Raw genomic sequence first — 133443 nt, forward strand, 5'->3', positions numbered from 1 at the left:
ACATTACTAAATCAACCCAGGCCAGAGATAATATTGACTTAGACCAGGATGACAGGATGGATTTGGATATGGATGAATCTAAACACATTCCTGGCACTTCATGTAAAAAGAAATCAATGGAATTAAGTAGAAGAGTTTCTGAAGAGAATATCTTAAAGAGGACAAGTAACACAGAGCAAGAGCTGCAGCTCTATGCTTTAGAATAATTTTATTAAACAGGTTTGTTACTGCTAGGCTCTGCCACAGAAAAATTCATTGAACCTCTCTGTGTGTCACATCTTCAGATCTGTAACTTGGTATAATAGTGCCCAGCTCACTATGGTATAAAATTCACATGGATTACGATATATTCCAGACAGTCCTGAACTGTAGAGTGTGGAAAAGTCAAACTGAGCATAAGCAATCAAGCAAGTTGGTCGTGACTAGTTCCTGCCCCTGGGACTCGCCTGCCATGCTGGACTGTAACCTAGAATTATGAGCTGAGTCATTCCTTTCTCTGCCTCAGTTTTTGTCAGGATATTTTCTCACAAAAAAAGCTGAAACTAGGATCTATCTTCTGGGTAAAAATGAGAGACAGAGCCAGGCAGAAACATTACATGAAAGCACTAAATGACTATTTCAGAATATCATGGTCAAAAACATAGAGAAAAAGGAAAGTCCAATTTACATGACCCTGTGTGTGTGTCATTCCATCTCTCAATGTTAAGAGAAATGAAGATGAAAACATTTGGTTTCTAAAGAAATGTCTTATAATCATCAGCTATCAAAGGACTACAGTGGGAAAAAGCCCCCAAAGAAATTGAGGAACTTATTAACCATGTACCATCCATAGTAGCATAAAATTATAGAAAGTTTTGGAAGTTATGGTCCTCCCCTGTTTGAGTTCCTGTCCTGACTTCCTTTGATGATGAACAGTGATATGGAAGTGCAGGCAGCACTATTCATCATCAAAGGAAGTCAAGACAGAAACTCAAACAAGAACATGGAGGCAGGAGCTGATGCAGAGACCCTGAAGGGGTGCTGCTTACTTGTTCCTCATGGCTTGCTCAGCCTACTTATGGAACCCAGGACCACCAGTCCAGTGATGACACCACTCACAATAGGTTGGACCCTCCCCATCAATCACTAATTTAAGAAAAAGCCTTACAAGCTTGCCTCCAACCCAACATATCCCCATGATGAGGAATAGTACACATGTGAACACACACATGTCACTAATATATGACCATTCATGCTCAGAACTACATAGGTGACCACATGCATATGATGCACATACATATACATCAGGACTCGGGATTTTCATGCATGTTAACACACATATATGTGTCAACATATGACCTTGCTCAGAAACTGCCTGTGTGTAACAACACACATACACCACCATGTGGCCATGCTTGGGAACTGCATTTACGTGAACACAATCATATATATGCACTGGAACAATCATACTGTGCTCAGGAATTGTATATATGTGAATAGCACATATGTGCTAACATGTAATCACACCTAGGACTGTCTGCATGTGACACTCACATATGCCCCAACATATTTCCACCATCCAGAACTTACAGTTAGGAGACATTCAGGTAATTATTAATAATCTCCAAAGTGTGCTGAGGTATAAATCAAGTAATTTCAGTGAAGAAACTCGTGGAATCTCTACTCTGCAGAAGTATCAAAGATGAGCCAAATGAAGAAAGCCTAAAATAACAAGAACATAGTTGTAATTTTGACATAGCTTAAATAAATGCAAAGTATTAGTCCAGTAATACAAAAGTACTTCGGCATAAAAGAAAACAAAAGGCTTCTGGGTAGCTAGGAGAATACTTATAGAGTCCAATTTGTTTCAGCTTATTAAAATGAACTGAACAGGTAACAGTACCAGCACTGTTCCTGCCAATTTGGCTCTATTAAAATATTCAATATTAATTTAATAAGTATGTACCTATTTGTGTGTTACTGTCTTTCCAGGTGCTGTCAAAACTAAACTGACAGTACAAGAATACAAAAGGATTAGTTTCCAAATCTTATTGAAATCTGGAAATTCTACATTCATTTTCACATGCTGTACACTTGCCAACCTTCTGGGCTGGCTGACAAGTCAAACAAGGCTCCTGTTGGTCCCATTCACCCTGGCAATCCAAGAGTTCCACGAGCTTTGAGCTGAGGAATCACAGAAGAGGAGGCCACAGACAGGGAGCCAGTACGCATAGCAGTATCTCCACTGGCCCCCCTCCACCAGCATGGCATTCAAGAAATGGAAGGCCTATGCAAACTAGGAGACAACCAAGACAATCAAGGTCACTGTTACTGTTTTCTGAATGTGTCAGTAGCTTACTTACTGTTTTATTGCTGTGAAGAAGCACCATGACCAAGGCAATCCCTATAAAAGAAAGCATTTAACTGGAGGCTTGCTTACAGTTTCAGAGGGTCCGTCCATGATCATCATGGCAGAAAGCAGACAGGCATGACTCCAGAGCAGTGGGTGAGAGCTTTTCATCCTGAATCACAGGCAGAGAGAGTGAACAAGACAGGGCCTGGCATAGGCTTTTGAAACCTCAAAGCCCACCCCTAGTGATATACCTCCTCCGACAAAAGGCCATAGCTCCTAATCCTTCCCAAACAGTTCCATTGGACTGTGGACCAAGCATTCAAACATATGAGCCTATGGGGGCAACTCATTCAAAGCACCACAGTTAAGAATCTGGTTCCTTCTGTTGGTTTCTGAAGCATCACCTTTAAGCTCTTCTCCTCACTTCTGGGTTGTAGGGTCCAGTCTCTTGACTGCCAGTTGGTGCTACCCTAAAGAGTAAATATTGCTAGGGAAGAGCACACTAATTGGTTATCCAGTGCCAAACAGCCAGCCCTGAAAACATACATACAAGCAACATTATTATATGGACTGAAGAGATTATAGTTAGGAGTGTGTCTGTGTGTGTGTGTGTGTGTGTGTGTGTGTGTGTGTGTGTGTGTGTGTATACATATATATGCATGCAATAACAATTGATGGCAAAAAAGGCCATGGATGTGACAGAGAGCAAGGAAGGGTATATGTGAACGTTTGAAGGGAACAAAGGGAAGCAGGAACTAGTGTAATTAAAAGAAATCTCAAAAATTAGCAAACAAACAAAAAGATCTCAAAGTGAGACAAATAAAAGCCAACCCTTAAAAAACATTGCCTTTAGCAAACATGCACATGCACACACAGACACACACACGCACACACACAGAAATGAGCCTCTCACACTAACCATGTACACACATGAACCATACAGATAAGCACTAGAGATGCTCACTTAACCTGTTACTCTTATCAGTAAAGAAAGCAGGCCAGCTCTTTTTGAATCTGGATTTTAATTATGTACATAAATAGCGATATAAGAATGAGGAGTTCTAAGGCTTGTACATTATTTCCATGTGAAGGATTGCAGATTAGTTGGCCTGTAATATGGCATCACCCAAGATAGCAAAGAGGCTTAATGTTGTTTTTCCTGAAGAAAGCCAGTTTACTATATCAAATACTGACTCTCTGCCATTTGTCTGTAGAAATACTGATTTACCGTCTGGAGTTTCCAATGTTTACCTATAACTAAAAGAGAGAAAGAAAAATATAAATTAACTGTACCCAGGAAAACAAAAATGACCCTAAAATTATGCATTTTGAAATTTATTTAGATTTAAATTAGTGTACAATATATCTTTTTACATTACTATTTTCATCACCATAAAGAGAATGAGCTAGAGAACACTGTACCTAGTCTCATTTCGCAGACAAGTGAATCAAAACTCAGATTGTGTTCCATCCATACTCCATTCAGACTTTCAACCGGCTGAGTACCCAAGCATGCTGAGGTATGATGATGCCAAGCACATGCCTAAATGGCACACAGCAAATACCATGAACCTCTTGCCCTCTGAAGCCAGAGATATACTTCCATGTATCAGCTGAAGGACAGTGCAATTACATCATCCTTAGACAGCTGGACGTCTGTCCTCATACCTTCCTTTACCTCACATCCTTCCTTCCAGGAATGAAACACACAAAATTCACACCAAAGCCAAGCTTAATCTTCTCCAGACTGTCTTTTCCTTCATATGTGATAAGCATGCTCAGGAACTAGAACTTTATCAATATTTTTACATGCTGGGGATTGATCCCAGGGCCTCACATGTTAAGCAAGCACTCTAGCACTCAATATATAGCCCAACATCTGAGAAGCCAGTGACCAATTATTCACTTGATCTTTTAATGTAAAATCAAAAATTCTTAAACATGGAAACAACTAGCTAATTGTTCTCTCTCAGTTTATTAACTTTTTTTGACTTCCTAAGAATTTAATAGATTTACTGTTTTGTTAAATTCTGGAAACAACCTATATTAACAAGGATTAAGTAAGCCATGGTAAAAGTATAGACTAGGAACTAACTATGTAAATAAAGAAGGGGCAAAGTGGACCTACAAATACTGATGGAGAATATACACAATAAATTAAGCTGAAGAAGCAAATTCATTATTCAACACACCTAAACATAGTGCTGTCTATTAGATATATTAACAAAAAATGGAGCCTAAATCCAATCACACTTTCAGATCCAACTGTTGCTATATGGGAAATAAAGACAAGAAAGGAATGAAGAGAAAAGTGGAGTTGACACTAAATGGATATATTTAGCCACCATTTGAACATGGCAAATTTAAGACCAAAAAAGCCAAGGTTTTCAGTGAATAAATGAGGAACAAGAAACTATTACATTTAAAAGACAATTAAGAGACGTATTCACTACAATGTGAAGGACAAATGATCTTTGAGTTCTAGTTCAAATAAACCAACTATAAAAGTTATTAGTGAAAAGCCAGGATGGCTGTACAAGGCTGTATCCCCAGCACTAAGGAGGCTGCGGCAGAAGGATCACAAGTCCAAGACCTACCTGGACTACACAGTGAGGATGTGTCTAAAAAAACAAGAGTAAAGTTATTTACTGACACAATCAGGAAAATCTATACACTAGATATTAGAGGGTATTAAGGAATTACAGTCAGTTTCTTTTGGTATGATGATAAAATTATACATGCTTTCATGGAGTTTTCTGTGTACTAGCAGAACAATATAAAGAAAATGATCTCATTTTGTCAAAAACACCTAAAAGCATGCAAATGTGTATCATCTATTTAAATACACATATACTAAAAAGTCTGTAATGTACCAAATTATGAACAGAAACTATCTGGAAAAGGAATAATGACCAGGCAAGCTTTTAAAATGCTTATCTGGGGCTGGGGTATACTCAGAGAGAGAATGTTTGTCTATCATGTGTAAAACCCCAGGTTCCATCCCTAGTTTCCAAAAAAGTAGTTACAACCAACATATACTGTTTCTATTTTACTTGTGCACAGAGTGTGTATGAGTATGCATGTGTTCATTTATGTGGGCATGTATGTGCACATGTACCTGTTGGCCAGAAGGTACACTGGGTATCTTTCTCATTGTTCTCTACCTTATTTTTGAGACATGGTCTCTCAATGAACCTGGAGCTCACTGAATTGCCTAGACTAACCAGCCATAATGCTCCAGGAATCCATCTGTCTCACTTCTCCAGTGCTGGGATTACAGGAACATACCACCACATCTAGCTTTTTACATGGGTGCAGGGAATCCAAACTTAGGTCGTCATGTTTACATGGCAAGCACTTGGCTGACTAAGCCATCTACCTAGCCCCTTACTGCTTTTATAATTAAAAACTAAACCACCAATGAGGTTCCAAAAATTCAGGACCAAAACTCCAGGTTGTATATACAGTAAGTTGAACCCTGGTGTAGACTACCAAAAGGCTTATTACCTAGTTTTTCTTTGTCAGATCTCATCCCTATAGAGAAATACAAACACATTCTGTGTAAACTATCTAAAGAACTTGTATGACTCTCTGGAAGCTCACTCTTCAGTGTCCCTTCCGCTGCCATATCCACAGAAATGCTGATTCTGGTGTGGAGGCCAGGCCTCTGCCTTTTAACAAGAGCTTGGTGTCAGTTATTAAATTATTTGTATAACATCAGAATTACTGACTTTGCATTAGTATAAATGTCAAAGAAGAACTGGATTTGCTTTCTGGGACCTGCCAACCAGGATCACGACCACTCTGTAAGAGTCACAAGGAACTATCTTTTGCTTCCTATAAGCAACAGCTTCCAAAGACAGATGCTCTGGGAGGTGTTTCCTATCAATGGAACAAGAAGGTGATGAGCAGAGAGAGCAACAGGGGATTCTGCTTAAGGCTAGGGGTTGCACTGTATGATGTCTCAAATTCCAAAAACAACGAGAAAGCTGAAAAAGCAAAACCTCAAACCCAGAGTTTTGTGAATTTGAAATAGCAACTATGATATGCAATAATATAACACAACTTTTTAAGACGGGTTGAGTTTTAGCTTACTGGTAGAATGCATGCCTGGCATGAGTGAAGCCTTGGTTTCAATCTCTAGTCACACACACACACACACACACACACACACACCCTCTGGTCATAAAAGAAAACTCATGTTCATTGCAGGAAATGTGAAAAAATATAAAATTAGAAACAAAAATGCACATGCAAATTTTCTATATATCTCCTGGTATAACAAAATATACTGCCGTTCTTCTCTAATAACTGTGGCTCTGGGCCTGTCCTCCTAGCTACTCAGGAAGCTGAGGCTTGAATATTGCAAATTCAAGGCCAATCCAGGCAACTTTATAAAAAAGTGTCTAGAAAATAAAAAGGAAAGCAAGGGCTATGGGTTAGTTCAGGGGTAGAAAGAATGCTTGCCCAGCATGGGTGAAGCCACAAAAAAATTTATACATGCTCCCATGCAATTAAGTATTATCGAGACAATAATAATCCTCTTTATAGATCTGTCATAACTAAGCTAGTTTCATGCAGTCGAATATCTAGGTTAATTTTTAATTCCTTATAATTTGCTAATGATCAGGAAATCACGAGATCTATTATATAATTTTAATATATACACAAAATACTAATATAATTGTTTTTGTACTTAGCAGGTGCTTGGTAAGTAAACATTAAATAAACAGATAAAGAGTAATAGTGAGTTGAACATAAGACCAAAAGAAATTGCATTGAGTTTCTAACCTCTGTCTGGTTCTAACTTATCTAAAGAACCCTAGTACTTCTCAGAAGGAAACACAAACATAATTACATAAGCCATGGCACTTAAAGCCAGAAATTAAAGACAGAATAAAATATGACTCCTACGTTTCCACATCAAGGTGAAAGTGTACTATAATTAGTTAATTAACAATAAATAATTTCAGCTAGCACTAACAGTGCTGAAAATAACAAGGGTTTTTTTTGTTATTTGTTTTATTCTTTACCTGATTAAAATGGGCAGAGCATGGAGTTTTCTATTTATTTCCAGGTGAATTCTTCACATTTCCTGGCTTGTAAAAGAAAATTGAAAGCTTTAATGCAACTTGAAAAGAAATAGTGAATTCAGCTAAGTGTCTTCAGTATTTGGCTGAATACAAACATGAAATATTATTATTTTCTGGGAAGGTCGTCAAGCCATTTTTTTGAAGGTCTGAGGTAGGGAGTCAAAGAATGGCCTGGGAAATACCAAATTTTCACCTGGGGCTGCAGTTAGAGATGGTAAAGGTGGTTATAATACAGGATGACCCATTTCTCAGTAACCTGAAGAGATTACTTGGTTTCCTTCAGTGCCCTCTTGTGGAAAGTAACTTGGGCACAGGGGATAGAAAAAAGCTCCAGGAATCCTTATTCTATAGATTCAGCCAAAAGGTTGATTCCATAAAAGCAAAGCGAATCAATAGTGAGAAGATTTCTTATTTCCCCAAAGTTAGATTTAATTACTGCATGCCACTATCACTGTAGAGGGCTTGACACTTGCGTTATCCATAAGACCAATTCATTAAATGTACACTCTCAAAGAGAGTTCAACTGAACGACAACCATTCTGCCTGGCTACCGTTGGCAAACATATAATTAATTAGGTCATGTCATACATGAAAAGAAGTACAGTGGGGGAAAATTCATGTACTAAAGTGAAGGCTTTCCTTTCCTGTATGTTTCTAAGACTTAGATTCTGAAATCCCATTAATAAGAACTGCTTGGATATCAAAGATAAAAGTCAGGAACTGGCAGTCTGAACAACTGGGTTGCAGCTGGACAGGCTGTGAGGCTGTGCTTCTGTAGACTAGACTTGATGCAGGTGTCCCTGGTGGCACTCTCTCTCATCAGCATTTAGGACTGAAGAGGGGATGAAAAAGCAAGAACATGTGACTGATGGCCATTGCACAGCATAGCTTCTAGGCAACTTTAAAGCCTGCTGGGGTGGTTTAGAACCATTCTCTATGTGTTGCTTTATGCCCACTATACCAGCATAATTAACACTGTCCTCTCTCACTCACAAGGGTACCCTAGTTTGGATGATAATATGGTCACCCATCTACATACCACAGCACTTTATAGGGGAGTTCTGGGGATCAAGACCACATGCACTGCTTGGTGACTCAATATAAAATACAGAAGCTTGTCTGATGGAACTCTACAGGACCTAGTACTAGTGCTGTGCTCTCCCCGCACAGTCACTACCACCCCCATCCCACATGTACACACATGTGAACACACACCTCACTACAGCCCCGTGGGCCTTTCTGCTGTTACTCAAGCTTGTCAAGCTGCTTTCTGGGACATGGTTTTTGCAAAAATGTACTCTTTGTCCTAGAATGGTCAGTCCAAATTGCCTGCCAAATTAATTATTCATCCATTTCTCAAGATTTTCCTTATACCTTGTCCTTCAATTTAAGTTATATTAGAACCTTTACCACTTTCCCTATTCCCATCTTCTTCCTGATGCGTATTATGTCCTTCATGTTTGAGTCTTTCATTAACCTAGAATCGTCATGAGCACATACTAGCCCTGGAACCTCCTTACACACAGCATTCAGATGTTTGTTGAATAAACAAATGGAATAGAAGGGAAATTAGGGGTCTAGTGAGGATCTTTGTTGCAAAGTCTAGGACCAAGCATGGTGTTACAAACCTATAATCTAAGCACTTGGAAGGTAGAAGAGGGAAGACTGTGACCTTATGGCCAGTCTTGTCTACATATAGAGTCTCAAAAAGGGGGTGGGGGTGGGTAAGCGATTCATTAAAAAATAAGAGATAAGCCAAGTGTGGTGGTGCACACCTTTAATCCCAGCACTCAGGAGGCAGAAGCAGGCAGATCTCTTGAGTTCGAGGCCAGCCTGGCCTACAGAGAGATCCAGGGCAGCCAGGGCTGTTACACAGAGAAACCCTGTCTCAAAAAACCAAAAAAGACATAAAAAAAGGTAATGGCTAACTACTGGGTCTGCCATAAAAGTAATGTGGCTTCCTACCTAATTAAACATATTTACATCTCAATTAACTTACTACTTGCCAAGTATATCTAATGATATTCTTAGATAGTCTATCTATACCTGACAATCTCCCAACCTCAAAAAATAGGGTGCCAAATTTACAAGGTTTTCAAAAATCATTTAGAAGAAGAAAATAAGCAGGCAGAGCATTCCATTCTACTGATTGAGAAAAATAGTCTGTTGCTAAGAACATGGCCTTGTTTAGATATGTATCACTTACAATAATATAAATCAGAACCAATCTCACTAAAAAAATACTGGACCCACCCACCATGACCACATTACAAATTAAGAGCTCTCTTGAGACTACACCATGATCTCAAAGAAAACAACATTCTCACTTCAAAAAGCAGCTTGTGATTTAAGAACAAGCCAAAAGTCTATTTTTGTATTTTCAGAAAATTTCAGAAAAAAAATCTTCTTAAAAAATAATTTTCCTTATAATGTGATTTTAATGCATATTTGTTTTTGTTTTTCAATGTGTATGAAGACAAATAACAATTTATGTTAGCACAACTGAACCCATTTTTAAAAAATCAAAACATTGGTTCCTAATTACTATGCATCGTTAAGTAAAGGGGGAGTGTCAGTGTGGTGGTTAATCTTCATTGTCGGGCTGGAGAGATGGCTCAGAGGTTAAGAGCACCAACTGCTCTTCCAGAGGTCCTGAGTTCAATTCCCAGCACCCACATGGTGGTTCACAACCATCTGAAATGAGATCTGGCACCCTCTTCTGTGTTCATAATAAATAAATAAATAAATAAATAAATAAATAAATAAATAAATAAATAAATAAATAAATAAATCTTTTAAAAAAATCTTCATTGTCAATTTAACTGGATTTGGAATCACCTAGAAGACACAGAGGTATGTCTTTAAGAGTGTTTCCAGAGAGGTTTAACTGAGAAGAGAAGACCTTGCCATGGTCATGGTCTCAGGTCCCAGACTAAACATAAAGGAGAAAGTGAGTGGAGAGCCAACATTCCCTGCACTATGCTTCCTGTTCTGTTAAGATGTGAGGAAATAAGAGTCACAGCTGAGAGCCATTTCCATCACCATGCCTTTCCAGCCATGATGGACTGTACCTTCAAACCAAGACCCAAAATAAGCCCTCCCTCTCTTAAGGTACCCCTTATCAGGTACTCCATCTCAATAATAAGTAACTAATACAGCCAGCCAAACATTGGAAGCACTGCATCCTCCTAAAATGTGTGAGTCCTATAACTGGGCATTTTTGAGTTTGATTCCCAAAACCCACATTTAAAAAAAATCCAAGTACGGTGGCATGTGCTTGTAATCTCAGAAGTAGGGAGGTGACAAAAGGAGGATCCCTTGGGCTCAGAGGCCAGCCAGCCTAGACTATTTGGAAAGTCCCAGGTCAGTAAGAAACCAAGTCTCAAAACAAAACAAAAGAACCCAGGTGAACAGCACTTGAGGATGACACTGTCCTCTGGACTCCACATCCACATGAGTGCGTGTACACACACACACACACACACACACACACACACACACACACACACACACACACACGGGTGTGCGTGTACACACACACACACACACACACACACACACACACACACACACACACACACACACACACACACACGGGTCCTGAACTATTTTTCATCAATTGCTTAACTCCTACAAAATGCAATTTCCTTACTTGTAAAATGGAGGTACTAAAAGAGAACCTGACAGGCTCCTGAGTAAAGAACACTCTGAGCTAGGTTCAATGGATGTGACCTACTGTATATGATAGTCTGTATATGATACTGTATATATATAATAAAAAGATATGTACTGTATATGATATAATAAAAAGTAGCTAATAAATGGAACTAGCCTAAATGTCTATCAGAGTAGATAAATGGACAAAGAAAATGTGGTATGTATCCCTTAGTAGATGGATTATAAACAACAAAATTTTTGTCATATTTGCAGAAAAGTGGATACAACTGAAGATTATTATGTTAAAATAAGCCAGACTTGGAAAGACAAATACTGAATGTTTTCCTTCATATGTGGCTCCTAGATTTGAATTTGTATATGTATATATACATGTCTGTGTGGGTGTAGGTATAGTTATGAAACTAGAAAGTGAACCATGAGAGGTGAAGAAGGGGTCTTTAGAGAAGGGGGTACTAGAATATATCTGATATTAAATACAGGGGGTTACTGTATAGAGAAGGAAGGCTAAAAGGGGGCCAGGGGGATGAGAGGTGGGAGGAAGGAGGATCAACAAGAACAAAGTATTTACGGAAATGCCAAAAGAGAATCCATTATTCTGTATGCAAATGTAAGAAAACAATGCAAAAGTATGAAATAAGCAGGCGAGGACAGACGACCTGCTAAAGATGCCAACAAAACTCCAGTTCACTGGAACATGACGGGCAGAATAGTGGCTCCACAGATGTCTGTGTCTGACAGCCTGTTACTGGGCCACCTTCAGATGAAGCATGCATCAGAATTACCCTGGATTATGTGACGGGCCCAGGTGAATGTGAAGAGTTAATAGAGACTGAGGAGGAGGCAAAACAAGGGGGTCAGAGAGGAGACTTGAAAAAGACCCGTGTTACTGCTTTTGAAGACGAAGGAAGGGGACTGCCAAGGAAGTCTCCAGAAACTGGGTCAGCCTCAGTTGCCAGGCAGCAAAACAGACCTAGGTTTACAACAGCAAGGAACTAAATTCTGTCAATAACCTAAGGGAACAGGAATTCTGCTCTAGGGCCTCTGAAGAGGAATGCAGTCCTGCGGACACCTTGATTTAGTACTGGACTTCTGACTTACTGTGCAAAGATAATAAATCTGCATTGTGTGCAGCTGGAGTATATTTATTGTTTCAGAGACAATATTGTGCTGGAAACTTCAAAATCTGTTAAGAGCACAGAGTGTTATTCAGCAGATCACTTAGCTGGCCTATATGCAGTCAGCATGGCAAAACAGTACATATCTGTTTAGAGGGTAGGTCATTTACTGTTCCTACCTTAGAAAATTAAAGACAAAGGAAGGATAGTGTGGGAGACTTGCCATAAAGCTAAAGTTGTTCTGAATATATGCCATTTCTCTTATATAAGACTATTAGAAATAAAGGAACTAGGTAATGATATTTTTTTAAATAAAATTGAAGAGCAGACCTTCAGAACTTATTCATCTTGTTTGAAATTTTCTACCCATCAATTAGCAACCTCCCATTTCTCCCTCCTCCAGCCCCTAGCAACTTCCATCAGTCAACCTTTGCTTCTATGAGCTTACTAACTCCATATACCTCACATAAGTGGAATCACATGGTATAGGACCTTCTATGACTGGCTTATTTCAAAGGCAAAATTTTTTATATATAACATAATTCTTTATTGACTCTGGGAATTTCACATCATGCATCCAAATCCCACTCACCTCCCAGTCTCTCCATATCCACCCTTCACCCCTGCATCGACCCCCCAAAAGAAACCACCCCCAAAAAATTAAAAATAAAGCCACCTCGCTCTCCCATCTTTCCTGTCTCTCCAACACTTCTTCATTCATCCTAGTGACACTGGAAGCTTTAGTGTGTCACACAGAACACCCTTTTGTCCAATCAGCCCCACCCAAAAGTGTTCATTGGTCTGGTTCAAGGCCTCTGGCACTCCATCATCACTGGACCCTCGCTGAAACTCCTCTTGTATATTCAAAGGCAAATCTTTGATGATCACATAAGTTACTCTCAACTAAACTTGTATTTAAAGAGCTAAGAAATCTAGAATGGAGGAAGAGAATGTACAATGTTTACTTAGGGTAGTGGCTGCTGTTTCTCTTTCGTTTTCCTGCTGAGCCAGCAAAGGCTGGACTAAAACTGTTAAAAGCTCAGCTTGAGAAGTTCTACTCAGTTTTCATGTTGAGAAAAGTTTTTATTTCTGTGTTTTTCTGACCTTCAAATAATTATTTTTGGCCTTTAACACTCATTTGAAAGTAACTTGCTGCAGATTTTAAAAACCTAGTGAAAAGCAAAAATCTGACATTTACTGGGAAATAGTTGTGTTTAGCTAATAATTATAAGAGAACTCGAGCTCTGTGGAGCTGCCTATGGTAGACAGGTATGTAATCCTCCCAACAAATAGGAGGCTGAAACACAAAGACAGCCACATGTTCCAGGCTAGCCTAGACTACAAAGCAAGACCCTGTCTTTAAAAAGAGCTATCTGTGACTCTAAGGGCTGATACATGAAAGTGGCCTCCACCTCTGCTCCTCAAATCTAAGGCTGGGATTATTCTGAAAAGGTTTCAGATTAACAATGAATAATCAAATACCTATATTCTTATTAAGTTTCTAGAATAAAAGAATTACAGAGAAGATCAGTAAGTCAACAATAGAAAGGATTTCTGACTATCTAAACAGCAGCCATGCTTGTTGATATACATGAGATCCAGCACTCCTAAGAATGAAGCAAGAGATCCTAACTTCAAAGCCAGCCTCGACTACACAGCAAGACTCTCCTCACAAAAACAAAACAAACCAGACTTCTGTGCCTACATAGAGCTTATCAAAGGATCCAATAGGAAGCCACTGAAGCAGCCTCTGGGTTAGCTTGCCCTTTTGCAGGCACTACAGAGAACTGCTAACTGTATGTTTCCAATCAGCAAAACCCATTTAGAAACACCATAGGCCAACTGTGTCAGATTCTTTCAACAAATAAAAATAACAGAAAAGTAAAAAGACTTGTTAATTAAGGATCTTTTTTTAAATTATTTTTTTAACTTTATTTATTATGTATACAGTGTTCTGCCTGCATACCAGAAGAAGGTGTCAGATCTCATTACAGCTGTGAGCCACCATGTGGTTGCTGGGAATTGAACTCAGGTCCTCTAGAAGAGCAGTCAGTGCTCTTAACCTCTGAGCCATCTCTCCAGCTCCTTAATTAAGGATCTTAAAACAAACAAACAAAAAAAGAGGTAACTAGAAGTCATAAAAAAAAAAAACTTGGCCTGGTGGCACACGCCTTTACTCAGGAGGCAGAAGCAGGTGGATCTTTTGAGTTCAAGGCCAGCCTGGTCTACATAGTGAGTTCTAGGCCTGCCAGGGCTACATAGTAGGTAAGACCTTGGGGAAAGACGAGAGAGAGAGAGAGAGAGAGAGAGAGAGAGAGAGAGAGAGAGAGAGAGAGAGAGAGAGAGAGAAGAAGAAGAAGAAGAAGAAGAAGAAGAAGAAGAAGAAGAAGAAGAAGAAGAAGAAGAAGAAGAAGAAGAAGAAGAGAGGAGAGAGGGAGGGAGGGAGGGAGGGAGAGGGAGAGAGAGGGAGAGAGAGGAGAGAGGGAGGGAGGGAGGGAGGGAAGGAGGGAGGGGGAGAGAGAGAGAGAGAGAGAGAGAGAGAGAGAGAGGGAGGGAGAGAGAGGAGAGAGGGAGGGAGGGAGGGAGGGAGGGAGGGAGGGAGGGAGGGAGAGAGGGAGAGAGGGAGGGAGGGAAAGAGAGGGAGGGAGAGAGGGAGGGAGGGAGGGAGGGAGAGAGGGAGAGAGGGAAAGAGGTAGAGAGGGAGGGAGGGAAAGAGAGGGAGGGAGAGAGGGAGGGAGGGAGGGAGGGAGGGAGGGAGGGAGGGAGGGAGGGAGAGAGGGAGAGAGGGAGAGAGGGAGAGAGGGAGAACACTAAAGTGAAAGGATTAAGTACTAAGGTGATAAAGCCATAAAGAAAGGTAGCCAGGCATGCTGGCTATAATCCCAGCACTGATGAGGCAGAGGTAGAAAATTACCAAAAGTTGGGGGCCACCTGAGTTACACAGTAAGATCCTGTCTCAGAAAAAAAAAATGAGAAAGTTATTATGATAAAATCCAGGCGAGCAGCTGTTTCTGAAGAGCTGGAGAAGGCTGGGCCTCAGATCACTCCACAGAGGGTTAAGTGGGAAGCTGGCTGACTCTTTTATTCATCTTAGATCATGGTTAACAAGTGTTTGCCTTTAATAATTCCCAGCTGTAAAAAGGGTTTTAGAAGGTTCTAAAAGGTTAAAAGCAGTTCAGTAGGGGAAACTAGAGAAATCTTGAGTGTAAGATATATATTAGATAATATTACTTTCAACAGTGAAAGAGCTTTCTTGGGTATAATGTTACGTTACCATTGCTGTTCATATAAATGAACCTTCATATTCTTTGGAAATACATACTGGATTATACATGATGTATGGAAAGTGTACTGAATATCTAGAACTTTCACATGGTTCCATAAAGGAACATACATGTGTGTATATGAACAAAATGCATGTATTAAAGGATGGTAAGACAACATAGCACATACTAATCAGGGGATCGAAGTGAACATGCTAGTTTTGCAACTGTCCTGTAACTTTAAAACTTACAGCTGTGTATGGTGGCTCACGCCTTTAGTCCCAGCATTCCGGAGAGACAGACAGGTGGATCTTTGTAAGTTTGAGCTCAGCCTGGTCTACCTAGCCATGGTAACATAGAGAGATCCTGTCTCAAAAATAAATAAATACATACATACATACATACATACATACACACATAAATAGATAAATAAATAAATAAAGTCTTTTCCGAAATAGACACTGGTAAATATTTATTCTCTCTCTCTCTCTCTCTCTCTCTCTCTCTCTCTCTCTCTCTCTCTCTCTCTCTCTCAAATAGACACTGGTATTTATTTATTCTCTCTCTCTGTGTCTCTGTCTGTCTCTCCTTCCCCTCCCTCAGAGTTAGATGTGGTGGTGCACACCTGTAATCCCAGCACTCAGGAGGCAGAAGCAGGCGGATCTCTGTGAGTTCCAGGCCAGCCTGATCTATGAAGCAAGTCAAAAAACAAAAAAAAGCAAACAAAAAGCTGCTCATAGTTCTGTGTACTACAACAGTATGCTGAAAACTACCCAATTAGCCATCATTGGATATATTTTTCCACACAAAAATATATAGTCTACAGAAGTCAAAATAAATAAGCTACTGCCATATATTGCTTATAATCATAATATTAAAGGAAAAAATACACATAGTAAGACTCAACTGAGGTAGTTCATATGTTTATATATGGTATATGTATAAGCCAAGATGAGGGAAAATTACACAAGCTAAACTGTGTGTGAGGGCCCACACTTATAATCCTAGCACTCAAAAGACTAAGGGAGGGGGTTCGGGAGTTCAAGTCATCCTCAGCTATATAGTGAATTCAAGGCTAGTCAGGACAACATGGGACCATGTATAAAACAAACAAATAAAAAAGAACATGGAAAATCAACCATAGTGTTTTATAATCTATACCTACGTGGTTAGACACAGAATAAAACTTTAGAGAAAAACAAGGAGTATAGAAACACATTTCAGTTAGTAGTTCCCTCTGGAAGATAGGAGGAGCCCTGGTAACTTCCTAGTTCTGAAGGTAGGTAGATGATTCAGACATCTATATGTGTGGCTATATTGTTGGACTGGAAACTGTATTTATGTCATATATTCTTTCATAGAAAAAAGAAACACAAACCATGTTGTGATGGCAGTATTTCTGGATACAGTTTTCTTTACATTTTAGAGAAGTTCATTTTAGCTGAAGCAAATAACTTTTAAGTGACCAATGACAATGGCAAAACAAAATATACCTTTATCCTAGTAACTATTAGAAGACAAAATGCAAATGTTTAGAATCAATTCCTAAAAGGGAGATGGGATATGACAGAGCAGCAAAATGCCACCGATTTGTTTTGGGTACTTGAGAGTACTATAGTTACATGGAAAAGAATACAGCTAAGACCTGAGCCACTGATGGACAGGGTAGCACACACCTATATCAAAGTTACTTAGGAGACTAAGGCAGAACAGGGTGTTTGAGGTGCCAGACTCTCTTACATGGGAAGACAGTCTCAAACAGACAAACAAGAAAAATCCTGGTCATCATTCACACCATCTTAATTTGTGTGTGTGTGTGTGTGTGTGTGTGTGTGTGTGTGTGTGTGTGTGTGTGCGTGCGCGCACAAATGTGCACAGTGTACCTGCTGGTGCGTGTGTGCAAATGCACATGTACACAGTGTACCTGCACGTGTGTGTGTGTGCGCGCTCGCGCGTGCGTGTTGTGGTGTGTGTGTGTGTGTGTGTGTGTGTGTGTGTGTAGGCCAGAGGATAACATTAGTTGTCATCAGATGCCATTTGCTTGTTTTGAAGAGGGGGTCTCCCTGGGCAGTGGTGGCACACACCTTTAATCCCAGCACTCGGGAGGCAGAGGCAGGCAGATCTCTGTGAGTTCAAGGCCCACTTGGGCTACAAAGTGAGTTCCAGGAAAGGCACAAAGCCCTGTCTCGGGAAAAAAAAAAAAAGAAGAAGAAGAAGAGGAGGAGGAGGAAGAGGAGGAGGAAGAGGAGGAGGAGGAAGTCTCACTGGCCTGGAGCTCTCTTATTAGGTTAGGCTGGTTGTCTAGAGAGACCATGGAATCTACCTACCTCCACCTCCACAGGGTTGGGATTACAAGGGCATGTCAGCATGCCTAACTCTTTTTATGTGGGCTCTAGGGTTCAAACTCAGATCCTCATGCTTGCAAGGCAAGCACTTTACTAAGCTATCTCCCCAGCCTGCATTTAAGACTTTAGGTTCCTGCTTTAAACACAATGTCCATTAATTTCTTTAACTGTACATACCCCAAAATATGTACTGCATGACTACAGCACAAAAAAATCCAAGTTAGAAAACACTTGAGACTGGTAATTACACCTGAGTTGAGGGCAGTGGCAGCACATGCCTTTAATCCCAGCACTTGGGAAACAGAAGCAGACCCATCTCTGGTCTACAGACGTGAGTTCTAGGATAGCCAGAGCTGTTACACAGAAAAATCCTGTCTTAAAAAACCAAAGAAAAGGTAAACCAACTTCCAACCAAGTCTCCCTTTATAAAGTGCCCCACCCCACCCAGTCCCCTTCAAAAAGCCTTTTTCTGTGCCTTTCTTCTGGCACTTCTGTTTGTTTTATATTTCAGATGTATGCTTCATCCCCTCAACTATATTATAGGTTGATATATATTTAATTGTTCTGATAGTCAATGAAGACAATATACTCAGTTTCAAGGCCCCCAAAGATTCCTGTTCCAACATTGCTTACTTAACTCTTTGCTCTCAATTCAAAAACAAATTCATGGAGCTTAACTCACAGGTTAAAATCTGCTCCTGCAAAGAACCCAGATTTGGTTCCCTGAACCAACATGGCAGCTCACAACCGATCTTAACTCCAGTTCCAGGGGATCTAACATCCTTTTCTTGCTTCTCTGGGCACCAGGCATGCAGATGATGCAGATATACATGCAGAAAAAGCACTCATACTCATGTAAAATAATAATAGTAGTAGTAAATTAATGAAAAGAAACCCTTCACCATATGATTAACATGCACAATGAAAAATAAATACATGGAAATAAAAATAAGGGGGCTGGAGAGATGGCTCAGTGTTTGAGAGCACTGGCTGCTCTTCCAGAGGACCCGCGTGGCAGCTCACAACTGTCTGTAACTCCAGTTCCGGGGATCCAACACCTTCATATAGATATATGTGAAGGCAAAACACCAGTGCACATAAAATAAGAATAAGTAATTTTTTAAAGTTTTTTTAAAAAAAGAAAATTAAAGTAAGAAAGGGAGTCCCCCTACAAGGAGGTCATCGACTGAAGGTTAAACCATTGTTTTCCTGCTTTCCACTTATTCTCAACTGCAAATGGTCTTGAACCATGCTGTCCTTCTGCTGGGTTATAATTAGCATTTGATGAAATAGTTAATTAAAATGTACCTGCAGTTTTAAAAAAGTCCAAAGACCTCTAAAAAGCATGAAATCCAACAAGGTGCTGGGGGGGGGGGCGCGGGTCGTCATAATATGTCATCAGAGAAAAGGGTACTTCATTATCAAATAATTTCTGAAATCTAAGTCTATCAAACCTTGATCTAATATGACTCCTACTCTTTTTCTCTGAAAACTTGTAGTCAACATCTAACATAGTGAACATCAATTTTACTTTCTCTTGCTGAGGACAGCCATCAGGAGGAGTATGCCTTGCTGGGTAAATACATGAAGAGCACTATCAAGTTCCTAGTAACTTTGAAAAAGGCAGCGGTGTAACAGACAAAACACAACTGTAGACCCATAATGATGAACTATTTACTCATTTCATTTTTATTTTATGTGTATGGGTAATTGCCTCCATGTATGTCTGTGTACCACCTGCAAGGCCAGGAGATGTGCAGCACCTGGAATTGGGGTTACAGACAGTTATGAACTGTCATGAGGAAATTGAATCCGCATGCTCAAGAAGAGTAGCCAGTGCTCTTGACCACTGAGGCATCTCTCTAGCCCCCAATGATGAGCTACTTAGAAATCTTTACCACCCAACTCCAAGAAGACTTGCATAAAAAAATCTATGAACAGCTTTAAATGCCTTGGGTTTATCATTTTTTTTCTTCCTGGGGTCTTCAAATTACCACAAAATGTTGGTCTGTTTAATTTGTTCCAACTACAGTCCTGTATTAGGTTGAATTCCCTGAACAGAGAAAGGGGTTTCCCAGTGACACCAACCTTTGCTTTGGTGTGCATGCATGTCTGGAGACATCACAGCAACCCACAGAGGCTCCTAGAAGATCCTCCTCTAAAGTTAGTATGCCCTAGTCTGTGGTTGCACCACAGCCCAGTGAGCAGTAGATACTAATTTGGTCTCACTTTTCATGATTCTTTTCAGAGACATGTACAGTTTTTTTTTCTGATGTTTAATTCTTTTCAGGTGTGTGATTGTTAAGGAGATTTTTTAAACAGGTAAGCAGGCTTCCAAAGAAAATATCAGAAGTAAAAACAAAAGTAGGTTTATTCTTTAAAAGGCAGTGCCAGGTGACATGTGATACTGATGCAGAATTTCCTTCTTTTTTTTTTTTTTTTTTTGGTTTTTCGAGACAGGGTTTCTCTGTATAGCTTTGTGCCTTTCCTGGAACTCACTTGGTAGCCCAGCCTGGCCTCGAACTCACAGAGATCCGCCTGCCTCTGCCTCCCGAGTGCTGGGATTAAAGGCGTGCGCCACCACCGCCCGGCCAGAATTTCCTTCTTAAGAGCTAGTTGAGCACTTGGGATGCCTAGGTGAGGACTGCTATGAGTTGGAGACTAAAGGCTGGGTTGGGTTTTTTGTTTGTTTGTTTATTCGGGGTTTTTTTTGTTGTTTTTTGGTTGTTGTATTGAGTGGTAGTGGGGACTGAACCTGGGGTCTTGCACATGCTTACATAAGCACTCTACCAATGAACTATATCCCCAGCCCTTAATAAAAGAGCTAATTTTAAATGGGCTCAAAGGGGACCAACTCCTTATAAACCACCAGTATAAAAGTCTTGGCCCTTGGAGGGACACATGGATGACCCTGTGAAGGAGAAGTGGATAAGATCTACATGAATGGACTAGGTGTGTGGGGGGGGGTGGCAGAGGGCAAGGAGTGTGGGATGAGAACATAGGGAAATGGGAGGGTCAAGCTGGAACAGGGACAGACTGGGTGGACAGGGAGAGAGATACCATGATATATGAAGACATCATGGGAATAGGAAGAGGCAGGGTGCTGGGGAGGCTCTCAGGAATCCACAAGGTTGACCTCACCTTGGTCTGCTGGCAGTGGTCCAGAGGGTGCCTGAACAGTACACTCTGGTGACCAGCCTAACAAATAACCTAGCTGTCATCATAGAGCTTTTGTCCAGAGACAGATGGAGGCAGATACAGAGATCCACAGCCAGGCACCAGGCTGAGCTCTGGGAATCCAATTGATGAGAGAGAGGAGAGATACTGCAGGCAAGGGATGTCGAGATCATGATGGGAGAACGTGCAGAGATGACCAGCCACGCTAGTGGAAGCCCATGAACTGTGGACTGGTGGCTGTGGAGCCCCCATGGGACTGGACTAGGCCCTCTGGATACAGAAGACAGTTGTTTGGCTCTAACTGTTTGGGGGACACCCAGGCAGGGGGATAGGGATCTGTCCCTGGTCTATGGGCAGACTTCTGGGAATCTGGTGTCTGTGGTGTGACACCTTGCACAGCCTTGGTGCAGTGGGAAGGGGATTGGACCTGCCTAGGCTCAGTGTGCTGGGCTCTGCTGACTCCCCATGGGAGACCTCGATTTGAGGGATGTGGGGTGGCTTGGGAGAGAGGGCTGGGGGGTGGGAGGAGGGGGGGGGTCTGTGGATAGCATGAGGAGTAGAAAATTTCTTAATAAAGAAAATATATATATATAAATCAGGCTTGGGGCTGGAGAGTCTGTTCAGTGGTTAGAGCACTTGTTCTTGCAATGAACCCATATTCAATTCCCAGCACCCACATGGTGACTCACAATCATCTGTAACTCCAGCACCAGGGAATCCAACACCCTCTTCTGGCCTCATGGGCACTAGGCACACATGTGGGACACAGACATACATGCAAAGAAAATATTCATACACATAAAATAAATAAAATCAGTCTTAACATTGCACTGAAAGGTTATTTATATATACAATGAGGAGGGCTTATAATTTACTCTGTAATGTTACTCCTAAATCCTGACATTTACACATATATATGTATGCGTGTTTGTGGTGCTGGGGCCTTGTGCATACTAAGCTCACATTTTTCTTTTCCTTTTTTGCTACTAAACCACAACTCTAGTGAAATTATTTAAAGACATTCTGATGAGTGCATATTGTGGTACAAAATAACGGGCTTCATTATATGACATTTTCATGCGTGTATTTAATATACTTTGATCATATTTGCCTCTGTTACCTTCCATTTACATATTTTTTGAGTATTTTCTTTTGAAATAATTGGAGTCCAAATGAACTTGCTTTGATCTATGCTGCAGAAGGTTTGTTAACATAAGAGCCCCAGTTTGCCTTTAGCTGGATATCTGAACACACAGGAGGCACAATGCCTTGTTCTGTACTGAGTCTGCTTTATCACAAAAAAGAGACCATTTCTACAGGACACATGCAATCAGCTATGTGGCCACTAGGAGACTGAAAAAGTGACACATCCTTATGATGGCACAACCTCCTCTTTCTCTACTACTCATCCAACACATAGCACAGAGAATGTGTGGCCTATGACAACTCCCCAACACATTGGAGCCTCAGATGGAAGATGAACAAATAATACTAAAGATAAGAACAGAGCTTATGATTAAGTGTAAAATCAAGGGAGGGTATATGTCTCAATTATCCATTTCTTTTTTCTTGAGAGCATAATATATTCCATTGGAGTCCAGGGCTTTTTTCTTTCAAGACAGGTTTTTTTCCATGTAGCCTTTGCTGCTGTGGAACTCCCTCTGTAGAGCAGGCTGACCTCAAACTCACAGAGATCTGTCTGCTCTGCCTCTCCAGGGCTTTTTTACATTACTTAATTACTTTATGTGTGTAGATGTTTTGTTTGCACATGTGCTTACGTACCACGTATGTGCCTGGTGCCTTTGGAGGCCAGAAGAGGCAGATTCCCCAGGAACAGAGTGACAGACAGTTGTAAAGCCACCATGTGGATGCTGGGAATTGAACCCAGGTCCTCTGGAAGAGCAGCCAGTGCTCTTAACCGCTGAGCCATCTCTCCAGACCCAAGTATTTTTAATTTTTTTAATCACATTTATTTACGTGTGTGTGTGTGTGTGTGTGTGTGTGTGTGTGTGTGTGTGTGTGTGTGTGTGTAGAGGTTAGAGAACAACTGTGGGAGTGAGTTTTCTCTTTCCACCATGTGGGTTCATCTCACTGACCTTGAATCCATTTTATGGTACAACTGTTAGACAACATGCTTCACTCTGAGGAAACTATATATAGAACAGAATAGTATAAGGCTACATTGGGATGCATTTCAGTCACCATTTTTTGACCTATTGATAATAACTACTCAGACTTTCTACTAATCTTCCAAAAAGGAAAATTTAAAAGCTGAGTAGGAGATATGACTGAAAGCCAACAGAAAAAGCAATTAAAGGAATAAGGTTAATTAAGTATTTTACCAAACCTTAGAAGAACCATATATTTAAACCAAAAGGAAGATAATAAAAATGTTTCTCACCTTCTGAAAATGTTCCTTCCACAAATCTTCTACAACTATGTACCCTCGTAATCCCCAGTCATATAACTTCTCCCCGCTGACCTTGAAACACAAATAGAAAAGATGGATGAACGTTCCATTTGTGAATGATAAACAAGAGAATTTATCTCCTGTCTACAAAAGTACTGCATTTGACTGCTGTGTGTGTGGGTGTGTAACTACTATAGGAAGTTGTGGGACACATCCATTAAACCTGCATAACATTCAATGGTAGAGCACTTGTCTAGGAAACATCCTGGTTTCAATCTCTATTAGCACAAAAGAAAAGGAAAAGATAATCCTACCTCAGTTTGGTGGCTCACATCTATAATCTCAGCACACAGGAGGCTGAGGCAGGTAGGTTGCTGAAAATTCAAGGCCAGCCTGAACAACAGAGTGAAATCCTGTCTCAAAAGCAAAAAAATTATAAACAGAAACAAGTAAAAAATAAAAATAAATGAAAAACCAAAGATAGAAAAAAGGATAAGAAGAAAATAGTCTGGTTACATTTAGTTATCTCTTAAAATAGCTTGCTAAAAATTATAAGTATATATATTTTTATGACTGGTGCTAATGATCAAACCTGGGGTAATATATGTTACTGATACCTTCATCCCAGCTCCCAGAAGGTATATCTTCTAAACTAAATGTAGGAGACCACTGATGATATGGAGAATTCTTAAAATCATACAGAGGAGGAAATTTCTACCTAACCCATCTAGTACCCAACCTGGTACATTACAATCAACCAAGCCAAGCTAAGGTGAAAAAAAATCATTCATTCATTTTAAAGACTTAGATATAAAATATGTGAACCCAATGAAGATACATCCAATTTTCCTAGGCACAGCCATAATGAAGTCTTTTAATTACTATAGAAATTTTGTAGGTAGCATGATCCATAATCATCTTTCCAACATCCCATGAGGCCCTGGCCTTAGAGAGGTCATGACCTTAAAATGGATTTGCCTATCTTTGGCTATCTGGCTTGAATTACTAGAATGTGTGTGTGTGTGTGTGTGTGTGTGTGTGTGTGTGTGTGTGTGTGTGTGTTTCAGTGTTGGCTGTATGTATATAGCATATCACACACATGTCCAGTGCCTGTGGAAGTCAGAGGAGGTCAGAAGAGGACATCAGATCATCTGGGACTGGAATTACAAACAGTTGTGAGCTGTCATATGGGTGCTAGAAATCAAACCTGGGTCCTCTGCAAAAACAAGTGCTCACAACCACTGAGCCAACTCTCCCAGAAACTTTTTCCCAAGTAGTGGGCCTTCAAAAAAACGCTTCTAGTAATTTGCATTCATTGGTTCTACTTATAACAAAGAATGCTGATTGCTCTACTCCATAATTATACTTCAAAACTGTTTTTATTTGGTGTGTGTGTGCTCTTGTGCACACAGGCACATGTATGTCTGCCACGTGCACACAGCTACACATGGAGACCAAAAGAGGACATCAGATCCCTTGGACTGGTTGTGAACTGCACTGATGTGGAAGCTGGGAATCAAACACTTCTTCTGGATAAGCAGTAACAGCTCTTAACCATGGGGCCATCTCTTCAGGCCTTAGATTTTTGTTTCGAGGAGACAGGGTTTCTCTGTGTTGCCCTGGCTGTCCTGAAACTCACTTTGTAGACCAGGCTAGCCTCGAACTCAGAGCTCTGCTTTCCTCTGCCACCTGAGTACTGGGATCAAAGGCGTGTGCTACCATTTAGAACTCTCTTCTTAATTTTTATAATTAATCTTTGTATAGTGCTGTTTTACAAAACACTTTCACATGAGTTATCCCTATCCTACAGAACAGTAAGGACAGGAAGACTATAAGGATCTACTCAAAGGCCACGACCTGTCTAAAGTCCCAATGCTTGTAAAAAAGAGTGGTCTCAGCCTAGCAAATAACCTAGCTGTCATCATAGAGCCTTTGTCCAGTGACAGATGGAGGCAGATGCAGAGATCCACGGCCAGGCACCAGGCTGAACTCTGGGAATCCAATTGAAGAGAGAGAGGAGAGATACTGCAGGCGAGGGGTGTTGAGATCATGATGGGAGGACATGCAGAGATGACCGGCCACACTAGTGGAAGCCCATGAACTGTGGACTGGTGGCTGTGGAGCCCCCATGTGACTGGACTAGGCCCTCTGGATACAGAAGACAGTTGTTTGGTTTGAACTGTTTGGGGGACACCCAGGCAGGGGGATAGGGATCTGTCCCTGGTCTATGGGCAGACTTCTGGGAATCTGGTGCCTGTGGTGTGATACCTTGCACAGCCTTGGTGCAGTGGGAAGGGGATTGGACCTGCCTAGGCTCAGTGTGCTGGGCTCTGCTGACTCCCCATGGGAGACCTCGATTTGAGGGATGTGGGGTGGCTTGGGAGAGAGGGCTGGGGGGTGGGAGGAGGGAGGAGGGAGGGTCTGTGGATAGCATGTGGAGTGAGTAGAAAATTTCTTAATAAAAAAAAGGATGGTCTCTGTAACATGCTGATTTCTGCATGTCATATTCCTGCCGGGCGGTGGTGGCGCACGCCTTTAATCCCAGCACTCGGGAGGCAGAGGCAGGCGGATCTCTGTGAGTTCGAGGCCAGCCTGGACTACCAAGTGAGTCCCAGGAAAGGCGCAAAGCTACACAGAGCAACCCTGTCTTGAAAAACCAAAAAAAAAAAAAAAAAAAAAAAAAAGAAAATTTCTTAATAAAAAAAAGGATGGTCTCTGTAACATGCTGATTTCTGCATGTCATATTCCTTAGTTTCACCCACTGCTCTTAAAATATGTGATATGCTAAGAGTATTAGGATCCTTGTTAGATATGTTGAGCATTAACCACATAGGATACTGCTATTTTCAGTGTTTCACATTTCTAAAAGGAAAAGAACATTTTCCATCAATATGAGGGTATTGTATTTTCTTTTTTGTGGTTTGGGTATGGAACCTTACAAATGCTGGGCAAGGGCTCTACCACTGGGCTACTACTTCCCCTGCCCCAATCTGTGGGATCTGTATATTATTTTTAGCTATATACTACTGAACAGAACAGAATTTAAGCAAAGTGGTCCATCCAAGTTTGAGGTTTCTAAAAAAGAAAACTGAAACTGTAAACAACATGATAAAAGATCGGGAAATCTCTTTCAAAGTTGGTGCTCTTCTGGCTTGGTTTTCTTGTAGAAAATATGCATGACATGCTTTTTAAAAGAAAGTCAAATTAACACAAAATTTACCATCTGAACTGTTTTAGGAGTATACTTCAGTGGCAGTAAGAATATCCTTATTATTCAACCGTCACCACTACCCACTTCCAGATCTTTTTCATTACGTCCTACTACCTTGGTGGTGGATACAGAAGATGTTTTGCAACAAATGGGAGGCACAGAAGGCAAAATATTGCCTCTCTCTGAGGACAACCACAGCTGCTTCACAACAAGCAGCCAGGCCCTGCCTACCATTTACTTCTCAAACTGTAGGAGACTAGAATGATGTTTAGTTTTTAGTTTTTTTTTCTTTTTTCTAGGCAAGGCAGACATTATTAATTCTTAGTGAGCTGGAGCAAGAGCAGGGACAGAACATTAACTTTCTGCTTCCAGGACTGTTACAAACAATCCCATAATCAAAACCATCAATTTCACTGCTGTGGCCACTAGATTCCCACCTGCGACTGCAGCCCAGCCTGGGAACTGGGACTTCTATCATGAGGAAGCCAAGGGACCCAGTGTTGAGTTGGCCTGCTTCTGAGGACTGCACTGCTGCCTCTTCCTAGGACAGTATGTCCATGGGATACTGGAAGTTCTGCCCAGCACTTCCCTATGTCCCTAAAGCCTGTCTGTCTTCCTCTTGCCAGTTTGCCCAGGGTAAATCAGTGGTTCTCAAATATCATGGCATGTGAGTCACCTGGAAGCCCTGCTAAAACAGAGATAGCTAATCCACATCCTTACACTGCCTAATTCAATTAGTATGGGACGGAGCCTGAGAATTTACATCTCTGACAAGTTCCCAGGAGATGCTGATCCATTAAGGCCATGCTTGGAGAACCTGTGATCTATCCTTCCCCAAGTTATCAGTCAACTATAATCTACTTGCCATATCATCAAACTGAGGTCTAAAGGGTAAGAGAAGCACAGGTAACTAACTGAGAACCCCAAATAGGACCTTCACACCAGAGGAGAGCACACACCTCATGTTGCAATAAGGAAAGTGAGTATGGCAAGGAGAAAGCATGAAGGCCAGAGCACAGTCTGTGCAGTAAGGGCAGGCTGAAAGTGGCCTGTAATTATCAGCTTTGGACAATGAGTCTTTAGACTGCTGCGTAAGTATATAAATGGTATCTTAAATTTTCTTGGATTAATATTCAAATTAGCATGCATTCTCTGAATAGTGACATTACTAGAAGGAGGGCCAGTATTGAGGTAAATAGTGAGGAAAAACTTTTTTTTGTTGTTTTGTTTTGTTTTGTTTTTTTGAGACAGGGTTTCTCTATATAATTTTGGTGCCTGTCCTGGATCTCACTCTGTAGACCAGGCTGGCCTCGAACTCACAAAAATCCACCTGCCTCTGCCTCCCGAGTGCTGGGATTAAAGGTGTACGTCACTGCCGCCCGGTGTGAGGAGACACTTTTAAATTGGCTATGAAATAATTTTTAGTTTGGTGTAATAAGAACTGCAAAATAAAATAAACCAGGAGAGCTATCAGTCACACAAAAGCAGGACTGAAGGACATACTTGCTTACTGGGTCTGACTTACCTGGGCAAAGGCAATGGCTTGTTGTGGGTAATAGATAGAGGCACCTAATCCCATGAAAAAAGGAGGATACACCAGCTTCTTTAGTTTTGAACCTGATCAATAAAAAGTTGGACATTACCAGATATCCTTACTCTCACAATTTACTTTATACTTTCAATGCCAAACAAGGTATCTTTGACTCCGCTGTATATATCGCTCAGTATAAATAAAATGCTTATTAGCCAGTAGCCAGGCAGGAAGTATAGGTGGGACAAGCAGAGAAGAGAATTCTGGGAACAGGAAGGCTGAGTCAGGAGACATTGCCAGCTGCTGCCATGAGTACCAACACGTAAGATACTGGTAAGCCACGAGCCATGTGGCAAGGTATAGATTTATAGAAATGGGTTAATTTAAGATATAAGAACTGGACAGCAAGAAGCCTGAGCCATTAGGCCAAACAGTTTAAATAATATAAGCATCTGTGTGTTTATTTTATAAGTGAGCTATTGGACTGCCAGGGCTTGGTGGGACCCAGAGAGAAAACTTCAGCTACATGACTCTAAATTGAAATATTACTTAATAGTACATACAATAAAACAAATTGCTACTTCTTTACAGCTTTATGATATAATTATACATTTCACCCATTTAAAGTACAAAATACAATGACTTAGCATATTCACAAAGCTCTGTAACCATCATCACAATCAACTCCGTTATTCTCAAAAGAAACCCCCACCTTTGATGGTAAAAACATATGCTTAGCATGCACAAGGCCCTGAAGTTCCCAGCACCAAGAAATGAAGAAAGGAAGGTAGGAAGGGAGGGAGGAAGGGAGGAAGGGAGGGAGGGAGGGAGGGAGGGAGGGAGGAAGGAAGGAAGGAAGGAAGGAAGGAAGGAAGGAAGGAAGGAAGGAAGGAAGGAAGGAAGGAAGGAAGGAAGCTAGCTCAGCCAGCCACATCCTCCATCCCCAATAACAACCACATAAGGCTGAGGCTGAGAGAAACCTATTTTCAATCTCTATGTATTTGCCTACTCTGGCAATTTTATATACATGGAATCATACAAAGTGTGATCCTTTGGGACTGACTTCCTTCAGTCAACAAATATTTCAATAGAGCCACCATTAATTAATTATTAAGGTGTCAGGTGGTGGTGACATATGCACGCCTTTAACTCCAGCAGTCAGGAGGCACAAGCAGGTGGATCTCTGTGAGTTTGAGGTCAGCCTGATCTACACAGTGAGTTCCAGGACAGGCAGGGCTACACAGAGAAACCTTGTCTCAAAAATGATCAAAAATATTAATTATTAAAGCAATGTAGTCTAAGTTGGCCTACAGGTATGTACTCCTTTGCCTTTTCTTCCAGGTTTTATTTGTCTGATTGTGTGGCTTTGCTTTTCTGGCTTCATTTTGCTTTTTGAGATGGTCTCACTATGTAGCCCAGACTAGTCTTGAACTTGTTATTTTTCTGCCTCTGTCTCCTATATAGGAGATTACAATGTTGGGACTACCAGCATGCCCTACTTGAGAACAATTTGTTTCTAAGGAAACAAATTTAAAAAATAATAATAATAGTAATTTTGTTTCTAGGGTTTGATCTTTTTAAAGCAAACTGACCGCCTTCGTATTTAAATACAAAAGACAACTGTTCCTTTCCTCTCCTTCCTGAGATTTCATTAAAACAGCAGTAAGAAAATAAAACACAGATCAGAAACCCTGTAAGGAAGAGAAAATGTATAGAGGGGCCACTGGCAGATAAATCATGCAGGTTGGGGATGTAGGTCAGTGGTAGATTACTTGCTTAGCTTAAAGCCCTGTGTTTCATTCCCAGCACCACAAAAAAAGTATCGCCTGCTAGGACTATAGCACAGTTGGTAGAGCACTTGCCTAGCACGTATGAGGCCCCAGGTTGTTCCCCAGTACTACACACACACACACACACACACACACACACACACACACACACACACACACATACACACACCAATTAAAAAAGAGTATGGATGGAAATGAAAGACCAGTTGGCATTGTCTTGAAGAAGGGATGTGTGGCAAAGGAGAGAGCAGATCTTCCCCAGGCACAGATGGAAATGACTATGGGCAATAGAGAGAGCAACCAGGAAGCAAGACAGGAAGATAAATCCAAGTCCTATCCATGGAGTGGGTGACTCCTTTCTTCCCTCCATGCCATCCCAGTGCAAACCTGCTCCTGGAAGTCGTGACAGGCCAATTTTAAAAGCAGGGCAAAGTCTCACTAAGAAAAAAATCATTAATTTTATGCTGAGAACCAATACTACACACACACACACACACACACACACACACACACACACACACACACACACACCAGTGTTAGTGCTTAAAACCTCCACACAAAGGCAGCTCCCATCATCCAGCTTGCCCTAACATAGAACCTGCCTACCAGCAAGCCATATCTATACACAGAGTTCTTACTAGCATTTCAATTGCCTCATTCAGAAACATGACTGGACAACCAGGGATCAGCAGACATTGGAGGAGAGCCTGCAACATAAAAGAGAAAGACCAAGACAAGCAAGAAGAAAATCAAATGACTCAACAGGAAACAGAACTGTAAAAACAAAGCTAAACCTGTTAAGTGTCATCAAATCAACAGAAGCTACTACACTACAAGAAAACAGTTCAACATAAAAACAAACAGCCACAGAAAAAGACCTCATGGAAATGACCAAAGGAAAATATTCAAAAAATGAAAAAAATAAGCAGGAAAACCTAAGACACACTATGGCCATTTAGAAAGAACTCAATTCTTAATTAAAAGCATTCAGGAAGGAAAAAGAAAGCAAATCCTCAAAGAAAAAGAAGATACATATCACTCTTGAGCTAAAGAAGGCACACTACAAGGGCTAAAAGTATCTGTGTGTAGTCACCATGCCATACAAATTCAGAACACTGAAGATCTTCAAATTGTCCAAGAATTAAAAAAAGGATAAGCAACAAGTATCCAGACTGGCTATCCATTCTGCCATCTGCAATGCCAGATGCTAGTTTGGATAGAAAAGAACTCCAAGCTATCCAAACTGTCAGTATAAGGAATAGATATATAAGGTGTTGGCAAGTTTGCCTCTCATAATTTTCTTAAAAGCAACTTAAGCATGTAGTTCATCAACATGGCTTGAACACACCACGAAGAAGGTGACATAAAAGCCCAGAAAACAGGGCTCAATAGTGGATCTGAGAAGTCCAGGCCAGGTTACAGGGTGATATAGAACTAGGCGGATACTAAGTTTGGAGAGCCTAGCAACAAGGTGAAAACAAATGGCAGAGGATGAAAGAGGAAAATGTGCAGGACTTTATTCCTCAGCGGAACCAAGGAGGGCACCAGTGCAGTGTTCAGCCTCTGCCTCTAAAAACACTTTCTGCACAAAGAGGGAAGCCTTAGAGCAACCGCTATAAATCTCTGCTTCTCTTTTATGGTGGTCAGATTACAGAGTTCTTTGTTGGGATATTTCTATTTGGAATTTTTGTTTGATGTGTTTTGTTTGAGAGAGAATCTCAGTCTGTAGGCCAGGCTGGCCTGGAACTCACTATGTAGCCCAGACTGGTCTTAAGGCAAGCTTCTTGCCTCAGCCTCCTGAAAGCTAGAATTACAGGTATGACCCATCACACTAAGCTTCTAATCAGAATTCTTGTAATATGTGCATTTTATGCCATAAACATTTATTTTACAACTAGTAAAATTCCAGATATATCATAAAAATAATTTCTTCAAAGAGAAACCTTTTACCACCATTTTGTGATACAGCAGTAAAAGAGAGTAATATTTTCTTGTCTTGGGGTAGAACCTAGGGCCTCAAGCACACTAGGCAAGCATCCTACCAGAGGTATCCAGCCCAGCCCCTTACAGTAATATTTGGGGATACTTACGAGGTTCTTTAATTGTAAGCATTTGTAAAGTTCACTTACTGAAGGTGTGACAGCTGAAGAAGTTAAAAAACTAGTAAATCACTGTCCTACTTGCTGATTAATAGCCTGATCTTAACAGTTCCAACATTTACAGTTTGACAGGTGTGAAAGATTTTTTCTATACCAAAGAGCAATAGATATTTGAACTTTGAACATGCAGATGTGCTTATTAATTATAACTAATTTCTTTTTCTTACCAAGAATATACAATTTCTACGTATGTTTAACATCAAATGTAATGGGGTGAACAAGGAAATGAATTATATGTTAAGAAGTCCACATTTAGGAACCAACCAATCAGAAAACAAGTAAATATAGATAAAGAACCTAACATATATCCCATCTCTCCCATATAAACTGACTGGGGAATAAACCTACAAAATTGTACCTACCTCTAGCAAAAAGGAGTCCAATAAAACCAGCAAAACCAATAACACCAAGTCTTGGGAAAAATCCAGGAGGTGCACTTTGGAGATAATCATAGTTGTCTACAATAGAATCAGATTGGGAAATAACTCCATAAATTACTCATTAAACCCAAAGCAAAAACTTCATACATAACTAGACACACAGTACCAAATGTTTCCCAACCACCCATCCTTTGCTTTCTGCTAACAGACATTTGTATTTTGGTTTCTTAAGTCTGGTTTCATTTAGTACGGAGAGGCTTTGAACTCATGATCATCCCACCTCACCTCCCAAGTGTTCGGATTGGAGGTGTGTGTCAGCAAGACCAGCTCACACTTTTTTAAAGATAGTCTGGCTATGTGGCCCATGCTGAATTTAAACTTGCATTATATCCCCAACAGGCCTGGAACTGCTGAGTGATGGGATTCTGGATACACACCACCAGAGCCAACTGTGTGTGTCAATATGCTTCTTTTCAATACATTCTTTCAGGAACCAAACACATTCAACTCATAAAAGAAAGCATCCTTTGCCATCCGAACTTTCTATTTGAACTCAAGAACAATATATTTGGATAATGAAGGAAAATTTGCGATGGCTAGGTTCTAGTCAACTGGACACAAGGTCATCTGGCAAGAGGAACTTCAATTTAAAAAAGGACTCTATCAGAATGGCTTGTAGGCAAGTCTATGGGGCATTTTCTTGATTAATGGCTGATGATATGGGAAGGCCCATCTTACTTGGGGTGGGGCCACCCATAGGAAAGTGGTCCTGACTGCTATAAGGAAGCAAACTGAATGAGAAACCTTGGAACACTCAGCCCTAAATGGGAAGTTTCTATCAAATCCCTCCCCTCGAGGCTCAGGGACCCCACAGAAGAGGAGGCAGAAATAGTGTAAGAGCCAGAGGGGTTGGAAGACACCAAAAAACAAGGTCCTCTGAATTAACATGAGCAAAGCTCACATGAACTCACAGAAACTGAAGCAGCATGCACAGGGCCTGGCCAGGTCTGCACCAGGTCCTTTGCTTATATATTACAGCTTCCAGTTTAGTTTATGGGATTCCTAAGTACGCAAACAAGTGAGTCTCTGATTCTTGTGCCTTCTCTGGGGCTCTTTTCCTTCTGTTTGTTTTGTCAAATTCCAATGTGTTAGTTTTTGTTTTATCTTATTATATTATAATGTTATCTCTTAGAAGTCTGTTTGTTTTCTAATTAGAGACAGAAAGGGAGTGGATCCAGAAAGGAGGGGATGTGGGGATAAACTGGGAGAAGAGGGAGGGGAAACTGTAATCAGGATATACTATGTGAAAAAAATCTATTTTCAACAAAAGAAAAAATAAAATTGTCTTAGTGTGAAAAAGAAAAGAAAACAGGCTGAGCAAGCCATGGGGAGCAAGTCAGTAAGTAGCTCCCCTCCATGGTCTCTGCTTCAGTTCCTGCCCTGACTTCCCTCCATGATGGGCTATAGACTGTAACCTGGAATAAACCCTTTCCTCTCCAACTTGCTTTGGTCATGGTATTTGTCACAGCAATAAAAAGCAAATTAGAACAAAAGTGATGCTGGAAATAAATAGCCACTCTTGGTGGTGACAGAATTTAATAACTTAAAAATAAATACACCAGTGAGCCTACTCATAAAATAAATAATACAACACATGACCTTATTTGCCATGCCTAAGTATGTCTTAGGATTTGGATTTGCACTATGTCTCCTCTCCTCTCCTCTCTATGGAGCCAGTCTCCCAGCGAATTAGAGCCTGCTTAGGCACTGTCTCCTCTGGAAAGCTCATCCTAAGCTCATCAGCATAGACCCTGCCTCCTTCTCTGAAGTACCATCAGATGTTATTCTCTGCACCACCCTTGCTATCTCATCCTAGGGTACCTTGTACTTCACATTCATGTGTGTATATTCTCCCCACACAGAATATATGTCCCCTCATGGTGCATTGCTTAGACATGTTTTAAGACTGCACCTGAAGCCAAAGCCTAGCTTCTTCTGGCTATATGCCTTAGGTGTGACTGCTGGAAAATGGACTCACTGTCTTGCTATAATGGAATGCTTCTTCTAAGAGTCTTTGTAGTAACTCTGTGTTCAGGAGGAGAAAAACAAATATCTCAAATAATGCCTGCTGCCATTAATCAGTGGGAAATGACAGGTTAACAGTGAGGGTCACTCCTCAGTTATAGATCTTATTCTGCCATGAGAACAAACCCCTGGAAAAGCAAGACTTTAATGTGTTGAGATATCCTAAAGAGAATTAAATACTTGTCAATATCTCTACTACTTAACTAATTCCAGGCTGAAATTAGACAAAACATAGATCATAAACTCAGTCTGTGGGTGCACATGGTAAGTGCCCATAAGTGAGACACAATCAAGGACAATAAAATGTAAAAAAATGTAAGAACACTACTATTTATGGAAAAACCTCTCCCAAACACAGAAGCTCGGTTCCTTCCTGAACTTAGATTTGTACAGCTTTTTTTTAAAAAAAGTTTTTGTTTGTTTGTTTTGGGGTTTTTCTTTTTTTAGACAGGCTCTATGTAGTTCTGGCTGTCCTGGAGCTCACTATATAGAAGAAGCTCCCTTGAAATTGCAGAGATCCACCTGCCTTTGCCTCTGCCTCCTGAGTATTGGGATTAAAGGCATGAGCCACCACGCCGGGCCTGTGCAACATTTATTAATGGCAACTAATGAATTACTATGATTCAGAAAATCTGGTGAGGAGTAAGCTCACACTGCAATTTTTTTTTAGCACTGGCCCTCACATATGCTAAGAAAACATTCTGCTACTGAACTACATATCCCCAGCCTGAACGTTTTTTTGTTTAATTCAGGGCACAAGCACTTGCTAGCCCAACAATCCTAATAATGTTGAAGAGATTCATGAACTACTACTCTGAAATCTGATTCAAACATAGATTGTCTTCCAGAAAACATCTACATAGCTCTAAATGTTTCTATTCAATTTCAATGACTCTATGGTCTCCAATACCTAGTCATGAAAACCCAGTTCAATAGTTCAATAGGATGAAGTAACTGATTGTGCCTCATTAAAACTCAACTTACCTAATCCCCACTGGAAGAAGCGTTCCACCCTGGGTCTAGTTTGGGAGTATATTTCCTAAGAAGATAAAAAGAAACAGAATGAGTAGGGTTTGTTGATTGGAATCATTATTAACCCTGTTCAGTGTTAGGGATGAATCTTGGGCCTCCAGCAGATTAAGCATATAATCTACCATTGAGCTCCACCTCTAGCTATTAACAGTTTGTAAACAAAGTGATCTACTTTCAGTTTTACTGCCTTTTTTATCTTTTGTAATTTCCCTTTCACTAGTAGCCTGTTCATCAGAATGCTTTACTATTGCCACAGGCAGCAAAGATTTCAGTAGAATGTTTTTTGAACAACCTACTCCTCTAACTCCTAAGACTGAAGGAAATAAGAAAATTGAGGAGTTAGAGAGATAACCAGCTCAGTGGTTAAAAGCACACATTTTGGGCTGGAGAGATGGCACAGAGGTTACCACCAGCACTGACTGCTCTTCCAGAGGACCCAGGTTCAATTCCCAGCACCCACATGGCAGTTCACAACTGTTTGTAATTCCACTTCCAGAGGATCTCACACCCTCATACAGACATACATTAAATAAATAAATCCTTTTTTTTGCATAGGACAAGAGTTCAATTCCCAACACCCATGTCTGGTGGCTTACAACTAAGTGTAACTCAAGCTCCAGGAGGATTCAATGCCTTTGTTCCTCACAGACACTTTAAGTCAGGTATACATATCCACACACATAGACAGACACACAGAGACACACACTTAAAAATAACAAAAAAAAGCCGGGCGGTGATGGCGCACACCTTTAGTCCCAGCACTCAGGAGGCAGAGCCAGGAGGATCTCTGTGATTTCGAGGCCAGCATGGTCTACAGAGTGAGTTCCAGGAAAGGCAGAAAGCTACACAGAGAAACCCTGTCTCAAAAAAACTAAAAAAAAAAAAAAATCCTAAAAACAAGACAAAATTGACCTTCTTGATAATCAGAGGTGATCCTTTGCCCATGAGATTATTAACACTGTCTTTCAAATCAAGGCTATTTTATTATTTGCCATGATTTTAAGGCCTACATTTGGAAAATGCTGCTTTGAAACAGGAATGGGCAGCTTTACTGAGCAATGAGTTGATAAGTCAATTTTAAAAGGATATCCCAATCCTAAAGTAAAAGAAGTTATCAACATTCTCTTACCAATACAATGGCTTTGAGGAGCTAGAGATACCCCTCAGTGGCAGTGCTTACCTAGCATGAGTAAGGAACTGAGCTTTATCACTAGCTCTGGCAAGCAAACAAATCAACAGGTCCCCACCCCAAAACAAAATAAAGGTGCAACCAATAAAATGGATTGTACATGGGGCTGGAGCAATGGCTCAGCAGTTATACTCTTGCAGAAGACCTGGGTTTGATTGTCAGCTTCTGGATAGTGGCTCACAGCCATCTGTAACTATAATCCAGGGAACAGGACACTCTCACCCACGTGGTGCACAGACATACATGCAAGCAAAACCCCCATACATATAAAGTAAATAATAAATAAAGATTTAAAAAATGCCTTATACATTAATATCAAATGGTCCTAAAGGAAATGAGGACTTAGCTAAAAGAACCTTCAAGAACTCTACAGTGGAGAAGGAAAAAAATACAGGAATTATCAAAAAGTATCAGAACTAGCTGTCACTTAGGAAAGGATTGTTTTATAAATGCTGGTCCAAATCAGAACTAGTTATCCACATACTTTTAAATGGACTTGTATAATGCTGAACGTGGAGGAGGATGGGAAGAACTGATATCACTTCATTAAAAAGCAACTATTGTTTTCATGTTGACTACACCTGCTTTTTTCCATCTGTAGAAAGAAAAAACAGAGGACTGGAGATATGGCTCAGTTGTTAACGCTTGTGGTATAGTCATGAAGTCTAGAGTTCAGATCCCAGCACCCATTTAACAAGCCAGCTATCCCCAAAACACCTATAACTCCAGCTCTGAGCAACCTGATGCTCTCTTCTGGCCTCCATGTGTGCATACACTCTCACAGGTGCACATATATGCACACATACACACACAAACACACATACAAATAATAAAATCCATCTTTTTAAAAAGAGAAAAAACTGCCAGGCGGCGGTGGCGCATGCCTTTAATCCCAGCACTCAGGAAGCAGAACCAGGCAGATCTCTGTGAGTTCGAGGCCAGCCTGGTCTACAGAGAGAGATCTAGGACAGGCACCAAAACTACACAGAGAAACCCTGTCTCAAAAAACCAAAGAGAGAGAGAGAGACAGAGACAGAGACGGAGAAAGAGAGACAGAGAGACAGAGACAGACAGAGAGAAAGAGAGAACTATATATCAAAGTCTAGAGGGACAGTCTATTTCTTTTGCTGGCTTAATCATTTTGCCATTTTAAAGTTTCGATCAGTTCTTCAAGAAAGAACAAGAAATTTCATTCTTCATGAAGAAGTCAATGTACCTAATAAAGCCATCCTAATTACAAGAAAAGTTTCCTGTTTATCAGTATTAAAATAAGCATGTTAATAACCAGCATATGATGTAGACAGATATTCTGTTGCACCAAGTATCACAGAAAAAAAGTATTTAAAAAAAAAAATCTCAAGTTGAAAGGTAAAGAGACAAAGTCCTTTTTTTCCTAAGACAGGGTCTCCTTATGTAGCCTAGGCAGGCTCCAACCTTGCAGCAACCACCCTGCTTCAGCATCTTTAGTGCTGCGCTCACAGGTGTGTGCCACCACAACCAGCTGACAAAAATGTCTTCATTACACAAGAAAACGGGCCAGGGGACAGCTCAGTAGTAAAGAGTGTGTCTACTGTGCTTACTTACATCGTTGATAGAGCTTGTGTGTGTGCTTTCTTTCAATTGGTAGTTCAGCAATGGCATAATTGATGAAATTTAAATTTTAACAAAAAACCCCAGCCATGGCTAAAGAGTATTTGAGTGCTGTAATAGAAGGTAGATACCATAATAAGGCAAACTTTGGTTTCAGATGACTTAAAATCAGAATACATTCACGTCCATAACAACAAATGCCTGGAACCTAAAACATGAGCAAGGAGAGAAGCCACTGGAGTGAACAGTTCACCAAAGTTTGGTTGGTTGGTTTTCCTTGCTTGTTTGTTTTTCAGACAGGGTCTCTCTGTGTAGCCCTGGCTGTCCCAGAACTATGTAGACCAGGCTGGCCTCAGACCTCACAGAGATCTGCCTAACTCTGCCCACAGAGTGCTGGGATTAAAGGTGTGCCACCACACCTAGGTAGTCATGTCTGTATGAGTATCCCTTATCTGAAATATATAGGAACAGATGTTTGTTAGGTTTCAGAGATTTTGGCTTTCTGAGTTTTTGCATTTATAGATTGAACATCCCTAGTATGAAAATCTAAATCCAAATTAATCTTGGATTACAAATGCCCAGCCTGTAGTGATTTGTAGAATTTCTAGAGGGAGAAAGAAATCTCAATTTTCTATATGTGTATACATGATAAGCATGTACAGGTATGTGGTGTGTATACAGGTTTGTGTTGCCTGTGTGAGTGCAAGTTTGGGTACAGGTATTCACACATGTGTGCACATGTTGTGAGGAAGTCAAAAGTCACCCTTGGGTGTCATTCCTCGGCAGCCATCTACCTTGTTTATTAAGATGGATGTCTCAGCAGGACCTTGGTGTTGCTGATTAGGCTGGCAGTGAGCTCCAGGGATATAGCAAACTGTTACCCTAGTACTGGGACTGCAGTCTCTGCCACCATGCCTACCTTTTAGTGGGTACTAGGGACCGACCCCAGGTCCTCACTAATAACTGAGCCCTCTCTCCATCCCAACATCACAATTTTGATATACATGTTTATGTTTGATTCATTTCCTTCCAGTAGTGTTCCATGTTTTCCCTGATACACACAACAGCTTTATACTAACAAACCAACAAGGTAATCCTTTGCCCTCTGCTCTCCAGTCAAGGTGCCACAACCTTTCTGGTGAGAGGGAAATCCCCCTTGCTGCCACCACGATGCCAGATTTCATTGCATCTGCTCTCTGCTTAGCATTTAAGAACACTTATAAGTCGGACGCTCTTAACTTTGGACTCTTTATTACACCTTTTTCTAAAACATGCAGTCAGGGCTGTGCCTGATGGCTTGCTTACAGCTGTAATTCCAGCACCTATGCTGGTCAATGAGGCAGGAAGATCACCAGCCAGTCTGAGGACAATGTAGTCAATTCCAGGCCAACCCTACAGAGTGAGATCCTAAGAAACTAAAATAAATCAATAAATAAACAGTCATTAATAAATAAATAGTAATTAATAAATAAATTATAAAACTAAAAATTCAAACATACAAACAATATAGACTTTTCACTATTAACTCTTAAGTAGATGTACCTGACACCAACTTGTATATGGCTCACACTGATGTCGGAGTTGTGAGATGTTTTCTTCAAGTTGAGTCCTTGGCTCCTCCACATATTTAGATTGATTCTCAGGAACTGAGTAGAGTGAAAGCTACACATATTAAAACAAAAAGAAAAGCATATACTATGAGACTATGTAACATATGATCAATTTTGTAGGTTAATATTGCCAATAATTTGTAAATACCAGTTACCTTAAGGGCTGTATGCAACCTCTAACTTTCCTTCAGATGATCTGCGTGCCTTGCTTCCTCAATAAGGCCAAGGCCAAGAGGGCAGGACTACACAGTGTCCTGGCTTCTCCCTATCTACTCTATCCACTGTTTTGTTTTGGGAGTGTGGAGTAACTACTGACCCTAGGCCTCAAGCAAGCAAGGCAAGCACCTCCAGTCCCCTTATCCACTTTACAGATTGGTACCTGGTGTCTGACCTCAAACTATTCTACTATGCTAAAGGGTAAATGGAGGAGGTTTATTTGCGGGGAGGGCACATGTCATGGGGCATGTGTGGCAGTGGTCTGAAAACAACTTTCTGAGAGTCAGGTTTCTCCTACCATGTGGGTCTCAGGGATCGAACTAAGTCATCAGGCTTGGCAGCAAGTGCTTTTATCACTGAGTCATATTACCAGCCCTTGAATTTTGTTTTGTTTTTAAGAAAAAAAGCTGAGAGGAAATGAAGAATAATTGATTACATGGATCCAATATCAGAATGCTACTGATCAAAGCAGGCGAACAAATTCATTGTCCACCTAGAAAAGAGCCTTCTCAGTAGACACTACTAGCCACCTCTTCCTGTTGACAATGCTACTGTTCTAAAGCCTGAGAGGAGAGGAAGGGAAAAAAGAAGCTCACTGGCTTTATGTAAACACCATTCAAGTAACCTTGCCTGGCCACTAGGGGCACCTGTACATCATTTTATTCCAAGGCAACAGAAATTGAAGAAAATAAAAAATCCAAATAATTACTGGGAGGTACAGACAAAAAAAAAAAAAGAATATAAATGATGAAGAAAAGATGTCTTATTTCACTGACTATTATATAATAATATTTACTTAAGCTTCTTTGAAAGAAAAATGTGAAAAGTTTTCTTAGCTTGCTGAGTAGTCTAGAATCAGGCAGGCCACTCTGAAAAGTAAGTTGTACAGAGCCCCACAACTGGATAGTAGACAGAGAGTGAGAGATTTTGGAACACTCTGTCCTAATGGGATGTCTTCACCAAGCCCTGCCCTCGGCTCTGGGAAGTATACAGAAGAGGAGAGCTGGAAGAAAGAGAGGGGATGGAGGACAGTGAAACAGTGTCTTCCAGACACAAGAGGACTGGAACACATATGAAGCCAGCATGCACAGGGCCTGCACAGGTTCAAGCTAGACAGGGTCCCAGTGCTGAGAGGGGAAAGTAGACACAGGCTACTATCCCTAACCAAGAAGCTGTCTCCAATTGACTACCTCTTGCAAAGGAAAAATTAGTTCTCTCCAGTGGAGTCTCACTAGGGATATTAAACACATTTAAGAACAGGTCCCATCAGGCGGCAGTGGCACACACCTTTAATCCCAGCACCCAGGATGCAGAGCCAGGTGGATCTCTGTGAGTTCGAGGCCAGCCTGGTCTACAGAGCAAGATCCAAGACAGGCACAAAAACTACAGAGAAATGCTGTCTCAAAAAACAAAACAAAACAAAAAGAACAGGTCCCATACCTAGCAGTAAATGGCCAACACAAAATGAATTCAATGGTATTTTTGTAGACTTTGTCCCATATTGCTTTGTTTGGGCATTTTATTTTCTTACTGGCCTTTTTCTGTATATTATAGTTTCCAATTTTGTTTTTATGGAGAGAGAAATGTTTCTTGTGGTTTTTGGTTTTTTTTTTAAATTATGATTTGGTTGGTTTTTCTGTCTGTCTACTCATTTTCTAAAGAAAGGGAAGTGTAGAGTTAGTTGGGTGGGTGGACAGGTGGAAAGGATCTAGGAAGAGTTGGGGGTGGAAAAACAGTGATCAAAATACGCTGTATGAAAAAAATTTCTCGAATTAAAAAAAAATAGGTATGTACTAAGAAAAAGGAAAAGTGAGCTGTGTTTAAAATCCACTAGGATATAGTAAGTTCTCCACTAAAAACTAAATCTATGAGCTATTCCTTAATTATGCTCCTAGCTACATTCTACTACCATCTGTGAAAAAAACAGAGTTCAGCAATTTCCAACAGATAAAACAAATAAACTATCAGGAAATGTATATGTCTTCCTTTCAAATATTTTCAGTGTGCTAAGGGTATACGTTAGTATCCAGTACCTCAAAGAGTAAAACTAAATCTTGAAACATAATTTATAAAAGTTCTCCTAACTAAATCAGATGTTCACTCTGTACCATACAGTATCAGCACATTACCTCATCAACCTTCATGTAATTCTTGTGAGGTGAGTCCTTTTTGGGTGCTGCATAGACTCTGAAGGTGAGCAGGCTCAGGCTGGCTGGCCCCACACATCTCTGAATTACCTGAAATGCAAAGGTAATCTTAAATCTTTTCTCCATGCTACAAAGCAAGTACGACAAAGTCAGAAGGCCGATACCCTCAGCCATTCCCACCCAGAAAAGCTTAGTGCCCTTTCTGAAAAGTAAATGCATTTCGGAAATTCTGAGGATGTCAAAATATAAGCATGTGTTCCGGATGAGTTCAAATTTCAAAACTTCATCTTAATTTCTCAAAGATCAAAGTTCCAAAGCCTTCAACTGAAAAATTTAAAAAGACACAGCTAGGCAAACTGATACCAATCTATATACGATAGATATATACATCTCTGAAAAACATCCAACTCTAACTCACCATTTTCCCCTCATACCCACCTTTCTTTCTCTACATCGTGTCTCAGGAATGGTAACAATCTCACCAGAAACTCTGAGATCATTTGAAATTCACTCTCAGAAGACAATAGATCAATATTAACTATAATCACTGTGCTGTGTAATAGATCTTTCCAACTGTATCTTCTTAAAATTTTGTATCCTTTGACTGATAACCTTCCTCAATTCAAATCCCAGCCACTGGTTGTTACCATTCTCCTATCTGCTTCTATCAGTTCAGTATTTTTAGATTACACTGAAATAAGAGTACAATATGAAATAATGAACAAGTTAATTACCTCCATTTAAACATACTATAATATATGCATACTTCAAAACATTGCACATATATATACACATACGCGTGTGTGTGTGTGTGTGTGTGTGTGTGTGTGTGTGTGTTACATGCCTTTCTGCCCATTTAAGACTAAAAATAAGCAGCTGGTGGCGGTGGTGCACACCTTTAACCCCAGCACTCAGAAGGCAGAGGCAGGCGGATCTCTATAAGTTTGAGGCCAGCCTGGGCTACAGAGTGAGTTCCAGGACAGCCAGGGCTACACAGTGAAATCCTGTCTCAAAAAAAAAAATTACAATTAAATCTCAAGGTCATCTTCACCACCACCATCACTCCTTTTGGTCACTAAGTTCTGGTGATTGTGCCTATTAAATGATCTCACTTCTACTTGCTCTTCTTTATCCCTCCTGTGCTGGCCTTCCTTGAGCCCTCATTTCTTTCCTGGATTGTTTTTAGCAGCAACCTAAATGGTTGCCTAGCCATCTATGGATTCAAATCACCACAGGGGAAACCATAACGATCAATCTAAACTACATCCCTAATTAGATTCTTTCTATCTTTACTTGAGATTTTTGTACTTATTACCTAGGACTTTTATGTGAACCAAAGATTTGCTATAACCAGCCACGACCACTTTCCCTATCCTCACTCTGACTCTGGTCACAAAACATAAACTTTCTGTATTTTTCTCGTGCTGTTTTCCAGCTACCTGGGTTCGCTGATTGCTATGTCTTTTTTCTAAAAGCAGGGAGGAGTCATGCTTTTACTTTACGTTTTTATCTGTCCATGTACTTATGCCTATCAAATTCGCCTAGCAGGTTGGAGTCCCTCTGAGAATAAGGTGTGTCTGACTCCTATTTCTACTGCTACAGCTGGGCCTAGCACAAAAGAGATGTTCAACAACTGCTCATTCATTGCCTGTTATGAGACACGGGAATAGAAGAGAGAATAGTGAAGGACATCGTTCTATCTACCTAGCCATGTTTTAGCATCTTAGAAATCATAGTACTAAGATCTGCAGTAACTATAATACAAAAGACTAAGCCACTTGGTAATACAAATCCTTACTGCAAGAATTCAGCTGCTTGGCACTCTCAAAGTAAGAACTCTAATATATTAGCTTGTCAGAGGTTTTGAAGATAGCTAAATAAGGCCCAAACTGAGGCAGAGAACTAAAAATTGACTCAAACAAAAGCTGAATTGCCATCTCAGCTCTGCAAGCCCCAGGAGGACTGTCAGAGTTCCCTTGCCCATGTGGCTAAATCTTTCGCTCTGGTGTGATTCTCTTCTCCAGCACAATTTCTCTAATACGATACATTCTCTAGTGCAGACCCTCTTTCAACTTCTATTTCACAGAGCCCACCAGGGACTTAATAGTCACAAGAAACTAAGCAACTGCACCAGTATTTGCTTAGATGGGGCCCCACTAAATGCTGGAAAGGTGTAGGATGCCATTATTCACAAAGAAAACAACAAACAAACAAAAAAAAGGCCATCCTCCTTCCTTTGCCAATCAAGTAGCTGGCATTACAGGCATGTGCCACCATAGCTAGTGGTTGCCATTATCTTAAATACCTTGCCGTTTCTTTGTCTCTCCCTTCTGAAGCTTGACAAGGACTTATGATTGATTACAAAACCAATCCAGCCTGGTAAGTAGGATTATACATGATAACAATTAGAAGAACCAACCAGAACTTGATTTCCAAATCGATGTTTCGTGCACAGCTGCTGGATGTCAGACACAATAAAGCAGATATGGTCCCTGGCTGAAAAGCTTCTGAGAAACTTAGGTTACTCAAAAACCCAGGCAGCCAAGTATGCAGACTTCTTGAGCACAAGGTCAACCCTGGGCTAGAGAGTGAGAGCAAGACCAGCCTAGGCCTCACAGCCAGGCCCTGTCTCAAACAAAAACCAAATAAGACTCAGGCATAGACTAATTCTTCAGCTCTAGCCACAAGAGTAGATTCCTGGCAGTTAGCCAAGACAATAAATCTGGCAAGGCCATAAACATTCAGATCATAATGGGTACACAGAAAGCTAAACTGTTTTTGCTGCTTTGCAAGTTAAAGAGTACCGCCCAGAATTTTGCAGCTTGGGGACCACATTACTATCCCTTTAAAACTGCTTTAAAAACAAATGGAAAACTCAAGTTAATTAAGATGCTTCCAAATCCCCAAACCCCTGGCAACTTGCCTTCTAATTCTATGGAGTATCCAGTGGATAGTCTCTTCGTTTTTAAGGAGGAGGCCCATGCTGACCGGTTTTATGTCAACTTGACACAAGCTACAGTCATTTGAGAGATGAGAACCTCTCTCAACTGAGAAAATGTCTCCATAAAATCAGGCTGCAGTTTAGCGTGTGGGTCATTTTCTTAATTTGTGATTATTGTGGGAGGGCCCAGCCCATTGTGGGTGGTGCCATCCCTAGGCTCTCTAAGAAAGCAGGCTGAGTACACTATGGAGAACAAACCAGTACGCAGCACCCCTCCATGGCCACTGCATCAGCTCCTGCCTCCAGGTTCCTGCCCTGGCTTCCTTCAGTTATGAACTACAGTGTGAAAGCATAAGCCCTTTCCTCCCCAACTTGCTTTTGGTCACGGTGTTTCAGCACAACAGTGATAGCCCTAAGACAAGGTCCTTTATTTATTTTCCCAGAAGTACATACCTTTCATCTTACTAGGCTTTCCATTTAGATTATGTAGCTCTTTCCTTTTCAATGAAAGGCGTTTTGTGTGCCTATGGACATGCAGGGTTTCAGAATCATCAGAAGACTGTTTGAAAAGCAGATTCCATCACTTTCCTCTAAAGAGTCTGACTCAGTAGATCTAAAGGAACCCAATAATGTATTCCCACCACAAGGCAAGTTTCAAAAATCACCATTCTACAAAATGCTTAGGGAACAGATACTCACCATAAGCTAGTCTGAAGAATCAAGTGCACTTATTTTTAAGAACATTTTAAAGACAATAAACTGAAATGAAAATTGTCTAAAACATTAAAAACAATAGCATGATTAATTTATACTCCAGAATATCCTCCCATCTTAATCAAGGTACAACTAATATTCTCCTCTTCCTTCTCCTCCTTTCCTTGAGGAGGGGTACTAGGGATTAAACCTAGGGGCTTGTGCATGCTAGGCAAGTGCTCTATACCACTTGAGCTACATCCCCAGCCCTGACACTCCACTCTTAATCCTCAACTACTACCTTAACCTTCTATCAGCCTTCTATCTCCCTCCATGAACAAATGTGGCTTTTGATTTTTTTTTTTTTTTTTTTTTTTTTGGTTTTTCGAGACAGGGTTTCTCTGTGTAGCTTTGCGCCTTTCCTGGAGCTCACTTGGTAGACCAGGCTGGCCTCGAACTCACAGAGATCCGCCTGGCTCTGCCTCCCAAGTGCTGGGATTAAAGGCGTGCGCCACCACCGCCCGGCCGTGGCTTTTGATTTTTTTTTTTTTTTTTTTTTTTGGTTTTTTCGAGACAGGGTTTCTCTGTGTAGCTTTGCGCCTTTCCTGGAACTCACTTGGTAGTCCAGGCTGGCCTCGAACTCACAAAGATCCGCCTGCCTCTGCCTCCCGAGTGCTGGGATTAAAGGCGTGCGCCACCACCGCCCGGCGGCTTTTGATTTTTAAAGATGTATTTCTTTGTTGTGTTGGCAGGAGTTACAGGTGCTTGTGAGTCACCTGATGTGGGCTCTGGGAACCAAACTCTGATCTTCTGAAAGAACAGCAGGTGCTTTCACTGCTGAACTTCTCTCCAGCACTTTTTCTTTTCTTTGTTCTTCTTTTTTCTTTTAACAAATTGTGGACTTTTGTTTTATGGTTATGGTGGTACCAAGACTAGAACTCAGGCCCTTAGGCATGCTAGGCAAACTCTCTACCAGTAAGCTACATCCTAGACTACAATTTTACTTTTTGAGACAGAGTCTTAGTAGTCCAGCCTAGCTTTGAACTTGATATTTAGCCAGAGATGACCCTTAACTTCTGATCCTCATCTCTACCTGTTGGAATTATCTGTGTGATCCACCATGCCCCGTTTATAAGAATCTAGGGCTTTGCACATAAGAGGCAAAGCACTCAACCAACTGCATTCTATTCCCAGTCCCTAAATGTATTTTAAAATAGACAATAATCACAAAAGTATGTACATCTTTCATTTAGCAAAGCCACCCAACAGACTGATGCTTAGAGTCAGTGTAACTGGGAATGGCCTCTGGAAAGAGCAGTAACAAAAGAAACCAATGGTTTAAAACATGGGGATGATTTTTGGAACACACCACAATCTTTGCAGCTATAGCCACAGATGCTATCTGGGACCCCATTTAACAGCTGCTACTTTTGTAATATTAAAAATCATTTCAATCAAGTTCCTTTTAATATCAAAGTCAGAATTTCAACTATAACCTAATCAAAGTAATTTGGTTGCAAAAATTGTATGAACAAATCTATAATGCTTTATGTTTATTTTCAAGTGTCTTCCTACCTGGCCCCAATTGACCTTGAACTCTCCATCCTCCTGCCTCTGGATCCTGAGTGCTGAGATTATGAGCATGTACCATCATACCTGGCTCTAACGCTTTCATTATTGCATTCTAGCTATTATATCACTTGCCTGACTGTCATATAACCTGTACACTAAAATGTGAAGCTCTTTCCAACATTACATAAAATCATTTTAAATCCCTGTGGGAAATAAATGTTACTTGAACATTTTTAAAGTAAATGTCATTTAAAATTAGATATTCTTATACTTACAAAAAGAGGTATAACCACGTTTTCCCTCAAAATGTTATACTGATTATTCAATTATTCATCTTTTCTCCAATAGCTTCCATTCTCAACACATTTATTCATTTGAAAGAGAATGCTCCTATGACTGAGGGTATAATAATGTAGCTCAGTGGCAGGGTACCACTGTGTCTAGTATGCTTCAAGACCCTGGGTTTCATCTTCCATACCATGCACACTAAAAACCTTTACTTTTGACTCTCCAGTTGTTTAAGAAGTAAAACTCTGAAATGGGGGAGCTGAACAGACGGCTTAGTGACTAAGAGCACTGGATGCTCTTCCAGAGGACCCAGGTTCCATTCCCAGCACCCACACAACAGCTCACAACTGTCTGTAACTAGTTTCAAGGATCTAATGACCTCTTCTGGTCTCTGTGGGCACCAGGCACACACATAGTACACAGACATGCAAGCAGGCAAAAACACTCATACATTTTTAAAATGTGAAATGGATTTTTTTTAAGTCTATGAAAACTGACTACACTTTCAAGGTTATTCTTGTTCTAAATAATTAACATAAAACCAAAAGTTTAGATATGTGAGATTTTTAAGCTAAAACAAACTGACGAAAACAATCAACAATTTGGTCCAAATAACACTACATAGGTGTCCATAGGAACATTACTAATAATTTCTTGTAAACTGAATTAAAAGTAAAGAGAAACATTTCAATTCACTCACAACTCTAGAAGCATCAAAACAGACTATCTTTCCCTATAACAGACACTCAATGGGTATCTCCATGTTACACAGCCTCCCCAGCTTTGTATGCAAACAAGTCAAATGTGCCACCACTGAGCTACACCTCTAAGCCTTCCCCAGCGTTTCTATGATGGGCACACATCCAACACAACAGAGGCTTGCTCTGGGTAGGGGGTGAAAGGGAGGCAGACAACGGAAGTGTGACCACTATCTGTACCATTTGGACTTTTTAAATGAAACAGTATTTCAGTATTAGTTATAAACTTATTTTAAAAATAGGTATTTTCTAAGAAGTAACCTTGATAAATCATATGTAGCCAGAATTTATTGCCACCATTTACATAGCATATTAAAAAATGAAATTCACTTTTCATATGCAATCACAGCTTCCATTTCTAAATGCCTCTGGATCAAAATTTAAGACTATAAGAAATTCATTTTCTGTATATTGAAAATAAGAACAAGAAAGCAGAGCTGGAGAGATGATGGCTCAGTGGTTAAGAGCACTAATTGCTCTTCCACAGGACCCAGGTTCGATTTCCAGAACCCATATGGCAGCTCACAACTGTCTGTAACTCCAGCTCCAGGGCACTGGATGCCCTCTTCAGGTTTCCACAAGCACCAGGCACACACACAGTGTACACACACACATCAAAGCAAACACTCTAACACATAAAATAATAAATAAATCCTTTTTAAAAAGAAAAAGAACAAAAGCTGTAAAATGACATTTGTTTTTAAAAGTAGGGGAGGTAGACTGCAGAATAATTCCATTGATATTTTTAAAAGGTCATACCAAGGGTATATATAGGTATGCTCAGAAAAGTGTCTGCAAAGATGCTACCTGTGGTTGCCTAGGAGTGGGGCTATTAAAGGGGATTCTTAAGTAGAATCTGCATGTCTTGAAGTTCTTGAGGTCAATATTGATTTGTTTACAACACACAAAGGAGTAAAACTAGCTGGCTCCTGAAGATTTTCGAAAAACTATACCACAAAGTATGAAGATCCTTCCAAATGAAGGAAAATAATTTTTTATAAATACATTAATCAGCACACACATGGTACACCTATCTACATGCAGGCAAAATACTCATACACATAAAATAATATAAATAAATCTAAAAAAATTTAAATGTTCAAGGACAGTCACAGCTATTCAGCAAGTCTGAAGCCAGTCTATTTGAGACCCTGCCTAAACAAAAAAAAAAAAAGGAAACAAGAAGAAAAACTACTTCCTGCTATTGCAAACAGAACTATTTATGAGAAGCTTTCAATTCTGTAGTTTTGTGCCAAAGTAGCTGATATTTCCTAATTCTTCTGTATCTACTATAAAGACTATAATCTTAAAAGATAAGCAAAGAAAAAATGAGGCTTGAAAAAAAGATTAGTATCTTTTCCTCACAGAAAACCATTTTATTTTTTTTCTGGGGTCAAGGGACAAATATCACTACAAAATTACACCAATAAAGCAAAGAAAATACATTTCATCTGTAATTGTTTCATTGTTTTAATCCTGTAAAAATAGCTATCTGATTTTGTCAAATATACATAGAAAAGTAACAAACTTGTGTAATAAACAGGAAAGAAATCTCCTGGCCAAAGAGTGTGATTATTGTTCATTGAGTCAGGTTTTGAGTCACAGACTTGGAACACACATGACACGTAATTGACTGGGCTCCAAATGTATTCTGAACTTCCTCATCCAGATAGAAATTGATTGCAGAATGCCCAAAACTCCAAAAAGGCCTCTCCCTCCATCCTCTGCCCTCTCTGAATGCCATCCTAAGATCCACTCAACCTTTTCTAAGCTAAGGAAATACAGGAAGGAAAAATTGCAGAGGAATATTCATTTACTTCAAGCAATGCACCTATATAACTAAAAATACACATTATTTAATAGGAAGCACTATCTTATCAATGTGAAATATTTCTAAACCTAGGTTTCATCTCCCAAATGCAGCACCATCTACACAGAACTCTGAACTCTAATGAGAACCTCCTTTCAGCCTCATCTCAGCTACTCATGCTTTTTTGTGCTTTAAAGAAAACTGAAAATTTAAGCAAAAGACATGTCTAAGATTCAATTAGTTGATGACAATCTGGATTTATGGTAAAAAAAAAAAATCTTTGCTTAAAAAGGAATAAAGACAAGATAAATAATATTCGGGCTATATTCAGCAACCTGAACAGATCCTAAAAACAAGCTCAGAGGTGCCATAAGTCACGATGCACAGTGTAGGAGAGCTGCTCGAGTCCTTGTATCCCTCTTTGCTTCCTTACCAGCCTAATCTAGGTCATAATACAAGAATGTGAAAAGCGATTCATTGAGCAGCACAGAAGAATACAGGTTGCTATTTCACAAAGACTGACATTTGTGGAATGGGGAAAAAGATCCTTTGCTAGGTCCATTAAAAGACTGCTCAATATGAATAGACATCTGAAATACAATCCACTGAGTAGTCCTCCCAAATAAGACATCTGGCATGATTGCCTGAATCTCTCTAGCACCCACAGAGGACTCCTCATCTTTACAAAACCAAGACCCCCCCCAAAAAAAAATCCTTAGGTGGGAACTACTATGGGCTCTGAATAAAACATAGTGCATTACTCCTGAGTGTTTTGGCTAAGGTCAATTATAAATTATACTACATTGCTTCAAGGATTCTCAAAAGAAGTCTTAAAACAAGTAACCACTTCAAATCAACTTTAAAGAAAATTCACTCATCATATAAGTATACTAATGCATAACTGTACCATAAAATACCCCTTAATATTCAGTTAGAGCATATTAAAAACTCAACCCTTGTTCTAAAATCTTCCTTCTCCAAGTCTTAGTGTACAGGGAACACAAAAGCCACATTAAGAAACTAGCACTGGCCAGGCAGTGGAGGCACAAACAAAAAAGTGGCACTGCTGAAGTTTCCTAACAAAACAAGCATAAACGAGGGGGAAACTTAGCAAAAGTTCTACAACATTTGCTTTAAGATTATGTTAATACCTCTCTTTAATGTGGAGTTGTTCAAGGTCTTAACATTGCACGCAATTCTCCACTGACTCCTTTTGTTTTGTTTGTTTGTTTTTTGGTTTTATTTTGGTTTTGGGGGGGGGGTTTGGTTTTGGTTTTGTTTTTTGAGACAGGATCTTTCTATATAGTCCTGGCTGTCCTGGAACCTACCATGCAGACCAAGCTGGCACCTAACTCAGAGATCCACCTGCCTCTGCCTCCTGAGTGCTGGGATAAAAGACATGCGCCACCATGTCAGCTCCTCCACAGTGTTTGTGTGAGGATTTTCTTCTCTGTTTGGAAAACCCATTCAGGGCTAGAAAGATGGCTCAGCAGTTAGGAACACTGGCTGCTCTTGCAGAGGTTCAATTCCCAACAACCACATAGTGGGTCACAACCATTTATTTTATTTTTTTTTTGTTTTTGTTTTTGTTTTTTCAAGGCAGGTTTGTGTAGCTTTGGAGCCTGTCCTGGAACTCTAGACCAGACTGGCCTCGAACTCACAAAGATCCTCCTGCCTCTGCCTCCCGAGTGCTGGGATTAAAGGTGTGTGCCACCACCACCCAGCTCTCACAACCATTTACAATGGGATCTGATACTTGCTTCTGCCAAGCAGGCACACATGCAAATAGAGTATTCATATACATACATAAATAAATAAATCATAAAAAGAAAGAAAGAAAACCTTTTCAACCTTGGCTGGTTAACATCAAAGGTCTGAGCAAACATGTTCTTTATAAAGTCTGATACCCACTGCTGGTGTTCTATGTGTTCTATGTTAGTTCTCAAAGTTTCACAAATGCTCCACAAACTAGCTGCCTAGACTCCACCTTTGGAGATTCTGATGTCCATGGTCTAGAGTCCACACTGGTCATGGAAACTTCCTTAAGCTTCACGGATGACTCAAACACGCAGTCTAGGTGGAGACCCACTTCATTATAATGTACTTACTTTATCTGTACCAATAATCACATGTGAGATTGAAACCAAAGTTTCACAATTCCCTAGAAGATCACTGGATTCCACCTAACAAATAAATCTTGGGGACTAGAGAGATGACCAAGCAGTAAACAATGCTTCCTGCTCTTCTATAGGACCCACATGAAGCAGCTCACAACTACTTCTAACTCCAGCTCCAAGGGATCCAAAGCCCTCTTCAGGCCTCCAATAGCACCAGCATACACATGGCATTCACTCCCACACACACAAGTGAAAAAAATAAAAATAATTATTTTTTAAAGTAAAACTGAACTATGTGAAGGGCCCTAGAAATTATATCTTAAATAACTGTGATGCCTGGCTAGATTTAGGAACTCTCTTCTACATAAGAACTGAGTCGTTTCACTTGTATTCCACAGAATATTAACTAACTATGCCCAGGCCATAGCCAGTGATAAATAAAATCTGTGAAATGAAGAAACTCTAGTATTGCACATGAGGACTGGATTCATGTATTCAGGTTTCAAACTTCCTGCTACAACACAAAAAAAAAAAACTGCTTCCAACAACAGAATCCAAATACTGGCACACTTTTCAAATGTGTTTTTTTAAATCCATAATGCTCCCTACTGTCCTGATCATGAATAGCCAATAAAAACAATGGTCACAGGGCTGGAGAAATGGTTCGGTGGTTAAGAGTACATATTATTTTTACTATTCTTACAGAGGACCCAGTTCAATTCCCAGCATCCACATCAGGCAGCTCACAAACACCTGCAACTCCAGCTTCAGGGAGCAAACACTTCTCTGACTTCCTTGGGCATGTACATAAACACACATACATACACATAAATAAATAATACAATTTTAAAAAGAAAACAACGGTCACAGTTTAAACATTGAAAATACCATAACAAGCTACACACATTGTACTTCCTTACCAACACCTACACTATCAAGCCTTGTACCTTCAAGTCCTAGTCTCCCCAAGCTGGCAATTCCCAAAGCCAGACCAATCCTACCATTTATTCTGTCCCCTCTAAGCAGAGACTTATAGTAGCAAAATTCTCAGCAGAGCCTTTGCAACCCCTTTTTTTGGTCCCTAGTCCGTGCCTCTTCCAAATCCTACCCCATTCATGAAGTCATCAACTTCAAAAACATAGGGAACATGCACTAAGGATCTTACTAAATAAATTCTTAACTATTCAAAGTGTGATGACCAGCAGCAAATGACACTGAGATGCTCCAAAAAAAAGGGAGAATCTGAGGCCCCATCCCAATCTAGATTTTAACAAGTCACATGCACATTAAAGTTTGATGGACTGTGGCTCTCAACTGCTAATACCTGGTATCACAATAAAATTTTTCATTCACTAACACACATGATTTCATTTATATATGATATATACTTATTTTTACACATAATATAATACTGGAAGGCACTCTGTATAACCAGAGGAGAAAAGTAAACACCAGCCCAGCTACAAACCCTGTGATCTACAATGACGACCAGCCTGCAAGATAGGCTGGTGCAACAGTGGTTCGGAAGTTGTGGGGCAGCCAACCACTATCTGATTGGAACTAAGGCCCACTCCATGAGATGCACCCATGCCTGACACTGCTCCGGTGGCCAAGACCCTGACACTTGATAAGCCTATGGACATAAGGGAAAACCAAATACTACTGTTCTGCTAAAGGAATGTAGCAATAAAATGACTCCTAATGACATCCTGCTATACTCATAGATCAGTGCCTTGCTCAGCCACTATCAGAGAAGCTTCCTGCTGTAGCAGATGGGAACAAATACAGAGACTCACAATTGAACAATATTCAGAGAGTGACAGACCTTGGAACACTCAGTCCTAAATGGGACGTCTCCATCAAATCCCTCCCCTCAGGGCTCAGGGAACCCTGTGGAAGAGGAGGAGGAAAGATTGTAAGAGCCAAAGGGGATGGAGGACACCAAGGAAACAAGGCCTTCTAAACACAGCATAACAGACACACATATGAACTCACAGAGACTGCTGCATCATGCACAGGGTCTGTATGGGTCTGCACCAGACAGGGGCCCAGCACTGAGAGGAGAAGTGGACCCAGGTTCCATTCCCAGCACCCACATGGCATCTGACAACCATCTGTAACTCCAGTTCCAGGGAATCATGTGCTCTCTTCTGGCCTCTGTGAGCACCAGGCAAGTATGTGGTACACAGACATACATGCAAGCAAAACACTAATATACATAAAATAAAAAATAAAAACCAAAACAAATGTTCAACACAACTAAAGACACAAAAAGCAACCCCTGAAATTTCCAAAACATACCCAAAGGGAGTGGTACCAGTCAGTTGAGAACCATAGTGGTTCTACAATCACATCCTTTTCCTTCCCTCTTTCTCCCTCCTGTAAAAAAAACTTATGAGTCATCAATCTATGCTAATCTTTCATTTCCATCAATAAATTTAATATGTATGACGATCATGGAAGATTTTCAAAGAGCCCAAGTCAATGAACATGTTCACAGACTCCTATGAATATACCTGACAGGGGCATTGCTGGTTGCAGATTCAGTTTCCATTACACCTCTTCCTCCCAAAAGAACCCCACTGTGTTCATGAAACCATTCCTTTCCCATATGTTTAAGCAAAACGATCCTGTTTAACTTAAGCTAACCAGAGCCCAACATTCCCCTGGTAACTGCTATTGGGCTAGGGACAGACACCTGACCTATGTTGGTCCAATCAGACCTGAAGGAAAAACATAATCCAAGCATGGGAGTGTTATCCTCTCCTCTTCCCCTAATGAATGACAAAGTATTGTTACTGGCTGTCATCTTGTAACTGGAAGGAAAGCTGACAATGCCACAGTAAACCCAGAAGAGTCAGGTCTTTGAGGACACTGAGCCAACAAACTAATGAGTTCAGTGTGCATCCTTTCTCTGAGTTTAGTGAGAGAATTTTCCTCAGTTCTCTGTTTAGTTTTGGTGTAACAATTAGATTTTTATTACCTTAATTTCACCAACAGAAAACCACAGTCAGGAGTTAAATGACATGTCCATTATCATATATCTAGAAACTGGCAATACCACAGCACTGGAAGACAGAAACCATGGTCTGATTTTGCAGCCCTTATTAATGTGCCCCAAACACTGTGGCTGCAGGAAACTTTTAAATGGGTAGCATAAATTTGAGATTTTATTAGCACTATTCTGTAAATGTTTCTTGGAGTGTTGATTTTATAGATTTCTAGCTGCTTGTTGTTTTTTGGTTTGGTTTGGTTTGGTTTTTTGTTGTTGCTGCTTTTTTTTTTTAAAAAAAAAGAAAGGGTCTCTTTATGTAAGCCTGGTTGTCCTAGAAATCGCTATGTAAACCAGGCTGGCCTCGAACTCACCTGCCTCTGCCTCCTGAGTGCTGGGATAAAAGGCACGCACAGCCTGTAATTTTTTTTTTTTTTCCGAGACAGGGTTTCTCTGTGTAGCTTTGCGCCTTTCCTGAGACTCACTTGGTAGCCCAGGCTGGCCTCGAACTCACAGAGATCCACCTGGCTCTGCCTCCCGAGTGCTGGGATTAAAGGCGTGCGCCACCACCGCCCGGCCTGTAATTTTTTTTTAATGACAAAATATAACTGATTTTTAAGAAAGAATAACTTTATGATAAAATACAGGTTTTTGAACGTCTTCACTGTAAATGTCTTACGGAGTACAGGAGTTCAAAAAAAAACTGTAAGGGAGGGGATAAGAGTCGACTTTTCCACACTAATGCTCACTAGGGAGTAAGCTCCAGCTTCCCCTACTCTTAGCCTTTCCCTCCCCAGCCTCCCCGACATCCTCCGAAGCTGACCCTCCCCCACCCGCCATGCCAGGTTCTGAAACCTGATCCTGCCAAGCAACCAAAGCCTCCTGCCCGGACCTGGGACCTGGCCTCATCCTACCCACGACCCCAAAAGGGCATGAGCCGAGGAAGTGGGTACTATAGCGGCGTCTTAAGTCTTCAAAATGTTCCATTCGCGAGAGACCTACTCAAGGGCCCATCCCACCCATCTAGGGTTCCATGCCTCAACCTCACAGGTGCTGGTACCAGGCAGTGAATGAATCGCTGGGCCAGGACTTAGCCAGCCCGGAGGTGGGCAAAGCCTCGGGGGGGCCGAGTCTGATCCCCAGAGGTCCCACGGGAGCGTAGGAAAGGCTCCCGTAGTCTGAGAGGGGGAGATAACAGCTGTGACCCGGCTCCACGTTCTCACCTTGAACATGTCGCTGGCAGCCGCGGCTCCGGCGGGGTCACCCCTCCTCTGGCCCCACCCACTAGAGAAAGCGACTACGGAGGCCGGGTTAGATCCTGATTCCTTGGACCGCGAACAGGCTGTGGTGCACGAGATGATGATGTTCTGCCCTCCAAAACCCGCCAAAAGCTCCAGTCCAACTCCACTAGGTGGCGTGTTTGAGTTGCCTAGCAACCGAGAGGCACCCGCGCGCGGGAGCTTGAAGAGCCCAAGCCCCGCCTTCTTGTCGGTCCTGCTTCCCTGCCGGCTGTTGCTAGGCGGCAAAAGGCTGCCGCTCCGTGTGGGCGGCAAGCTGCGGTAAGAAGAAGGCGGCTCCTTGGCGTCCTGCCGTGCTGGGAACCAGCTTTTTGCCTCCACCATTGGACGCCCGGCTGTGATGGGAATCCTGTGAGCTGAGGTAGCCAGGCGGTGGCGCCCGTCGGACTTGGGGGGAGGCTGTGCCAACCTTTTAGGGTGAAGCGGCAGACCGACTTTGGGGCTTCGACTTACCTCACCAAAGGTTTTTCCTTAAAGAATTTACCGTATGCTAAATGTTCCTTAAATTTTAAGACTAAACTAAATGCACTGTCATTTAATCGCAAAAAACAAAAACCTGACCTTTTTTTAAAAAAAGGACAAAAGTGTAAATCTGAGAATCAAATATTTGTCCCATTTAATACTTGTAGAAGTAAAAATGACAGTATTTAACTATTCGCAAGAAAAACAAGCGTTAACAGTGATTTAAACGCGTAATTTCATTCCTCTCGCACAAGTCGGTGGGCATGGTTCTCATTGCGAGTGTCCGAGGCTGCGGGAAATCTAAAGCTAGGATCGAGTTCCAGGTAGTCTGCCTTTGAAATCTCTGCGCTAGCCGCGGCAAACGCTAGCCCGTCCCGTAAAGACGGTGTATTTCGTACTTCGTTCTGTATTTCTGTCCTAATTCGACAGGAGATGGAAGCCACATGGGCATCCTGACGATTTGGAGATTTGTTCGGTGGAGATTTGTTCACTATCCTCTCGCCCAAAGGCTGCTAGAAACACACCTGTCTTTTTGAAGAAATTAGTTTTTTTATTTAACGCGAGGAGGAAAAAAAAAAACGCCCGTCTGGGGCAAACTGGAGCATTTCAGTAAGAAAGTGTTAAGTTTGTCGTAGTATTTGAGCTTTGGCTTGGTGAGTTGTGGTCAAGGGGTTTTGTTTTTAAAAAAAGCAGGACTTGGAAGAGTTAGCAAGCCCCGCGGAGGGGAAAATGCTAAGGCTCGGCCGAGCGCGGGGCGCGCGGAGCGGAGCGGAGTGGCGCGGCGCGCGCCGAGCGCCCGGACCAATTCCCAAAAGTTAAGGGCGGCTTTTTTTTTTCCTTCTCAACAGAACTGTATGTTCCAAGCCATTCCCATCTCCAACCCCTAAGGAGAAATACTGAATTGACTCTGAAGGCTCTGCGTCACTAAGGTAATATCTTAAAAGTGTGAAGCATAGTGATAAATTACCGCAGAAGCTCTTAATGCAGGAGGTACGTGAACGAGGCACAGCGGAGAGTGACAGCTTACCTTCGCTAAACTCTACCTGAACTTTAGCATTTCTTTCAAGTACAGTGTAGGCAACAAGCCTCCCAGTATTAGCTGTACCTGTGAGTGTCACCAAGAGAAAGCAGAGATCGTTTCATACCTTTTACAGTCACGGCAGCTAACTAAAAATATCGCTTAGGCTCATTACTACAAAAGAACAGTGGTGATTAGGTTTTTGTTTTATGCATAAAGAAGACAATGCAATTTCATTTTAAAAAGGTATTTCTGAAGATATGACTAAGAATTTGAAAGCTTCATCCGAACTGGGATATAATGCTTCAAACAGTAAAAAGTTACAGGCACAATCAAGTAATTTTCAGATATGCCTGCTCACATTACCAAAGGGGCACTGAACTACGAGGAGATTAAGTAATTTGCCCAAAGTCTCACAAGTGTTTAATAAAAACTGGACAAAAAAAAAAAACTCTAAAAAAAATTGTAAAAACCCTCCACCTGGTTTCCACAGTCAGCAAAGTACCTCCTGCCATTAAGTAATTTGTGAGGAGAATGACTGTCCCTGACTTACTTTCTGCTCACAAAGGTTAACTTCAAGAGCCAGATGTGGTGGTGAACGTCTGTAATGTCAGCACGTGGGATGTTGGGACAGGAAGACCAGCTTAAGGCTCCCTTCTACTACATAAGGAGACTGAGGCCAGCCTCAGATACATGAGGTCCTATGTCACAAGAAGAAACATTCACTTCAGCTGTGGGGGGAATAGGAGGAAAAAGATAGCGGAGAGGGAGGCCGGTTAGGAGGTCACGGATAGATTCACTGTCTTTCCTACAAACCACATGGTATTTTCACTATGGAAAGAATGTAAACTAAACGCCACTGAACACACAATGCTTTCTTTTTAAAGGGGTTCTAAAGTGAACACCACACTCACATGGCATTTGAGTCTAGTCCAAAGGTAATAATGTGGGGATTATGGCCTTAAAAGCTTAATGTATATGTGTTCAGATTACTTCTTTGTAGGGACAATGAGAAAGTCCTCAAATACAACAGATACTCGTGCTCCAAAATCAGATAGTCAGCTCCCAGAAAAAATCCACACGACACAACCGGCACGCGCTGCAAAGAAAAAGGCAAGAAAAGAGTAAGAAGCCATCTTTTTGCCTTTTGTCATTTTCCCACAACTAGACAAATTACAAACTTACCTGGGTTTTTGTTTGGGGTTTTTTTTGCTTTTGTCTTTTGTGTGTTTGTTTGTTTGTTTTTTGTTGTTGTTGGTTTTTTTGGTTTTTTTTTTTTTTTTTAACAAGACAGGGTTTCTCTGTGTAGCCCTGGCTGTCCTGGAACTAACTCCCTTTGTAAACCAGGCTGGCCTTAAACTCACAGAGATCCACCTATGTCTCCCTCCTAAGGGCTAGAACCAAAGGTGTGCACCACTATGCCTCGCTAAACTTACCAAGTTTTCTCAGATAACTTTAAATATTTCTTAATGTGTAAATTAAAATTTTGGTGTTTTTAAAAATTACCTTCAAATTGAATATTATAGCTTTAGACTTTTATAATTCACAAAGCATGTTCACACATCTACTTGATAATAGTCCAGCCTTCTGAAGCACATTATCGGTGAGAAAAAGAGGACTGGAGAGATGACTCAGTAATTAGGACCCCCTTCCTAAAGACCGAGTTCTGCTTCTGGCATTCACGTTAGGCAGCTCACAGCCACCTGTGGTTCCAGATCCACGGGCTCCACCCCTCCCCCACCCACATCCACCCCCGCACAGCACGCTCGGAGCTGAGGTCCGAACCCAGAGCCTTGTGCGCTTGCTAGGCAAGCGTTCCACCACTGAGCTAAATCCCCAACCCCAATTTTTTTTCTTTTCTTTTTCTTTGTTGTTGTTGTTGTTGTTGTTGGAGCTGAGGACCGAACCCAGGGCCTTGCACTTGCGAGGCAAGCGCTCTACCACGCAAGCGCTCTACCACTGAGCTAAATCCCTAACCCCAAATCTAAATCTTGTAGTCTACATTTTGCCAGCCGGTGGTGACATTGTACAGATGTCCCTGTCTTTGCGTATAGCCCTATGAGAGATACTGACTGGGTGGGAGAGCACTGGAGGACAGACCTGTGAAATTAGTTGGTGCTGGGACATTATCTAAAGTTAATTATTTCTCTAGCCTGACTGGGATGAACCTGGCTTAAACAAAGATAAGAAAAGGGAATTTCTTTTTCTAGGTCATAATTATTACCCCCTAGAAAAGAAATGGAGCCTCGTGTAAATTCAACTATTCTAGATTGCCTTTTCATTACACTTGAATCAGTTAGGCAGGGCTTTTAGTAACTACCTGTAATCCCAGCACTAAGGAACCAGAGGCCGGCCTGGACTAAATTCCAGGCTAGTATGTGGTACATAGTGAGACCTTGTCTAAAAATCTTAAAAAAAAAAAAAAAAAAAAAAAAAAAAAAAAAAAAAAAAAAAAAACCTGACTATAAATTATTGTATTGCTGTGTATGGTGTATGTGCTTGTCCATGTGGGTGTGTGTAAGTTTGTGGAAGGTGTACATGCACTTGAAGACCAGAGATCTTCCTCAGTAGTTCTCTAGCTGTGTGTGTGGAGGGAGGTATGTACATGTGTGCACAGGAACGTTCACCTGGCCTATACATACAGACACTGAGTTTCTTCCTGTATCACTCTCCACTTCGTTTACTTATTTCTTGAGACAGGGTCTCGAACTGAATCTAGAGTGCACAATTTCAGCTAGACTGGCCAAAAAGCAACTGGAATCCTCCTGTCTGCACCCAGTGTTGTGGTGTACTTTTCCATGGTTGCTCATGCTTGCCCAGCAGTCTTTACCAACTGAGCCATTTCTCAAGCCCCTTCACCTTATTCTTTGAGAGAGGCTTCCTCACTGGACTGGAATTCACTAACAAGGCTAGGCTGACTTGCCCAGGAGCCTCAGGGATCCACCTGCCTCCACTTACTTCCCCAGTGCTGGGATTACAAGCTTTGCAAACACATACATCATTTTATATGGTTTCGAGCTATCAAATTCAGGTTCTCATTCTTTACCCACAAAGCTATTTCACCAGCCCCATGAATGTTTTTAGAAGGCAAATTTGCCTTCTCACACCTGCTATATTCTCTCTTTCTCCATCCCTTTCCCTTTTATCCTCCCTGCCCTCCCTCTTCCTCTCCTTTCCCACCTCCAACCCCCCAGCAGTGGTAGGAATTAAATGCTAGGATCTCTGACTAAGGATATACTTAGTTAGTGAGTTCTTACCTAGTGTGTACAAGTCCTTGGTTCAGTTTCCATCATCACATAAAACCAGGCATGGTATAATCCCAGCACTAAGAAGTTAGAGTCAGGAGGATCACAAGTTGCATATCTAGCTCTTCAGGGCCAGCCTGGATTACATGAGACACTGTCTCAGAGAGAGAGGAGACAGGAGAGAGACAGACAGAGAGAGGGTCTCACACACACCAGGACTGTACCCTCAACCCAAATTCACTGTGTAGTCAAAGCTGGTCTTGAACTCTTTATCCTCCTGCTGCCACCTGCTAAGTGCTGGGGTTATAAGAATGTGCCACCATGTCTGGCTTTATGTATGTGTCTTAGGCTAATTTTTTTTTTAATCTCAGGGGAAATATTCATTTTTCCATATCCTCACTCTGATTAGAGACCACAAATAATAGTTCCAATTACTCCACCCAAATGTTCCTCATTAGGTCAGTCTTAGTAATGGGGAAATATAAGAGGATTCATAAATTGAAAGTTGTCTAAGATTTCAAGAAAATGAAAAGTACTTCATAAATCACTAACCTCTTTTTCTTTTTATAATTAATAGAGAGATTTCAGCAACAAAAATACAGAAAGCCTGGCTCATTTATGTGGACAAAACATTGTTCAAACTCCTAAAACACGTAATTTGTGCAGCGGTATGTATTTTTTTTTCTGACAGATGTTATTCCTTAATTAGTTAATAAGACCAGTCAATTAAATATAGAACAAATAACCCTCTTTATCTCTTTGACTTAGATATAACAATAGTATGTAAAGTTCTAAAATTGCTTCTTTTGTTAATCTTAATGAATATTTCTGGGGTTTTTAGATTTCTTTATTTTGATTTTATTTATGTGTATGGATGCCTTCAAGTCCATCTCTGCACTGTAGTATGCAATTCCTGTGGAGATCAGAGAGAGCAGTAGAGCCCCTGGGACTGGGAGTGAAAGACAGTTGTAATGTGGGCAGTATGAATGAAATCTGGGTCCTCTAGAAGATCAGTCAGTACGTTTAACTTCGGAGCCACCTCTCCAGCCCTCTGGGTTTATTTTTAATATGAATGAGTATTACTATTTTTTCTGAAATTAATGCAGTTGTGTTTCAGTTTTTGAATTTGTGTCCTTATTTAAAGATAGGAGACAGTGATCTTCCAACAATAAAAATCTCTGAATTAAGAATTGGGGTTATAGCCGGGCGGTGGTGGTGCACACCTTTAATCCCAGCACTCGGGAGGCAAAAGGCAGACGGATCTTTGTGAGTTCGAGGCCAGCCTGGACTACAGAGTGAGATCCAGGACAGGCGCAAAGTTTACACAGAGAAACCCTGTCTCGGAAAAAAAAAAAAAAAAAAAAAAAAGAACTGGGGTTATACTGGGCAGTGGTGGTGCACGCCTTTAGTCCCAGCACACAAAAGGCAGAGGCAGATGGATCTCTGTGAGTTCGAGGCCAGCCTGGGCTACAGAGTGAGTTCCAGGAAGGGTGCCAAAGATACACAGAGAAACCCTGTCTCGGGAAAAAAAAAAAAAGAACTGGGGTGTAAGCCACCTAGGTGATAGTGCATGCATCTTTAATCCCAGCACTCTGGAGACAGAGGCAGGCAGATCTCCAAATTCGAGGCCAGCCTGTTCTACAGAGTGAGTTCCAGGACAGGCAGAGCTACAGAGAAACCCTGTCTCAGCAAAAGAAAAAAGAAAAGAAAAACTGGGGGTGTAGCTCAGTTGTAGAATGTGTTTTCAGCATGCATGAGGCCCTGAGTTTGATCTCCAACACTATAGAAAAAATCCCGAATTTAAAAATGCACTTTTCTTTTACCCAGCAGTTTCACTTCTTTTTTAAAAAGGATTTCTTTATTTCTATATTTATGTATTATACATGTGTCTACATGTGAGTCTGAGTGAGTTTTTGTGCACCATGTGCATGCAAGAGCCTGCAGGCGTCAGAAGAGAGCATAAGATCCTCTGGAACTGGAGTTACAAACAATTGTGAGCCCACATGTGAGTGCTGGGAACCAAACCAAGACCCTCTGCCCAAACAGCACGTGCGTGCTATTAACCACTGAGCCATCTCCGGCCGTTTCACGTCTAAGAGTACATTCTACAGATAATTTCATTGCAGCATTGGTTCGGAGAAGCAAGGAAATGTCTCTGCTTGCATGTGTAAAGCTTGCAATAGTAACACAGTTCTGCAATAGAAGGATAACAAAGATAGCTTGTTAGTGAACAGGGGGAGTCAGAACAGTAGAGGAATAGAATCCTATTTGAATAAAAATGACAAACAGATGCCCATCCTTCTTCCCCAGAAAAAAAAAAACTGCACACTCAAGAGGATTAAGCCTTGCTTAAAGTAGTCTACTGTCAGAATAGTCTCATTAGAAGAATTTTAGCAGTCCTGAAAAATAGAGTCTCAGCAATCTGTATACTTCTTCACTATCTTACCCATAGACCTATTTGTATTACCATACAAAACTCATTTTTAATTATCATGTTACTGCTTTCCTCATAATTTTAGGCTCTCAGTAAATAAATGAAGTTAATCGGTTATTTTTCACATCTTTGTTCCAATGCTTCAAATTAATACCTCACATTAATAATGCTTTATCTTAGCTGTGTGGTGGTGGCACGTACCTTTAATTCCAGCCCTCTGGAGGCAGAGGCAGGTGGACCTCTGAGTTTCGAGGCCAGCCTGGTCTACAGAGCGAGTTCAAGGACAGCCAGTACTGTTACACAGAGAAACCCTGTCTCTGAAAAAAAAAAAAAAAGAATAAAATGCTTTATATTGTTAAAATCCCATTATTGTACATTTTATGGAATTATCACAGGCATAAAATTGAATAGGATCATTTAAGGAAAAGAATGGAAATTTTAGAGTCAAGCAGATCTAAGATTGAAACTTAGCTTTCTCATTTATAACATGAGAGCGATAATATTCTACTTGTGTTGTTGTTAGGATTAAGTGAGGTTGTAGATATACATATATATATGTATATATATGACTATGATATCACCATATTCCACAATGAATAAAAGATACTTAAAAGCTAGTAACTTAATACCATTATCATCCCCATACTACCATGATTCATTCAACATTAAAGAATTGTTAAGTTTCTTGTGTGTTTCAGGTACTGTATTAGATTCTAGGAATATGATAAAGAAGAAAGATGCTTCCTCTACCTTCATGATGCTTATAATCTAGTTGGAGACACAGATAAGTCTATAGATAAATTCAATAGATTGTGGAAAAGTATTATCATAGGGATCTCAAAATGCCTGTGATCTCAAAAGGCATGGATACTCAAATTTGAAGCCCCATGAGTTGAAATGACAGATGCAAGGCTACATAGATGTTAAATGGAGGCATCAAGAATAGAAATCCACCTCTCTAGAACCCTGAGCCCAGGGTAGTGTTCATTTCACTGTGCTTCCATTCTTTTTGTTGTTGTTGTTGTTGTTGTTGTTGTTTTGATTTGTTTTGTTTTGTTTTCCGAGACAGGGTTTCTCTGTGTAACAGCCCTGGCTCTTCTGGAACTCTCTCTGTAGACCAAGCTGGCCTCAAACTCACAGAGATCCGCCTGCCTCTGCCTCCTGAGTGCTAGGGTTAAAGGCCTGCACCATCACTGCCCAGCTGCTTCCATTCTTAATCAGTAAATGACTTCTGGACGGGATACCACTTTCTGTTCACAGTGACATCATTTATTTCAGGAATATTGTGTGGCACATGAACTACTGAAGAAAGTAAGCCCCAAAGAGGCTGCACTTGTTAAAGATCCTAGCATGAAGTGTAAAGTCAGATTTCGGTAATGTAACTATGCTGATTTATTTAAGAGGATAAATAATAGAAATGATTATATTTCATACTGATTATTTCTCAGGAAAAAATTAAAAAGTATGTCCCTGTTTACATTTGTTATGTAAAGAGACTTAAGACGTGACTCTGTCTATAAATTGACATGGGGTCTCACCACCATTGTGTCCCTAAGTATGAGAATAATTGTGACTTTCACCTTAGGATCCATTTCTTTGCTGGATCTTTATATGCCCTATATTTGAAAAACAGTATGAGCTGTGCTAAGTACATGAGAGAGAAGCAATGGAGCCCCACAAATGATGCCACATCACTAATTTTTTATCTTTATTTCAGATTTGGTGGTGAAAAGTTTCCACCTTTTATCATGTACAAAATTTTTTTTAAAAATGATGGCCATGGTAACAAGTATTTCAGCGGGAAAGATTTACTAAAGCCGTCAAGTAAGGTGATGTTGCATGATAGATGTATTATACTAATATTGCTTCTTAACATCTTTGTGATATCTAAATTGCATTCCAAGTATACAGGCTACATTATTTCACCATTAGTCAACCCACCAAGCTTTTCCCTAAGCACCATATTTCAAAGTATCTGGCCTAAAACAAATTTGAAATGTATTAATTATATGAGGCTCCAAAAAATATAATATGTATCAATTTTCTTTGCATTAAAATTTTAAATTCTGGGGAGGCAGAGGCAGGTGGATCTCTGTGAGTTCAAGACCAACCTGGTCTACAGAGCGAGTTCCAAAAGTCAAAAAAAAGGAATATATATATATTACATATTGGTTTATTTAGACAGGATTTCTCTTTGTATCCCTGGCTGTCCTGGAACTCACTCTGTGGACCAGGCTGGCCTCGAACTCAGAGATCCGCCTGCCTTTGCCATATTGGTTTATTTAGACAGGGTTTCTCTTTGTATCCCTGGCTGTCCTGGAACTCACTCTGTGGACCAGGCTGGCCTTGAACTCAGAGATCTACCTGCCTTTGCCTCCCGAGTACTAGGATTAAAGGTGTGCGCCACCACTTTGGGCATGAGAAGTATATTTTTATCTTACTCTTGAGGGATAAATTCATGTCATGTTCATCTTCAGAATAAGCTGAGGCTGTTTCTATAAAATAGCATCGATTGTTTCTATTCTAAGATTATATAATCGGACTTTTCCAGGAACTGAAATTCTCCTGGGTCAGTTCCACTGTCCCCATTCTTAAGCTTAAGAAAATGAGAACCGGGGCTGGAGAGATGGTTCAGAGGTTAAGAACACTGACTGCTCTTCCAGAGGTTCTGAGTTCAATTCCCAGCAACCATCTGTAGTGAGATGGCTCACAACCATCTGTAATGAGATCTGGTACCCTCTTCTGGCCTGTAGTCATACATGCTGTATACATAATAAATAAATAAATCTAAAAAAAAAAAAGAAAATGAGGACCTCAGAAGGAATAAGGCACTAGAAAACAGTATTTATACATTAAAACATTGTATAATAACTTCATTAATTTTTTGTTTATTTATGAAGTAAATGTTGGAGGGGGAGGAAATAGCCCAGTGATATAAAAGAGAAAATGTGACTTTCCTTTCCTCCAGCATCCTGAAAGCTTGGTCACATTCCTTGCTGTGTCTCCATCATCCACCTGTCTGAGAACCTGCTAACAGACAGGAGGAAGACAGCTGGGTTTTGGGAAACCCCAAATCAACAGCTGAGGAAGATTGACAAGACTCTAAAATGGTGGGTCAAGAGCTAAACCTTTACACCAAAACTTGGTCTGCCAAAGACATTAAAGTTCAGAATTTTCAGAATCGGAGAGTACCAGGGGGGCGGAGAGTTCCCCCACGAGAAGAGAATCCCAGGATGAAATGCAGAAACTGTGGGGCCTTTGGACACACTGTAAGAAGCAAGAAGTGCCCTATCAAGTCTTGGGATGGTGCCATGGCACCACTACCCTTGGGCACTGTCAAGAAGGAAAAGGAGAACCAGGACCCAGGAAAGCGACAGAATCCTCAGAGCCCTGAGCCAGTGAAAGAGACAGAGGAAGAGAAGAAAGAGAGAGAAAGACTAGAGCAGCAGAGGAAGGCTCTCCTGCTCAAATTTCCCAAGAAGCCCCCAGAGAGGAAGCCTCGGAGTTGGAAGGATACGACACATCCTGGTGACTATCTGAGGCGTCCGAGCAGACCGTCGTTCTTCCATGTAAACAAGAAATTATCTCTGAACCGTACGCAAACTAATCTGCCATCAGTCAAGAAATCAGATGGGGAACATGCGTCCCATACAGCACCTTCCACAGAAGACCCTAATATTACCTTACCTCTCGAGGAAGATAAATGTCAGACCTTGGAGGTCCCTAACATGCCAAAAACAACAGTTGGGCACAGTGATGAGGAGCCAACCTTCAGTGAGAAGCCAGCGGACCAAAGCACAGAGTATTGCCTCCATCAAGTCCCGCAGGCTGCCTTCAAAGTGCAGGAGATGAACCCCATGCTGAACACTCAGTCACCAGCCCAGCATTCTGATGAAGACAAACACTCCCGCACAGCACATACAGATAGCCAGCGTGCTGAACTCAGCTTCAAGGTAACCCATAAGAGAAATCTCCAGCTCCCCACCCAGATTATCCAAAATCCTCCAAAGAAACGACGAGTAAGCTCCTACCAGAGACCCCAGAAGAACACCGAGAAGCCTATGTTGGAGTCTTTCCGTGTTGTGCCACGTTCTAGTACCAGCCAAGTTGAACCAAAAGGATTACCTCAAGTGACCGGTGTTGAACAACAGCCTCCACACAACAGAGCTCTTCTGAATTTCACCCAGCCTTTCACTGAGTCCAGTCATCCATTGTCCAGCCACGTTCCAGTCCAACCTCTCCGAATGGTCTTTACTAGATTGAGAAATGGCTACTGGAGCTCCAGGATCTTCGAAGCTTCCTCATCCCATCCTCCTGAAAAGAAGATGTCTTCTGATAAGATCTCACCCTCCCTGAAGCCGTCTGAGGAACCATATCCCTGGGTCCCACTGAGGCTCTTCATAAACACCCGTCTAACCTCCTCCTTTGAGGAGAGTCACTGAGAAGAAGGTCACATCAAAAGAGACTCTGTCTCCAGCCTCAGAGCGACTTGTAGACTAGGACTGTTGGATGGAGGAGAGAGCAGAGGAAGCTGACTGAGCCATTTGATTGGGGTCCTTGGGATAGTGGAGCATATGAACTGGTGGAATACCATCAACTGAGCAGCAGACACAGACACCATTCGGATCACATAAACTGGACTTCACACGGAGTTTACTGAGGTGAAATGTTAAGGAGTCCTCCGTGAAGTCTGTAAGAACTTGAGTTGGCAAGTGCATGTGTTTATTGGCACATAAGCAGAAAACCCAAATTAACCTGTTTGGCATCCAAGTGTCTATATTAGTGGAAAGTCTGGATGACCTCCAGGACCTACATCTTCATCCTGACCTCAGAAGGGAGCTCTTGACTGTCACGTGTGTCGGTGAGAACCGTCGTGAAGAAAGCTCTCTTGCCCTTACAGATGTTCTTCTTTAATGACTTGTAAATAGGTTTTACAGATACGTTTCAGTGTTAAAAAAAAAAGTTCTACAAACTATGCCAAAGAGAAAGGGAGATGCACCGTTATGCCTCTTCCCAAGTGCTGCAGCTGTCACTCTCCTGGAGTGATCAGCCCTAATCTTTCCTTATGTTGTCCTCATTTTCCCCAGGAAATTAGATGTTAGAATTCTGTTTGTTCTTGTTATTAAGATGTTATCACACTATTCAGCCTGACTTTTTCAGTGAACACTACAATGGTCTTTTAATGAACAGAACATACCCAACTTGAAGAGAACAGTTTGGACTGTCCTTGTCCCTTGCATTCCTTTTGAAAACAGATGTGGCTAATCTGTACACTCACAGTCGAAAGAAAAAACTTGCAATGGTGGGATTTTTCTCATTCTAAGTTTACAGTTTTGCTCTTTGAATAAAACTTTTGTTTGCAAATTGATCTAACTTTTCTGTTTACTTACTTTTTGGTGTTTGTTTGTTTGTTTGTTTGTTTGTTTGAGACAGGGTCTCTCTATGTAGCCCTGAATGCCCTGGAACTCACTTTGTAGTCCAGGCTGGCCTTGACCTCCCTGAGATCCGGCTGCCTCTGCTTCCAGAGCTCTGTGATCAAAAGCGTGCGTCACCACACCCGACTCCCACTTCTTGCACTTCCGGTTGCAGTGCCCTCCACCTCCAGAGTACTAGCATTGCAGGTGTGCCGACACACACACCTAGTTTATGCCGCGGTGAGCAGCACCTCAGGGCTCCATGTGTACTAGGGGAGCACTGTACCAAGTGGCCTATATCTCTAGCTCTAAGTTCATTTATTCTTTTATTACTATGCATATGGATGCTTTGCCTGCATGTATGTCCGTGTGCCACCTTCGAGTCTGGTGCCAGAGGAGGTCAGAGGAGGATATAAGATCCCTTGGAATTGAATTAGAAATGGCTGTGAGCCACTATGTGAGTGCTGGGAATCGAACCCATATGCTCTGTAAGAGAAATCAGAGCTTGTAACTGCTAAGCCATCTTCCAGTCCCTCATTTATTTCTTTATATAAGTGGGCCAGTTTTAGTTTGTTCAGATGTCTAGTCTAAATTCACTTATCTTTGGAAATATTTTTGTTATTTTTATGTGTGTGGATGTTTTGCCTGCATGTCTGTGTACCACATGCATGCCTGCTGCCTGAGGAGTCCAGGAAAAGGCATCAGATCCCCTGGAACTGGAGTTACAGACAGTCATGAGCCTCCTAGTGGGTGATGGGAATTGAACCCAGGTCCCCTGGAGGAGCAGCCAGTGTTCATAACTGCTGAGCCATCTCTCCAGCCCCTCTAATTTCACTTGTAAAGGAAGAGGAATTGACCACATTTTTGCTCCATCATTCCCCTCCATCTTTCCATTTCTTGTTGCGTTTCCTTGTCAATTTCCAGCTGTATCTCTCATATAGTCACCAAAACAAAAAGCAAAGCAAGTGAAAGGCGAGGGAAAAAAGGAAATTAGGAACAGTGGTTCTCACCCTTCCTAATGCTGCAAGCCTTTTAATTCAGTTCCTCATGCTGTGGTGACCCCTAACCATCAAATTATTTTTGTTGCTACGTCATAACTGCAATTTTGCTATTGTTATGAATCGTAATGTAAATAGGTGCTTTCCAGTGGTCTTAGGAAACCTCAGTTCAAGGGTCTTTCAGTGCCGGGGGGGGGGGGGGGGGGGGGGTACTGTCCCTGACTCCGCAAAGGATCGCAACCCACAGGCTGAGAACCACTGTTGTAGAACAATAGAATAATGATTTGTATGTGTGTTTGTGTGAGTGAGTGTGTGTGTGTGTGTGTGTGTGTGCGCGCGCGCTTTCATTTCGTTTTCCACTTTGACAATCTATTTTCTCACATTGGTAATTTACAAGAGGGTGTCATCATTGTTGGTCCACCAGAGAATTTTCTAAAGCCTTGCTACCCAAAGCATGTGCAGCCTTCCACACTGGCATCCACTGGACCATTTTAAAATGCAGAACCTTGAGACTGGAGAGATGGCTGAGCAATCAAAAGTGTACACTACTCTTGCAGAGGAGCCAAGTTTGATCCTCAGCACCCATATCAGGTGGCTTACAGCCACCTGTAACTCTAGCTCCAAGGGATCTTGTGTCCTCTCTGGCCTCCTTGGGCACCTGCGTGCATGTGCACACGTGCACACACAATTAAAAAATAAAATAAAGCCGGGCAGTGGCGGCGCACGCCTTTAATCCCAGCACTCAGGAGGCAGAGGCAGGTGGATCTCTGTGAGTTTGAGGCCAGCCTGGGCTACAGAGTGAGTTCCAGGACAGCCAGAGCTAACCAGAGAAACTCTGTCTTGAACCCAGCCCCCACCCCCCAAAAGAGCGAGCATTTGAAGACACTTGGAGATGTATAACTGAGATTTGAATGCTTAGCTGTTTCTACCATACTGCGTACATTTTAAAGCTGAAGCAATCCCTGCGGTTAGTGAGCTTTTATTTACTCTGCATCTGCATACAATTGTAGTTGAAGTTTTCCTGTGTCCGCCCGGCTCCTGCGTCCTTGCATAAATAAACAAAACAGGCTAATATTATTTAAAACTGCTTGGCCATTAGCTCAGGCCTACCATTGACTAGCTCTTACACTTAAACTCAGTCCATTTCTGTTAATATAGATGTTACCACGTGTTCCGTGGCTTTACCTGTGTGCCTGTTACGTGCTGCTCCCTGGACGGCGGGCTGGCATTTCTTGACTCAACCTTCCTCTTCCCACAATTCTCGTCTGTTTGTCCCGCCTATACTTCCTGCCTGGCTATTGGTCAGTCATTATTTTATTTATACAGAGCGATATACACAGCATACAATGAATTATTTCAAACCAAGTGCAAGGGTACCACTTATCACTACTTCCATAAGTGGGGATTTCCAGCAGGAATGAGCAATTGACTATGTATGGCAGATTTCTGACAAGAACATCTTGACTATTGGGCAGCGCTCTTTATTTATTTATTTTTTTCCAAACACCTCTGTGCTTGTTTAAATGAAAACGTTCCCATGTTGGAATACTTGGTCCCTGGGCAAAACCTCGAGCAAGCAGAGAAAAAATGTCTGAGCAGAAGCACAGAGCTGAGAGAGCTGCAGGCGCTAGGCAGGTGGTGTGGGGAGCAAGTGTGGGGGGAGGGGCCAGCCAGGATGAGACTGGAATGGGAGCAGGCCAGGCTCACCTTGGCTTTTACTCTACACCCAGTAAAAAGATGTGGTCTCCTAGCCTCCTGATCCAGCCATCTGCTGCCATGTCTCTCTGTTACTATGGACTCACTTTCTGGAGCTGTAAGCCAAAAGAAACTCTTCCAGAAGTTTCTTTTGATCATGGTATTTTTCACAGCAACAGAAAATGCCTAAGGAGACAAGAAGCGGGCATCAGATTTCCTGGAGTTGCAGTTACAGTCAGTTGTAAGCTGCCTGATGTGGATGCTGGGAACTGAACTAGTATCTTTCACAGGAACAGTATGTGCTCTTAACCACTAAGCTTTCTCTCCAGCCTGGACCATAGTTTTAAAGTTTTTTTTTTTTCTTTTAAAAAATGTTCTTTTCAGCGGGGCGGTAGTGGCACACACCTTTAATCTCAGCACTCAGGAGGCAGAGGCAGGCAAATCTCTGTGAGTTCGAGGCCAGCTAGTCTACTTAGGGAGTGAGCAAGTTCCAGGACAGCTAAGGCTACACAGAGAAACCCTGTCTCAAACAGAAGAAAACAAAACAAACTGTTCTTGAACCCAGATTCACACGCACAGATTCACATGCATATACATATAATCAAATATAAAAATAAAATCTTTTTAAGATGTAAAAACAATTTTTTATGTTGTGCTGGTGTGTTCTTTGCATGTATGTCTGTACACCACATGTGTGTAGTGCCCACAGAGGCCCGAAGAGGGCATCACAGTCCCCTGGCATTGGAGTAACAAATGGTTGTTAGCTGTCATGTGAGTGCCCTGGGAGAGTAACAAATGCTCTTAATTGCTGAACTATCTCTCCAGCCCCAAATGAAAACCTTTTTAAAAAATAAAAAACGCCAGGCGGTGGTGGCGCACGCCTTTAATCCCAGCACTTGGGAGGCAGAGGCAGGCGGATTTCTGTGAGTTCGAGGCCAGCCTGGGCTACAGAGTGAGTTCCAGGATAGGCTCCAAAGTTACACAGAGAAACCCTGTCTCAAAAAACCAAGAAATAAAAAATAAAATTAAATTAAAATTAAAAAACGATGTTCCCTTGAGGACTGTAGACTCACCTACACCTGTGGTTTTATTTTAAAACTGTGCATCAGTGTCTATGGGGACAAATTTCAAATGGTTTTAAAATCCCTATATAAGCCAGACATGGAGGTCCATCTCTATAGTCCCAGCATTTGAGAAGTTTAAGCCCATTCTTGACTACATAGCAAGTTCAAGGCCAGCCTGGGTTACATGAGACCCTGTCTCAAAACCAGTCCCTATATAGCTGGGCATGGTGGCTCATATCTGTCACCCCAGCACTGAGGGAGCTGAGGCAAGAGCCTTACTAGTAAGTGCTTGGCCAACCTGGGCTACAGAGTGAGCTCAACCTTGTTTTAATTCCTTCCCCTCTTCCCCCCCCCAAACAGCTATATCATTTCCTTTCTGTAAATGTAGCCTTTCTATTAATAGCAAGATTGCAAAAGATAGGAACATTATTTGCTGTATTTGTCAGAAAATAGATAAAATCTGTGCCAGTGACTAAAAATATATTATTTTTAAAATCTACTTTCTTTATAGGCAGTGGCTGATGCTTACAAGATAATGGGAGAAAGGCTATTTTATCAACAAGTTATGGAAGATGAGCATTTTTTCCAGAAATTCAAAGTAACTGATCGTATGGATGTTGTCACAGTGCAAGATTATATGCACGTAAGGAATTTAGATGTAGATGTTGAAAAATCAAAAAGGCTTTCCTGGCCCTATCTTCCAACAAGAAAGAATCATAAGTTTTAGTTTGTTGTTTGTTTGTTTTGTTTTGTTTTGTTTTGTTTTGTTGGGGGTTTTTGTTTGTTTGTTTTTGTTTTTTGAGATGGGGTTTCTCTGTATAACAGTCCTGGCTATCCTGGAACTCATTCTATAGCCCAGGCTGGCCTCAAACTCAGAGATGTGCCTGCCTTTGCCTTCCAAGTGCTGGGATTAAAGGCATAGGCCGCCACTGCCCAGCTCATAGCTGGTTTTTTTTTTTTTTTTTTTTTTTTTTTTGGTTTTTCGAGACAGGGTTTCTCTGCGTAGTTTTGCGCCTTTTCCTGGAGCTCACTTGGTAGCCCAGGCTGGCCTCGAACTCACAGAGATCTGCCTGCCTCTGCCTCCTGAGTGCTGGGATTAAAGGCGTGCGCCACCACTGCCTGGCTGCTCTTTTTTTTTTTTAATTGTGGTAAAATGCAAACAACATAAAATTTACCATTTGGGGGCTAGAGAGATGGCTCAGTGGTTAAGAGCACTGGCTGCTCTTCCAGAGGACCCAGGTTTAATTCCCAGCACCCACATGGCAGCTCACAGCTGTCTATAACTCCAGTCCCAGGGGATCTGACACTCTCACACCAATGCACACAAAATAATTTTTTTTAAAAAAAATAGCCTTTAGGGGGCTAGAGAGATGGCTCAAAGATTAAGAGTGCTTGCTGCGCTTCCAGAGAACTTGAGTTCAGTTCCCAGCATCCACATCACACAGTTCACAACCAGCAGTAACACCAGCCTCAGAGGATCCAGGGCCCTCTTCTGACCTCTGAGGGTACAGTCTACACATGCTCGAGCACACACACACACACACACACACACACACACACACACACACACAATGAACAAAATGTAATTTTTTTAAGCTAATGAGTGAAGAGCTACCTCTGGTTGCAGGATACAGAAAGAATTAGAAAGCAGCCAAAGTTCTATTCAAATGGTCTCGCTATTCCAGGGGCAATGGTGGTTGCTCGGTTTAAGGATGTATGGCTACAGATGCAAGAGAGAGAGTAGAGGCAGCGGGCCTTGGGGACAGACAGAGAAAGAAACTAAAGAAATATGTCTGGCATGATTCTTGGATTTCTGATTTGCATAGCTGGACAGAGCAATGCTGAACTGAGCACTTAAGCAGCATACCTGAATAATAATAATAATAATATAATAATAATAACAACAATAATAATAAATGCTTTTGTAACACTCCCTCCCAGTTTTCTACTAATAATCCAAAGAGGCAAGCATTGACGAAACAAAAATTACCGCTATTCTGATTCCTAATGTAATCGTAATAATAATAATAATAATAATAAACGTGACCATAGCTTCTTCATTTGGGTGCCTCACTTTGACATATGAAATTATGCAAAGCCTTAGAGACTCTTGACTGTGTTTTCTTTCCTTTAGAGACTTAACCTAGGAGACTAGGGAATTAGACCAGAAAATAAAAGAAGCTAAGGATGCCAACTATCTTTGCTAATGACATGAGTCACAAACTCACAGGTTGTGAATATGTCAAGGATTGGGGTCACAGAAAGAGAGCCCCAAATGTTTACACTGGAAAAGAGAGATAAGATTACTTGTGGGGTGAATGGCATTTTTAAAGATCTTTACAGGCATGTCATTTCCTTTCATCTCTAAGTTTGTAAATCCAGTGACCCTCTTTATGGATGAGAAAAATAAAGCTTTAACAAGGTCCAAAAACTCACCCAAGGTCCCAAAGTGAATTAGTGGCCAAGTAGATCATTGACAGGGCTGAGATATTTACTGATTGTACTACTGCAGTCCTGGGAAATCAAGTCTGCAGGCATTCTCACTGCATGGAGTGTGGGACTAAGGGAACTGATGATACAAGCTGAAACTATACAAGGCACATCCCACGTTCTCTATTGTTTTGAGACAAGATGTCACGTAGCCCAGGCTGACCTCAAATTGGCTATATAGCCAAAGGATGACCTTGAACTCCTAATCTTCCATTCACCACATTCCAAGTGGCCTGTGCCACCACTCCTTGCTGTTTGCGTTCCGATGTGTGTGGGTCTGATTTTGTTTTCGGCACAGGAGCTTGAACCCAGGGTCCCTTGCATGATAGGCAAGCACTCTACCCCTAAGCTATGTCCCCAGCCTCATACAAAGCAAATTTAAAAATCAATAGAGAAAACTGGTTGGCACATTAAAAACAGCAGGATGTGCTGGTGCTTGGCTGTAAACTCAGCACTCAGAAAGTTGAGGCAAAGAGGATTTCAAATTTGAGGCCAGCCTGGGCTACATAGTGAGCTCCAAAGCAGCCCTGAGTTACAAAGCAAGATCCAGTCCCAAAACCAAAATAAAAACAAACATTAAAAGCTCTCTTATAACAGAAATGAAAGACTCAAAACATTTAGTACAGTATTATTTAATACATTTAGAAACGTTGAGAGTGTAAGTTTTATTTCTTTGTAAAAACTAATCAGCTGTGAAAACACTAAAACCAATGAATTGGACACGTTAAGTGGGTGAAGTATATGAATTGTGAATCTCAATAAAGCTGTGAGTGTAACGGATTGGGGGGTGTAGCTCGATGGCACCGTGCCTTGAGTTCGATCCCTACCACAGTCAAAACAAAGAAAAGCCATGGGGGAGAAAGCATAATCAAGGATAATGTGAAGCCTGTGGCTCAGGCCTATAATCCTAGATGTTTAGGAAGCTGGTGCAGAAGGGTCACAAGATCAAAGCCCGCCTGAGGTACAGAACAAGTGCAAGGCCAGCCTAAGTAACTTAGCAAGACTGTATCAAACTTTCAAAAACAATTTAAGGCTGAGGGGCCAAGCACTAGCTTAGCACGCACACAGCCCTGAGCTCCACCCTCAAGTCCATCCCCTCCCAAAAGAGCCCTTGGAAGGATGCTGGCCTTCTTGTTCTCACCTAAGTGACAGTGGGGACCACTGTCTCTGCTGTGGCTTTGTCAGTTGTCACACGCCTAAGTTTGAATCAGCCACTGATTATATGTTGCAAAATACATTAGATTTCTCATCATGTGAAGCTTTTTCTGCCAGGGTCACTTGGTTCTTCTTGTCAAAGCCGCTCACGTTGGTAAGTTCACCTTCACCAAATCCCTCTAACTGTTCAACATTTGCAGGTTCTTCAATGGTGCCGGCTCCTTACAGCCACCTGGTTCTTCTACCACTCATAGTACATCGGATTCCAGTTTCACTTCCAGGGATACCACATTCGGTTTCTTTGCTGGCCAAGTCTGTCTTTGAAAAAAAAAAAAAAAGATTTCTTTTTTTTTAAATCATGTGTTTGGGGCAAGATTGTGTGCATATATGTGCAGGTGTCCAAAGAGGCCAGAAGAGGGCTTTGGAGCCCCTGAAGCTGGAGTTACAGGGGGTTGTGAGCCCATTGACATGAGTGCTGGGAACCTAACTCAGGTCCTTGGCAAGAGCAGCGTATGTTCTTAACCGCTGAGCCATCTCTCCAGTCAGTCCCCAGTTCCCTCTTTTGATGGTCCATTTTTGTAAAATGTCCCATGGGTTTATCATTGAGAGACAAAGAGGCCACAGAACTACATATTTGCTGTCTATATGTGAACTCATTAATGGATTCACAGTGACCAAACACTGACAAATTTTTAGAGACAGGACATGACTTGTCACGCAATATGATTGCACGCTTGTCACTAATGAAGTAGGCTGTGAATTGAAGATCTAGCTGCAGAGTTGGTGCTTTATGCAAAGGTTTGCAGTTATATTGTGAGAATTGGAATCAGCCACTTCTTGTCGAGAGACTGGTACCACAAAACAAAATGGTGGCAACTGCCACTTCTGCATGATGTCACATGGGTATATGTGAATGTTTGTGTGCGTGTGTGTGTTCACGTGCACGTGAAAGTGGGTGCACATGAAAGTTTGAGAGTATGTAGCAGACTCTAAAGGCCTATTCCTAGCACTGTAGCTCACCATCCTCTATACCTATCTCTCAAACACACATTTATGATGTTAAATTGAACTCATAAATTGTGTTTTTAAATTGCAATGTTTTAAATTGGGAAAAAAAGTGAAGCAAGATTCCTACAAATAAAGATAAGGAAATTCTCCCCTGAGCACCAGAGATTAACTCGTCATTTCTAAAACAGTGTGTGCCAGTGTTTATGCATTAGATAAACGTTTAGTGAGTGTGGTGCTATGTGAACTGAAACTGCGCAGCATGGGTCCTGCCTTCCAGTAAGGGAGTTAAGATGAATGTAGATAACAGAAACATCTAGTTGGAATGAAAGTCATGGGCGAGAGATTCAGTAGAGTTGGGAGATGAGGACCAACAACTGAGCATTCTGCATTTTTTTTTCCCCATATAGTACTGCAGTCTTATGGATAAGACCCCTGCATCATCTGGTGGCAGGAATAACCACTGGCGAAGATTAACCCTCAGAAGCATTCCCAAAACAATGATGATGTATGACATAGTTGATTATGCAGAGTCTGGAGTAATCTCAGACCGTTTACAAAAAGAAATGAAGTATTTGTCACAGAAGCCACAAACAGAAGAGATGCGTCAGCACCAGCTAGAGACTGTTTCTAAAGTTAGGTAAAAGACCATTTTTCTTGAGGTTACAACACTAAAAGCATTCCTGAAAATGTTCCCTTTCTGATACACAGTCCACTAAAGATAATCGGCACACGGGGAGACTTGAGTTGGGGAAGACTGTCCCAACCGTACGCAACTTTGTAAGCAGAACACTAGCAAAAAGGTCAGTTGGTACTGAGGTGATGACTTGTACCACCAGGCAGGCACCTCAGGACGCCCAAAGGCTGCCCTGACAAATGCAAAAACAGCACAGTGGTTGAAAAAAAAAAAGTGCTGGTGACTCATTGGAGCAGGCAGACACAGAGATGCTCCTGCTAGAAGAGAAGCCTCGGGCTAATGGCTTCCCTTCAAGAGAAGATAAGAGGCAGTGCAATCCTGGAGCTGTCCTAAGTCAGGAAGTGGTGGGGCACAGTAGGGTGAGTCAGAGGCTGAGTGTGCCTCTCTGGGAAGAGGCGCCTGCGTGCAACTGTTAATATTTTTGTTTTTATAAATACAGCCAAAAGAGCATCCATTGCCCATGCACGCAGAGCTGAAGGCTTTGTCCTTCCTGATGAAAGCTGTAATTGTTCTCTCTCTCTCTCTCTCTCTCTCTCTCTCTCTCTCTCTCTCTCTCTCTCTCTCTCTCTCTCTCTCTCTCTCTCCTCTCTCTCCCTCCCTCCCTCCCTCCCTCCCTCCCTCCCTCCCTCCCTCCCTCCCTCCCTCCCTCCCTCTCCTGACTCCCGTTGCCTAGGATCAATTGTATATAAATTACAGTGGTATTATTCTCTTCTTTACCAATAACAAGCAAACCAATTCGTAGTTTGGATAACCATGTTATAGCAAAATCGATGGTTTAGGATCTGAAATGACAGGGACAGAATGTTATTCTTCCAATTAGGATTGCTTTTAATTTCCATTACTAAGAGTCACCCAGCCCATCTTATTTATAAATTAATCTGGCTTTCTTAAGAAAAAGAAATGGTGATAAGGCTGAAGAGGACTTGTTGGTAATATATTTTCACACATATGCTTGCAATAAGAAATATCCCTTTAGACCACAAAGAAGACCCTGGCAAGCAAACACACTGGGGAGTCTCAGGACTGCAGACGAAAGGTGTTGAGCCAGAAACATAATTCAACTCCTTTATTTTATAGTCAAGGCTGTGCACTTTCCAGACAGATAGCCTGGTTCAAGGCACAGTCTGTCATCATGAAATAGACTTTCTCTAACTCATACATATGAGCATTGAATATAGAACTTAACCCTATTACCACCAAGGTCAAATAAATGATGTCATTTTCTTCACTGCCATATATAACTTTGTGCTCCCTGCTATCTGGATTCATGCTACTGATTATCCAAGAATGAGTCATTTAGGAGTCAGACAGCTAGCCAATTTTTAAATCAACTGAAGAAGAAAAATATTTTCATAAGAGCATCTTTGGATAAAGTCCTAGTCTAGGATCTCCCAGAAGCAAACCCCAAGACTAGGAATTGAGTTGGAACAATTTATTTGGGAGGTGATCCCAGAAACTACTGAGAGGGTAGGGCAGTAACCCAGACTGTGTGTTAGCAAGCCACTTACCACTGGAGCTACCTGGGAAGGTTAGAGTCACTGTACAGCATGCAACTCTGTTATTCCACTGGGTACACTAATGCCCCACGGCCATTGGTTAAGTGCTGGCCAGCAGGGGCAGTATTCTTAGATTCTTTTAACCTACTCTGCACATGGACTCTTGTTCTGAAGGACGATTCTAAGGATGAATGATCCAAGTGCTGGCAGGAGGCTATTGAACTGATCTGCCCTTGATAGTAAAGCTCAGGGAATGAGAGCATGAAACCAGCTGGCCTGAGCCCAACACTGGTCAAATAAAATAGCTTCGCTAAGCTGGGGAGAAGGCTCAGCGGAAAAAGTGCCGCTGAGCAAGCATGAAGACCTGAGTTCAGATCCCCAGAGCCCATGTAAAAATCCAGGCAGGTGTGATAGCCACTTCTAATCTCAGCACTCAGGACACAAACAAGATCTCTAGCTAGAAATGGTGAGCTCCATATCCAGAAGAGACTTACTTATCCTCAATAAATAAAAGAGCAACTAGCAAAGACACCTGACAGCAGCTGTGGGCCTTCACAACACAATCAAACAAGTACATACACAAGCGCCTGCACACACACACACACATGAGTCCACATACATGTGAACATAAGCCCACATACACACCCCACACAAATGCATACACAGAAAAATAAGCTTCATCATGAAACCCATTACTTATTATGCTAACCTGAAAATTAATTTTTAAAAGAAGCTTGCTTTTTCAACTGTTATGAAATGTAAATTCCGGCATTAGTTATGATATTTTAAAAATTCATGCTGAGTATGGTGATGCCTTTAGTCTCAGCATTCAGAAGGCTGCCTCCGTAAGATTGAGGCCAGCCTGGGCAACATATTGAGACCCTGTCTAAAAAAAAAAAAGAAAAGAAAAAGAAAAAAACATCCACATGGCCACTCCACAGTGTTTTCTAGGAAGGCTTATTTTGAATGACAGCAGGGTTTTGCCATTTTTGTCACCGTAGTTGTCAACATCACCATCACATATACACCTCCACAAGCACCAGGCAAGAACAATGCTATGCCTCCCCGCCCCCCAAATGGTCTTGCTGTGCAGCTCTGGTTGGCTTTGAGCTCAGTAATATAATCCAGCTTGCCTTGAACTCATGCTCTTCCTGCCTCTGCCTCCTCAGTCCTAGAAAGTGTGTGCTACCATGCCTGGATGTTTAAGAACTGAAAATGCAGCCCGGCCGTGGTGGCACATGCTTTTAATCTCAGCTCTCCGGAGGCAGAGGCAAGCAGATCTCTGTCTGGAGGACAACCTGATCTACAGTGTGAGTTCCAGGACAGCCATGGCTGTTACACTGAGAAGCTCTGTCTTGGAAAAAAAAAGAAAGAAAGAGAGAAAAGAGAACAGAACAGTGCTATGTAAAGTCCCAGAAATGATGACTTGAACCTAAAAGCTGACATGCCGTGTTGCTCCACATACTGAAGTCTCTCAGTATGCTAGACAATACCTTACAGTTTAGCATGGACTTCACATTCCAATCTTATTTTGTGTTCTTTTATTTATTTTTTTTTCTGTCTCTAATACAAATGTCTTCTAGGTATCCATCCTTTCCAATTGTCCGCCCTTTTTACCAGCCTTGGGGACCGCAAGGTAAAACGAAACATTTGGGCCGTCGATCCAAGCAAGCACAAAAGAAGGTTCAAAAGATGAAACAAGCCTATATGGCAGCTAGAGAAGAAAAGGCTTCCTCCAAGGTAACTGCACGTTTAACTAGCAGTGAACTCCTTCGTTATTTTGTCTTTTTTTTTTTTTTTTTGGTTTTTCGAGACAGGGTTTCTCTGTGTAGCTTTGCACCTTTCCTGGAACTCACTCTGTAGCCCAGGCCGGCCTCGAACTCACAGAGATCCACCTGGCTCTGCCTCCCGAGTGCTGGAGACAGTTTTCAAACTGCCTATTTTTAGGATCCGAGAGAAGCCCCCAAGAAAGACCAACTGACGTCACGTATGCAATTTAGCAAGAGCGTTTATTTCCAACATGATGGGGGTGGCAAATAGCGACCCCGAAGGGCGGTTCTCAAGCTCCTTTTTTTTGGGGGGGGGGCGTTGAGACAGGGTTTCTCTGTATAGTTTTGTGCCTTTCCTGGAACTCACTTTGTAGACCAGGCTGGACTCGAACTCACAGAGATCCGCCTGCCTCTGCCTCTCGAGTGCTAGGATTAAAGGTGTGCGCCACCACCGCCGGGCGCTCCTTTTAAGCAGAGTTAGGGGAATTCCAGAGAGGAGGGATTAATCTGGTGCTCATTGGTGGAGGAAAGAGTAGTCTGGGAGTTGATTGGTGGGAGGCTGTAATGGTTAGGGCCCCGTTAGTGGTGGAGGGGTCTAGTGTCTAGGGGCTTGTTGACAAGAGGGTAGGAAAAGCTATCTTGAGCTAGCAGAAGTCTGGGGGGACATCTGCTGAGCCAGCAGAAGGGGCTGGGGGCGGGGCACCTGTTGATTGGTTGCCCCTAAGTTGTGGTTTTCCTGAGAACTGCTTGCTCAGCTCCAGCCCGCTCTAGTGAACCAAAACTAAGGCCTGGTCCATGTCAGGGCTGCTAGGGGAGCCTGTTAGGGCCCTGGCTTGGCCATCCAGTCCTTTCACCTATAAGTAACTTTATTTGCCCAAAGAAATGCGAGTTCAAGGCTGAAACACCTTTGGCATACATACCTGGGCAGTGTGAAGCTATTTTCTGGTAACACCCATTTTCTCTTATTTATTTATGTATGTGTTTGTTTGTTTCACTCTGTATCCCTGACTGACCTGGACATCTGTACAAACCAGGCTGGCTTCGAACTCATAGAGATCCACCTACCTCTATTTCCTGAAAGCTGAGATTAAAAGCATGCACCATTGAGCCGGGTGGTGGTGGCACAAGCCTTTAATCCCAGCACTTGGGAGGCAGAGGCAGGTGGATCTCTATGAGTTTGAGGCTAGCCTGGTCTACAGAGTGAGATCCAGGACAGGCACCAAAACACACAGAGAAACCCTGTCTTGAATAAACCACAAAAGAAAAAAGCCAAATACGAAAGACTCTGTTTTTATTTGTAATTGCGTAGGGAGCACAAGCAGACGCATCACGAGTAAAGAAGAAGGTCATATTCTACTGTCCATCTTTTGAAATTCTGGCAATTGAAGAAACCCCATCAGACACCAAACTGGCAAAAGAAGAAAGGGAATTATTTGCCTGGTATCAAGACCTATATGTTAAACATTCCTCATTGTTTTGAAACGCTAATTGACAGAAAGCAACAGTTGTTTAACAATATTGCTGTCGATAAATAAAAAGCAGCTGAGTAGAAAGACGTCTTTGGTATGCTTTCTTAATCAGATACACGATGTATTTGTAAGCCCTTTTGTGTTACCGTAGGTGGGAATGGTTTTTAACCTGAATTGATTGCTTCCATTAGATGTCCTGGAACGAGCAATATACATTTCTTTTCAAGAAATCAGAAGCAAATTAATCCCTAGGCATTTGATTCAATGTTGATTTTTTTATTAAAAAATATTTGAGCAGGCCATGCTTAGCATAAAAATTGAATTCACAGGATGAAGGGCTGTTCTTGAGTCGGCCTCCATTACCTTTGCTTAGCTGCATGTTGTTTTTATGGAATGGCTTTGGAACAGCCTATTCTCAATTATAATAAAATGATAATAGATCTGCCATGACAGTAGGCATGACACAGCACACTTTATCATTATTGAGCACTGTAAGCACCTGGGACAGAATGAAGCATCAGCTTTGGACAGTTTTCAAATATAAAGACTGTTTTGAGTAATATTTCTCCATTTCATTTTGAATTGACAAATTCACCTTCCTGATAAGAACAAATTATTGATTTCATCTGTGATCCAGGCTACTGAATCGTATCAAATATTACCAGAGACTGCAATGGCTAAACAAAATGTAGTTGTTTATTGAACTTTTAAAATGGAATGTTTTATTTTGCTAGGGATTTAAAATGCATAGGTTGATTGTTAAAGCTACTCAGGCATGACAAGGATCTCATTCTCTACTAAAATACTCTCAAATTATAAATATTGGAGGAAATGTATATGATTTCCACTAGAACGTATTTAACATAAACATGCACGTTTTAATATTAATAAAGCCTCATTTGATATCCATAAAAAGAAGCATAATCTCTTCTCTTTAGAATCTGTCCTGACACTGATTAAATATTTGTCCTAAATCACACATAGTCTCATTCATTAATTTAGGAAGCAGTCTCTCATCTGATCAAATGCATAAGAGATTCAATCCAGCCACAGTACATGTAACAGCCAAGTTAAGGAAGCTGTCACATAAAAAGATGAGAAACAGTATAAAGGAAGGCCACACTCTTTATGTCTCCAAGAGCCCATTTCTCCTCTTTCATTAACTGTAATTTCTGCCTTTTCAGAGCCCATGCTAACCATTGCAGCCACATCATAGAGAATTCTCTACAAAGCAGAACTGCACATAGTGCAGTTTCTGTGACAGCTACTTTCCCTTACTTACGCCTTTCTATGTGTGTGAATGCTTATGTAGACTTTTAAATTTCATTAGTATTTATTGTATAAATTAGTGCTTTAATGATCACATTTTCATATATATATGGAATGGCTTTGGAACAGCCATATATATATAAAATATTTGAGCAGATTCACCCTCTCTTACCTTCTTATCCCCTCTCCTGATGGTCCCCTTCTACTTTCATAGCTTTATTTGTATTTTTTTAATTTTATATATGAGAGAAAACACAAGGGATATGTATCATTTAAAGTCTAGTTTATTTTATTTAACATGATGATCTCTAGTTCCATCCATTTTTCTGCAAACAGCGTAATTTCATTGTTCTTTATAGTGGAATAAAACTTCATTGTGTATATATACTACATTTCTTTATCCATTGATGGGCATCTAGATAGGTTCTTTTTGTTTGTTTGTTTTTGTTTTTGTTTTTCAAGACAGGGTTTCTCTGTGTAGCTTTGTGCCTTTCCTGGAACTCACTTGGTAGCCCAGGCTGGCCTCGAACTCACAGAGGTCTGCCTGCCTCTGTCTCCCGAGTGCTGGGTGTACGCCACCACCTTCCAGCTTTAGACAGTTCTTTAGCATTGTTATTGTGAATAGAACTGTGACAATACAAGGCTTTACAGGTATCACTACTGTATATTGATTGACTTTTATACTTTGCATTATATCCAGAAGTGGTATACTGGGATTATATGCAAGTTCTACGTTTAGTTTTATGGAAAACCTCCATGATGATTTCCATAGTGGCCGACTACATTTCCATCCACCAACAGTGTATAAGGGCTCCTTTTCCTCCACAGCCTCACCAGCATTTGGGTTTGTTTGTTTGTTTTAAATTCTGTCTTCTCTCACATAGCTCTACACAGCCGTCTCTCTCCACACCACCACTGCTCTCTCAGAGCCAAACTCTGGACAATTATAAGTTACATTTTCAGGGTCCTACCCATAGTTATAACACAAGGTAAGTCACATGGTTTCTCTTAGGCTAGTAATGTCACACTGACCCATGCATGTAGCTCTAAGTTGGTGAGGGATCCCAGACATTAAACAATTGGCTGAACCTTGAACCTGAGACTGGGAGTAATTGCAAAAAGTCAATTACTGAGAAAGTTATGTCTAATAAAGTTGCTTCTATCCTGACCTGAATCAGCAACAAACAACACCTGGGAAATTGACCTCATGTGTTTGTCTCTAGGAGCAACCAGCCTGCTTTGAATCTGCTCTGAAGTCTAAAGTTAGCTGTCTAAGTAAAAGGCTGTCTTTGTAGCCGGGTGGGGCATGCCTTTAATCCCAGCACTCGGGAGGGAGAGCCAGGCAGATCTCTGTGAGTTTGAGGCCAGCCTGGTCTACAGAGCGAGATCCAGGACAGGCGCCAAAACTACACAGAGAAACCCTGTCAGTCAGAATAATGTAAAATATAGGCAGAAATCATCTTCCTGATCATCCACAGCTATATGTGTGCCCACCAAGTATGAAACACACCACCGAAGGGCTGTGGAAAGAACCGCACAGCTGTTCTTATTAAGGAGGCATAGCACTGGCACCTGAGACAGTTACAGACAGAAACCACCAGTCATTCACAGTCAGTAACCCCACGGCTTTGCCAAGTGAGGCCCCCCCCAACAGGGAATCGGGTCAACTTGTTAAACACTGGTTGTTACTGTCAGCCATTCCCACGGCCCCGCACACACACAACTCCTCCACATATAGTCACATAATTAAAAGAAATTTAATTTATATCTATTAATTATATTATATTTATTAGAAATTAATAATATTTTATTATTATATCATATAATTATTAATTAATAATTAGAAATTAATATATAAGAAAAAGAAAATATTTTAAACTCCTAAATCAAAATACAAGAAAAACAAATTTAAAAAAATATGGGGGTGGAGATATGATTCCGTGGTGTAGGTAGAAGTTTCGGTCCCATCAGCAACTCCAAAATACCTGGCAGCCACTTCCCAAATTACCACACAGAAGCTTACATGAATTATAAATGCTTGACCAATAGTTCGGGCTTATTACTAACTAGCTCTTACATTTTAAGCTAACCCGTGTTCCTTATTTATGCTCTGCCGTGTGGTGGTACTTTTATCAGCATAGTATGTTTATTTCCTGCTCCCTCTGTGCCTGGCTGGGGACTCCTGACTCTGCCCTTCTCCTTCCCATAATCCTTAGTTTGGTCACCCCAACTACACTTCCTACCTGGCTACTTAAAAAAAAAAATCAGCATTTTATTAAACGAATTGAAGTGATAAATCTTTACAGTGTACAAGAGGATTATTCCCCAGCACAGTGGGGTAAATGGCTTGCTGTGTAAGCCTGAGTACCCAAGTTTGGATCTCCATCCAGTGCCTGGATAAAAGCCTTAGGCGTGGTTGGGAATCTCTGTAAGCCTAGCACAGTACGTGTGTGTAGGTGGAGGGAGGGCAGAGACAGGCAGATGCCTGGAATTCTCTGGCCAGACAGTGCCACCAAAATGGTGAGCTCAAGGTTGAGTGAGGAGACCCTCTCTCCAAAACTAAGGTGGAGAGTGATTGAGGAAGACATCGGACATCAACCTCTGGCCTCCACACACAGGCACACATGTGCACTCCCACACATATTTACACCCACAGGAACATGTCCGCAAGCATTCGGAAAGGACCAGAGCCAGCACAGGACACACCAGGACCAAGCTCTCAGCACAAAGGGAATATCTTTTCCCCAGAGGGACAAAGAGCAGAGAATTAGAGACCAAGACAGGAGATAGAGGGCGAAGGAGGAGGGGAAAGGGACAAGGAAACCGGGGGAAAGGGACATTTGCCCCAGAGCGACAAAGAGCAGAAAATTAGAGACTAAGACAGGAGACAGAGATCGAGGGAGGAGGGGAAAGGGACAAGGAAACCGGGGGAAAGGGACATTTGCCCCAGAAGGACAAAGGACAGAGGAGACAGATGTGGCCCATAGGTGAATGGCAGTTGATTTACTTATTTTTAGTTCTATTTTTTAATTTTTTGTTTTTACAACCTGACCGCAGTTCCCCCTCCTTCTTCCCCTTCCAGTCCCTCCCCCTCCTCCCCTCTTCCCTCCCAACCCCATCCTCTCCTCTGTTTCTCAAATGGAAGTTTATAAAGGGAAAAGGAGGAACCCCGCGTTGTGACGAGTTGGTTAATTTTGATTTGACATGTTAACTAGGGCAGCCAAAGGAGGGATTTTTTTTTTTTTTTGATTTTAGGAATTTTTTTTTAAATTTGTTTTATTTTATTTTACAATACCATTCAGTTCTACATATCAGCCATGGGTTCCCCTATTCTCCCCCCTCCCACACCCTCCCCTTACCTCCAGCCTACCCCCCATTCCCACCTCCTCCAGGGCAAATCCTTCCCCGAGGACTGCGATCAACCTGGTAGACTCAGTCCAAGCAGCTCCAGTCCCCTCCTCCCAGGCTGAGCCAAGTGTCCCTGCATAAGCCCCAGGTTTCAAACAGCCAACTCATGCAATGAGCACAGGACCCAGTACCACTGCCTAGATGCCTCCCAAACAGATCAAGCCAATCAACTGTTTCACCTATTCAGAGGGCCTGATCCAGCTGGGGGCCCCAAAAGAGGGATTTTGATTGCCGGACTTAATACTTTGATAGCTGGACCTTGGTAGTCAGCCTCAGGAGGAGGGCATGGCCCAATAAGGGAATAGACCCTGGGGGCTAGCTTCAGGAATGCAACCTAATGGGTTTTAGCAGGGGGGAGAAAGGTGAAAGGCAAAACCTGTTTGCCGCGCTCAGGCCTGCTGGAGCCCTTCACATACACCATGCACCCAGAGGAGGTTTACAAACAGACATCGTGTGATATATAACTAAAGGAATGAAGACTGGGTAAAGATGAGTGTCGTACTATTGATTCCGTACAGTCGTGAAAACTTCGAGCTCGAAGTATCCTTGGCCAGGTGTGGTGGCACATGCCTGTCATCTCAGCACTTGGGAGGCGATGACAGTTGGCTGGGGGATAATTAAAGGGTTCATCCTTGGCTACCTAGTGAGTTTAAGGCCGGACTGTGTGACAAGAGAGTCTGTCACAAACAAATTCAAACTGTCCAATGAATGCTAGGCATGATGACATACAACTGTAACCCCAGCACATGGAGGGGCCGAAGCAGGAATCTTGCTTAAAAAAAAAAAAATCCTGGCTGGAGAGATGGCTGTGAAGTTAAAAGCACTAGCTGTTCTTCCTGAGGACCTAAGTTCAATTCCCAGCAACTGCAGGGTGGCTCACAAACCATCTATAAGGAGATCTGGTGCCCTCTTCTGGCGAGTGTATACATATAAATAAATAAATAAATAAATAAATAAATAAATAAATAAATAAATAAATAAATAAATAAATAAATAAGAAAATAAAAATATATTAAAAGAAATTATATCTTTAAAAAATCCAATCATTTGGGTATGTCTAAGCCAATTTGTATTTTATTGACCTAATGAGCTATCAGGTGACCATTAAAATTATTACTCATTAAATGAACTATAATATTTTTGAGACAGAGTTTCTCTATGTACCTCGGGCTATCCTATCACTGTTAGACCAGGCTGGTCTCGAACTCACAGAGATCCACCTGCCTCTGCCTCCTGAGTGCTGGGATTAAAGGCGTGTGTCACCACTGCCCAGCAAATGAACTATAATATTAAGTGGAAAGTTTAAACCTGTATGTTACCTCTGCTGGCGTCCATGCAGACACACGTGCATACAAAACAAATACCCATACACAGAAGATAAAAAGAAATAAATCAGCCAGGTGTGGGGGCACATGCCTTTAATCCCAGCACACTAGAGGCAGAGGTGAATTCACGGCTAGTCTGGTCTACAAAATGAGTTCCAGGACAGCCAGGGCTGTTACACAGAGAAAAGAGAAACGCTGTCTCGAAAACAAGGGGCAAAAAGAGTGAAAAAAAATCATTAAAAACTAAAACAAAAATTCTAATTTTATACATAAAAAGAAAGAGCCTGGTGTAGTGGTGTATACCATTAATCCCAGCACTGGGGAGGCAGAGACAGGTGGATCTCTGTGAGTTTGAGGCCAGCCTGGTCTACAGAGCGAGATCCTGTCTAAAAAAAAGAAAGAAAGAAAGAAAGAAAGGGAGGGAGGGAGGGAGGGAGGGAGAGAGAGAGAGAGAGAGAGAGAGAGAGAGAGAGAGAGAGAGAGAGAAAGAAAAAGAAAGAAAGAAAGAAAGAAAGAAAGAAAGAAAGAAAGAAAGAAAGAAAGAAAGAAAGAAAGAAAGAAAGAAAGAAAGAAAGAAAGAGTGAGTAACAGAGCTGGGGCTGTATCTCAGTAGTAGAGTACTTGCTAGCAGCCGGTGGGTTTATCCTCAGCAGCAAGAAGGGGAGGAGGAGCCCAGCAGGAGGAGGAAGAGGAGGAGGAGGAGGAATACCAAATCCCTTCTCCACTAGCCGCAGTTGAATTGTGCTCGCACATCGTCAGCAAACCACCAGAGGGAGCACTAGAACCATTTCTAGCCTCCGGAGCGATCACGGTATTATTCTTGTTTGTTTGTGTTTTGTGTTTTGATTGTTGTTGCTGTTTTGTTTTGTTAAGGGGTTGTTGGTGTTCCTGCTGGTTGTTGTTGTTGTTGTTGTTGTTGTTGTTGTTGTTGTTATTTGAGACAGGGTCTCTCTCGAGGGATAACCCAGGCTGGCCGTGAACTCACAATCTTCCTGCCTCAGCTTCCCGGTACTGGGATTTTAAACAGGCAAAAGCGTGCCTGACTCATTTCTTTATTCCAAACCACCTAGTTTGGAGTACTCAGTCACATCCTCTCTGGGGAACTAGTATACTTATCCTGAGTCAGGCAACGGGCCCTCCTGCCTGTGGGCACAAGGATAGACTTTTTGGCTGCAGAGTGCTGAAGAGAAGTTTTCTGAGCTGGGAAACAAGCTACAACCGAAGTAAGGTGACCAGATCAGACAGGGATGGAGCATGTGTTCGCTCATGGAACATTAAAAAACCCTGCCCTCTGCTCTGACCAGACACTCATGAATCTGGTAGTTAGAAGTGCACCCTCTAGGAAGTTTAGAAGAGACTTTTCTGGAAAGTCTGACCAAGAAGAAAGACTTCAAAATACTGGTATGGGGGAAGAGAGCCCTACACATATTGGCTCAATCAGCCAGGGAGGCTGCAGCAGTGAGTTCTGTTCTACACAGAGCCTCCGCTCTGGTTTTCTAGTACCTGGTTCTTAACTAAGCACAAGAACTGGGCATCACTGGACAGCTGAAGACGAAGAAAGCTTCTAGCGCCTGATATTTTTGCATAATCTACAGAGTTCACACTCAAGACCACATGGCCAAATTACAAGTACAAACCACAAATGAACTCCTAATATTAATAAATTTACAATTTAGTGTTGGGCCACCTCATAGCTATCCTGAGCCACATTCAGCCTATGGGCTTTGGGCATCTAGCAAGGATGACATGCAGAGGGAAAAAAGTTTGAATAGATCCCCTGAATACAGAAAACTTTAAGAAAAATATAACTGCAGGGCAGTGGTGGCGCACGCCTTAAATCCCAGCACTGGGAGGCAGAGGCAGGCGGATCTCTGTGAGTTCCAGACCAGCCTGGTCTACAGAGTGAGTTCCAGGACAGCCAGGGCTACACAGAGAAACCCTGTCTCAAAAAAACAAAACAACAAAAAATAAAGACAGGAAGGAAGGAAGGAAGGAGGAAGGGAGGGAGGGAGGGAGGGAGGGAGGGAGGGAGGAAGAACAAAAGAAAAGATAACCAATGAGAGATTTTTTTTAAAAAAAGACTGAATTATGGGCCAAGAGCAGTATAATTATATACATATTTATGAGTGGGCACTTTGGATTTAAAGGATTAAATTTGAAGTTAAAGAACTCTACCAAGAGGAGTTCAATGGGAGGAGGTGCCTGCTGCCAAGTCTGATGACCAGAGTTCGAACCCCAGGATCCACATGGTGGAAGGCAAGAACTCCCACGAGTTGCCCTTTGACCTCCATACATGAGCTATGGTGTGCACATGCCAACAAACATGCACACAAAATACATTCTTGATGTAATAAAATCTTTTCATCAAAAAGAACTCCATCAGGAGCAATAGGAACTACAAAATTTCAAGTGAAGCAGTGGTGGCTCAAACCTGCAAGCCTAGCACTTGGGATACTGAGGCAAGAGGATTGCAAGTTTGAGTTTAATGTAAGTTACCAAGTGAGACCTAGGTTGTATTTATTTATTTATAATTCACATTTATTTATTTTGGTTTTTTTTTTTTTGAGACAGGGTTTCTCTATGTATCCTTGGCTGTCCTGGAACTCACTTTGTAGACCAGGTTGGCCTCGAACTCACAGAGATCCACCTGCCTCTGCTTCCCGAGTGCTGAGATTAAAGGTGTGTGCCACCACCACCTGGCAAGAATTGGATTTAAAAAAAAAAAAACACAACTAGGAAGTTTCATTGTGATATTTTAGGATACTACGACTAAAAGACAAATAGCAGTCTCCTAAATTTACAGGAAGAAGAAACTACACCCACACAAAGGCTCTGGGGCAGACTTTTCACCAGTAACCCTGGAAGCTATGGGACAATGAAGTGAGACCTTGAAAATCCTGAGGTAAAGAATTTCACCTAGATTTCCAAAGCAAGCCGGATTCTCACTTCAGGGGAGATAGAATGGGGCGGTTTTCTCCAGTCGTGCAAGATTAGAGCAATTTTACCTCCCATTTGCTTTTCTTGACCAACCTTGGAGGATATGGTTTCACCTAGAGCAGAGCGCAGAGAAAGAAAGATGAACTAACACAAGAGAAGCGAAAGAAATCCTTGAGATAGTGGAAGAAACCTCGAAATAGGAGCAGTGGGGCCGACCTGGGGGGGGGGATCATGATTGGGCCAATCAGATGGCTCCAGAAACTTCTTAGGAAGAAAAAAGCATGAACCTAAGGAGTCTCAATTATGAAAAGTTTCCCTAACCAAAAGTCAAAGGATCCATGCTCCAGAAACCAGACTCATGGAAAAATGGGCCAATTAGTAACTTCAGAAAAAAATGAAAAGGTTTCAGGGAAAAGAAGAATAATGATAGCACACATTTGAGCATGAAATAACACACACTGCTCTACCAGAAATTATAGTCTGACCTCATGGGAAGCCGGGAGGGATGGGAAGTGCGTACATGTACAGTTGTGGAGGTAGATGAGGAAAGAGAGTTTGAGCCTGTCCCCCGCAGTGGGAAACCTCGGGTGACACTTAGCTCGGTTTGCTTGGGTTGCTGTCACAGAATACCAGAAACCAGGTGGCTTACAAGCAGCAGAAGTTTATTTCTTGCAATTCTGGAGCTGGCAAAGTCAGAGATCAAAGCGCCAGCCAGCAGCCTTGGCGTCTGGGAGCAGGATCTCTGTGTAGGGGCGGTTTTTTGTCTGTGCTTTACCCAGAAGCACCGCCCCTAGTGGTAGTCGGTAACTGCCGGGTACCTGTCACTGAAAAAGGGCTTTTCTCTGGGTCCTCACATACCAGAATGGGGTACATGGTCTCTCCGGAGTCCCTTTTCTCAAAAAAAAAAAAAAAAAAATTGACATTGTGTGTGTGTGTGTGTGTGTGTGTGTGTGTGTGTGTGTGTGTGCGCGCGCGCGCATGCGCGCGCACGCACTCGTGCACAGGCACACATGCCACTGTATGGGAACAGAGGTCAGAGCCAGTCAGTTCTCTTCTTCCTCCATGTAAACCCTTATTTGAAATTATTGCTCCTGAAGATCAGAAAGTGGAGGAAAGAAGAACACACTCTCATGAATTTTATGACATCATTGTGTAAGTATTTGATTGTTTTACATTTATTTATTTTATCGTGTGTGTGCTCTTACCAAGAGGCACATGAGAAAGTCAGAGAACAACTTGTGGGAGTCATTCCTCATGTGGGTTCTGGAGACTGAACTTAGGTCATCAGGCTTGGCAGCAAGCACCCGTAACCACAGAGTCATCTCACTGGCTCAGAAGAATTTGATTTTCAAAGGTCTGTACGCTGGACCAGCAAGATGGGGCAGCGGAAGAAAAGTACTTGAAGCAAAAAGCCTGACAACCTGACTTTGACTCCCAAGACTCCATGATGGAAGGAGAAAACCAACTCCCAAAAGTTGTCCTCTGACCTCCATATATGTGCCGTGGTGTGTGTGCGGGACACGGACGGACACACACACACACACACACACACACACACACACACACACACACACACACACACCACTTCTGCATATGTATGCATTTGATTTTAAAAACTAAATTTAAAAAATTCAAGATAAGAGCCTGGCGATGGTAGCCCATGCCTTTAATCCCAGCACTCGGGAGGCAGAGGCCGGAGGATCTCTGTGAGTTCCAGGCCAACCTGGACTACAGAGTGAGTTCCAGGACAGCCAGGGCTACACAGAGAAATGCTGTGTCAAAAAAAAGAAAAAAGGAGACAAATACATCTGTAGAAAACTATCTAAATGTACAGTTTAAAGAAATCTTTTTTTTTTTTGAGACAGGGTTTTGTTTTGTTTTGTTTTTGAGACAGGGTTAAAGATATCTTTTAAATGATCCAACAACCCTCTGCTTTGAAACCCGTTCTCCCGTGAATTTCTTTGCTTAGTTTGATTTTCAGGCCTTCATTTGTTCGCTGCCTTGTGTCCGGTGGCCGCGGTGCTTCTTCAGGGAAGAAGATATTTTAACAGGCAGTAGCAGCCCCAGGGACAGCTTCATACTTGCCCTCCATAGCCACAGGTCCTGTGGAGTAAAGGTCTGGGCGACACTGTGTCGCGTTGGGCTTTCTCTCTGACCTTCCTCCTCCAGGGCTCATGTTCCACTTCCGCTTCACCTCAGAGGCTCCATCAGGCGAGGGCAGACCTGAATGTCCAGAGGTCACCCCCTCTTGCCCTTGAGGCAGGAGCAGGCCCCTGGAGAAGACACCTCTACAAATAGCACAGCGTCAGAGGACTGAGCAGGCCAGCAGCCACCTACCCTTCCACTCACCTCTACTAAGAGTGAGCACACGCCTTCCTTTTATGGTAATCGTTGCTTTGTTTTACCGAGTCCTCACCTAAGCAGACATCCACAAACATGCTCCTTCCAGTTCGCCTTCTTTTTATACGGCCTTCACTCCTTTTTCATCTAGAGGTGCCCTGCCTACCTCTTTTTAAAAGTTGTTTACATTTATTCAATTGTTTATCTACTTTTTTTTTTTTGAGGCAAGTTTTCTCTGTGTAGCCCTGGCTGGCCCCAATGTCACTATGTAGAACAGGTTGACCTCGAACTCAGAGATCCACATGCTTCCAGTTTTGCCTCTACCTCCCACGTGCTGGGATTGAAGTCCTACACCACCATGCCCAGCTTTTTGTGTTTTAAGATTTTGTTTTGATTTTATGTGTGAGCAGCACTTGCCTGTAGTGCCTGTGGAGGCCAGAAGAGGAAGTCATTCCCCTGGAACGGGGGTTACAGGCACTGGTGAGCTGCCATTTGGGTGCTTGGAAGCAAATCCAGGTCCTCTGGGAGAGAAGCAACTGCTCTTAACCACTGAGCCATGGTTCAGTCGGGGGGGGGGGGGGATTTCTTTTCTTTTCTCTCAACATTTTTTATTTATTCCTTGTGTCTTTCGCATCATGCATCCCAATCCCATTCATTTCCCCACCCCCTCGCATCCACCCTCTGCCCCCGCAACCCTCCCAAGACAAAATAAAATTTAAGAGAAAAATAGGGAAAAAAAAGAGAGAGAGAAAACAGGTATACTTGGACCTTTTCATCAGGACTGCCAGATCCCCAGTAATAACACTTATTATTAATTATAAAAGATCGGCCATAACTTAGGCTTGTTACTAACCAGCTCTTACAACTTAAATTAACCCATTTTTATTAATCTACAAACTGTCACGTGGCTCATGGCTTTACCTGTCCTCCAGCATGTCTTGCTCCTTCTGTGTCTCCTGGTGACCCCACCTTTCTCCTTCCCAGCCTATACCTCCTGCCTAGCTAATGGCCAGTTAGCTTTTTATTAAACCAGTAAGAATGTGCCTTGGCAAAGACACATCTTCACGGTGTACAAAATGATTATTCCACAAAGAACAGGAAAAAAGGGAAAAAATCCCATCGTGGAAGCTGCGGTGTGACACAGTGAGTCACACAGTAAACCTCTTTGTCCATATATCATTACTTGCAAGTGTTCATTGCAAAGAGTCATTGGTCTGGTTTGAGACCTCTGGTTTCTGCTACACCATCAATGCTGGGCCCTCACTGGGACTCCTCTTGGATATCCTGCTGTTGCCCTGTGTCGTGGAGATCCTGCAGCTTTGGATCTTCGGGACTGGCCCCTTCATGTGCTCCAGCAGATCATAGATGGGGTGGATGTTGGGGCGGGCCAACTCATAACCCTGGTTCTGGGCCTGGGTAGTTGCAGGGTTGGTCAGCCCGCCAGTTCTCTCCTGTCCTCACCACCAGGGTAAGCTCTCCAGCATTGCCCAGCCTAATTAATCCCTTGAAGCAATGAGCAAGGGGTGAGCTAGTTCTGATTTCATGTCCTCAGGCTTGGCTCTCCTACACCTGGACATTCAGGGTCAGCTCTTCTGTGTTGCCCAGGAAAAGTATAGGGGCCACTCTCCAGAGTGCTGCAGCTGGTGACCTCTTATGACCTCAGGGCCAGCTCTCCCACCTGCCACAGGTGTCCAGGCCCTGGAGGAGGGAGGGCTCCTCCCCCTCCCCCTGACCACACCACCATCGGGCAGATGAGGTGTGGGGCCAGATGTCTCATGCTCTCGTTCTCAGGGTGGATCACCCACACCCCTGTCAATCAAGTCAGGTCTGGATGCTTCCCCAGGCAGGGTGCAAGGCTCCCTTTCCTGAGTGCTGCAGCTGGTAAGGGACAGGGTCAGCTCCCTCACCCACCATAGGTGGCAGGTACAAGGAGGGAGGGCATCTTTCCCTCACCCTCACTGCCACCCACATGGCAGACAAGGAGGGTGTGGCCGGCTATCCCACTCTCACATCCTCAGGGGCAGCTCACCCATGCTTCTGCCAATAAGGTCAGCTCTACTGTGCTGCCCAGGCAAGGAGCAGGGCCCATTTGCCTGAGTCCTGCAGCTGGCAATGGAGAGCTGGCTCCCTCGTGCAGGCAACAAGGGGTGAGGGGTACGGGGAGCGGGGAGGACATTTCTCCTCTGCCCATGCTACCACGTGACAGAGAGACGAGTAATGGAGGTAGCTCTCCCATGCTCTCAACTTCTGGGCTGGCTCACACCTTCACCAACAGGGTCGGCTCCACTGCGCTGCCCAGATGAGGTTCAGGGCCTGCTGCTGCAGCTGGTGAAGGGGAAGGTCAGCTCCCTCGCCACCGCCACCTGGAGGTGGTAGGGGGGAAAGGGGGGCATCTGTCCCTCACCCCCACCCCCACATCACAAACGAGGGAGATGGTACCAGCTATGCCCCTCTCACTCACTCGGGGCTGGTCCACCCACGCCAGACTACAGGGTCAGCTCTACTGTGCTGCCCAGGCGAGGCGCAGGACCGGGTCTCCCAAGTGCTGCAGCTGGGGAGGGTTTGGAGCAGGTCCCCACCTGCTGCAGGTAGCAAAGGGCTAGGGGAGGCGGGCATCTTTCCCACACACAGGCCACCACATGCCATACAAGAGGGGCACGACCTGCTCTCCCATTTTCATGCCCTCAGGACCAGCTTGCCCATGCCCCTGCAAACAGGGTCAGTTCTGTTGTGCTGCCCTGGTAAGGTGCAGGACTCTCTTCTGAATGCTTCAGCCCGTGAGGGCGGGACTAGTTCTCCCTAGTGTTACAGCCAATAAGGGACGAGGACTAGTTCTCCCTAGTGTTACAGCCAGTGAGGGACGAGGACTAGTTCTCCCCAGTGTTACAGCCCGTGAGGGCGGGACTAGTTCTCCCTAGTGTTACAGCCCGTGAGGGCGGGACTAGTTCTCCCTAGTGTTACAGCCCGTGAGGGGCGGGACTAGTTCTCCCTAGTGTTACAGCCCGTGAGGGCGGGACTAGTTCTCCCTAGTGTTACAGCCCGTGAGGGCGGGACTAGTTCTCCCTAGTGTTACAGCCCGTGAGGGCGGGACTAGTTCTCCCTAGTGTTTCAGCCAATGAGGCACGAGGACTAGTTCTCCCTAGTGTTACAGCCCGTGAGGGCGGGACTAGTTCTCCCCAGCGTTGCAGCCCGTGAGGGGCGGGACTAGTTCTCTCTAGTGTTACAGCCAATAAGGGACGAGGACTAGTTCTCCCTAGTGTTGCAGCCCGTGAGGGGCGGGACTAGTTCTCCCCAGCGTTGCAGCCCGTGAGGGGCGGGACTAGTTCTCCCTAGTGTTACAGCCCATGAAGGCGGGACTAGTTCTCCCTAGTGTTGCAGCCCGTGAGGGCGGGACTAGTTCTCCCTAATGTTGCAGCCCGTGAGGGGCGGGACTAGTTCTCCCTAGTGTTACAGCCAATGAGAGCGGGACTAGTTCTCCCTAGTCTTGCAGCCAATGAGGACGGGACTAGTTCTCCCCAGCGTTTCAGCCAATGAGGGGCAGGGTCAACATTGCACAGCACCGGGCGGGCTCCTGGTTGGTGTGGAGGTGTTGCTGGAGTCCTCTCGTGGGCCGGGGATAGAAGACTATTTATTTTTTATGTGTATGGGTGATTTGCTGGCATAGACTATGTGCATGCAGTACCTGCAGAGGCCAGAAGATGGCATCAGATCCCCTGGAACTAGAGTTACCACAGTTGTTAGATGCCATGTGGGTACTGGGGATCAAATCCAGGGGCATCTGTAAGAGCAGCAAGTGCTCTCAACCAATGGTCATCTCTCTGGCGCTGCCTGCTTACCTCCTTTTCATCCTTACAATTTGTTGATTTAACTGGCTGCATCTCCCAGCATCTGGGGGGAGGAATTGAGACAGGGTCTCTCTGCATATCCATGGTTGTCCTGGAATTCACTATTTAGATCAAGCTGGCCTCACACTCACAGAATTCCACCTGCCTCTGCCTCCTCAGTGCTGGGATCAAAGGTATACACCACCATACCCTGCTAGGATATGTATTTTTTTTAATTGAATAGCCACAGTGTGGCTAAAGTCTTACCTGTGAGTGTTTTGTCTGATCATATGCGTGCCTGGTGTCACAGAGACCAGAGATATCAGATGCCCCGGGAGCTAGAGTTACAGGCAGTTGTGAACTCCCATGTGGATGCTGGAACTCAAAACTGGGTCCTCTGCAAGAGCAGCAAGTGCTGTTAACCACTGAGCCATCTCTCCAGCCCCTCATTGTTATTAAAAACAATGAAAACTGCCTTGCACACCTTTAATCCCAGCACTGGGGAGGCAGAGGCAAGCAGACCTCTGCATGAGTTTGAGGCCAGCCTGGTCTACAGAGTGAGTTCCAGGACAGACGGCACTACACAAAGAAACCCTGTCTCAAAAAAAAAAAAAAGAAAAGAAAAAAAAAAAGAAAAAAGAAAAAAGAAAACAACCTGAAAAACTAAAACTAATTATATATATATATTCAATAATTACTACATATTTGAAAAGGATAAAGCTATGGAATAATTTTAAACTGTTTTCATCATTTCAAGCAACTTGTTTAGGAATAAATTAAATGCAGTTCACATAACATTAGCCTGGTCTCTGTATTAGTCAATTTTCCATTACTGTGACAAAATGTCAGAATTGGTCAGCTTATAAGAAGGAAAGAGTCATTTTGGTACAGAGGTTTCAGGTCAGGGTTGTTTGGCACTGTCCTTTGGGGCCCTGGTGGCACAATGCACTGTGGCAGGACTGTGTGTCTCTTTACCTCATAGCAAGGAGACAGGCTCCAGGGTTCCAATATCCCTCCTTTGATACCATGCCCCCAGTGGTTCAGCATCCTCCCCCTCCCACTGAGCCCCACCACTTAATGCTTCTACCACTTTCCAGTAGCATAACCAGCTCAGGATCAAGTCTTTACCAATATGGCCCTTTGGGGAATATCTCCAAATCATAATGATCTTCAACTCAGAAGACAGCTCCGAAAAGAGCAGGCCTAGCCAGATGTAGTGGTCCACACCTGTAACCTCAATACTTAGGCCAAGGTTGGAGGGTTACTGTGAATTCTAGGCCAGCCTGAGTTATTGAGTGAGTTCCAGGACATCGTGGGCTACAGAGTGAGTCTCTATTTCAAAAAAGGAAAAAGAAAATTGTTAGACTTTGTGTGAAATACATAAGGGACAAGGCACTCCTGATAAGTAAATAGAGGCAATCAATATAACAATGCCTTCCTAAAAACAGTATTAACTGTTGACCATTTATGTAGAAGCTGCTGGTCAAGGTGGGTTCATTAATGATATACTGACCAAGCACCACTGATAATGACTGCAAATTTCCAAGGAGCAATTTTTTTGGGGGTTGGGTGCTGTCCTGGAATTCACTCTGTAGACCATGCTGGCCTCGAACTCACAGAGATGCACCTGCCTCTGCCTCCTGAGTGCTCAGATTAAAGGTACGTGCCATCACCACCCAGCCCAAGGAGCAATTTTTGGTAATCAAGTAATAAAGGATTGTTGAAGACAAGAAGTAATATCATAAATATTTCTAAATAATCACAACCTTAGTGAAAAAGGGACATGGAATAAGTGAGTTATATCCTATATACCCTCTTCCTAAGATGATCCAATAGCACAATTCCCCTAAATAGTGCTAATTGTCTCTAGAATATTATTGACAACTGGAAGAAATTTTTTTTTTCGAGACAGGGTTTCTCTGTGCAGTTTTGCGCCTTTCCTGGGACTCACTTGGTAGCTCAGGCTGGCCTCGAACTCACAGAGATCCGCCTGCCTCTGCCTCCCGAGTGCTGGGATTAAAGGCGTGCGCCACCACCACCCGGCAACAACTGGAAGAAATTTTAATTCACATCAAGTCATGTGGAATATTTATTTACACTATGTGAAGATGTTGCTGTGATTGCTTTAATAAACAAGCTGCCTGGCCAATAGCTATACAGGATAAAGTTAGGCAGGAGAGCCAGACTGAGAATCCTGGGGAGAAGAGTGGAGTCAGAGGAGAGGCCAGGCAGACGGAGAATGAGTTGGATACACAAGCCTCAGGGCAATGGATTAATAGAAATGGATTAAGTTGTAAGGGCTAATTAATAATAAGCCTGAGCTATTGGCTGATCATTTATAAATAAGATTAAGTCTCTGTGTGGTAATTTGGGAAGCAGCTCCTGGGACAGGGAGTGGGCAGTCAGGACAGGAAAAACTCCACCTAGAAAGTCAAATTTCAAGGCTTCCGTTTTGTGACCTATAGTTGGTTAAGTTATTTCACATGTCCTTTCATTCAAAATTAACTCATGGCATATTTTCACATCAAACTGGTGACTGTAATATAGTAAGTATACAAAATTAATCAGGTTTAGTAAGAGGAAAATATATTTCCAATTATACTAATAAATCTTTGTTTAAAGGCAACATGAGAAGCCCAACATCTTTGACCAGGAAAGATGTAGAAAAAGTGAATATGGCCCAACATTCAAAACTGTCTGAGCCTAGTCTATAAATTTACAGTATTATATTCAGCTGTGATTCATAGAAATGACATTAAGCTTAAAATATTCAAGTGTGTCGTTTTTAAAGTTCTCGAAGAGTAAATCATTTCCTTCTGTATTTTGGGAAAGTGAATATTCATTTCTCCCTGGTGATATTAAATTATGACAATCTTTGGCATTCAAATTAACCTGTCAAATTACATCCTCCCCAGTTCTCCAACATTTACAGATATGAGAAGCTTCTGAAAATGAAAATAAAAAGATATGATGGTTATGGACCACAATAAAAAAAAAACCATCATACCACTCCATCATGGAATTTTTTAAAGACTCAAATACAATCTAAGCATATTTAGATCAATAATTATTACAGATTTCTATAAATAAGCTTTCAGTGTTAAAAGATATTAGATCAGCGTTACCGGAAATCTATGACTAATACCATTATACTCTCTGTCTGAAGAGTTTTATTATGACATCACTTTTTTTCAGAAACTTTAAATATTAATCCATAGGTTATTCTTAGTGTGTTTTATTTCTGATTCAGGGTACTTTGCCACATTGTACATATAAATGCAATTCTTTTAGCATGCTAGAGTGAATCAAGTCAGGTGGCAGTATTTAAGTTTGCATTCATTTCAGGCAAATTAAAATGCTCTGTGCAATGACAGTACCTGGCCGCTCTCTCTTTCCCTTCACAAACTACGTAGGAAGGCTTGCACAACATCTAAGGGATTGTTTTGGGACCTGTCTGCTCCTGTCCCCAGACTGCCCCCCAACTCTCAGACTCCAATGCTTCTCCTGTCCCAGTCTCCCAAGTAGCCAAGACTTCAGGCACGTGCCACTCTGCCTAGCAGGAACATTATTTCTCACAAAAATTTTAGAGTCACTTGTATAGAATACATTTCCATAGTTCAAGTAATTTGGCAACAAATTAAATCATGATATTCATGTTTTTCTTCTAATATCATGCAAATATTTCTCTGGGAGCTAATTTCTCTCACTGTGTCCAAAAACGTAACTTCCAACCCTACTGTGGCAGATGCTGCAACTGAGCTACCTAGATCTCCTCGCCTTTACTGCCTGCTGGACTTCCAGTTTGCCAATCCCTAGGTATCTTTGTTTCGGGCAGCCCCTGCCCCTGGCATGCAAAAACCAGGTTAGATCAATTTGGCTCTTGAGTTGCTCTCCCTCAGAGACTGAGAGACATCCCAGCTCCTTCTGTCTTGTGGGGTGACTGAAGTGTGTGTGGGCTTCATGCTGGTTCTCAGAACTTTCCAGCACTGTAGAGTTTGAGGCCCCCACAGTGGTTACTGACGTAACACACTCCCCTCTTGGCTGCCTTGCCTCCTCGACTTCCTGCCCTGGTGATTTCCTCATTTTCCTATGAAGGTATATTTTGTTTTGGCTGTGCTTTCACACCTTCTTGGGGCCAGAAGCCTGCCTTGCCTGCACCGTGTTTCTGCTTCTGCCAGCCCGAGGTTCAGCAGCCTGGGAGGCTTTGTTCTTTGCACTGTATTTGAGTTTGTCATTTCCTGGGCTTACAGCGCAGTGAGCAGAGCAAATGTCAATTGTGTTAGAAAATGGCTTTCCGGCTACTTCTGGATCTGTCGTCTTTGTACTCTGTGTTAAAAAAACAGTCATTTTATTCCTCAGCTAATCCCTCAAGATAAACAAATCTACAATTGGTTCTGGCAACCTGGAGAGAAAAAATTGGGTCTCTGGAGTCGCTCTAGTCAAACACAGGTTCCAGTCAGTGATTTCAAGGGTGTTATTCAGCTTTAAAATTCTGTGAATTTCATCCCCATCTCTACAGAAACTGCCCCTAAAATTGAAGAGGAAGAAATATTTCCCAATTTATTTTATGAAGACAATGTCATCCTAACAGCAAAAGCAGACAAAGGTCATTAAAAAAAAAGAAGAAGAAAAGAAAAACCACCTTTCAGGACAAGCTTGTTCATGAACTTGGACACAAGAGATTCTTTGAAAAGGTTACAAATTAAATTCAGAAATATAGAAAAAGAACTGCATGCACCACGATCAGTTGAGGATGTATTTCAGAATATTTTAGAATGTGTTTGCTATTCAGAAGTCAGCTGGGACTGGAGAGATGGCTCAGCTACTTAACAGTACTAGATGCTCCATACCGGGTCTGGTTGGGATTCCCAGCACCCACATGGCAGCTCACCACCATCTGTAACTCAGTTCTAGGGCAATCTGTCACCCTCTTCAGACCTCCATGGGTACCCGGCACATGCTACACACACATACATGCAGTCCAAACATACACATAAATTTTTTTAAATCTAAAAAATAAAAAAAAACAATGTAATCCTTTAACCATATCAATAGGCTAAAGTAATTGATTCAGAAAAATTACTTGAAAATTTTGAACACCCATGCATAATAAACACTTTGTAAATTAGGGAAACTTGGATAACTTCATAAATCCTATAGTGAACATCATACTCAATGGTGAAGACTGATGCTTTCCTCTAAGGTTACCCTAGTAATCACTCTTACTCAACATAGTACTGAAAGAGTTCTAAAGGTTGCAATAAATCAAGAGATGGGAATCAAAAACATAGATTGGAAACAAGAAGCACCATCCATCCCTATTTGTAGGTGAGAGGATTGTCTCCATAGAAAACTCTCAGGAATTTACTGGAGGGGAAAAAAGCTTGTAAAATAATGAGTTCAGCAAGATTTTTTTTCTTTTCTTTTACTTTTTTTCTCCAGACAGGGTCTCTCTGTGCAGTCCTGGCTCTCCTGAAACTCTCTCTGTAGACCAGGCTGGCCTCGAACTCACAGACATCGGCCTGCCTCTGCTGCCTACGTGCTTGGATTAAAGGTGTGCGCCACCACAGCCAGTTTATGAAAATTTCATTGTAAAATTTAAAAACACAGCTGGGAGAGGAAGGCAGGAGGGTCAGTGGGTCAAGGTCAGCTACATAATGAGTTTAAGGGTGACCTGTGCTGGATGAGACCCTGTCTCAAAAAAAAAAAAAAAGAAGAAGAAAAATAATAATAGAAATAAAAAACACAATGCCATTTAAAATTACAGTTTAAGCCAAATGTGTGTGGTAGCGTATGTCATTAGCCCCAGCACTTGGTAGGCAGAGGCAAACAGATCTCTGTGAGTTCGAAGCCAGCCTGTTCTATATAGTGTTCCAGATAAGCCAAGACTACATAGTGAGAATCCTGTCTCAAAATTTTTACGTTTCAAAAAGTTACCTAGATATAAATCTAACAAGACATACATAAGTTCTGTGTAGTGAAACTTTAAATGTTGATGAAAAGAATCCAATTGAGACATGCCAGACCCAGTAAGCCCACAAATTCTGCCCAAGTTAATACATAGATTTAACACAAGTCCTTCCGGGAATCCAGCAGGACTTTTTGGGTAGACTTAAACAAGCTTATTCTAAAAGGCATGTGAAAAAGACAAAAGAAAACAATTGTAGAAAAATAGGAATGAATTGAGAACAACGAAGAGGAATGAGTTAGGATATCAACGTTCTCTGGAGCCCCGGGAATCTAGGGTACAGCCCCAGGGAAGCGGAAGCACATAGATCCATGGAGCAATGTAGAATCTGTAAATGAACCAAAATGAGCACTCCAAGGTGCAAAGGCAACTCCATAGAGAAGGTGTAGTCTTTCCAGCGAATGTCACTTAGCTGATTGGACAGCCAGAAGCAAAATGAATACACAACAAGTTTACACTGAAAAGTATACAAGAAAGAAATTAAAAAAATAGATCATGAATTTTTTTTAGATGGTGAATTTTAATATAAGACTTAAACTTAAATCTTTTAGAGGAAAGTTCAAGAGAAAATCAAGAAGTAGAATTATAGTGGTTTCTTAGACAAGACACCAAAAGGATAATCCATAGAAGTCAATAAATTGGACTTTAGGAAAATTAGCTTTTGGGCAATGAAAGACCCAGCTAAAAGGATGGAAATAAAAGCTACATACTAAAACAGCTACTTGCCTGCAAGATGTACTGGTACAATAGTAGCACAAATATCATGGGAGTAACCGGCCCCTTTTTTATTGGATTTAAGGCCCAATCTATGAGATAGAACTCATACCTGACACTGCTAAAGTGGCCAACAACCTGAGACTAGATATGTCATGGGATTAAGGGAAAGCCTAGTACTATAATTCTGCTAAAGGACAATAGCAACAAAATGACTTCTAATGGCATATTGTTATATCCACAGATCAGTGCATCACCCAACCTTTATGAGAGAAGCTTCTTCTTGCAGCAGATGGGACGATGTGCAGTGAATGAGACGGAGCACTCAGTCCTAAGTGGGCTATCTTCCTGAGACCCTCCTCTCAGGGCTCAGGGGTCTAAGGAGAAGAGGAGGCTGAAAGACTCTAAGCACTCAAGGTGGTGGGCGACTCTAGGAAAATGTCTTCCCAGTATAAGACTGATGCCCTGAACTCACAGAGACTGTGGCAGCCTTCACAAGACCTGGGTAGGTGGCAGCCAGACAACGTCCCAGCAGGAGAGGGGGAAGTGGACATGTGGCCCCACTTCTAACCAAGAATCCATTTGCAACTGATGTCTGCTGGCAAAGGGAAAGTCAGTGTTCGCCACTGGAGTGTCACTGGACGTTAGCAACCACACTCCAGGGCAGGCCCCATGCCCACGAGTACTTGGCCAACACAAAACAGACTCCATGGGGTTTTATTTTGTGTGTGTGTGGGGGGGTGCTTTTTGTTTATTTATAACATTTTTGTCTTACTGGGTTTTTTGTTTGTCTGGATTTTTGTTTTTTTGTTTGGGGGTGTTGCTTGTTTTCTTGAGGGAGAGGAAGAGAGAGAGAACATGAAGGTGGGAGGTAAATAAGTGGGGAGGACCTGGGAGGAGCTGGAGAAGGGAAATTATGATCAAATATATTGTATGAGAAAAACTTCTTAGGACCTGCAGAGACAGGTCAGTGCTTAAGAGCACTGGCTACTTTTCAGAGGACTGGGGTTTGAGTCCCAGCATCCACATGGTAGCTTACCATTGCCTGTAACTCTGTCTTCAGGGGAATCCAACACCCTCTTCTGGCTTCCTGGGGGTACCTACACATGTGGCAGGCACACACACACACAAAAATAGATAGATAGATAGATAGATAGATAGATAGATAGATAGATAGATAGATAGATAGATAGATAGAAAGAAAAAAATTTAAAAAAGAAAAATCTTAATAAATAAATTAATATCAAATACTGGTAAGGGTGTGGAGGACTGGGTCACTTCATGACTTGCTAGTAGAAATGTAAAGTGGTCCAGCTGCTCTAGGAAACAGTCAAAACTAAAATATGCATTAACCATGTGACTGAACATTCCCACTGGTAAACATTTACCCCAAAGAAAACTTTGTCCAGAAAAAACAGTGTATGAATGCTCACAGCAGCTTTACTTGTAATAGCAAAATTCTAGACACATCCTAAATCTATCTCAGTGGGTGAATTATTGGACAAACTTCGGTACATCTGTAGAATGGAATAGTGTTTTGCAATCAACAGGAATGAATTATTGATATTTTAGCAACAACTTGCATGGACCTCAAGCTCATTATTCCCAAGCTCATTATTCACAGTGAAAAAAGTTAACCTCAAAAGGTTATACACTGTATGATTCCATCCATATAATATGCTCGGAATAACAAAACCGTAGAGGAGAAGAACAAATTAGTGGTTGCCAGGCAACAAGAACAGGAGGCCAGAATGAGAAGTACATGCAAATGCAAAATTCTGAGACAGTATTCCTTAGTGATGATGGAATATGTCTGTGTCTTGATTGTGATGATCAGTACATAAATCTACACACATGATAAAATGTACCCTCAAACCCACACAAACAAATGCAGGTTTAAATGGTGAAAACTAAGCCAAATATGGTGGCACATGCCTATTATCCCTACACTCTGGAGGTTGAGGCAGGAGGATCAGGAGTTGAAAACAAGCCTTGGCTACATATCGAGTTTAAGGCCTGCCTGGGTCACATGCAACCCTGTTTGTTGAAACCAGGTAAAACAATAGTGAAAATTGAATATCTATAGTACAATGATCAGTAATTAACCGTTTACAGTCATGCTCAATTTCCTGGTATTTTATATTACATTATGGCACATAGGATGACTTGCAGTATTTTTGACACTTCCTGTAAGATTTCTTTCAAAGGAAAGAAAATTATAATTCTGTGAGTTTGTCATTATAGTGAGAGAGATAAAAAGCATAAAAGCTCTTTAATTATTAGAGAATTTTTAGATTACACTTAAAAATGCTGTAAGTACTTCAAATATAAACTTGTTAGGCAAAGGATGTAGCTCAGTGGTAGAGCATTTGCTTAGCATGCGTAAGACCCTGGTTTCCATGCCCAGCAAAGGAAAAAAAATTATATATGTGATTATATATGTATATATATATATATATATATATATATATATATATAGCATAGAACAGTAAACATATCGATGTGCATACATTTCCGGACAAATGTAAATTACCTGTCACTGTAGAAGCCTTAAGACAATGCCTTGGAGCTTGACTGAGCAAGAGGAGCTCGAGAGCAGTGGACCGGAAATGCTCTGACAGGACATTTTCTGACTGTCTCCTCGCTCCGGTTCAATCTAATCCTCTGTCTTTGTTTTGCTTCTGTTGAGGGTACATAAAGGTTCATGAATTATACATTATATGATGATAAAATACCGTTCTTTGTCTTATTAAATGTTTGCTGTTTTGAATTCTATTTGTCTATTATAAAAAATTTCCATAATGCTTTCTTTTCCCAGAATCTGCTTAGTATAGCTTCCCAAATTTTATTTGTACCCTTTGCTTGTTATTTATGTGTGTCCTTTTCTTCCTTCTCTCTCCCTCCCTCCCTCCCTCCCTCCCTCCCTCCCTCCCTCCCTCCCTCCCTCCCTCCCTCCCTCCCTCTCTCTCTCTCTCTCTCTCTCTTCTTTCTTTCTTTCTTTCTTTCTTTCTTTCTTTCTTTCTTTCTTTCTTTCTTTCTTTCTTTCTTTCTTTCTTTTGAGGCACACTCTCATGTAGCCTAAGCTGACCTCAAACTTCCTATATGGCCAAGGATGACCTTGAACTACTGACCCTCCTGCCTCCACTTCCTAAGTCCTGGGAATACAGGCATGTGCCACCATGTCTAGTCTTTTGTGTGTGCATTTGATAGAGGACAAATAACTGTATGTTTTCCACAAATGAAGAATCTGGCATTGTTTAAGAAAGAAACTTAAAGCAGGGTGGTGGCACACCTAAAAGCCCAGCATTGGGAGGTTGAGGCAGGAAGTCCGGAAGTCTGAAGGCAGCTTGGACTACACATTGAGACTCCATCTCAAAAAATATAAAAGAAGAAAGGATATTTTACCCTTTTTTGGCGGGGGGGGGGGGGGCGGGCGCTGTTCGAGACAGGGTTTTTCTGTAGTTTCTCTGTATAGCTTTGTGCCTTTCCTGGAACTCGCTTTGGAGACCAGGCTGGCCTTGAACTCACAGAGATCTGCCTGGCTCTGCCTCCCGAGTGCTGGGATTAAAGGCATGCACCACCACTGCTCTGTCATTTTACCCATTTTTAAAAGATTTTGAGAATTTTGTCTGTGTGTATCTGTGTGGAGCTATGTGCATGTTGAGTGCATGTGCCCAGGAGAGGGCATCAGATCCCCTGGGGCTGGAGTTACAGGCCTGCATGAGTTACCCAACATAGGTGCTGGGAAACTGGGAGAGCAGCAAGCACTTTTAACCAAGGAGCCATCTCTCCAACCCCAAGAAATTTTACCCATTTATTTTATTGTGACAACCTTCTGTTTCATGTAATCTTTTTTCCCCCATGTTCTGTGTCTCATGTGTGTTCATGACATTTCATTTCCTTTTCCATCTTTTTCTTTTACTAGGATAATCCGGTTTTCAGTGGTCTCTATCTTTCCCCCTCTAGTGACCGTTTATACACTACTTTCATTCAACATTATTTTGCTCAACTTCTAATCTTTTTTTTTACAGAACACATGTATATTATAATAGCTGCTTATGTAAATTGTGCAATTATGCAGTGTCTTAATGCTGTTTAAAATAAAATTTTTAACTTTTTTTATTGTTTAAAATTTATTTATTTATTTTTCTATTATCATCTTGATAGAGTATGTATTATTATCTTAATAGTGAGATGTTTCATTGAGGCTTGCTCAGTAATTGAGTAAAACCGAAATTAATTATAAGCTACAGTCATCCTAGGGACCTCCATGCTATATATATAGCCTCCATGGTTCTATGGGTTGTAGTCTGATTGTTCCTTATTTTATAATCTAGAATCCACTTATGAGTGAGTACATACCATGACTGTCTTTCTGGGTTTGGGTTACCTCACTCAAGATGATTTTTTCTAGTTCCATCCATTTGCCTGCAAATTTCATGCTTTCATTGTTTTTCTCTGCTGAGTAGTACTCCATTGTGTATATGTACCACATTTTTTTTTCATTCATTCTTCCGTTGACGGGCATCTAGGTTGTTTCCAGGTTCTGGCTATTACATAGTGCTGCTATGAACATAGCTGAGCATGTTATCTTTATGGTATGAATCAGCATTCCTTGGGTATATGCCCAAGAGTGGGATGGCTGGGTCTTGAGGTAGTTTGATTCCTAATTTTCTGAGAAACCGCCATACTGATTTTCACAGTGGTTGTACAAGCTTACATTCCCACCAACAGTGGAGGAGTGTTCCCTTTGCTCCACATCCTCTCCAACAATGACTGCCATTGGTGTTTTTGATCGTAGCCATTCTAACAGGTGTAAGGTGGTATCTCAGAGTCGTTTTGATTTGCATTTCTCTGATGATTAAGGATGTTGAGCATTTCTTTAAATGTCTTTCAGCCATTTGTGTTTCTTGTTTTGTGAATTCTCTGTTTAGCTCTTTAGCCCATTTTTTAATTGGACTGTTCAGTATTTTGATGTCTACTTTCTTGAGTTCTTTATATACTGTGGAGATCAATCCTCTGTCAGATGTGGGGTTGGTGAAGATCTTTTCCCATTCTGTTGGCTGTCTTTTTGTCTTATTGACCGTGTCTTTTGCCCTGCAGAAGCTTCTCAGTTTCGAGAGGTCCCATTTATTAATTGTTGTGCTCAGGGTCTGTGCTGTTGGTGTCTTATTTAGGAAATGGTCTCCAGTGCCAATGCGTTTCAAGAGTGCTTCCTACTTTCTTTTCTATTAAGTTTAGTGTAATCAATTTCTAATCTTTATTTGCATATTTGAAGGTATACTATTTAGGGCCGGGCAGTGGTAGCACATGCCTTTAATCCCAGTACTTATGAGGCAGAAGCAGGCAGATCCCTGTGGGTTCAAGGCCAGCCTGAGCTACACAGCAAGTTCCAGGACAGCCAGGGTTATACAGAGAAACCCTGTCTCAAAAAACAAATAAAGTGTACTATTTAAATTAGTTATGAAAATTGAAAAATATCTACATTTACCTCCCGGGTCCATTAAGGCATTTGTCACACTTACTTGAGCATCTAAAATTTTGTTGACGTATTTTGCTTGTGTTTGTAGGCAACAAAGCTCTTTGGTTTGCTAGATAAGAATATTCAGTGGCCCCAGAAACATTCCTTAAAGAGATTATCTTTTTTAAAAAATGTCTTTGGGGCCAGCAAGATGACTCAGTGGAAAAGATATGCTACCAAGTCTGTCAACAGGAGTGGAATCTCCGGGACCCACACGGCAGAAGAGATCTGACTCCAGCAAATTGTCCTCTGACCTACAGGTGCGTACCATGGCATGCACGCCCACACGCAAACACACACATTAAAATGTAACACATTTTTAAAATGAAAAAAATAAATCCACCTCTGTAGTTTTGTCAAAAAACGAACCAATTGGCCACTTTCGTGTGGTCTACTCCGACCTCTCTCTTAGCCCTAGTCCGTGGATCATTTGGTTCTTTTCTTTTGCCAAGATCTCACTGTCTTACTTCTTCTGAAATCAGTTACTGAGTTCTCCAACTTTGTGCTTTTTCGAACTTCTTCTATTACAATTCCTTTGCTTTATCAAAGAAATTTTAGAGCTCATTTGAAAATTTCTACAAAAACCCTTTCTGGAGTTGGGGTTGGGGTTGGGGCTGCTGGCAATCTTTTCATACATTTTGGGAGAAATGACATTGTATTGTCTATTACCACACTACAAAATAGCTCAAAATTTAGTAGCCTGTAACATCACCAATTTATTACCTCACAAATCCTGTGGTTCAGGAATCTGGGTAGAGTTCAGGGCCCTCCTACCTCAAGATCTTTGCCTCACAAGGCTGCAATCAAGTTGTCATCCAGAGCTGAGTAAAGGCTCCGCTGGGGGGATTCCATACTCTTAGAGCAAGATTATCCTTGCTGGTGGTTAAAAGCACGTGTTGCATTGGGGCGGCGGGGGGGGGGGGGGGAGCAGAGGCAGGCAGATCTCCGAGTTTGAGGCCAGCCCGGTCTGCGATGAGATCCAGGACAGCCAGGGCTGTTATACGGAGAAACACTGTGTGTGTGTGTGTGTGTGTGTGTGTGTGTGTGTGTGTGTGTGTGAGAGAGAGAGAGAGAGAGAGAGAGAGAGAGAGAGAGAGAGAGAGAGAGAGAGAGAGAGAGAGAGAGAGAGAGAGAGATGGAGGAGCGAGCACATGTTGCTCTTGCAGAGAATTTGAGTTTGGTTCCGAGCACCCACATCAGTTAGGTCACAACTCCCTGTTGCTCCAGCTCCAGGGGATCGGATGGTCTCTGAGGGCACTGCACACACCCTAACACCATGCATGCCGTAGATTTGGAGAGTCCTGGAGATGGCCTCATTTGCTTTCCACCCTATGATAATCACCATGACCAAACCCAACTTGAGGAGGAAATGGTTTGTTTCAGTTTACAGTTCCACATACACTCTACCCCCGAGGGAAGCCAGGAAGCCAGGGCAGGCGTTTGATCAGAGCAGGAACCTGGAAGCAGGAACTGAAACAGAAAAAGCCATGAAGGAATGCTGCTTATTGGCTCGATCCATGATGTGCTTTTTCACACAACCCAGTACCATCTGGGTCCTCCCACACCAACCACTGGTCACCAAAATATCCTCACAGAACTGCTGACAGGACAAGCTGATGGGGTCATTTTCTCAATTGAGGTTCCCTCTTCCAAGACAACCCCAGCTTGTGTCACACTGACAAAAAAAAACTAACCAGTCCAGCAGTCAAGAAAACGGAATGCTCTTTCGGAGGACCTGGGTTCTCTTTCCCAGATTCCCAGGAAGCGCATGGCAGCTCACAACTCTCTGTAACTCCAGCTTCAAGGGATCTGATACCCTCCTTTGGCCTCCTCAGGCATTAGGCGGGCATGTGGTATACATACATACATTCAGGGATAACATTCCATGTAGAATAAAATAAATAAACCAAAAATGTATGTTTAAAGATGTTATTCCTTGCTCGATGTTGGCTGGAGGAAGCTCATAGTTCCTTGAGCCTCTCTGTAGACCTGCTTGCTCACAACATGACAACCAGCTCACCTAAGAGCCAGAGTGTGACAGTGAGCGCTCAACAAAGCCACAGCCTCTTCGGAAGCCTGTCTAGGAGGCGACACTCCATCCTTGCTGCTTTCGGTTTATTGCAAGCACTTGACTACATCCAGTGCACCCTTCAAGAGAGGGGTTGTCTAAGGACGTGAGTGGCCGGAAGGCAAGGTCACTGGAGGCCACAGTGTAGGCTGTCACCAAGATCTCCAAATGAGACTTCAGTTTAGGAACACATCGTATTTACTCTGACCATCTTTGATGTTTTTCACTGAAGTTTGGCGGTGTTTAGCCTCTAACCATTCTACACTCTTTCTAAGAATTGTGTCTAAGGATTTGGTATTTCTAGTGCTAATGCAAATGTTACTGTTTTAAAATTCAATTTCCAATGGTTTGTTGCTATTGTACACAAATACAATTGATTTTTATGTATTGACCTCATAACCTGTGACTTGATTAAACCCATATACTGGTTCTAGTAGCCTTTTTTGAAGACCCCTTTTTAGGTGTTTCTACAGTGACTGTCTGTCTATAGAAATGGGGTCCTTTCTTCTTTCTGATTATATATCTTGTCATTTTCTAGGCAAGGACTTCCTGTGTGGGCTATTAATCACTATTCCTTCTTACATAAGAGGCTCCTTCTAGAATGACTTTTATCCTTCTGGGATGTGTTTTTGGAAAGCTCTTCTAGGGGCTGAATTGCTACAGTGCTTGCTATGTAAGGACGAGAGCCTCATCTGCACCCCTGGCCCCCACATAAAAAACTGGGTGAGGTAGCATGTGCCTGGGACTTCAGAACTGGGAGGCAGATACAGGCGGATCCTTGGGGGTTATCAGCCAGCCAGTCTACCTGAATCAGTGAGCTTCACGTTCAGTGAAAGATGGTGTCTCATAAACTAAGGTGATGAACCACTGAGGGAGATACCGGACATGGGCCTCTGGCCTCCACGTGCACAAGTTTTCATGTGCACACGCGCGCGTGCACACACACACACACACACACACACACACATTAATTAAATAAATGCATCAAAGTTCTTTTAATGATATCTGTTTACGGCTGAAAAGATCTTTATTATGCAATCCTTCATAAAAGCTTACTTTATGGCTATAAAAGGCGAGGCCAACAGTTCTTTCTTTTACTGCTTCAAGAATCTTGTTTCATTGTCTTCCAGCTGTCATTATCATTGACTTGTCTTCGATGTTCTGAAGTTTTATCACTCTGACTATGAATTAATTTTATTTATCATACTTCAGACTTCTTTGGTTTCTGCGTACGAAGTGTCTTGGGCTGGCAGCCTGAGTTCTGTCTCCTGGCAGCCACATGGTAGAAGAGAGAACTGACATCCATAAGTTGTTCTCTGACCTCCATCATGTGCCTTGGCACATGCTGCTGGACATGGGCCTCTGGCCTCCATGCGCAACACAAGTTTTCATGTGCACACACACACACACACACACACACACACACACACACACACACATAAACAAATGTAAAAATAATCAAAGACTAAGGTTTTCTATAATTTGTGAAACTCTTTTTCTTTGTATATACTGTCTTTTCCTCTATTATTACTATCACTTCCTCCTAGAACTCCAATTGGAACATAAACTGGACTTCTCACACCATGCTCATTTCTCTTAACCTCTGATTCATATTTCCTATCATTCTGTCTTTTGTCTTCTGTTGATATTTTTAAACTATATTCTAATTCTCCAAGTTTTCTCTTTGGTGCTTATAGTATTATTGTGAGTTTCTAATTTAAATTACAATTTTTAAAGACTTGGTTTTTTTTTTCATGTGTGTGTGCATGCACATATGCCTTAGGTGTGTAAGTGTCCTCAGAATCTAGAAGAGGGCACCAGATCCCCTGGAACTAGAGTTATGGATGAGTGTGATCATATGGTGTATATCTCTGTGCCTAGCTTATTTCACTTGGCATAATGACTTCCATATCCAACCATGTTGCAAATGGCAGGATTTCATCCTTCTTACTACCCCTGAAACATTATGTGCATAAAGCATTTATCCATTCGTTATTCAAACAGTTAAGACATATATTTAAAAAAAATGGACCTCTGGCTTCTTTCCATTTACTGCCCATTGTGGATAATACTACAATAAACACAGCAGTGCAGAGGCCTCTTCAACATACTGAATTCATTTCCCTTAGATACACACTCAGAAGTGGGATTGTGCTATCATATGGTAGCTCAATCTGTTCATTTTTGAGGCACCCACACTGTTTTCTATAACAGCTGTGGAAATTTCTATTATCTCCAGTAGTGTGCAAGAGGGTCCCTCTTCTCCGCATTTCCCCCAGAACCTCTGGGATTCTAAAGAGGGTGTGATGATAGCCTGTGTTCAGTTTTGTTACATTTTTTTAACTCTTGTTTTTCTGATTTTTTTTTAAGAAAAAAAAATCTCATGTAGCCCAAACTAGCCTTGAACTCACTTTGTACCCAACAATGACATTCCCACACCCCCGCACTCCTGATCTCCTGTCTCCACCTCCCAGCACTGGAATCACTATTTACTTTATGGTGATTCCTTCAAGTCAATAGAATCTGTATCTACAAAGACTTGGTTTCCAGTCTGGTGGTTTTCTGTGGGGCCACACTGGTTTTGGCACAGGGTTATTTTGATCCTCTGAGACTGAGGTTTCCATCTGTCCACACCCATGGGAGAGGGCAAGTGCTTGACTCTTCTTGGGCATGGGCTTTCGTTAGCTGAACTTCCCGAGGATGTGTTTTGTGTTTCCTGCCTTCATGTGTGATGGGATGGGGCTTCCTTTTGTCCCCTTGAGTTACTATGGGAGCACTTTGGCTGCACCCCAAAACCCAATTAATATGAGTGTTGATTAGCAAGGGGAGGAAAGTCTTGTTAATTTATTAGTATGGGGAGCATCACAAGGGCAAAATCTGAAGCAATGAACACCACATTTGTGCTGGGATGACAGGGCACTTTGGGCTCCAAACATTACAAAAGCCCATCAAGTTGGACTTAACCTATAGTTCGCTTTTCCTCACTTAATATAAAATCTGCAGCAGATGATCACTGCTGTATCTGTCCTGGACCCATGACAATGCTCAGTCGGTAAAAGAACTTTCAGCTAAGCCTGTCAATTGAAGTCTGACCTCCGGCATCCACACAGTAGAAAGAGAAAACCAATGCCTGAAAGCTCGCCTCTGACTCACGCACAAGCACACACGAGTGCACACATGTCTACATGCACATATGCACTAAATAAGTGTAATTTTCAAATATTGTAGGCTTATTTTTATTTTACATGTATGTGTGTTTTACCTGTATGCATGTCTGTGCACCATGTGTGTGCCTATTGCCTGAGGAGACCAGAATAGGACATTAGCTCCCCTGGAACTTGAGTCCCAGATGGTTGTGAGCTGCCATGTGGGTGTTGGGATTCAAACCTGGGTTCTCTGGAAGAATAGCAGGTGTTCTTAACCACTGAGCCATTCCTCCCAGCTCCATTAATGTAGTTTAAAACAGAGAGAGAGAGAGAGAGAGAGAGAGAGAGAGAGAGAGACAGAGAGAGAGCACATTTGGTTCCACGCCCTTTTTTCTATCAGGAAAATAAAAATGCTTTCTCTGGCTAGGTATGGCTGAGTATGTAAACATGCCTGCCACCAAGGCTGACAACCTGAGTACAATCCCCAGGCCCTGTGTGGTGAAAGGAAAAAAACTGACTCCAGAAATTGTCCTCTACACACACACACACACACACACACACACACACACACACACACGTATGCTTAAGCATATGTGCAAACACACACACACACACACACACACACACACACAGAGAGAGAGAGACTAAATCAAAGCAAATAAATCTAATAATGATAAGCAAAAGGCTCCCACTTATTAAAAAAGAATGCAGAAAGCCTCCGGTAGACTTCATATGTCTCCTTGACTAGAACAGGACCCTGTGGCCACTCTTGGCTGCAGGGGAAGCTGGGAAAATGGAATTGACATTGTCATCATTTTGTACCTGGAGCAGTGAAAAATGTTGCCTTGAACAACAATCTCTGAATTCTGTTGGTGTAGAAAATAGGGAAGGATGTGCAATATGTCTGCTCCAGCGCTGACTTCTCCAAAACTATTTTGAATAACGACACCCAGACGTAACACTCAAACAGCCCCATATTCCTGGACAGCGGGGCTCTTTCCTCTACTGTACAGTAGTGAAATCCTCGTCCGTTCACAGTCCTGTTGAAATGCTCACTATGTCATTTCTGGCATGGCAACTGTGTTTTTTAAAAAGGATTTTGATAGAGATTACAAAGATGTACCTGAGAGAGGTTCTATAGAGTTCTTTTCCTAAGAGCAGTGAATAGAACAAAACAGTTCCCCCACATGCTTCTTGACACTGGGGATCACTACTCTTATTTTTCTTCATCAGTCTTATATTGTGGGGAGACAAAAGGACCTTGCTTTCATTTGCATTTTTATTACTTTTTATTCATCATATTTATTCAAGGTGTTTTCTCTTTTGGTTATGATTCAAAAAGGGAAGTAATTTCAGCCTTTGGGAACTGATTGAGATACCAGTGTTGTATCTTGTGCTGTAAGGGTTGATCACAGCATCAGCCTGAAGTGTATTGATTAATAGTGTCTCTGTGTAAGCAGGAGTCCAGAGAGTTTCAGGGCAGTCCGACCCAGCTAGTCAGCATTATTTATTGATAACAATGAGTTTGAAGAGGTGCACCTGGGCTTGAATCGCTGTCCCCCTACACTTGCCCCCCAACTTGCCTCTCCTTCCTCAGAGATTGAGATCTCCTGGTTTCACAGCAGGAATCTGCCTGTATGACCAGCAACACAGAAACAACCTCAGCAAAGCCTTCATTTGAATCTTTCACTTCCAAAGGATGCTCTCCACACATCAGCGGGTCCTAATCCAGGAGACATCTGGCCTGGCCTTTACAGATAACAAGCCTGCGAAAAGTCAGCATCTGGCCTCTCCCGACACCCTGCTGGGAGTTGTCTGCTATGATGCCTAGCCTGACTTTCTTACCATAATGTGCCCTTTCTTTGTGTAGATATTTGAGGGGTTGTAAACGTGGGATTTAGGGGAAAGATCATTCTGACTTTCTGGTGCAAGGATTGAACTCTTGTGTATCCTAAGCACAAACTGCCTCCAAACTGCACCCCCTGCCCTGAAGCCTATTTAAGCATCACTGCTGGAGCAACTCCATTTAGTTTCTGTAAATGCTGTGTGGCCACCAGGAAAAAAGGCATATTGTCTGCTAGATGATTTCTTTCAAGGACGCTATTAAATAAGACAGAAGAACCATATTATTAACTGAACCCCCATCATACATTGCCTTTCTACATTTCAATGCCATTTTATTCAGGTTGTTTTGGTCTTGAATTCTACCAGTTTAAATATTTTGACCTTTGGTTTCGTATAATTTGCATCTGTTTTGTATATTTTCCCATTCTCTTACATTGACCTTTGTGTGACAGTGTGATTCTTTCAAATACCACAAAATTGACTTTTCTAATGTAATCTGTAGGGTTTTATTTTTAAATACATTAAATTTATTTTAATATAAAATTGCATTTATATTTATCATCAAAACTGCTACATCGAGTTCACTATGTTTTATCCCTTTGCTACTTTAAATGATTCCCTACCCTTTTGTTTGATGGATTTTTTTTTCTCTTATAGTTTTTTCTTTGTTTTTATCAATCATCTTTATTACTCGGGAGGCCATAGATAATTCCTTTTGGAGTTAGTAAGTATGTTCTTTAAGCCTTCTGAGTCTGGGAAGAACATATACAAGATTTACAGACCCTGTGTGTGTGTGTGTGTGTGTGTGTGTGTGTGTGTGTGTGTGTGTGTTCTTGTGTGTAAAGGTAGGTGTGCAGACATAATATGATGAATGTAATAAATCATATCAAAAATATAGTTATTGAATGAATACTGCAAATGTAATCAATGAATATCATAAATGTAATATCATGAGTGTAATTAATAAATATCATGAGTATAATTAATATCTTGAAAGTAATTCATGCCACTGAATTGTGAACTTAAAAATGATTACAATTGCAAATATTATGTTCATTTAAACAAAATAAGGTGGAATATAACCACCACACATTACATGTGTGTATGAAATTGAAGACAGCGGTGTTCTAAAATAGAAAGTGGTGATGGTGTCACGGGCTGATGAGGATGCTGGACTAAAGTCTATCAAATTGTGCAAACAGGCAAACTGTATGGTATACTAGGTGAATTATTTGTCAATAAAGATTTTATAAAACGTAAAAAAAAGGCAGGTGTGCATATGCCATGGTTTGAGTGGAGACTAAAAGATGATGCCGTGTGGTGTTAATCCCCACCTCCCACTTTATTTTAGAGAAGCACTCCTTGCACTGTCTCTCTCTCTCTCTCTCTCTCTCTCTCTCTCTCTCTCTCTCTCTCTCTCTCTCCAATTTTCAAAGACTTACTGACCAATAGAATAAACTCAAAGAATCAACATGATAGCCTGCATGCGGATGAGAATTATTTCGTGGTGAAGTAGCTTCTGAAAGACCCTTAATTACAAGCAGGTTAGTGGTGAAATCTGTGGTGTGGCAGTTGGGACCTTCATCAGTTTGCTATGGTCTACATTCACCAAGCAGAACTTACACTGCTCACGAGGATCCCAGTTTGTTCCAAGGCTCTTATTCTTCCTATCCCACCTGACACGTGGATTGAACAATGCCACATAACGTGCTGCTCCAGTACCTCCAGCTCCGACAAATACACAGAGGGGAATCAAGCTTGGACGCTTCTTGGCCCAACCCAACTGATAGTCTAGAGTAGCATGTCTGCAGAAGAGACCTATGTCCATAGAGAGGAGAACAAGCCGAACAGCTTCGACAGAGACAGGATCTCTTGTTTGTCACCACATGTGCATCTGGCTTTATGTGGGTTCTGGGGATTTGAATTCAGGTCCTTACACTTTCGTAGCCATAAAGGCACCTCTACAGCTCCTTGGTTGGTTTTTTTTTTTTTTTGAACAGCATTGCTGTGTAGTCCAAGTTTCCCTTTATGTGGTAATCCTTCTGCCTCAGCCTCCTTCAGCGCTGGGATTAGAGAGACGTGACACCGCTCCCAATTAAAGTACTTTGATAGCAAAAAGGCTATAAAAACCTACTAGATCATGGCAAAATATCTCAGGAGCCCACACAAAGAAGTTTCCAGAAGCTATAACTGCAGTGACAGGAACATTAGTGTACATAATTGGAGTGGGCCAAGACACAACCAAGTTGGAATCTGTGAGTTGATAATATTACCAAAAAAGGAACCTTTTTATTGTTTACTTTAAAAAAAAAACAACTCCATCGTTTTCTTTTAGAGACATTTATGGCACCGCTAAATAAAATATTTAATCAGAACAACAACACTTTTTGATGCTGGCAATTGAACCTAGGGCCTCACATGCTGAAGCACAGATTCTACCATAGAGCTATACCCCAGCCTCGTAGCAACAATAATTACATTTTAAAAAGCACCCCAGCCTATATTGCCTGTTTGTCAGCATTTTAAAAATGAAATAGTACCCTTTGGTTCTTTGCTGTTCAGCCAAGTTGAGTTCATACTTTCTTCCCACCCTCTTGGTTAATAAAGTTTTAGATTTAGATATGGATGAATTATTTGGACTCTTAAAAGTGCCTTTGTAGTTTTCACATGACTTTCCCAAGTTTTGAACATTTTTTTTTGATCTTTCATTGTTGTAGCATATTTTTGCTGGATTCTTTTCAAGACATGTGAACGAAATGTTGTTTTTTAACCCCGGCAACAGAGACAAGCAGAGGGCTCAGAGGGTCGGGCTGTCTAAGCTCCCTCGAGACTCTGAGATAAGTTAGTCACGACATCTCCCTGACCTTTGGCTTCTCATCAGTAGGCCATGGATAGTAAGGATTCCTGTCTGCTCGGGTTCTAAGTTGAGGGTGGATGACGCAGTACATGGACCAGCACTTACCAGCCATGCCTGTCACATGTCTAAAACAGGCTAGCCATTATGAAACTGTGGAAGATCATTTGACAGACCTTGCAAATCAGACAACAGCTTTCTCCCAAAAGATGCGACTCCATTTTCTTCTGGGAGCTTCTGCTGCAGAGAAGTATGGGAAAGCGATGGCGTCTGAGTCCTGCGAGCAGAGTGTTGGCTGTGTTACATGCTAGCTCGCTGACCCACTAGCCATGTGACATTGGAGCAGCTGTTCATCCTCTCTCATCATGGCTGTCATCCCTGGGTCCCACACAGTAAAGGGTGAGAAACAGCTTCCCCAAGTTGTCCTTTGACCTCCACAGGTGTGCCATGGTCTGTGCATCTATGCACATCCATACATAAATAAAATTTCAAAGGTGGTACATGTGTGTAGGCCGGAGGACAACTTGCAGGAGTCACTTCTTCTGCCTCGTGTGTCCTGGGGACTGAACTCAAGTTGGCAGGCTTGATGGCAAGCACTGAGCCGTCTCACTAGCCCAATTTAAAAAAATTTAAATGGTGAAAACCGAGAAAACTGGGGAGGCAGGGGGTAGTGAGCATAAGGGAAGGTTTTATATTTTCCATGCAATTTTTCTGGAAGCTAAACTAGGAGCCTAAGCAATAAAGTCTACTGATCAATAAAAAAAAAAAAATTTTTTTAAATGGTAGCGAAATGTCGCTGCATGTGGGCAGTCAGGTCTCCCTGGAGTGCCCAGTCTCTCATTCTGGAGATACCATCTTCTGAAGCTCAGGGCCCTCTTCTTTGTAAACTGCCATTGTCATTCCCGCTCTCAGCTGGAACAGTGAGTGCCCCTATCTAGGCTGGTGCCGGCTCTGTGTTCTCCCTATCGCTCATCTCTTTCATAATCGTCTCTACCGCTGAGGGCTGCAGGCCCTCCCGGCTTGGCCTTGGGCAAAAGTATTAATAATAGGGTGGTGGACTCATTATGCTGGGCCCAGCATTCCTGGGTCTCTGAGGCACCAGGGAGGAAGGTAAGTCCCCCCAGGCCACCTGAGGGAAGGGGTTCTGGCCTTTTCCTGGCCTTCATTGTCTCTGTAGCAGCAGCTGCTGGCAGGTAAGTGCAATGTGTGACTCACCAGTGACAAGGCTCCATGCTTGGTGGGGTGGGAGAGAAGTCAAGCTCGGCAGGATCCCAGAATCCCCTGCTGCTCAGAGCAGCAGCAATCTGGGGCCTCTCTGTGAGAGCTGGCTACAAGGACAGGCGCCCCCTCAGGCCCAGACCTGGACCCTCTGTGTTCAAAGAAGCACGTTTACAGCGGCCTGTGACTGTGTGAGCATCGAAGTGTGCCATGATCTGCTCCAGAGCTCAGGCTCCGCTTGACTTTCTGTTCCTAATCCCTGTTTTTCTACCCAGCCAGTTATCTCATGGTAAAATCTCCAAGTGCCTCCCTCGGCAGACCTGATCATGGACTGCTCTCTCCCTTGATTTTCATGTGAAATTCCCCCTCACATAGCGGCACTATCAAAAACTGCTCAGTTGCCAGGCACCATCTTGTACGCACAATTCAGACTTGATTGGAACTTTACCTCTCTCTTTGAGTACCTACCATCCCGGGCTTGCGTCACATTCATAAGGATTCCCACCCTTGCTAGAGCTCTGAGTGGCTTCTGTTTGTTCTATACATGAGAACCATAGATTTGAATACCTTCCCGGATTGAAGATACAAGTCACTTTGTTCCTACTGGCTAACCCTGGGCTACTTTTTTTCTCCAGTATGGGGACAATATTCCCCAACAAGAAGAAAGCATTCATGACTAACACTGGTCATTGTGAAGCACTGGTCTGACGGATCTCATCTTAGACCCACCGTGATCCCCTGAGGCAGGTTCCAAGATTCCCACTTAGCAGATGTGAACTGAACACTCAGTTTGGACTAAGAAATGAGCCCTTTCTTTTTAGGAGAGTACTATTTTTTTGTTGTCATTTTTTCCAGACAAGGTTTCTCTGTGTAACCCTAGCTATCCTGAAACTCGCTCTGTAAACCAGGCTGGCCTCGAACTCAGAGATCCACCTGCCTTCGCCTCCCGAGTGCTGGGATTAAAAGCGTGCGCCACAACTGTGTGACCTAGGAGGGTACTATTTTTACAGCGGGGGGGGGGGTATTTGTAGCATGGTGGGTAATGGGGAGATGTGTTACACTGTTCTGTCCACTATGTTGTCCCCTTTCTGTTCCTGTCACAAACACTTGGATAATCTACTTAGAAAACGTTTATGTTGCTTCATGGCTTCAGAGGTACCTGTCTATGACCATGTGGTTCTGCTGCTTTGGGGCCTGTGGGGAAGACAGTCCACCATGCCAGGAAGCAGCTTGCAGCCAGGAAGTAAACAAGGGAAAAGGGGAAAGAGAGCAGGATCCCACAAGTCCTGTTGAGGTGAGACCCCCAATAACCTAACCTTCTCTCACTAGGTCCCACCTTTGAAAGGGTCCACCACCTCCCAAGGGCCCCAAGCTGTGAAGCAAACTTTACTTTTGGAGAATATTCCAGACCCAAACTAAAACACCTATGTAGCTGAGTATAACCTTGAACTTCTGATTCCCCTGCCTCACCCTTCTGAGTGCTAGGATTATAGGCATGGTTTATGTGGTGACAGGGATCAAAGCCAGGGCTACGTGCATGCTAGGCAAATACTGCAGCAGCTGAGGTACACTCTCAGTCCCAGCAATCTTTCTTTAAAGATAGGATTTCACTCTGTAGCCCTGCAACTGGCTCTGTAGCCCAGGCTGGCCTTAAACTCACAGAGATTCACCTGCCTCTTCCTCTCTAGTGCTGGGATTAAAGGTGTGCACTACCATGCCCATCCCCAGCAATCTTCTAATACTAAGTTGTTGACTTTTTTTCTGGCTTGAGAAGTAAAATACTTTTCAGGAATATTTTCTGAGTCTTCCATGTTGACAGGCACCACTTGCAGCCCACATTTTTGCTGCTAATGCACTTTCCCTTCATTGTACCTCTTCTCTTCTTCTCTAGGCCAGTGGTGGAACAGCCTTCTGTACGTCTCAGTGAGTTATGAGAGACTCTACTTTATGATGTCATCTAAACTCTCACTTCCCACCTAGTTCACCATTGGGATTATTCTATTTCCATCTAAAAGATAGTGGGTAGTGCTGGATAAATGGCTCATCAGTTAGGAGCACTGGCTGCTCTTGCAGAGAACCCTGGGTTCAAGTCCCAGCACCCACATGGTGGTTCACAACCATCTGTAAGTCCAGTTCCAGGGCATCTAATGCCCCTTTCTGACCTCTTCAGGCACCTGGCACACACATCTGTGCAGACAAAACACTCACACATAAAATGAATAAAATCCAACCAAAAAAACTAAGAAAAAGAGAGAGAAACAGGTCTAGCTACAGTAAGAGACGAATCTCATAGTGTGGTTCCTGGACTGTCGGTCTAAATGCTGAGGCTCTAACTGCTCTGGCCTCTGCCCGGGGAAGGCCGAGTCTCAAACAACAACACTGTTGCTGGACTAAGAATGGCACACCTTACAAAGCTTTCCCTCTGCTCTTCCCTTTCATGTCCTATTTCATAACGGGAAGTACGGATTTCTTCCTGTCTCGCTCACTCCAGTTGCCTTCAGGTTCACGGGAAGGCTGCTCCCAATTCCACACCGTTTTCCGTCACTCTCACTCTTTCGATGGGTTTCTATGGAATAGTTTAGGGAAAGTTATTAAGTGTTTTACTGGGGGTTGTAAAATCCAATTTCCCTCATCTCCTCTTTTAACAAAGTCATCTGTAGCTCCATGGAATATCCATGAATACGTGTTGTTGTTGTTGGACATCTGTTCCCATAGTTCTTTTGGTGAAGAATTCATCATTCCCAAAGCAATCCATATGCTTCTGCACTCACATTTACCCATGAAATTCCCTTTGGCACAAATCCTCTTCATGTTTGGCCTTCAGCAATTCAAGAACAGGATGTGTCCGCTATACCACCTTGTTTTAAGTCTGAGGACACTGATTTCATTTTTTTTTTTTTTTGAGACAAGGTCTCACTCTGTTGTCGTGACTAGCTTAAAACTTTCTATGTAGACCATGCTGACCATGAACTCACAGAAATCTGCCACTGCTGCCAGAGTGCTGGGATTAAAGGTGCGAGGCGCCACATTTGGATATTTTATTTTTAACCCAATGTTAAACTTCTTATGTGAGCTAGTTTGCTGTCTCTAATTTTCTGTATTTGAAAAATCTTGTCAGCCTAAGTTTTGTCAAGATGTGAGTGACTCATGACAAAATGGAGCAGGCGGTAATGGTGCTACCATAGCTGTAATGGAGGGTGGCCCACCTGGAGTGGGCATGGGACACAGCCAGACACCAAGTTCTCAGCACAAAGATTTATTACCCCAGAGGTGCAAGCAGCAAGCAGCAAGCAGCAAGCAGGTGTCTTTACAGAAGTGGGTTTTAAAGAGAAAAGAGACGGGGAAGTCTCTGCTAGGGTGAGTTGGTGAATCCTGATTGGACATGGTAGATAAACAATAAATTTTGATTTATTGGACCTTGGTGTTTTGTCTCAGGAATGAGTCAGTGGCCAGATAAGGGAATAGACCTAGGGGGCTAGCTTTAGGAATGTAATCTAACCGTTTAGTAAGGTGGAGTTTCTCCCTAAATTTAGGGCTTACACTTCTAGGCTAGGCTGGAAACTAGTAAGGCCCAGAGATCCTCCTGTGTCCACCTCTGTCAGAGTTGAGGTTACAGGAATGCATGGAATGCTTAGGTTGTTACATGAGTTCTCAGATCCATACTCCTGTCCTCATGACTGTGAAGCAAGCTTCCCTAACTGTGGAGCCATCTCTCCAAGCACCTCCTATTGCATTTCCTGTCCCACCCTCCAACCTTCACTTCCTGGAATGGTCCCTCCAATTAATCATACTGTAATTCTTTTCAAGGGAGTCCAAACTTAGATTAGAAATGCAACTGTATAGTTTTTGCCACTATTTTAACTTTTATTATTTGAAATTTTTATACATTTACAATGTATCTTGGCTATGTCCTTGCATTGCCAGTTTTACTGTGTTGATTTTTACCAACTCTGTACTATTTTCCATTGTCATTTGTTTTTCAATTCTTAAACACTGGTGTTAAAATGAGCCTAGGTATTTTTTTTTTTATTCAGAATGAATTTTGCTAGGCACTGTCGCATGTTATTGCTGCTAGCAGTAGAATACAGCAGAGTCAAAGTTTGAAATGTTCACCAAGCAGGCTAGGGCCGGGGTGCATGCCTCAGTCAGAGCATCCTGCCTTGTATGACCTCCCAATGCCTTTCCCCCCATATCTTTCCTGTTGAGAAATCCTATTTAATCTGCATGACCTAGTGAAAAGTCAGTCATGCATGACCAAGTATAGAGTTCTTCCTCAATGGCAATTACAGCCCTTGAGCTCCCACAACAGGCTGCTTTTTCTTCTAGCACTTTCTATTTTCAATGCTTTTCTGTTGTTGCTTACAGTCCCTCATTAGCAAAGTGGATCTTGGGTTATGGTGGCAGGTGTTTTATCGGGGACTGAACCTAAGTCCTTGCTCATGCTAGGCAAGTGCTTTACCACTGAGCTACATCCGCAGCCCTTTTTACATTTTGAGACAGGCGCTCACTAAGTTGCCCAGGCAGGCCTTGAACACGCAGTCCTCCTGCCTCAGCATGTCAAGTAACTGAGATCACAGGCCCGAGATCTCCACAGTTGCCCTATCCCTGAACCTGATGTAACTCTTTAATCCTAGCACTCAGCACACAGAGGCAGGCGGATCTCTATTATTTGAGGCCATCCAGGTCTACATAGAGAGACCCTTTCTCAAGAGATTGATGGAGGTAGGGAAGGAGGGGGGGAGTGGAACTAGAATTAGAATTAAAATATAAATTTCATCTAGTTGGTATCCAATTATTTCTTTTTTATTTACTTATTTACTTAATTACTTATTTATTTATTTATTTATTTATTTATTTATTTATTTATTTATTTATTTATTTGGTTTTTCGAGACAGGGTTTCTCTGTGTAGCTTTGCGCCTTTCCTGGGACTCACTTGGTAGACCAGGCTGGCCTCGAACTCACAGAGATCCGCCTGGCTCTGCCTCCCGAGTGCTGGGATTAAAGGTGTGCACCACCACCGCCCGGCCTGATTATTTCTTTTTAAGTATAGCACTCAGTACCAGTGAGGGTATAGCAGTCAAGTCATAGCCAATAGTAATATGGGTATAATACTCTACAATTTTCTGGAGCCAAATCTATCAATATTTGTGAGGGACTGAGTCATTGGGGGGGACTGAGTCATGAAAATATGGCTCAGTGACAGAACTCTTATTTGGTATGCATAAGGCCCTGAGTTTGATTGCTAGCACTGCAAAAATAAGAAAATAGAGTAGTGTGCTCTAAATTCCATGTTCAGAAACTACTTTAGGGAAATACTCAGAAGTTTGGACGCTGTAAGTATAGACACAAATGCAAAGAACTGTCAATTTGTGACATTCGTGTGGGGGTGTGCATGTGTCATGGCACACATATCATCATACACCTGTGAAGATCAAAGGACAACTTGTATTGGTTCTTTCCACCATGTGGGACCCAGTGATCAACCTCAGGTTGTCAGACTTGGGGCAGCAAGCGTTTTCTAGCTGAGCAACCTTATCAGCCTTGAAACAAAGAACTTTAAAGTGTAGTGTGTACTACCGGGGACAGGGTCAGATAAATTCTGGTATAGATTTCAGAACATCAACCAATCATTAAAAATATTTTCAAAGAAATTTAAAGGCTTAGGAAATTGTTTCTAATAAAATTTTATGTGGGGGGACTTAAATCTTTGACACATCGACTATAGCAGCTTTTGGGGGGAGGATTAGCTGAGCTTCTTTTTTGGCCAGTCTGGAAGTCCTACTCCTTGTAAGTTGTACAAATTAATTATACAAATTCTTCCCCTAGAGGGAGAACGTGGGACCCTCCTTGTGAAGTGAACATCTCAACATGGTGTCATCTTGGCCAAATATTGGTGTCACAACCTAGAATCTGCCTGGACCTGCCGGGGGTAGTCCTACTATGTAAACCAGAGTGCCTATACTACAGATTATTCTCACTTTGTTTGTATTTCTGTAGCCAAGCTTGAATGTTTTTTAAGAAGCCAGGTAGTGGTGTCGCACACCTTTAATCCCAGCACTCAGGAGGCAGAGGCAGGCGGATCTCTGTGAGTTCGAGGCCAGCCTGGCCTACAGAGTGAGTTCCAGGAAAGGCTCCAAAGCTACACAGAGAAACCCTGTCTCAAAAAACAAACAAAAAAATTAAGGATTTATGTGTATATTTTTCTTGCATCTAGGTCTGTGTATCATGTGTAACCCAGAACTGTGGCTATGGAGGATTGTGAGCCACCATGTGGTGCTGGGGATCGAATCTGGGTCCTCTGTAAGAACAAGTGCTCTTAAGCACTGAGCCAAGACTCCAGGTCCTTAGCTAGACTTTTTAAGAGTATTCTGTGATCCAACATTTAGTTTATATGGATATAAACAAAAATCAGAATGAGTCAAGTAAAGTTCTCAGAGCCTTTAGTCATTAAAATGGTAAGTCTGATAAGGTATTTCTCTAAGGAAGCAGAATGGTATGCATTGTGTCCCAATATTATTGAGACCAGTGAACACTTTCTTACCCCACATTTCACGAGACATGTTCTACCAAGCATGTTTTGGTCTGTTTGACTTGGTATTTGGGCCTGAATCATGAATACTGAGATGGCAAGGGAAGTGTCTGCTGACAACTGGGATAGCCTTTCAGACACAAGGGCAGTGGTAGTAGGGATGGATGGAGGAAGTCCTCACGAAGTCACTCTTGGCAGACATGCTCTCTAAGACAGCTCTCCCTTCTCAAAGAGCGCATTTTTCTGGTACTCCTCCAATTTTCAGGGTTCTATTTATATTGAGAACTTACTATGTGCCAGATATTATCAGATTCTTGGAAGACAAAAAAGACAATATCTGTCCTTAGTGCAGTTAAGGGTATAATGCAGAAGGCAGTTATCATCACATACAGAAAAGGTGAGGTGTAGGTATCCACAAGGTGCCATTTTAAGACTGAAGGGTAGAAGTTTTTAAATGACGAGAAAATGTTTGTTACCAAGATGGTTTATGAAGGCCAAGAAAGGGTGAGCCAAGAGGGGACTGGGTGTGGGGTGTGGGTAGAAAGGCAATGAGGCTGGAGAAAACATGGCCTATTGGGAAAGCTGTGGCGTGCATAGCTATATAGTATAGGATATAAGGCCCTGAACAGGGAGGTGGGGTGCAGCTCAGTAGCAGAGCTGTTGTCTAGCAAGTGCAAGGTTCCATCCCCAATAGGGAGGGCAGGTCAGAAAGATGAAAGGTTTTACATGGCACACTAGCGAGTTGGGACCTTACGCTCAAGATGAAGGGCGATTATTAAAAATGTTCAATCTCAGGATCAGATTTTGCTTTAGAGAGCTCTCTTTGGCAGCAGAATATAAAAGAGAATATGGAAGCTGATCAGACACACAATTCAGGAAGTCTAGTAGGAGCCATGAGGGCTTGAACTAGACAAGTAGGGCTTAAGAAGATGGCTGAATTGAAACATGGCACAAAACCAGTGTGATGGCAGACCTGTATTCCCCACACTAGGAAGGCTGAGGTAGGATCATCCAGAATTCAAGGCCAGCCTAGGACACATAGTGAGAGAGTCTCAAAAACAAAAACAAACAGACCTGGAGATGGGTGAGAGAACGCACATGTTGGGTGAGGACAATGCAGATTTCTGCCTTGAACTACCACAGGTAATGGCAGAGCTACATTCATAATCCAGGCAAAACTGTGGGACAGATGTGAGAAGGAATGCAGTACTTTGAAAAATAAATGTCCCCCAGTCTCAGGCACTTGAATCCTTGGTTCTCAGCTGGTAGTGCTGTTTGGGGAAGTTTAGGAGGTGTGGCCTTGCTGGAGGAATTCTTCTGTTCTTGGGGTGGGCTCTAAGAGTGAAAAGCCTGTGCTCCATCTAAGCTGTTCTACTTCACACTTGCATTTGAAGAGGCGAACTCTCAGCTTCCTGCCCCTACCACTATGACCATGCTTGCTGCCATGGCCCTTTGCTATCATGGACTCTCATACTTCTGGAACCATAAGCCAAAGTAACTTCCTTAAGTTGCCTTTGGTCATAGTATTTGATCACAGCAATGAAAAGTAACTAATACAGGAGATAAACGTGTTCTGTTTGCTATGCCACTGAAAGACATGAGGAGTGTTCAGGAGTTGGCTAGAACCCTGAGTTGAGAAATGTGGATTGGCCAGACAACAGAACTAAAGTCTGAAGGGAAGCTGTAGGTGTATAGGAAGTGTGTAGATAAAGAAAGCAGAGCTAAAATCCAGGAACTGTCACCTCTCACTCCTCTAACTCCTTACAGCACTTGTCTGTCACCTACAATGTAACCTGCCATGCCGCAGTGAACACTAAGCTCAGGGTTTACTGTGAACATACTAACAGGCTAGCCCTGAGGGTCTTTTCATTCGAGGCTGTAAGAGAAGGTGTTTATATGCAAGGAGACTATGATATAGCCACAGAGAAAGAATTCTGTTCCACACTATTGTGCAAAATGAATGAAATCAAGAGATACAAATGGGTGGAATGTAAAAGAGGCAACTAATTCACTGGGTGGAAATACAAGTTTCAAGGGGGAGGCGTGTTATTTTTCTATTACTGTGACAAAATACCATGACTGAAGAAAACTATAGGAATGTTTTGAGCTTACAGTCCCAGAGGATTAGAGTCCATGATGGCAAAGCAGAAGTAGCAGGCATATGGGTGGAGCAGAAGCTGAGAGCTAAGGGCTTCCATCTCTATCTACAAGCAAGAAACACAAAGCTCACTCAAAATGGCAAGTCTTTTGAAATCTCAAAGCCTGCCACCCCTGACATACTTTCTCCAACCAGAACACAGACCCTTGGGACCAGGTATTCAGATGCCTGAGATTATTGGGAGACATCTCCTTCAAGCATCACAGGAGCATCTAAGTTGGGCTTCATAAATTAAGTGGGCTGACAGGGAAAGGGAAAGACAATTTGAGGCTGGAGATGAATACATTGAAAGATAACAACAGAATGTAGCAAGGATATAGGAACAGAGTGCAGAAGTGATGGAGGGAGATGCTGGAAAATGGTCTGAGTCAGGTCCTTTGGAATCCTGCTGAGGTTTCTTAGGACTTCATGTGAAAGAAGGCGTGTGTGTGCATGGATACGTACCCAAGACTTCTGCCTATTTTCTAAGTTAAGGAATACCTTTAAGAACAATGAAGGAAATATTAGAGAAAACCTAAATAAAGCTCACCAACTGCAGTTGAGGGCCGTATATGCCTTTTCTCGGTTCTAGTATTTCTATTCTGTAAAACTGAAAAAATCTTGTTAGTGAATCATTAATTACTTGGCTTTATTATATCATTTGCATTGCATAGAAGAATATAAATAATTTCACTCTAATGCTCTCACTTGATGCTCTTCTGCTGAAAACATTGGTAGAAATCACACTTTTCTTGGCATGTTGAAGGATAATAAAGTATACTGTTTATTAAGTTATTAGTGACTTAAATGTGAAAGATTAAATAAAAGACTAAATAATCTGATAAAGACATAGTTTTAAAGATTAAAAATATTTTATTTAAACTTTTCTTCATAAACACTTTTAACTTTTTTTCAATTTAAAAACAGAATGGATAGCATAAACATGTTGAATAGATTATATCCACGGCTTGGGAAAAATTACCTGACAAAAAATGTAAAGGCTTTCAAAACAGGTATAAAAGGCAAACTTTAAATTATTCTAAGATTTTAATATCGGCCCTAGGATTATTTGACTACTGGCCCCAAAGGTACCTAAAGGTCGAAATATTTTTCTATAGACAAAGTATGCCCAAGAGTATAGGGCATATGCAAATTAGGTAGAAAAGAACCTTTCTGATCACCTCTTAGGAACAACCCTTCAAAAAGCAAAAACCCAATCCTTACTGATATACTGATAAGTAACTTTCAATGCAGTTGTTCCCAAAGAAGTCAAAAGAAACCCAAGAATTCTAAGAGGGAACAAAGCTGATGGCATTCTCAATGTTACTCACGTAATATTGGGAGTTATACTGATATAGTGAAAGGATAGGATTTCCATGAATTATCTATTCCAGTCCATGCCTATGGGGTATTTGAAGTAATAAACTCTCAATAAACTAATTTTTCAGGACTTTAATTTTAAGATAAATCTCTTTTTAGAAGATATTTATTCCCAAACCGACTCTAAATGTAATTAAACAAATGTATGGTCTCTCAAAAATGTTCAGAATACCAAAAACAAAAGAAAAAAAAGAAAACGTGGTAGGCAAACAAGAAAACTGGCACTAGCAGTTTCACTGCCATATAGCCCTCAATTATTTCTAATTTACACTATTGTCTATGTTGTTTTACTTCAGTCTAAAACTTTTAAATTATGTATTCTCCAAAGAGCTAGTCTCTTTCGAGAGATAGCTTATAAACTGAAATAACGATTTATATTATAAACTGAAATGTTATGACCTACACCCACATATACATATATAAAAATAGTCCCACAAAACGTTTGACATGTTTTTATGCAGCTCAAATAATTTGTTATAAAATATTTTAAAGCTTAGTTTCATGTAATTAAGACAAAACTCTCCATTTTACCACTTCTTCCCCACACAAGTGTGTGTGTCCTTTACTGTGACTCAAGCAAGCTTCCCAGAATGAGGTGTCCAAAGGTGCTGCTTTAAAAAAGATATGAGAAGGGCTCAGTAAGTATTTCACAATTAGAGTAACACTCACACAAGGTAGAGCAATGAGGAGGACACAGAAAAAGCTATCAAAGAAAGTTAATCATTCTATAATGCTTTGCCTTTTAGAAACCAGTAGCATTTCTTCCAATACAAAACCTTCAACATGAGAATCTTGTATTTTATGAAAAGGCTGTAGTGCAAGGATTTTCTTTAACATCAAAACTTAGAAGGTCAAAGACATGTAAGAAAATAAGTAGTGCCAACTAAAATGCAATTAAAGAAAACTGGCTATTTTTTGTGAAGTCTAGTATTTAAAATGTAAAGTGGAAGATAACACATTTCAAGATCCTAACAGTTAAACCATATAGTTTCAAACCACTTACTGAGTTTTTTCAAAATAACTGTCTTGTTCATATACAATGCATATAGACAAAGTGGTTCCAAATGAAGCACAGAAAAGCTTGAAAAAACTCTATGAAAAATTTTCATAGTTTAGTATAACAAAAATAAATCTCTTGCAGCTATTAAACCATAATTTTAAAAGGGAATGTAAGTTATTTGTTGATTTATAATCTAAATTAGAACTACAGTTTCCTCATACATTCAGAACCCAAGCAATATCAATTAGTCTTAAAGCTCAAAACTGATTACTGCTAAGATTATAGTCAGACATGACTTACGTGATGCTGAACCCAGAATTAGTTCAAGTTAAGATTTCATGAATTTTCTGAAACAATCGTTGACCTTGGCCTTGTATCTTCAAAATGGAAGACCAAGAATAGTCAATTGTTTATGCAGATGTTAACCTACACAGGACTATGAAGTTGATCAAAGCAATTAAAGAGAACTGCCACTGGAGTGTAAAGCCTTTGATTACGGGTACCCTGTCTGATATCCTTTTCTCGGTCATTGCCAACAAAAGATATCAAGAAAAATAATGAAGACATTATTTTCTTTAAAGAAACACATATAAAATTCTAAGTATATTAGAAAAAAATTTGATGGATAACCTAATTTATACTTTCCAAAAGCAAAATAATTAAACTTATTTTTAAAATAAAAAAAAACCTTTACCCACATTCTAAGGGAAACTCAAATAATATCA

General features: G+C 41.9%; 2 protein-coding genes across 10 annotated transcripts; one reads left to right on the plus strand and one right to left on the minus strand.

Annotated features, from left to right (window-relative positions):
* Nucleotides 1-3335: 3335 nt before the first annotated feature.
* Apoo (apolipoprotein O) lies at nt 3336-56894 on the minus strand. Of its 7 annotated transcripts, none has more exons than XR_013048096.1 (10): nt 56748-56894; nt 42336-42443; nt 39923-40042; nt 35554-35608; nt 32467-32562; nt 28150-28241; nt 23405-23485; nt 7366-7427; nt 4930-4953; nt 3336-3589 (listed from the first exon to the last, which is right to left on the minus strand). XR_013048096.1 is itself a non-coding variant. In XM_042268708.2 (10 exons), the coding sequence occupies exons 3-9, from the start codon at nt 42348-42350 to the stop codon at nt 7396-7398; spliced, it is 495 nt and encodes a 164-aa protein (XP_042124642.1). In that variant the 5' UTR covers nt 42351-42443; nt 54358-54422; nt 54834-54906; the 3' UTR covers nt 3336-3589; nt 7366-7395. The 7 variants fall into 7 exon arrangements, 4 of the variants coding, with proteins under 4 accessions (XP_042124642.1, XP_076418243.1, XP_006990170.1 ...); XR_013048094.1 differs by having other exon boundaries at nt 7366-7431; XM_042268708.2 differs by lacking the exons at nt 4930-4953; nt 56748-56894 and adding exons at nt 54358-54422; nt 54834-54906 and having other exon boundaries at nt 7366-7431.
* Nucleotides 56895-56965: 71 nt separating this feature from the next.
* On the plus strand, nt 56966-83317 carry CXHXorf58 (chromosome X CXorf58 homolog). 3 transcript variants are annotated; one of them, XM_042268706.2, is made up of 10 exons: nt 56966-57183; nt 58133-58213; nt 59306-59426; nt 62125-62215; nt 65260-65354; nt 65699-65810; nt 73664-73795; nt 78213-78442; nt 81579-81735; nt 83074-83317. In XM_042268706.2, the coding sequence occupies exons 3-10, from the start codon at nt 59311-59313 to the stop codon at nt 83242-83244; spliced, it is 1104 nt and encodes a 367-aa protein (XP_042124640.1). In that variant the 5' UTR covers nt 56966-57183; nt 58133-58213; nt 59306-59310; the 3' UTR covers nt 83245-83317. The 3 variants fall into 3 exon arrangements, with proteins under 3 accessions (XP_042124640.1, XP_015863875.2, XP_076418242.1); XM_016008389.3 differs by having other exon boundaries at nt 56967-57183; nt 59291-59426; XM_076562127.1 differs by lacking the exons at nt 56966-57183; nt 58133-58213 and having other exon boundaries at nt 58236-59426.
* Nucleotides 83318-133443: the final 50126 nt, after the last annotated feature.

This window comes from Peromyscus maniculatus, chromosome X (genome assembly GCF_049852395.1).
Source record: "Peromyscus maniculatus bairdii isolate BWxNUB_F1_BW_parent chromosome X, HU_Pman_BW_mat_3.1, whole genome shotgun sequence".
NCBI lineage: Eukaryota > Metazoa > Chordata > Mammalia > Rodentia > Cricetidae > Peromyscus > Peromyscus maniculatus.

Coding starts and splice junctions, on each gene's coding strand:
- Apoo (XM_006990108.4), bottom strand. Junction 40,043..42,335: donor ATTACATGAAGGTTGATGAG/GTAATGTGCTGA, acceptor TAATATGTGTAG/CTTTCACTCTACTCAGTTCC. Junction 23,486..28,149: donor AAGCCATTGCCTTTGCCCAG/GTAAGTCAGACC, acceptor TTGTGTTTCAAG/GTCAGCGGGGAGAAGTTATA.
- CXHXorf58 (XM_076562127.1), top strand. CDS start 59,275: ATGTATATGTGTTCAGATTACTTCTTTGTAGGGACAATGAGAAAGTCC. Junction 78,443..81,578: donor GAGACTGTTTCTAAAGTTAG/GTAAAAGACCAT, acceptor AATGTCTTCTAG/GTATCCATCCTTTCCAATTG. Junction 81,736..83,073: donor AAGAAAAGGCTTCCTCCAAG/GTAACTGCACGT, acceptor GTAATTGCGTAG/GGAGCACAAGCAGACGCATC.